This window comes from Engystomops pustulosus, chromosome 11 (assembly GCF_040894005.1).
Source record: "Engystomops pustulosus chromosome 11, aEngPut4.maternal, whole genome shotgun sequence".
Lineage (NCBI taxonomy): Eukaryota > Metazoa > Chordata > Amphibia > Anura > Leptodactylidae > Engystomops > Engystomops pustulosus.
The window spans coordinates 40,455,034-40,587,404 of record NC_092421.1 but is presented as its reverse complement, the minus strand read 5'-3'; the positions used below and the strand labels follow the sequence as shown (position 1 = coordinate 40,587,404).

The window sequence follows — 132,371 nt, the reverse complement described above, 5'->3', positions numbered from 1 at the left end:
CGGGGTCAGCAACGGGAGGTCCAGGCAGATGGGAACAAGCACACAGGAACACAAGACACTCAGGTGCAGGAACACACAGGAACTCAGGAATATCGCAGGGGAGCTTTCACAATTGCGTAGGAACACAAAGGTCCGGGGGCACACTGAGGAACATGGGTGCACCCCCCTCTCCACTTGACCGTTAGACTGAGGGTGTTAGTTGGAAAAAAAGTCCAATTTCACCTGCAGCTGGTTACATAGAGACCTCCAGAACTTGGAGACAAACTGAACACCTCGATCTGAAACGATGTGCCGGGGAAGGCCATGAAACCGGAAGATGTGCTGGAAGAAGAGACTGGCAAGATGTGGAGCAGAAGGCAAACCTGGTAGAGGGACAAAATGGGACATTTTGGAAAAAGTGTTCAGTCACCACCTAGATGACGGAGTTGCCAGATGATGGCAGATCTGTAATAAAGTCCATTGCCACATAAGACCACTGACAGGTAGGCATGGGTAATGGTAACAGAAGAACAGCAGGTTTTTGTCATGAAGGCTTATTGCGGGCACAGGAGGCAGAGGAACCCACAAAATTCAGAATGTCCTTGACCAAGTCAGGCCACCATAGAATCGGGAAATCGGAATCGGGCCACAGAAATCGGGAATCGGGCCACAGAGTGCTGCACCCCAGGGTGCCTAGCCACACAAGAAGAATGTCCCCAGGTTAGGATCCTCCTTCAAAGACCAGGTCGCACATAAGTCTTGCCGGGAGGTAGTTGCTGGAGGTCCACCAGCGCTGCCAGCACAAGTCTCTCTGGAGGAACGATATGTCTCAGAGCAGAATCATCCCCCATAACATTGGAAGCATGGGACAAGGAGTCAGCTTTGATGTTTTTCTCAGCAGGACGGAAATGGATCTTAAAGTCAAAGTTGGAAAAGAAGAGAGACCACCGGGCTTGACACTGGTTCAGTCGCTGAGCGGTCTGAAGGTATTTAAGGTTCTTATGGTCCGTGTAAATGCTAACTGGAAATCAAGCTATTTCCAGAAAGATAGCACCACTCCTCAAAGGCAAGCTTGATTGACAGAAGCTCACGTTCTCCAATAGAGTAGTTTTGCTCGGTGGAGGAGAAAGTTTTGGAGAAGAAGCCACAGTTGAGAGTTCGGCCCTTAGGCCCTTTCTGGGTAAGGACCACCCCAGCTACCACTAAGGAGGCATAACCTTCCACAAGGAAAGGCTTTTCGTTATCAGGTCGGGTAAGAACTGATGCAGAGGAAAAGGTAGTTTTTAATTTCGTGAAGGCCTCCTCCGCAGCTGGAGACCAGACATGAGAGTTGGCACCTTTCTTCGTAAGCACCACCATCGGGGCTACCAGAGACAAGAAATGTGGGATGAATTGTCTATAATAGTTTACAAAGCCAAGAAATCTCTGAATGGCAAGTAGTCCCACTGGGCGTGGCCACTGATGAACCGCAGACAACTTGGCAGGATCCATCTGCAAGCCTTTCAGAGATTATGAAGCTGAGGAATGGAAGGCTCGCCTGATGAAACTGGCACTTCTCCAGTTTGGCATAGAGATGTTAGAGCACTTGCTGTATGTGGGACTGGTGGGACTCGAGATCCACAGAATACACAAGGATGTCCTCCACAACACAACTTTATAAGTCCCTGAAGATTTCATTAACAAACTCCAGAAAAATGGCTGGCATATTACAAAATCCAAAAGGCATAACTAAATATTCAAAAAATGCCCATCACGGGTGTTAAAGACAGTCTTCCACTCGTTCCCCTTCCTGATGCAGATGAGGTTGTAGGCTCCATGAAAATCCAATCTGGAGAAAACTCTTGCGCCCCATAGACAGTCAAACAGCTCCGTGATCAGCGGCAGATTAAAGCATTTCTTAACGTTGACCTTGTTAAGATAGCATTAGTCAATACAGGGGCGGAGAGAACCATCCTTCTTGGAGACAAAAAAGAAACCAGCGTCAGCTGGAGAGGAAGATCTGCATATGAAGCCCCTTTGCAGATTCTCTTAGATGTACTAAGACATGGCGACAGACTCAGGAACCAAGAGCGGGTACACCCGACCCCGCGGAGGAGAGGAGCCGGGTAGCAGGTCAATGGGGCAATCATAGGGACGATGTGGAGGAAGAGTCTCAGCCTTTTTGGAAAACACATCTGCGAAGTCCAGGTATGGAGCGGGAAGCCCCTCCAGAGACTTGGGAGACAATGTCGAAGTCCTAACAGGTAGCGGACGAGGAATCTCCATACAGTGTGCATAACAATCCAGGCCCAACGGAGAATCTCCCCAGAGGACCAGTCCAGCACAGGGGCATGATGCTGCAACCAGGGGAGGCCCAGCAGGAGTGCATTGGGGTAGCACAGACAAAGAAAGTCTTTGTGTAGAGCACCAACTTGCAGGAGTAGGGGTTCCGTGCGGAACCAGATTAGCACAGAGGCAATGGACTATGGCTTCTCGAGATGAACCACTGGGAAGTGATGCTGGGAGAACAGGGTAGCATCCACAAAGTTCACTGTAGAGTCTGAGTCCAGGGATGCAGAAAGCTGGACTGGGTCACCTAAACCAGAACTGAGCAGCACGGGAATGTTCAATCTTGGAGAAGCCTTTCTCTCTCACCTAGGGACACTTTCCCCATATACAGTAGTATTATATATAGGAGGTAGCAGACTGATTTGTTCCATTTTCTGTCACATTGGTCAGAGGAACAAGCAGCTTTGCAGCACATATATTGAAAGGTGGTTTAACAGGTCTCCATTAATACAATCATTGTTTCTCACCAACCTGTCAACAGGTGTTATGACGCTACAAACCGGTTAACCCCTACGGGACGCAGCCTCTTTTGGCCTTAAGGACGCGGCCCCATTCTTCAAATCTGACCTGTGTCACTATAAGTGGTTATAGTTTTGGAACGCTATGAGATATCCAGGGGATTTTGAGATTGTTTTCTCGTGACACATTGTACTTCAAATTAGTTTAAAAATTTGGATGAAATCTTTTGTGTTTAGTTATGAAAAAAAACAAAATTTGGCAAAAATTTGGAAAAATTCTTTATTTTCAACGTTCTAAATTCTCTACTTTTGATGCAGATAGTCATAGCTCCCAAATAAATTCATAACTTACATTTCCCAAGTGTTTGCTTTATGCTGGCATGGTTTTTTAAGATTCCACATATTTTACTAGAATGTTCTGAGGCTCAGAATTTAGGTATCATTTTTCACATTTTTTGTAAAATCACCAAAACCTGTATTTAGATGGACCTGCTCAACTTCTAATTGTCACTGAGAGGCCTAAATAATAGTGAGACTCGTAAATTACCCCATTGTGGAAACTACACACCTCAACGTATGAAAAACCACTTTTAAGAAGTTTGTTAACGCTTTACGTGTTTTATAGGGGTTAAAACAAAATGGAGGTGCAATCTCCAAATTGTAATATTTTTTCACAATACACCCATTTTGGGTGGAAAATTAAACATTTACAATGGATTAAATGAATAAAGGCTCCACAAAGTTTGTTACCCAATCTCTCCCGAGTACACCGATACCCTATATGTGGTGGTAACCTGCTGTTTGGGCGCACGGCCGGGCATAGAAGGGAAGGAGGCGCCATCCAGATCAGATTTGCTATGTCACATTGTACAGGCTATAATTTTTTTCTTTTTTTTTATTGTGGACCTATAGGGGCTTATTTCTTTTGCCACATGAGATGCACTTTTCTGGTACGTAATTTGGGGGAATCTATAGGCTAATTGGTGAGATTTTATTAACTCTTTGTTGGTGGAGGAAATGAAAATCATCACTTTTCAGGAAGATTTTTATGGGGTTTTTTTTTGGCTGTTTACCATACCATAAAAATAGTATATTATTTTTATTCTATGGGTCGCCACGATTACAAAAAGACCTCATCTATATAGATTTTTTATTTTTTTCCCATTTTTATTGCATAAAAAGTAATTTGGCAAAATTGTTGTTAATTTTAGCATCACTGTCTTTCATATGTATAACTTTTTTATTTTTCACCTCACAAATCTGTTTAAGGGCTTATTTTATGCGAGAATGATTGCTCTTTTTAGTGGTCTTATTTTAGATTGCGTAACTTTTTTAAATCACTTTTTTTAGAGCATTTTTGAAGGACATTAATAAAAAATCATCTTTTTCAGAGAGAGTTTTTTTAGGTTGTTTTTTACGGGGTTCACTTTGCGGATCTAATAACGATTCTGTTTTATTATACAGATTGTTACGGACGCAGGGATACCAAATATGTGGGGGTTTTGTGTATTTTATTCAATTGTACTGAATAAAAACTAATTTGGAGAAAATCTTATTCATTTTAGCATCACCATCTTTTTATATGCATAACTTTTTTATTTTTTGGCTGACAAATCTTGTTAGGGGCTTATTTTTTGCGAGAACAGTTGTTCTTTTTAGTGGGCTTATTTTAGAGTGCATACAATTTTTTAAATCACTTTTTAGAGCATTTTTTATAGGGTATTAATTAAAAATTATCTTTTTTCGGAACGTTTTTTGCGTTTTTTTCCTCCGGCGTTTACCGTGCGGGTCCAGTAACAATTCTGTTTTATTATGCAGATTGTTACGGACGCGGCAATACCAAATATGCGGGGTTTTTTTGTGTTTTTATGTTTTTTATACTTTATTAAGTTTTTTATGGGAAAGTGACATTTTAGGGGCTTATATTTTATGTATTTATTTTTTATTTATTATAATGTGTAGTGTTAAGTGTTTTTGCATTTTTTTACTTATACATACTTGAACTTAAACCAGTGATGCTCTGATCACTGGTTTAAGTTCAATACACTGCTCTACAATACCATTTTATTGTAGAGCAGTGTAAACTGTCTGAGCAAGCTTGCGCATGCTCAGACAGTTTGCAGTCAGACCCGGAAGGGATCTGGCTGCCATGGAGACCGGGCAGCTCCGGGGCACATGCCAGTCCTCGGAGCTGCCCGGAAGAGGATCGGATCCCCCGGTAAGCGGCACGGGGGATCCGATCCACAGCAGGAACACCCTTACACGCCGCGGTCATGCTTGACCGCGGCGTGTAAGGGGTTAACACCCGCGATCGGAGCCGGCTCCGATCGCGGGTGTTAGCGCAGGCTGTCAGCTGTACTAGACAGCTGACAGCCGCTGCTTCTGGTACCGGCTCCGTTCGTGAGCCGGTCCCAGAAGCTGGACGTTATACTACGTCCCGGTGCGCTAAGTATCTAGCCCCGGGGACGTAGTATAACGTCGTGGTGCGCCTAGGGGTTAAATGTAGAGCAAAACCCTGTTATATATTATAGGAAACATCACATTTCCGGACGCTGGGGACGAACGGAACTCGTCTTGAGAAGATGTGAGAATATAGGCAGAGGTTCTCCAGCCGTTGCCGGGAACATTCTTGCAAAGAAAGCTGGGATCTAACCACTTGCATGGGTTCCTCACCAGTAGGGAAGACTGGATACTGGGCACGCCTTTGAAAAACAGGGGCCAAGTGATATAGGCATTGGACCCGAGGTTGGGCCTGTTCCAGACATAGTTCCTCGGAACGCTCTGAAAAACAGCTATCTGTCCGAGTGGCCAGTGAGATGAAACCACTCAGAGTAGACAGGCGAGTCCACGGCATGGCCCCGAGTAAGGGCACATGGAGGAACAAGGGTGAACCAGCGATCCAAGACAGGGATCGCTGGAGCACCCGTGACTCTGTACTTGCCTTGATCCAGAGCTTTCAGCACCTTTGCAGTAATAAAGTGTTGCACACCTATGCTTCGCTGTGCATGTGCCATAGGTACGATGCAAGTGCAATGAAACAGGGATGTATAGAGGTACTATTTGCTCCTGGTACAGCAGTACTGACAGGGATATTGGTCTGATAAAAGTGATGGTATTTAGGGAATTATTTGTAATAATGATGGTGGTCATGGCAAGGAGGGAGCACATTAGGAATTTTGCCCCGAGGCCCAGTGGACTCCTTACACCACTGCATATTTGAAAAAAATATATCACTAAAATACATAAAATTCACCATTTAATGTAAAGTGAATTTAGAATGGCTAATGCCTATGTCATGGAAATGTCGATATTTTTGCTGCTTCCAGACATACTTTAAATGGAGTGCTTTTTTGTGCAGGTATTAAGCCAGAGTCTACTGCATTGCACAGTGGGAGAGCCAATGGTGACCCCAAATGAAATCCAATTTGGACATATCCTATGTACATAACATGTAATTGATTATTCAAAGTAGACATCGTATTCTGATTGTATTCTATTATTCTATAGAGTTAGGATATGACCATATTTTCTCAATGTGACCTTGACCTTAGTGATTCTCTTTCACAGAGAACCACCTTATTATTTCCTGTCAAAATATCAATCCTATTTATCAGCCCTAAGCGAAAAGAAAATCCTTATCGGATACCTGGAAATTCTTGTACACCACTAGTCAACCTTCACAGGGTTAATTGGAAAGCCTATGCTCACTTTAACAACATTGAGTCTCACCTATCAATCAAATGTCTAGGAGAAGTAATTGTGCATCAACATCCAACCATTAATGCATCAAGTTGATTGGATTAGAGAATCATTTATGGTGACATGCTCAATAAATCACCTCCCATTTCCTACGCACTAGCAGTTTTTCTTCTTGAGTGTGAGTGAGTCAGAAAAACAAGGATACACAACCTTCCTTGGAACCTACGAAAGAAAATTGAATCATTAAGAAGCTTCTCATTATGTTAAGTAAATAGGTCTTAGGGGAGTCATCTCCTTAGAGATCACAGGGACCCATTATGTGGTGATAAACTGTAACTTTCGCTCTTTCAAGTGAATACAGTAAATCCTAATATTGTGGGGATGTGTTATATTAGTTGGGGGCAGTAAGACTTGGTTTCTTGCAACCATGATATATGAAATCTACTTCTAACCCAATACAATGTATAAACTAGAAAACTTGAATAAATGTTAGATGCAAAAGTGTGAAAGTCTCAAAGATTTTGTCAGATTTTTGGAAAGGCTTCAAAGATTTTCCTCAATTGCACCCAGGCCTTTTTCTGATTTTCTGCGAATGCTTTATGTGAGAAAGATGTGGCATGACTTGGACTTCATATTATAGCCTAATTGACCTTTGGAACAGATTTTGGAGAAAAAAAAACATCAATGTACTGATGGCTTAAGTTCAGAACTATAACTGTTAGTTGCTCATTAAAAGGTTCCAAGCAGGGAATAAGGAGTATGGGCAGGTCTTCAACGATAGCCTTTTTGTAAAGACAAGTGCAACATCCCCCACCGGGGCCTAGCCTTTTCTCGGGGCCTGGAGTCAGCCGGGGCCTGCAGTACCTGAGTGGCTGGCGGTTGCGGCCTAGGCACGCTAGTGTCACGGTGCTTGGTATGGGGAACCGGAGGGCTGTCCTACAGCCTGGCAGGTCTCCAGCAGGGTGGTGTTGGCAAGAAATGATGAGGGAGAGGCTGCTATAGCGGTTCTCCCTAGGGCAACCCTTTGGTGTATAGAGTATGGGTCTCTGTGTGATGGACAGGGTGCCTGTGATGATGGTAGTTGTAGTAGCAGGGACCAGACGGAGGCAGAGGTTGAACAAAAACAACTTACAGTTCTTTATTGGAACAGACAGGAACCGCAGCAACGTACCTTTAACAGAGTAGTGGATTGCTGAGATGTACTTGGAGGGAGCCACAGGAGGTAGATCGCCAGCCTGGATGCAGAGGGCAGGCTGGGAGGTAGCTGTGTCCTAATAGGAAGCTTCAGCTTGTCCTGGAGTGGTTCAGGTATCACCCTGGAAGGTAGGATGATACCCCTTTCCTCTCTCTGTCTAACTCACTGCTTGGTCTCACTGAACTGACTGAACTGACTGTTGGAAATCTCCAACCGTCACTTTTTCTCAGCTCTTGGTCATGTGGTGGTTACTTCTCCAATTACATCCCAGCTTACAATACATTAGGATAACACATGTGATTGGATGACACACCTTACATCACATCAAAGAATTAACTCCTGCCTTGCCAGGCAGGATCTACCGCTGCAGTGCTCATCTGTGTTATCTAGTGTTATGTAGTGACATGCTGGGGGCTGATCAGACCCTACACAGGCTGCAAGCTACATGGTGGGACATATTTGCAAACACAGCTCTGCCTTGCATCGGCGAGGGTGTTGCATACCCCCGGGGCAATTGAAAGAGCCGCCCTCTGCTCGACTACAGACTGATAGGGGCGCAGAGGTAGATAGGGGCACTTCTGTGAAGTGCAGGCTACATGATCTGTAGGGACAAACTGCCAATGGTCCTGGAGACAGGCACCTGGGTTGGTGTCTGACTAAGACAAGGACATGTGTGACAGTTGGTTGCTGACGCCATTAAACCAAACTGTACAGTAGGAAAGGTGTGGTGTCATGTACTGTAATCCACTCCTTGCACCGGGGCCTGTATATTTGTTATATAAACACTTCTTCCCTGGCGACAAATATATAGTGTATATATGCATTACATTGGCATATGTGACACAATAAAACATTGTACAATGTACAAGTACCTGCCGACTGACATTCTTACCCTTGTGTGAGTGGCATCCAGGTGCTATATCTTTAACACCCCCGGTCCCCTAAGGACCCACAGTTTACGGACTACCCCCACTTGCAAAGCTTTGGTTTGAGGCATAAGATAGCGGTCAAGGTTTACAGATTAGACGGTCCAACACAGCCACACTACAATCTGAAAAGCCTATAAAAGGTTAGTGCAAACTACTGACATATATTGACAGTGTGCAAACATGTTGTAAACTCACATTGGCTTAGGAGCCCAATGGGTACACATCTTATAACATTACAAACGTTACAGATAGTTAGGCTACTCAGGGTAGCAGCATAGAATGTCTCTTTACCTGAAAAGGAAAGGCATAAAAGTGAAATATAAAAATAAATAAAGTAGCAACTTTTCCTTGAGGTTGGCAAAAGTCTCTCAGAAGGTGTTTAATAGCAAAGTCCATCTTCTGGGTACAGCCCTTGAAGTGGGAAAAGTGCAATAAAGATGCAAAGGGTCTCCTCTATGTGTAGAGGGACAGAGTCCTTTGTAGGGGTGCTATCATAGCACATGACAGTGGGCAGTTCAAGGTATGTCTCTTGACTGAAATAAATAAATAGGGGTGAGAGTCCCAGGAAAGTCTCTGGCTCTTGTGGAATAACGGGCGCTCAGCCCAAATGGGATAGCAGTAATAATATTTACAATATGTACAATAAGCACAGTACCTGGTAAGGCTTTCAGCCCATCAGGGGTTACTCAGTATCTTCTTCGGTGGTAAGTACTTTGGTGTCAGAAAAGCGTACCTGCCTCCTCCTTCTGTGTGACACCAGCTGGTACTCCTGCAGTTACGCAGGAGCTTTACCTTTTGTCTCCCTTTGAGACCTCCGAAATTCCGTCTGGGAGAAGATAACAACCTCCTCATCGTCCTCCTCTGAGTCAGGCGCTGGAGTCGGAGTCTCAGCTGTCTCTGATGCTTCAGGGGTTGCAGACACTGGAGCCGGATCATCCTCCACAGGCAGCAGTATTGGAGACTGCGGTGGGGATGATGGTCTCTCTGGGGTACCTCTTACTGGAGTGGAAACAACAAAACAGAGTTGAGGCACAGTCACAAGTTCTAAGAAACTGGGGGTAGGTGAACACAAGGAGGTCTGTAAGTTGGGGGTCGAGGTGAGAGGTGTGGACATAGGGGCAAATGGACGAAGACATCTCTTCAGCCGGTTCCTATGTACCCGGAGTAGTGGACAGTCTCCTCTTGAAATCTCGTAGACTTCAGGGGAGAGACTGTCCCTAACTAGGTATGGCTCACGCTCCCAACGCCCATCTAGCTTACTGGTGGGATGGTTGTTGCGCAGCCACACTCGATCTCCTGGGGCAAGAGGCTCAGCACAGGCATTACGATCGAAGTCCCTTTTTTGTTTCTCTCGGGCCTCTTCCAACCGCAGATCCACAACTTCTCTGGCATCCGCCAAGCGCCTCTGGTGTTCGTGAACCCAGTCAGTCTGGGGGAGTAAAGACTGGGAATCAGGGGACTCCATGTCCCAGGTCATATCAGCAGGGAGATGGCCGTGTCTCCCGAACATCAGATAATACGGGGTGTATCCTGTGGAGCAATGAGTGGTATTGTTGTACAGGTACACCAATTCGGGCAACAGTTTTGGCCAGTCAGCCCTTTTTGCAGGGGTCAGAGTCCTCAGCATGTTAATTAGAGTCTGATTCATCTTCTCACAAAGCCCGTTGCCTTGGGGATGATAGGCTGTGGTCCTCAGCTTTTTGCAGCCATATAGAGTGCACAGCTCCTGGAAGACTTGGGACTCAAATGCTGTTCCTTGGTCTGTAAGGATCTGGTCCGGACAGCCATAGGGGAGGATGGAGCTCTTCCACAGGGCCGCTGCGGTGGTCCTTGCAGATAGATCTCTGACAGGTACTGCAACCACAAATTTGGTATAGTGGTCGATGATCGTGAGAGCATAACTGTGACCGGATCTGCTGGGCTCCAACTTCACATGATCCAATGCCAGGATCTCTAAGGGCCGTTGGCTCACAATGGGATGTAGAGGGGCCCTTTGATTGTGTCGCTCTCCTCGAGCGATGGCGCAGGCTGGACATTCCCGACACCAGGCTTCGATGCCGGGCTTCATGTTGACCCAGTAGAAGCGCCTTCGGAGGGTGGCTTCAGTCTTCTGAGCGCCAAAGTGTCCGGACTGGTCATGGTACATTTCCAGTACTATCTTGGCGTCCCTCCTGCATGTTCAGAGTCTTTCTCTGGCGCCACAATTGAGACAGTTCTTCATCAGCTCTTCTCCGGCGGATTCTTTCAGGCACTCGCCCACTAGAGAGATAGTCCATTACTTCTCCTATGGCGCGGCTATCAGCCTAAAGACTTATCCAGAGGTCCTTTTCTGAAGGGGGCTCCGACTCTTCTTGAGGAGTAGCTGGCGCTGCCTCTGACGGTAAGGAGTAAACTCTCTGGGCATCTTGACGCACAAACCGGGCATAGAACGCTGGCATCTCCACATCTTCCCACTGAGCATCCGTGGAGGGTCCCTCCCACTGGTCAGGGAGACGGGACAGAGCGTCGGCGTTGTCATTGGTCTTACCAGCCCGGTACTTGATGGTAAAGTTGAAGTTGGCAAGTCTGGAGGCCCACCGTTGTTCCAGTGCTCCAAGACGAGCGGTGTTCAGATGCGCCAAGGGATTATTGTCTGTGAAGACAGTGAAGAAGGATGCAGCGAGGTAGTCCTTGAACTTTTCGGTCACAGCCCAGACTAACGCCAGAAACTCCAACTTGAAGGAACTGTAGTTCTGGTCGTTTTGCTCTGGTTCTCGGAGGGAACGGCTGGCGTAGGCAGCTTCTCGTTCGGCCGTCCACTCAATGGATACTCGGGAACGTTGGCTCTCTTTTGGCAGGCCCCTTAGAAGTTCTTGCAGGGGAGCCGCCAGCTGGGCAAACTTCGGGATGAAACGCCTGTAATAACTGGCAAATCCCAGGAAGCTTTTGATGTCCCGTATGGTTGATGGGGTAGGCCAGTCGTGGACAGCTGCAATCTCTCTGGATCCGGCTCAATTCCATGAGCGCTCACCACATGTCCCAGGTACTTGACGCTAGGTTGTAGCAGGTGGCACTTGGATGGCTTGACCTTCAACCCACGTTGGGTCAGGATTTGGAAGACTTCAGCCAGATGGTGGAGGTGGTCTTCATAAGTCTTGGAGTAGATGATGATGTCGTCCAAGTATAGCAGGACGGTCTCGAAGTTTCGATGACCCAAACATCTCTCCATCAGCCGTTGAAATGTGCCTGGGGCGTTGCATAGCCCGAACGGCATGTTGTTGAACTCGAACAGGCCCATTGGGATGGTGAAAGCTGTCTTCTCTCTGTCTTCCGGCGCCATGGCCACTTGCCAGTAGCCACTGGTCAGGTCCAGGGTAGAGAAGTAGGCAGCTGACCCTAGGGCTGCGAGGGATTCCTCGATTCGAGGCAGAGGATAGGCATCCTTGTGGGTGATATTGTTGATCTTCCTATAGTCAACACAGAATCGAAGGGTTCCATCCTTCTTTTTCACAAGGACCAGCGGGGCAGCCCAAGGGCTGTGACTCTCCCGGATAACGTTGGCTGTCTTCATCTCTTGTACCAGCTTTTTCACCTCTTGGTAGCGGGCTGGAGGTATGGGCCGGTATCGTTCCTTGATAGGAGGATGAGAGCCAGTAGGGATGGTATGTTGGATCAGGGTAGTCTGCCCAAAATCCAGTGGGTGTTTGCTGAAGGCCTGGTGGTGCTTCATAACGACATCCAGGACACCTTGTACTTGGTCTGCAGGAGTAAAATCGTCGTCTCCAATATTGAGCTCAAGCCACCAGGATTGCTCGGCAGGCTCACCTTCAGCACTTTGCTTCAGTTTCAACTGTTGGGAGGCAAACCGAGGTTTCCACCAAGTCTTCAGGATGCATGCTGAAGAGAGTGGCTACGGCTTGGTACTTTCTCAAATCCACTGGGGAGTCTCCCACATTTAGTAGTCGAATGGGTACTTGTCCTCGGGATACAGTGACTAGGCTCCTGGCGGCTAGAATGGGCAGGTCTTCATCAGCTGGTAGAGGTTCTACTATCGCCTGGTAGTCTTGACCTTGGACGCCCATGCAGGCTCGACACCATACTAACGTCTCAGTCCCAGGTTGAAGGCGGACAGGTTGGGGATCCTTGATCCGGGCTCTGCAGATTTCACCATTAGGGCCAGCAAACTTCTGTTGCGCCGCTAGAACCTGCATAGTCTCCTGAATTACCTTCCGGGAACCGTTGGGCACTGTTGGCAGGGAGTCGTGGAGAGCCTTCAGCACTTCAGGGTAGCAGTTGCGGAGGACATTGGTACCCAGTACCAGGGAGAAGTTACCGTTTTCGGGCACTCGTGTCACCACTACGCCCTGTCTGGTTAACTCAGTGTCTCCAATGGTTAGCGTGGGCTCCCAGTAGCCACGGATGGGTACGGGTTTTCCGTTCGTAGCAATAATGTTTAATTAAGCCTTGGGAGGCTGGACTAAGGATGCTCCTCCGCGGCATTTCTCGAAGGCAGCACTCCGGAGGGTGGTCACTTGAGAGCCAGTATCAATTAAGGCTGGTAGGGTAACTCCGTTGATGGTTACATGAACCATGGGGCGAGTGCCCACGAACCTGGGCATCCAGTTGGCATCTCGGGGACTTACAGGTCCTTCCCTTGGAGGTCGTCCCTTAGCTCCAAGGGTTTGTCATTTAACTGACGACATCCATCCTCTTCATGCCCATATTTATGGCAGTAGCTGCACCGCTGGCGGGGTTCCTTCTGACTCCAGGTGCTTAACGACTTCGCTTCTCTTGGGCGCTGTTTGGCCGGGGAGTCACGAGGGGTAGTTGACCGTACAGAGTTCTCTGAAGGTTTCTTCCTCATAGCGGAGACAGTCATTTCCAACTGGGTCAACCGATCGAGTATTTTATGCAGGGTGTCCGCCAGATTAGGGATCTGTCCTGCTAAGCCAGCAACTTCCGTAGCCGCAGGAGTAGGTGATATCGACTGCAATGGATGGCAAGCTAGAGCAGAGTCCTCCATTTCCACGGATTTAGGCTCTTTCTGCGGTCCAGTAGGCGGTCGGTCCCCTAATATGTCAATGGCAATTTCCTTAAACTCAAGAAAGGAGGCCTGGGCATGTTGAGAAGAGATGATCTTTAGTTGACACCTTTGATTTCTATCAACAAGTCCATTAATGAATTGTTCCCTCAGGGTTTGATCAGAGGTTTTAGCGTCTTTGGGATCAAGACGGGTTATGGCTTTCCATGTCTCCTGTAGGGAGAGGGCAAAGTCTCGGAGGGACTCTTGGGGCTTCTATCTTTTCCCGAAGAATTGCTGCTTCAACTCTGAGGCAGTACACTTGTCAAAGGTGTTGCGCAGCCTATCAAGAATGTGGACCACATTCTGACACTGTTCTTGGGGCCAAGACTTGACTTCCCGGAGAGCGGGTCCTTTCAACTGCCCGGTTAGGATGCCCACTTTCTGTTCCTCTGTGAACGGGTACAGGGCGAAGGTGGCTAACAACTTGTCCCTGAATTCAGGGAGAGTGTGTGATTCTCCCTCGTAGTGGGGTAACCAGGGGGCCCCTGGATAGTATGGCATAGTCAGAGGCATCATGGTGGGGGTCCCAGGGACCCTGACTGTAGCAGGGGTGAAAGGACTCTTTGGAGGGCTTAACATGCTCCGGTACCCTGAGGAGGGACCAGGGGACGGGACCTGCTCCAGTCCCGTATCTTCGTCCTGGGCGGACATGACTGGCCTAGCTGAGGGAAGTCTGTAGGGTTACACAATGTCCGTTGCTATGGGCGATGGCTAGAATGGGACGTGGGCACTTTAAGACACAGTCACTATTCCCTGGGAGGTGAGCCAATAACCTAGCATCGGAAACAATCTCTACCCCACTTTAACTTCCCCAGCGATACTCACTCAGGATCAGCCGCGGTGACAGGACAGCTCCGGTGCATGAAGGACTCCGTTCCCGATGTCCGGCAGGCAGCAGGGGCTCGGTGATGCTCAGCGGTGTTCTCCTCCAGTCACAGGACACATGCGCCGGAACTTCGGATGAGGCGCACGCTGCTGGCAGGCTTCAGGGGCGGCCTGCGCCGAAATCCAAGATGGCCGATTAACCCTCTTTGTTGCCGGCCGCACACGTTCCAGCTCCTCCTCCACGGTACTTCACGCCACTCGCGCAGGGGGCGGAGCCTAGTGACGACTCTGGAGTTCCCGCCAGTGAGGATTTGGCGGGCTGGAAATACTTGCTGCGCCACAGCCTTGTGAGGTAAATGCTTCAACTGCTCTGCACCAAATGTAGTTGAGCTAACAGAGTCCGTTGGCAGGGATTAACCCCCTGATTGCTGGAGCGATGCTTGACAGCGCTTGGCAGCAGTAATAAAGTCAATGTGAAATATAGCACAAAATCACTTGGGCCTATACCCGAATGGTAGCAGGGTTAGGCAGCACAGTAGTTTTTCAATAAAGGATAGTCTCTAGTGCCAGAATAAGGCACAGAAGTAATGATCCTGTTCGTGACGCAACTTGCAACATCCCCCACCGGGGCCTAGCGTCAGCCGGGGCCCGCAGTACCTGAGTGGCTGGCGGTTGCGGCCTAGGCACGCTAGTGTCACGGTGCTTGGTATGGGGAACCGGAGGGCTGTCCTACAGCCTGGCAGGTCTCCAGCAGGGTGGTGTTGGCAAGAAATGATGAGGGAGAGGCTGCTATAGCAGTTTTCCCTAGGGCAACCCTTTGGTGTATAGAGTATGGGTCTATGTGTGATGGACAGGGTGCCTGTGATGATGGTAGTTGTAGTAGCAGGGACCAGACGGAGGCAGAGGTTGAACAAAAACAACTTACAGTTCTTTATTGGAACCGACAGGAACCGCAGCAACGTGCCTTTAACAGAGTAGTGGATTGCTGAGATGTACTTGGAGGGAGCCACAGGAGGTAGATCGCCAGCCTGGATGCAGAGGGCAGGCTGGGAGGTAGCTGTGTCCTAATAGGAAGCTTCAGCTTGTCCTGGAGTGGTTCAGGTATCACCCTGGAAGGTAGGATGATACCCCTTTCCTCTCTCTGTCTAACTCACTGCTTGGTCTCACTGAACTGACTGAACTGACTGTTGGAAATCTCCAACCGTCACTTTTTCTCAGCTCTTGGTCATGTGGTGGTTACTTCTCCAATTACATCCCAGCTTACAATACATTAGGATAACACATGTGATTGGATGACACACCTTACATCACATCAAAGAATTAACTCCTGCCTTGCCAGGCAGGATCTACCGCTGCAGTGCTCATCTGTGTTATCTAGTGTTATGTAGTGACATGCTGTGGGGCTGATCAGACCCTACACAGGCTGCAAGCTACATGGTGGGACATATTTGCAAACACAGCTCTGCCTTGCATCGGCGAGGGTGTTGCACAAGGAAGAGATGCAACACCTGAACTAACCTACAAACTTTGACACAGTGTATATGCCATGTCATTTGCTTACCGAAAGATTGATGACATTCCCTGCTCTGTGTTTGACATTTGTTCCGAGCACATACACAGAGAGACCAACAGACATAAACCCAGTCAAGATAACCATGTAAAAACCAGAATGGCAGCAAAGTACCAAATCTAGAGGAAAAGAGTGCACAAGAACGTAGAAAAGGTCAGACAACACAGCAATAATAATAATAATAGAGTAAGTACATCAAGTAACCTACAAAATGGAGCAAGAAGTCTAAATGTCGTCCATCACTCCAACTAACATCTGTGATATACCCCCATCTCAAAAACAAGTCAGCTTTCCACAGAACATACACCCAGCACAGACCAAAGAGCTCAATTTTCAGAGCACACCTTCAAGGAAAACAGCTCTGGGGTTGGTTAACAAGTCCAGAACCCTGCAGCTACAACTTAGAGAATTGTTGGTATACATAAAAAATTGTGATACTGAAAATATTTAAAGGAAATATATTGAGTGATATCCTAATCCAGTAGCAATGGTGGAATATGCGGTATTATAATAATGAATGTAATCCCCTATAGGAGCCATGTTGTAGGGGTTATTCAATGGAAAGCAAAAACTGCTTATATACAGCATTGTGCAGATGTTTCACTTGTTGGGTGCTATTTTATCCGCCATTTACCAAGCATGTATGACTTCATAGAGTTCAAAAAGTTAAAAAAAAAAATGTTCAAATTCATGGTTATATTTTGTATACCATTAAACCTACCAGAAATTTTTTACACGTTACATAAGATGGTAATGTAGTACTCTTACTCATTCTCTCTGTTAAAATATGAGTACAATTTCCTAAGAATAGTTGTTGACCTCAAAGTAAAGCAGGTCAAGCAATTATGGATGAAAATGTCATTTTGTTTGTGTGACTCCTGTTTTATGACAGAGATGAAGTTAAAAACCTCCTGTTTCTGGCATCTTATTAATTCTACTCTTTTTGTAGGCCCCTAAGGCAACCGCAAGAGAAATGGCAGAAAACTTCTGCAGAATAATTACCTTAGTGCATAAGCAGTTAGCTGATAAACAAGACTCATGCTCCGCTAATGGGATTTGTTTGGTCGGGTTGTTTGCCTTTGTGAAATAACATGAGGGTTTTATGATTACCCTAATTTATTTAAATGACATTTTACTTATGCCCAATCAATATCAATGGGAGATTTGTTATTTCTTACAACATTTACAGAGGGAAACCTCTAGAAGTAGAGCTATATTTGGCATCAGAAATGATTGGAGCAGTGGGTGAATTTTTTTCATGTTGCTTAAATTTTTTTTGTAAAATTTGGAGAACATACAATAAGGATACATGCCATGTATAGCACGTTTCTCTAGTCAAGACTAAGAAACAAGCGGACCCAGTAATTAGATGCTTCAGTTGTTGTGTTGCTTCAAGCCTTGTGTTTGAATTCTTGCAAACTCTTGCAGCCTTTGTTTGCTATACTAATTGTGGCCCAGTTGTAATGTCCACTTCAACATCCACTGTTACTAATGAATTAGTGTACTTAGTTTTAGCACCCAATATGTTAATTAAACTCTCTACTGTCGGGGGGGGGGGAGGAACCTAGGTTAGCTATTGTTGTTCATGACAATCCTCCTTACAGCATATCTTTCTAGAAGTATATCGAGAAACTAACAGCAGTGAATGCTTTGAAATACCGGGCCAGAGAAAAATGGCAAACTGTTCAGAATCAGCAAAGACACAACCATTATAGGATACAAAAAGTTGAAGTTGTTGTAGGAGGTTAATGTTCATCTATACAGAGATCAGTATTTGGTCAGTATATCTGGAGAAGAATTCTTGGAAGACCCACTGACACACACAACAATTAAGACTACCTGCAATCACTATTTTTCCAGATTACTCTGATGGACAGCCGGTGTGATCAGGGCGTAACTAGGAGAGGCGCGGCTTCATAACAGTCTTCCGAATGGGGCCCTCCTTCCCCCATAAAAAATATATAGATTTGTACACTCACACAAATAAGTTAGAATTACATACATTTATAAACTCATAAATACATATATTTATATACTTTACGGTATACATACACAAACCGCATATTCACATCATATACACATATAAAAGAGTAAGCCTCACATAACTAGCACTTTTATTTGAGGGGTTAAGTTATTCACCTTATTCTGTGAAAGTTCTTTCCAAGTCGTTTTCTGTTCATTAGCCACATTGCACAGTTATAACAAGCATTGGCTTTTGTCCCAGATTAGTTTGGTGTAGGCCTAAATCCCTTAACGGACATACAGTAAAGTCAACTGGACTTCACTACAACTGGATGATGAGGTCCCCAACTCTGTGTACTGCTGCCAGCTAAACCAAGTGGAGGTACCAGGGGCTCTGTCAAGGAAAGAAAGGCCAAGGTCTGGTTAGACAGAGGTCAGAGTTAACATATGAGCCAAAGGTCAGGACTGGCTAAGTCTCATTATTACGAGGCCTGTATTAAGAAGGTACAAATATCTTAGATCAGACCAAGCTGATGTTGCTATTCTTAACTCCCTTAACTTCTGGAATTTCTGAATATATTTCTAAATACAATATTATGATAAAAGCACATTTTCAGATCAATGGAGTAAACTGTTATTATGGCCTAGGGACAGCCCAGTTTACAGAGAATTGATGGCTCTACATTGAAATAATAAAGCCATCACGCAGTATTGCCTCTGGTCTGTCTTTTAGGTCACACTCACTTAAGTCCTGACATATAAATGGGGGAATAAATAAGAAAGTGAAGCATGAAGGCTGTAAGGTATTTTATGTTATGAGCGACTCTTCACTCCATGACCAGGGATTGCAGTGTATTCTTGTGCAATATATTTCTATATGGCTAGATACCTATTCATAGTTTTAAAGTCTCGGCAATAATTAATTGGACGTTTCCAAATGTGGCTCATATATTTTACTCAGGGAAAATCCCAGAAGCCAGGCTAAGATTTACACCCATTGGTCCTTGTAGGGTCGGATCTATTTTCCTAGCAGTTATTGCGGAATGACATCAGCTATTGGAGTGAAATGACTTATTGCAAGACAGTCTATTTGCAACTGGAACAGATTGATTGGAAGCGCTTCTGCTAAATGCTGCAATATCTGGGCAGCAATAATGTTAAAGAGGGACCTTGAACTATATCTGGGAGTTGATTAAATGTATCATGAATAGCCAAAGAATGTAGCAAATGAAAAGACTGTCAGGAAACCAAACGAATGGATCAAAAGTCCTTCCCTTAAGGTTAATTTAAAGCAACTCTCTTAAATATCATTACAATATATTGCTGGTAAACAGGACTACAGGAAATCAATAGAAGGATGACCAGATAACTGGAGATGGAGTTTGGTAATGAAATTATACTGCTACATTGATAAATTAGGCTCCATCCTCAAGTGATAAATGGATGGTCATGCACCTGGGTCCTTGGAAGGAAGCAGCAGGTGCAAAGACTTCTATCACTGCATATAACATGACATGGATAAAGACACAAAAACAAAATGCACAATCTTTAGAAGCCGCAGGCCAGGGGCGTAACAAGGAGGGGCAGGGCCCCAGAGCAGACTTCTGAATGGGGCCCCTTTCCCCAGAAGATAAACATATTTGTAACCTCAGACATCTATACACTTACACAGATGTTCCAATAGCTGCTGACTACATGGAGAAAGTACTTGGCAGAGATGAAAAGATCCCCAAGTCATGTCTTCCCCGACATTTCTTATCAGAGCACTGTTTGCACTGTTATATAGAGTACATTTATATTGTACAATGTGCAGTATAATATGTATGTAATGGTGAACATCCTCCACTCTTTAGTGGGCAGGTCATGAGTAAGAGCACGTAAGAGTGCTGGAAACGCGTTGACTTTGACCTGCATACCTGTATGTTGCTTATGGATGCCATGAATTGCCCAATAAAGGCTTAAAGGTTTTACTTTGCAAAAGAGCTGAATTCGTGAGTTTTTGGTCAGATGTTGGGGCCCCCTGACACTGCCGGCCCCATGGCAGCTGCTATGGCTGTTACCGCTGTAGTTGCGCACCTGGCCTTAAACTGCCCAATACATGATGCTAAAGCTTTATATTTACAACATTGTATTCACACGATTTATCTACTCAAATTACTTAGCATTTACGATGATGACGGTAAAAGCAAAAATGTGCAATGAAAGGACTTTCTCAGCTACTAGCTCACATATAATCTGAATATATAACCATGTAGGTGAAAAGTCCTGCCACATAAGCATATATTTCAGTATTATTAGTGCACCAATCCATGCCGGTACACTGGAACCAGTGTATGTCAGAGCACAAATTGTGGCCAGATAACAGCCCCATGAAGGTCTAGGACACCCAGTCTTGGAGAGCAGCTGCAGCTCCTTTGGTTTGCTTTTTTTTGGGATGGGAACAAGGAATAACACTAAGTCTTCTTTGCAGACACCTTTATACATGCGTATGGCATGTATCCTTACATAATTTCAGATTTTCTACATTATCTCACATTAAGAACAGCAGGTTAACAGAAAGTCTCTGTTCACCTTCCCTTATTTTATAAGCGAATTCAAGCATTTAATAACATAATGTATCCTCCCTCTCTTCAAAATAAGTACTTACCATGGACAGAATCTTTCCAATGTCTTCATTTAGGGTTTAATATGCTATTTGATGAATACAGGGGATGGATAGTCTTGCTTTATGCTAAAACTTGAGAATTTACATTTCACTGGAAAAAAGAGGTTTCAATCCGCACTATAATCCTTCATGTACCATGAGCACATAGAGTACCCTCGACTTTGCTTTCTTTCCATGTCATGCATTTCCTAGGGTCAGAAAGTAAGAGTTCTCCTGAAGGAGACTGCACCAATTATGGCAATATTACAGGTGTGTGGAGACTTACAGCCATTGATAATACTAGTGAATTCTGGGAAATATGCTGAAGTTTTCTATGCATTTCTTGGAACCCTCATCTGTAGTAAATCTTAATAAGGCTTATTTTGGAAATTGTGTTCAGTCAGTGACACACAAACCACCAGGATTCTGCATTTGACTACAATAGACTGATACTACCCTGAGGATGAGGGTCATATATAATGCCCAGGACCCTGCATTACAATCACTGAATTGATATAATTACAGTAAATCTGTCAGGAGGGTGGATTGTGATTTGACTCCCCTTTCCTGTCAAGTTCACAATCTCTCTAAATTACGGCATCTAGCTCAGTAATGTTTCCCTCACTGACTAAATGTGAAGAATACGAAGAAGGGGAAGCTAAAGTCAAGTTCTACATTTACAGAACTAAAAAGCCCTGTCCACATTAGAGAAAAGTTTAAGTATCACGATTAAGCCTTCGGACAAAGGTGGTAACATCATAGCCATGGAGGCAACACAGTACCAAACAATGTGCGAGACCCTACTGATGGATAAATCCAGTTATGCGATTCTCTCCCAAGATCCAACAGAATCCCTCCTCAATGAACTTCGAGACATTGGGGGTCATTTACTAAGGGCGTTTTTCGCGTTTTTTTACTCGAATATTTCCGATTTGCGCCGATTTCCCCTGAATTGACCCGGGATTTTGGCGATCGGATTGTGGCACATCGGCGCCGGCATGCACGCGACGGAAATCGGGGGCGTGGCCGAACGAAAACCCGACGGATTCGGAAAAACCGCCGCATTTAAAACAAAAAATGTGTCGCGGAGCTTGCACTTGCCTTCACTCAGCCCAGCTCGGTGTATTCCAGTGCATTCCAGGGAACTTCGGCGCAGCAGCGTCACCTGGTGGACATCGGAGGAACTGCCTTAATAAATCCGGACCCAGTCCCGAATCCAGCGCAGAGAACGCGCTGCTGGATCGCGAATGGACCGGGTAAGTAAATCTGCCCCATTATCTTGCCAGCCCTGGAAGACAAGCTCATATCCAAGGATGAATACGATTTTCTCATGCCAAAACATCCGGAGGTTGCTACTTTTTACGGACTGCCTAAGATCCATAAAGGCACAACCCCACTGAAGAGGAGACCAATTGTGTCTGGACTGCAGTCCCTGTGTAATAACCTGGGTACATATATTGATCAAATATTGGCCCCTAATGTCACCTCACTCCCCTCATATACACGGGACACGACGGACCTGTTGAGGAGACTAGATGGACTGTATTTATCCACACATAGCTTGCTTGCCTCAATCCCTCATGAGTTAGGACTTAAAGCCGTCAAGTTCTTTCACTATAGGGCTCATAACAATTTTGTTTTACAAATACTTGAATTTACACTCACTCACAATTACTTTACCTTTAACGGTAGGTGGCTCCACCAGCTCGGGGACACGGCAATAGGGAGTGCTTGTTCCCCCAGCCGTGCCAACTTGTCACTGGGCTGGTGGGAACACAACTGTGTTTCCAATGAGGATTTTGGACCCCGTGGGATTGAATTGGCCTCCCTATGGATATAGATGATATTTTCATTACATGGGAGGGCACCTGGGACTCAAGTTCACATTTGAGACACATCATAACAGGATGTGAGATGTGAGGATAACCAAATCCCCCACTGGAGAATTACAGACCACCATCTACCGAAAACCCACTGCCACCAATTCACTGTTAAGATGGGAATCCCACCACCCTCCGGCACTTAAGAGGTGGATTCTGTTCGGACAGTACCTGCGAATATTCAAGAACTGTTCCACCCAACAACAATTTCAAAAACAGGCCAGGGACTTGAGAGAACGCTCAAAGCAGCACGGTTATCCCGACTTTGTCCTAAAGAAAGCGTATCAAAGAACAGTATCACTTGAATGTGCCACCCTGCTTACTCCCAGACCCAAGCCCAAGACCGACTCTCTTATTCGTCTTATTGGCACTTTCGATGGGGCATCCAGTCAGATTAGGGACATCTTTGCAAAACAATGGCATATCCTCAGGATGGACACTGACCTAGCCCCACATTTATCAGCGTTCCCCAGCATTACATACAGACGTAATATTAGAATACATTGGTAAATCCTTCAGAGAGTTTCGCCTGGGAGACATCAGAAATGGGCGTGATAAACCCTTATCCTGACACATTAATGAGACTCATAATGGAGACAGTATGGCAGTATATGGGGATTTTACTACTCATACATTACCATGTGCTGCCTGCACGCCGCTGTCTTTTTGATGCCACACTCCCTCTATGTTTCACAGACTTATTTTGAGTAAAGCTTTGATAACAGCGATAGCACAGATAATACTGTACTGAGATTTCCTATCATTTCAAAAATGATTCATGAGCAACGTAGTCCAAATCTACTAATTTTTCAAATTGTATCATCTATAAAAATCATTATTATGAGGTGGGGGGATATTTTACTAATTTTTCTGTAAGAGATTATGAGGAAAAGGTAAAGTATATGTAAAAAAACATGTCTTCAGCCATAGGTATCAGCACAGGGAACACGAAGTGTGATTACCACACATTTCCGGGGACCTGTTTGAAACCCCTCTCTGTTCAGCTCATTGGCTTTCTAATTTATTTATGAGCAGGAGAATAAAAAGCGTAATTGAGAAGAGAAATTTACAGGTTTAATGGGAAAAATGGCGAGCAAAGACATTCAGTCATTGGCCCAGATATATCACTGCGTCTTTGCACTAAGAAGAACGACTTTGGAGTTGGCACATATATTTATTAAGTGTTTGAGCCACTTTTGTGTTGCAGCTACACTTTTTCCAACACTTTAGAAAACTGTGCACCTCAAAAGGGCGCTAGTGCTTAGTCGGAGTTTGCGCCACATTTATTACGGATGTGTGCCCCAATTTTGCAGCATGAAGCAAAAAAAAAAAGGTGCAACTGTGCAAATCCTGAAAATAGATCAGATTCACCAAGAGCGAGCGACTCTATTGGATTATATGGTGCAAAGTGCACATTAGGGAGGAAAACTGCACTAAGGCAGTTTGCAACAGTTTTCATATATCTGGTCCATTAACTTTTTTTTTCTAAGGTTCTTCTTATCACAACCTTGTCACTCTTTATTGTGGCAGCATAGCGGATTTTGGACAGAAAATACAGGCCAAGTAGAAGACAGGCCAATGAAATTTTAATTAGTTGCTACCTGGAAGTGCAGCATGTGGTCGGTGCAGACTTCCCACATTGGCGGTGAACTGCAGTATTGTCAGTTTTGCTGGTGCCAAGCAGTTGGCCAGCAACTGGTGAGGTAAGGAACCTCAGTCTAGTATGTGCAGGATTGATTTTTGCCTGTTTTGTTTATTTTTTTATTCCTGCTAAATAAAACTGCACAATGTGAACAGTGTAGTTAATTGTGTGCTGTTGAAATGTGCCCATCTAAGACAGAAGTCAACAATCCCAGATGTAACCCCTTACAATAAGTATGTTTTTATGGTTTTGTCAAAATGTATAGAAATGCTAATAAATTGTTGTAGCATGATTGTATTAGTCTGTGCCATCGTGCATACAGGCAATTACGATAGGTTCTTGAGGTTTTGTTCTTAAGTTGAATTTTTATATTTTATAATTGTAGCTCCAACCAAAAAAACTTTTGTCCAAGTAATGAATGGATTTTCAAACGTTTGTGCTGTCATAGGGATAAGGATTATTAATAAAGCTTCATTACAGACACCTTTCAGCTGATCATTGCAGCCTGGGACTAATTGAAAGCATTCAGAGATCTTCACCAGAGGTTACGGTGGGGCAGGTCCGTCTGTAACTAGGGGTCGTCTGTAGGACGGGGACCGCCTGTCTATTGTAGTTTCCTCTAACGTGGTAGGGAAAAGCCGAGGGGAATCTGATGCAGAAGTGGTGGCACCCATTGCCTATTCCATGAATATGGCACTTGACCTATGAAAGAGCCAGACAGATAATGAGGATCAACCCATTGGCGATGATCATTACTTGGCATCAGTTTCCTTCTGGTTTTTCTATATCACACCAATGGAAAACTTCTGTTTGATCACTCTGGGCATATTAGGTTTCATCAACCAAATGCTCCTACATTCAAGGACCTTATCTCACAAATTAACCAGAAAACATTAATTTGGTCTTAATGTAAATTTAAATGCAATTGTCTATTAATCAGATTTTCTGTTACAGTAATAAGTTCGATGTGTGTATCCAGTAAACGTGCACTAGTGGTGCCCTTCCGACCCCCTTGACTAATGGGTATGTTGCGTTCTCCTTGAGAGCTTTGTAATGAAACTATTAATGCAGCATACACTAATATAAATTCCAGATTTTTGGGGCAGAATCATAGTCCATAATAGCAAATCCATAGGAATATGAAATAATCTTCTAAAAAAAAAATCTCTTGATAATGTTTTATTAACTGTCAAGCCTGAATACTTGGAATCAACAGAAAATATTCTATATTCATAGAACTTAACAGTAAGTGCCATTCCAACCGTAGTTTGCTTCAGCAGAGTGTTGTAAACTGTTGCACTTGAGAGGTCAGCCATGTGCAATGTAGTGCGCCACTGATCTATCCACGCGATTGTACAGAAGGGGATGAGCCCTCGGCACTACCGGTAAGCTACCCCTCTTATACCACCCAAGGTTAGGGTGTAGTCAAGACAAACTGCTGCTCATCTTAAACCATCGAACTCAGATCTGGCACCACTATGGCCATATCAAATGGACGAAGCAGTGCCAGTGTCTACAATCACACGTATAGTATGGACAATCAGTGGTTGGCATAGCACAGTAATGCACAGTCCTTGTAAGAATCTAATAAAATAATTATGAAATCTGAAATAAGAAAAAAAAAAACCTGGAAAAAAAAATATTCCAATCAAGCAAAACACATTTTAAAAACTTAACAATAGAAACACAGCCCTAGAAGGATTTCCTTTAAAAAAAAAAAAAAAAAAAAAAAGCACAGAAGACTAAATTTCATAGTTATATACACTGGTTATACTAGTCCGTATATTACACCCAGCAGTTCAGGTTAATAAAGTGGAAGAGAGCAAAGCAATGATTTTGCCAATAGAGTCATCGGACTTCGCGTCTCAGTGTTTCAAGTAGTTGTAAATATATGTATACAGCTTCATCTCTGGTCTTGAAGAGCAGTTCTTGCATTCCTTGTGGTAATAGCTAACCAGCAGCTTGTAAATATCACCTGCAAAAGCAAAATGTCACCAGTAAGGTTAAAGCTCAATGAATGCGTGACAAGAAAGCCAACAGAAGGCAATGGAGGCAACACAAAGAGAAAAAAAAAAAAAAAAGTCAACTAATGAAAAAAAATGGATAGTCAAGGATTTTAATATTCTATCTACAGGATGTCCTGCCACATGCCTACTGCATAGATAAACCCCTTAAGGACCTGGCCTGTTTGGCCTGTTCCCATTTCAGCAATATATGTTATTGTGACACACTAAAGAATGGTGAATGTGCACCATTATAAATACACTCACCGGCCACTTTATTAGGTACACCATGCTAGTAACGGGTTGGACCCCCTTTTGCCTTCAGAACTGCCTCAATTCTTCGTGGCATAGATTCAAAAAGGTGCTGGAAGCATTCCTCAGAGATTTTGGTCCATATTGACATGATGGCATCACACAGTTGCCGCAGATTTGTCGGCTGCACATCCATGATGCGAATCTCCCGTTCCACCACATCCCAAAGATGCTCTATTGGATTGAGATCTGGTGACTGTGGAGGCCATTTGAGTTCAGTGAACTCATTGTCATGTTCAAGAAACCAGTCTGAGATGATTCCAGCTTTATGACATGGCGCATTATCCTGCTGAAAGTAGCCATCAGATGTTACAGGGTACATTGTGCTCATAAAGGGATGGACATGGTCAGCAACAATACTCAGGTAGGCTGTGGCGTTGCAACGATGCTCAATCGGTACCAAGGGGCCCAAAGAGTGCCAAGAAAATATTCCCCACACCATGACACCGACACCACCACCAACAGCCTGAACCGTTGATACAAGGCAGGATGGATCCATGCTTTCATGTTGTTGATGCCAAATTCTGACCCTACCATCCGAATGTCGCAGCAGAAACCGAGACTCATCAGACCAGGCAACGTTTTTCCAATCTTCTACTGTCCAATTTTGATGAGCTTGTGCAAATTGTAGCCTCAGTTTCCTGTTCTTAGCTGAAAGGAGTGGCACCCGGCGTGGTCTTCTGCTGCTGTAGCCCATCTGCCTCAAAGTTCGACGTACTGTGCGTTCAGAGATGCTCTTCTGCCTACCTTGGTTGTAACGGGTGGCGATTTGAGTCACTGTTGCATTTCTATCAGCTCGAACCAGTCTGCCCATTCTCCTCTGACCTCTGGCATCAACATGGCATTTCCGCCCACAGAACTGTCGCTCACTGGATGATTTTTCTTTTTCGGACCATTCTCTGTAAACCCTAGAGATGGTTGTGCGTGAAAATCCCAGTAGATCAGCAGTTTCTGAAATACTCAGACCAGCCCTTCTGGCACCAACAACCATGCCACGTTCAAAGGCACTCAAATCACCTTTCTTCCCCATACTGATGCTCGGTTTGAACTGCAGGAGATTGTCTTGACCATGTCTACATGCCTAAATGCACTGAGTTGCCGCCATGTGATTGGCTGATTAGAAATTAAGTGTTAACGAGCAGTTGGACAGGTGTACCTAATAAAGTGGCCGGTGAGTGTATATTATGCTGCACATTGTATGCCATATTATGTATATAACAGGGCACTTCTTCCACAGTACACAGGATGAATCAGCAGCTCAGATAAAAAATGTCCGGGGGAGAGCAGAATGACAGGACTAGGGATCACTCATCTTTAATTCTGACCGTATACTTCCCACATGTGGTCAGCAGCTACTAGGACAGATCTGTTTATTTGTATAAATATATATATATATACATATATATATATATATATATATATATATATATATATATATATATATCGGTGCACAAATGTGCCAGTATACAAATATGTATATTTTTTGAGGGAGTGGGGGCCCCATTCAGAAGTCTACTATGGGGCCCTGCCTGTCCTAGTTACGGCCCTGATACTTTCTGTATCAATTCCTCATGGTTTTCTAGATCTCTGCTTGCTTCTCTAGAAAGCGGGAAGCGACACATGCAGGATATCGGGCGCACGATCTTAGTGAATCGGGGCAGAGTGCATTCTTGTCTGACAATGCACTTTAAAGGACACCTGTCATCAGGTCTGTGTCACTTGTCCTGTCACTACTACCTGTTGGAGCAGCTCACAAGGATCCCATCACAGCCTTAATCTAGTTATTTCATACATTAATCATTATAAAATCATCTTTTCTTTAGTATGTAAATGAGGCTGGTCACATGGTCAGAGGCAGTGATGTCACCCCTGTTACCCCTCCCCTCTCCCTGCTCATGTCTGTGTACAATGTATAGTAAAGCATGGCTAGTGTGTGTGCTGCATCTGCTGACATCCTCCACAGACATCAGCTACACGAGTACCTGACATATTCTGCTATAAGATGGCTGCATCCTGGAGCTGTTGTAACACACACACACACACACACACACACACACACACACACACAGGGCATGGCAACCAGCAAGCACATGCACTATAATTAACATGCCAGCAATTTCCCTTGGGTCAAGCCTTTTTGTTTCCTTTACATTTTATTATTATTGTGCTTTTGCACAAACTACTTTTGAGAAAAGCTCATTTCTTTTTGTGTTGCTTTAATTGGAGAGCTGTAACTTTCTAACAAAAGAGCAGTATTATTACTATATTTCGGTCAGGAAGCTATTTTTTTTTTGGTTGCTTTTTTATATTAATGTTTTGGCTACCACATTTTTAAGTCTATTCACTTTTAAGGAACATAGATTGTATATTAGTTTAGCCTGGATCTTGTGGGTCTTAATTTATGGAAGAAAAAAAAAAAACTACTACTATAGGGAAAAAGTAGTTTTTTTTAATTTTATTTTACTTTATTAAACATGATTTGCCTTTTTATCTGTCCAGCTAGGGAACCTACTTATGCAATACCAAGATCTCTTACATAATACATAATCTCTTCTATCTGTCAGTTGATGTGTGCAACTCGCATTAAACTTGTATTGTGTGTAGACTGGAATGTCCAGGCCGAACGCTCATAAACCAGAACTGACCTCTGTATGGCAGTTCAGTTCCAGTTTATGAGAGCTCAGGCCAGACTTTTCAGTCAGCACGCCATGCTCGTGGGCAATAGGCCCAAGTCTACCTTCCCGTACCTTAAGGAGAAGAGATATACTGCCCTGATACTCGTGTGATCTGCTTGTTCTGGGGGCGATCGATACCCCAACATGCATGTCCCGGGTCGTTAAGGGGTTAACTGGATCTACATTCAGCCTTGGAAGGAGTTGACTGGTTGTTTTAACTGGAGGTGTGGAGCTAATTAAAGCGAATGAGAGAAAAAGTTGCAGAGCTCGACCTCTAAACAAGAAAAGAGCCAACTGCTTTTAGCTTTTTTTTTTATACAAAATCCAAAGCTCCAACTTATTAGCCATCAAAATAAAATCTTGAAAATCTCTTAAAATTTTTCAGCATGGCAATTATGATTTTGTCTCGCTACTTGCACACAGTCTTGATAACTACTTATCCGGGGTCGGCTCCAAGTTTCAACCCAAACAGCCCCTTGTCGTTATTTTATATAAAGCCCCCCTCACACCCATGTATTCTTTATGTACAGCAGCTCTGGGCCATGGCACTTGCCCAGGTAGGCCCATCCGTGGCTATTTCGTGGTCAATGTACTCACCGACAGTCTGATTTTTCTCAATGAGAAATTTGTGCATATTGTAAACCTCGCGCATTAACTCCTTGTCACCAAAGGTGAAATAGACGACATCCCGTCCAGTCTCGGCAGCTGCCAGGAGCTGAATTAAGGCTGCAAAAGTAAAAAAAAAAAGTTATTAACCTCTATAAGACATTCAATAGGATGAATGTGCTGCAAAGATGCTTTCTAACGCCACACGTGATCATTATGTGGCAACTATATTTTATCAAGTCCTTCAGAAAATAATCCGAGTAAAGACAGAATTTTAAACAGATGTAATCGGCAATGTGGCGTCTCTCATAACTCCAGGAGCCCTGGATCAAGGCTGCGCTGAGATCGCTCCCCACAACTTGATTTGTTTTGTCTCCACTTCATTAGTTTGAGGCGCATTGTACAAGGTGTCACCGCGTTCTATAATCATCTCCATACAACTTCCCCGGGACGGCTTGTTGAACAGCTTTTACCTGAAGGGCAAATCAATCATCAGTTTCTTCTCTCAGAGAAAGATGATTTACAGCCCGGGGTGGGGAATCATCACGGTGTCCAGCGATCCTTGTACTGAAGTCAGTCAGATCTCGTGCGCCTTGTGTGTCACATTTACACATTTTAAAAAAATTAGTCCAGTAGTTTTTTTTAAGCTTATAATTTTCCTAAATAGGCCGTATGAAATAAAAATGGGATGGGGAGGTTTTGTCGTGCTACAATATAGGGAGGGGTGGGGGGCAGATTTCTGTTTTTTATTATACAAATGACTCACATAAATAGGGTTTTTCGGTTAATGGATGCGTTAATGAGGCCGCGCATGCTTGGTTAGTCAGGGTGTGTATATAGATGTGCCCATGATTTATAATCCTTCCAATCATAAATACAGGGGTCCCCAATTGTGTAGGAGGGTCCTTTCTATGGATATAGAAGAATATCAGTCCCCAGACTACCATGTATTACCATTTGTAACAACTTAGCCTCGATATAAATGACACCTCCTCATCAGCAAGATTGATATGTCATGATGCCACAAATACAGGTTGTAAGACTCCATTTAGTCAGGCTATTAGTTCAGGCAAGCTTCATCAGCTCCACTTTATTGCCAATTATAATGAGCTCCATATGAACAGGCGGGAAAGGGTTGTCTACCATTCATCTTGATCAGATTACATGACAAACATTGTGAAACTCTAAAATAAGACGTTCATAAAATCCCAATTACACGTCTTGCAACTTATGTTTTATCTCCGCAGTATTCCATCACTTCCTTATGGTTTTCTAGATCTCTGCTTGCTGTAATTCTACAGAAAGCTTCTATGCTTACTTCTAGTGGATAGAACCCTGACCGTGGTCACACAGGCGCACAGCTCATTATATCACAGAGAGCAATCAGAGCTGTGCACCTTTTGACCATGGTCAAATTTCTATCCACTGGAAGCAAGCATTGCGTCACTGGAAGAAAACAACCGATGCCAGCATCATTCACTTCTATCACAATCTGCAGAGTCCTCATCAGACGGTAGCACAAAACTGGCAACACAGTGGGACTTGCAAAAATCTATCAGCTTTCTTCTCAAACAACTTGACGGAGATGAAATTAAAAAGAATTTCATCATGGGGATATTACTACTGTAAACAACACGCAGGTAGTGCATGCAGTAAGGCAGTGTCTACGACTGTGTGCTGTCCCTCTGGTATTCCACATTTAATTGAATTCATTCATTTACATTTACCTAATTGAATTCATTTGCCATTTGTAAACATTTCTTCAATTGGATGATTTAAAAAAAATGTTCCTGTGTAAAGATAATTTCTCATAAAATGTAGCCATGTCTTCCCTTAGAAACAAGATCGCTTCCTCGGATATGACCACCTCACATTTTGGCAGCAGTGGCTATAGAGTCCTGCCTGACCACCTGGCTTCAGCGTTCATTACCACAGGACGGCTGCGGGACCTGCAGTAACTCCTAGACAATTCATATACAAACATCTTTGTGTCCTTGTGCAATCACTGCAGCAGAGGTGGCCGTATCCAAGGACGCAGTCTTGTTTCTAAAGGGACCATATCACTACATTTATGAGAATTATATTCGCACAGGTACATTTTTTTTTATAACATATAATTGAAGAAATGTATATAAATGGCAGATTAATAAAATTGAATGCGAATGCCAAAACGAGAATACTCCTTTAACAATAATGGGAAAAACAAGCTAAGCAAAATCATGTGGAATTCTGTCAGAATTGTATCAAAAACGGTCTAGAATTCTTTGTAAAATTTACTAAAAAGTGTCAACTAGGTTAGTGTGGCGGAGAGCAAGATTAGAAAATGCTAAAGTTTTTTGTAGTGTAGACTATGGCAGGAAATAAACCTGATGCAGAATAAGCCATGTGTACCAACGTTGACACCAGATTTTTAAATTTTGATTCAATTGAAATCAAAATTACAATGCAGGCTACTTCAACGTATGAAGAGCATGATATAAGTACATGACAGACATTAACTTCTGACATATTACTATTCTGCCAAGAGCGAGCTTGCAATACAGCTGATCCAAGGAAGCTAATGCATAGGCTTCAATGATCTCCTAGCATTTACACTTTAAATGTGAACATAGCCATGGTCGAGTAATTGTTCTGTTACTACAGGACAAGTGCCTCGTAAATATCAATGACAAAACTGCCATCCGGTGGAAATCAGTATATACAGTGTTGTATATTTTCACTTGATATATATACGAAGATGGGAGAATGGAGGAGAAGCAGGATAACCTCCTGGTCAGCGATAGTTACAACAGATGGCAGTGGACTCTGATCACAGAACCCCTACCAAGTCTTGCCTTTGGTAAGTATTAGATCCATAAAGGTCTCTGCCACCATATTCTACTGCAGTGTGATTAAAGCATTGCCAGAGTGACAGACGTCAGCCTGTGATAAGAATCCTCTGGATACTGGGATTGTTCCCCCGGGACCTGTTTATAATGCAGCGTATGTTCATATCTCATGACCTTATTGACTCCTCTGATCGTTCTTCAAGTTAAAGGCTCATAAATAGATCTCCATTTTAAATTTAATTTCCAATTCTTAAGGAGCAAAATTTCATTAGATAAACATAGAAAATTAAATGTGGCTGTATTTATAAAAGACTTATAACCCACCCCCCTGAATTTATCCACTGCCATTAGAAGGGTATCTGGCAACTTCAGAACGATCAAGGTTATAATTTTGGGGTTCATATATACGTTTCTGTCATGTTACAAGATCACATGGGCGTCATTTTTATCAAAAAAAAAAAAAATCTTTTTTCCACTGCTCCAGTAGAACAATCCATACTCTCTGACCCTGCTGCCTGCACACCGTTGCTTTATTCCTCTTTACCAGATGCAAATGAGCAGCTGATTGACACAGTTCAGTTCCTGTTTGCAGGGACGTTCATATTTTATAAGGCATTTTAAAGGTCGGCACTGGGAAACACCACGGGTCGTTCCTTGACTGATACAGCAGAGACGGGTCTGTCAATCAAGGGCTGCTTAGCTCATAAAAACAAGACAATAATATGCGGATATATAAAAGAAGCGGCAGAATACGTATCTACAAGCTCAATTATACTATAATAATAAAGCTGATAATTTTACCATAGCTATTATCTAAATATCTGTGTGGTCCTCCTTCCACTTATTTCAGATCGCTGTAGCTTTTGTATGCTGTACTTTCATTTGTTCTGGTCTTAATGTAAATGTATGTGAGCTACTTATTGATTGTACAGCACCATGGAATGAATGGTGCTCTATAAATAATAATAATAATAAAGGGGGCTATCTGTCAAAGCGTGTTTGTGTATATAGAAGATCAGAAGTAATAGATGGCAGACACATACTCACTACTACCCAGCTATGCATGCAAGGGTTATTATTGGGTACGGAGTAGTAGCCATAACGTGCATTCCTCTATCCAGGGATCAAAATTCATTGGGTATATCCCAAAAATCTGTCCCCCGTTGTCAGGGAAAGTCGCTAGACCAGAATAAGCATTTTAGTGACCCATCCAGGCCAGTATGTAAGTGCCAACCAGCAGTGTATGAGGTGCAACTACATAAGGGATGGAGACAGACATAGACAGCAGGTAGTTTTAATTAGCCGTGCAGGTTTATGGAAAGTTCACCTTTTAACTTCAGTGTAAGCAGGGTCTGCTGTAACCCTAAAAATACTGCTACATAATGGAGAGTGCAACCTGCTTCTGGCACTGGAGCCACTGCTCATCACCAGTCTCTGTTTTAATACAGAGGGTTAGGCTACATTCACATTCGCTGCGACAAAGAGTGGAAAGGGATGACCCCCTCCCCTCTCCATATCAATCCATTGCGCACGGCCTGCAACACAGGGAAAGATAGGACATGCCCTATATTTTTCCCGTGTACGGAGTGGTACGGTGCCGCATCTGTGCAGCACCGTATCACTCTCTACGGCTATTGCAGTCTGTGGGGGACATACAGTCCTGTGAATGTTGCCTTAGATTTGTTATGGCAGGTACAGTGTGTACCCACTACAGCCAAATCCAAACTGTAGCCATGGCTGTAGCAGAGGCTCAATGTTGACTGTACTTGCCGATAGCCTCCTGTGTCTTGTTGGTAACCACAAGTAACTCATTTCCAAAAACACTTTAGTTGTTCTCAAATGTTCTACCGTATAATGTCATCCACTAATTACCTTTTAATCTATTGTAACCGCCGAAGGCTCCGCAGCCCCAGTTTCCTGTTGCAACTGCTGACAAGTTCTCTGGTTGGATTCCTTCTCGGAAAAACCCACAGTATGCCTGACAAAAGAAATAATCAACCCAAATATAAATGAATATATTGTGCAGCTGTCATTACTTACATAAAGAAGAGATCATTGAATGCCATGGTTATACGTACAAGTATCATAGACAGAGGCCAACAATTCAACAGAACAACAAAGGGCTCTTTACAGGAGGGAGTGGGTGTCAGATGGGAGTCGTTGACTCTATATGTTAAAGTTTTATAGTATTGATAACCTATGCATAGAACAAATGGTCTAACACCCAGAGCTCCCACAAATTTTCTTTTCTCAGCGAATGATAAATGGGTAAGGAGCCAGACAGTGCGGTCTTCTGTGTAGGATCTGAACCTCATCTGCAGCAACCAGGTCTGACCACTACAGAACTGTCTGCTTTCTGTTCCACTCTGTGTTTAGCTGATAAAAAGCTGGACCCCAAAAATATTATTGATGACCTTTGACTTAGGATGACCTTCCTTCAGTTAGGAATACAAGTCAGAACTTCATCTTTTAAACAGATCAACACCACAACATTTCAATGAGCATTTCTCAAGTGCAAAATTTCAATGAGCCAAAACAGCAAATTGATTGTCTGTTGAAACAAATAAAAGATGGAATTCTGATTTTATCCCAGCTGATGCTGCCATTCCTTGGAGTTTGTTTGTTTTAAGCAATTAAAAGGAAATCGATCATCAAAATGAATGAATGTGATAATCTTCTTATATTCATTATTGATCCAATAGAAGTATCGGATGATTAGGTCGCTATGTCAAACCTCTGGTCCTTTTGAGCGTGGAGTCTTTCTCTTCTCCCTCGTGGAAATCAGCCTTTCTCACTTGTCATGTGTCCACCTGTTGATCTGGAACAAGATGTGTACCTCGGCAGCCAGGACCAACACTACAAGCCCTTATCTAGAGTACTCAGGTGAGAGACCATCTGCTTGTATTATCTACCAAACACAGTGCAAACATACTACACTACACTACACTACGAGTGCACTCTTTTCCTTTCTTTTTGTCCATCTTTCCCTTTGGAGACAAGCACCTATCAGCAGGCTTATGCTTCCTTCCCAGGATTTTCTTAGCAGCTACCATGACACAGTCTCTACAATAGACAAACAATCTCCATTAGGTAAGAAAAATCCTCCACAGCGATTAACATCAGCAGCTTTCTCATGAAGCTACAGGATTCACTAAGTAAAGGTCCTCTTAGGGGAAATGTGTAGTCAGCCCTGGTACAGCGAGTATAAAAACTAAGACAAAAAGGGAACAGGTCTTTACTTCCTGGTTCCTTGTAATATCGATATGAGCCCCTACACTAATCCCTGACATTTGTGTGTCCAGAAACTGATGTGGACCCTGGAAACATTGAAACAAAAGTATGCTGGTCGTCAATGAAGATAGGAAGATCACACTCCCAAGCCCCTACCGCAACATTTATTCCGTATTTCCAGCCGAATGTAACTCTCCTAGTCTGTATATAGCTCTGCTCTGCAATTAAGCTGTCAGCAGCGCTCCTAGGACGTATATGTTGCCCATCTATCGCCGCTCTTGTAGTTTCTTTTTAGGGCCAATTTTTGGATGATGGATGTGCCGTTATTAAAATCATGCAGGATCGGAAAACAAAATCTATCTTAACCAAAAGCAGCAGTCATAAAATGGAAATGTACTTCTCATTTGGAATTGCTGACTGATTACAAGGGGGTTTCGTCATTTTACTCACAGGCTAATATTTTACCTGCGGAAAAGGAGTAATGAAAATCAATGTCTCAGCGCGCTGTGCGCCAAAGCTAGATGACTGATTAGAAGGAGTCCTCCATGCTGACATAAAAGTGGAGGCAGAAGGATGCCCTGGAGTACGGCAATACACATTTCCAGCCTCAAAGTTGTTTAAAACAGTAATTAAAGGCCAAAAGATGGAGACAAAACCCATTGAATTCCTTGTGCTGATCCATCGGCATAATAACACAATTAGAGGAGATGCTATGCCGCCGCGTGCTTATGCCTTAAGTTTTAGTAAAGTGCCATAACTCCTCTGGATGTAAAATTAGTTGGATAAACAAGCTTTATACAGACCACAACACAAGCATGATAGCTGGGGTGTTATCTGGGTGCCTAGCTATCTGTGCATCCACCTTTACACAAAGACCTTGAATGACTACCTGTCCAGAAAGGAAGATTCCTGGTGGGCTTCTCCGTAGACCCCATTTAGCTCTGACATCAGTTCTGCAGCTATTAATATAGATTTCTGCTAAACACCGTGGGGGAGCTTTATCATTAGTCCTATGTAGCTTCTTGGTGTATAATTGTTGCTAATTTTTGCGCAAACATCGTTTTTTGGGGGGGTTTTTTGCAAGAAAAAACGCAACTCTGAAGTCACGCAATGGTGGAAAAAAATACACCACAGAGTGTTTAACACCACATTTATTAACTGAGAATCCACTAAAGAACACAAATTTAATTGCAAAACTACACCACATAGGAGGTGGTGTATGTGGGTCCTTGCTACTACAGGGGGAAGTTTTTGCTCAATTTTATGTTTGAGATATCTGAGAATTTCCTGTGCAAAAATATCGCAATAGGGCAGGAATTGAGCAGATGTCACACACTTGTGCAACTGGTGCAGTCTATTCGCACAAAGCTGATAATCACATCAGAAAGCATTTACCACTGTACATACACCGGACTATAAAGCAGACTGGTGGAAACCTGGCAGTCTAACACATAGACGTCTGCTCAGAATCCTGCCTAATGATAAATCTCCCCCACAATGTCAGACACGCCCTTTTACCAGAATACAGCAACTCCCTAAGCAGCCACCTAATGTCGGTTGTGTAAATTTTTCAGGCTGCTATACGGTTTTTTGGCATAAAGCTTTCTGCTGTACGTCGCTGCTGTTGACATGTAGATTTGATGATCCAGAGCCATTTCCTGCACACGTTCCTGATGTCCAGGGAACTCAAGCTGGGGGAACCAATTTGAGACACTAAACTAAACATTTGTGTGTACCTAAAGCTCATAAGCAGTTCCTTTTAATTTGCTACTTTGCAAACTTATGGCATCACTTGCACCATAAAAAAACCTTCCAACACCTAGTTTGTCCTTTTCTGACTTACACGACAATGGGGGCATGGCTTTTGAAAAAGAGGCTTTGTTGTCTACGGAAAAGGGGTGTGGCAGAAAATAAATTATCTGGTGCGCCACCTTGTGGTGCACAGTTCAGACCAGCTAGAAGCAGGTCTAAAATAGCCCCTGGACCTCACAGTCGTAAACTATGCCACAATTGATCATCAAAATGAGACGGTGATTCATTAGTTGCAACACACATATTTGGGGCAACTTCAGCTACAATTTCCATCTCAAACTTAATGTCCTAAGGTCACATTTGTTATTCAGGAGCTGTAGATATGTGAAGGCCGTCTATTGGACACAATTTTGACACAATTGACGCTGACATTTTGATATAAAAATTACCCAGGACACTGGCAATTTTCCACAATTTGGCATAATATTAAGTTAAAGTTCAACTATTTAAAGTGAATGCCCACCAATTTCCTTGCTAGCAGTACATATTGTGATAGGATAAGCAGCATTGCTCTAAGCAGAACCTATACACCAGACATTTTGAAGTATGAAAAGGGTTATAAAAAAAAAACAAAAAAAAAAACACTATAAATAAATGAAAAAAAGATGTGAAAAAATGCATGTTAAGTGCACTTGAAAACAAGACAAAATGTGAAGGGAAAGCACAAACCTTGTTTAACTCTCTTCTTATCTTGTCTGGGGAAAATTGATCAATGTGATTGCGGAAGTGGAAAGCATCAATCGCCACAATTTCTGTAGTGAGTCTCTGCCAGCTGTCACTGTGTAAAAGAAAGGGACATTCAACATGGACTGAACAGTTCTGTAGGCTAGACCTACAAACAGCCATAAGTCATTCACAGCTCAGCAATTTCAGGTGTATAAAAATGTATAACTAGCACTCAGGCAGGTGGGGACCGTCATTACTCAAGGCGATTTAAGGGTTTCTCCACTTTAAAATTGTATCTCCTACCCAAAGGATAACTGCCTGGCTGCAGAGAGAGTCCCTCTTATGAAACCCCCACCAATCACAAGAGGAGAGAGTCTTGCCCAAAAGACAGTGGCCCGATCACCAAGTGCAAAATATTAGAGCAAACTTGTCACCAGGAATGCAATTTTTAGCTGTTGACAGGTCCCAACAACCCAGGGGTCGGGAACCTATGGCTCGCGAGCCAGATATGGCTCTTTTGATGGCCGCATCTGGCTCGCAGCCAGGGCTCCTATCCAGGGGCATTACTACAGCCGTGGCATCTGCTACGCTGCCTGTCAAGACCAGGGGCCCTTATCTGGCTCCTGTTGTGCCCCTGGCTGTAGTTATGCCCCTGGATGTATTCAGCAGAGCAGCGCAGGGGTACGCGGGGTTAATTCTGGGGCGGCGCCTCCCTCTCCCTCCCTGCAGCAGTCTCCTCCGTGTGTGAGAGAGAGAGTGGAGGAGACTGTCTGCCTGCAGCCAATCCCAGCGCTGGATGTAGCAGCGCGGGAGATTCAGACAGAAGAGACCAGAGAGCTGCATACTGAGGAGACATCCAGCACCTGAGGAGAAGGAGTCAGCAGCCAGGATCAGCCAGAGATAAGTGCTCCCTCCCCCCAGTGTCTCCTCACACTCTGCACGTTAGTGTCCTGTGTGCTGGAGCAGCTATGAAGCTCCTAAGTGTCCCTTACAGACCCCTCTGCATCATCCCCTCATATCATTCCCCACCACTGCATTTCTACATTAATGTGAGGTTCTGCAGCAGCTGAGATACATAATAGCTAGGACCTAAGACAAAATTGTGGTGCACGTCAGTAATAAATGTGGCACATGGTCCGGCTTAGCAGTAACAACAGTCTAGCAGTCTTGTGGGACACAGAGCAGCCGCCACATAAATCTGGCGCAGACACGTCTATCAAGGGGCCGAGATCCTCCTCCCACCTTGCACACGCAATGCGATTGTTCGTTTGATGTGAGTGGATAGTAGCTCGTTATGCAACCGGGATAAGAGATTGATGAGTGGAACAGGAAAGGAGTTTTGTACCAGCTGATCACCCGGAAATTGTGGAAGGAGTTAGGCAAATCATAGGAATCCTTTAACTGTTGACATGAGCAGAGAACTCTGTCTACACAGACATCCCCCATATAGGTCAACTCCATGGCCCACCATTTAGCCCCATTAAGCAACAGGAAAAGTTTAGAAAGAGCTGGGTTATTCCACAAGGGGTATAGTAGTGGGAGTGAACTGTTGCCCACAAGAGTAGTTGGAACATCAAGGGGGAAAGGGGGACACGCATCTGGTCCTTCCATCCCCCACAAACAGGAGATGTTCAGATGAGGCATGTAGATTAAAATAGGGGACAACAAGAAGTGCCATGGTGCGTGGTTTTTCAAGGTGGAACATCCAAGGTAAATTGAATAACTGGGCCGCTCAGTAGTGTAGCTTAACCCCTTAAGGACGCAGCCTGTTTGCAGGTTAAGGCTCGCAACTTTTTTTTAAAATTTGACCAGTGTCTCTTCCTGTGGTAATAACTTTTGAACACTGTTACTTATCAAAGCGATTCTGAGATTGTTTTTTCCCCACATGTTGTACTTCATTTTAGTGGTAAATTTTGGCTGATAAGTTTTGCGTTTATTTACAAAAAAAAGAAAAAAATGATGAATTTTTAGAAAAATTTGCCATTTTCGAAATTCAAAATCACCGCGTTTTCAGGCAGATAGATTTACCACCTAAATAACTTGCAGAATAACATTTCCCATTTGTCTACTTTACATTTTCATAATTTTTGAAATGTCTGGATAATTTATTTTGACGTCACGCGGCCTACAAATCGAATAGCGATTTTCCGTATTTTCGGAATTGACTATTTTGGGGATAAATACTGTTTGAAATCAAATTTTACATATTTAGCAACAAAACCCCCTATATAACTAACCCATTTTCAAATCTGCACCCCTCAAACTATCAGAAACAGCATTTACAAAGATTGTTAACCCCTTGAGATCTTCATAGTAATTGAATCAAAATGGCGGTGAAATTTAGAATGGTCAAATTTTGTCGGTTATACGTTCATTTAGCCCTAAAATTTACACATTTCCAAAAGATAAAAAAAGAGAAAACTCACCATAAAATTTGTTCTACAATTTCTCCTGAGTACAGAGACCCCCCCACATGTGGCCGTTACTTGTGTTATGGGGGCACAGCGAGGCGCAGAAGGGAAGGAGCACCCTGCAGCTGCCAGGATTTTAGTTTTCTGGTTGCCCCCTTTTGAAGGCTATAAAATTTTCGCTTTTCCGTTATTGGGGTCATGTGATGGCATTTTTTTGCGCGATGAGATGCTTTTTCCAGTGTTACCATTTTGGGGTTGGTATCACCTATTGTTGAAAATTTTGGAACTTTTTTTGAGGTCATGAGTAGAAAAGCATCAATTCTGTACTGGATTTTTTACTTTTTTTTTGTGTTCACCGTATAGCCTAATAATCATGTTATCTTTATTCTATGGATCGATACGATTACGGGGATACCAGACACGAATATATTTTCTTATGTTTTACTAAATTTGCCAAATAAAACCCTAATGTGGGGAAAAATCTATCATTTTTGCATCGCCGTCTTCCAAGTGGCATAACATTGTTACGTTTTTGGCTACAGAGCTGGTTGATGGCTTGTTTTTTGCGGGACATGTTGTTCTTTGCAACAATATATGGAGTACATATGTTTTGTTGATCACTTTTTATTGCATTTTTAGTGGGATATAATAGGTAAAAATCATAATTTTTGGCGAGTTTTTGGCGTTTTTTTTTTACGGCGTTCATCATATGGGTTCAATAGTTATTTAGTTTTATTCTATGGATTGTTACGGACGCGGTGATACTATATATGTGGGGTTTGTGTTATGATTTAGACTTTTTTGAGCGTTATATGTCTCTTTATATGTTTTGGGGCTTATGGGCATTTTTAGTGATTTATCAAGTAATTTTTTATTGAAAAACATTTTTTTTTACATTTTTTTACATGATCCACCATGGGATATGAACAAGCAATCATCTGATTGCTTGTTCTTGATAATACTCTGCAATACTAATGTATTGCAGGGTATTATCAGTGCCAGCCTATGCAGATGCATAGGCTGACACTTTGCCTTTAAGATGACGTCACAGACGCCATCTTAAAGGTAAACCCTCCAGGCTTTTCTGGGGAGCCAAAACAGCGATCGCCCCCCCCCGAAAACGGTGCGGGGGGGCCGATCGTGGGGTAAAGACCCCCAGAAGGCAGGTTAAATGCCGCGGCATTTAACGGGTTAAACACCCGCGATCGGAGCCCACTCCGACCGCGGGTGTTAGCCGGGGATGTCAGCGGTAAATTACCGCTGAAGTCCCGCGGCTAACGATGCCGGTTCGGCTGCTATACAGCGCTGAACCGGCATCGGCTCTGCGCAGTAGCTGTACTGCGCTGAGCGCTAATCGCGGGACTCAGCGCAGTACAGCTACGGCGCAGAGCGCTAAGGGGTTAAAGTGAACCTGTCATCACATTTGCACATTTACAGCTAGTGACAGTTAAAATTACACAATGTTTCCTAGAAGTAAACAGAGCTTTATATGTCTGTAGTTGAATATTAGCAGACGGTCCCTCAGTACAAGGAGGTTTGCCAGTGATTTGAAGAGCTGTCAGTCAAAATAAGGGGGCGTGGTTCACTGCCAGCCTGGGAGAGAGAAGAGTCACAGCCAGGAGACACAAGTCAAAAAAGCCAAATTTGCATATCAGAAAAATGTCTGTAACTAAGGTACAGTGCACCACTGGCAGCTAATTTTAGGTGGTATGGGGAGGACTTGTAACCCTTTATCAGCAAGCATTGTTAGTGAGGGTGGTAAAATTCTGCTGAAAGGTTTTTTTTTTAAATTGGGAAGACCTACCCCCACTCCTTCCAAGAGCGAAACAGAAAGCTGGTGGATATCCTTGCCCCTTCACCCCCCCCCCCCCAACAAAAAGGGCTATGCGACTATAAATCTGAAAATAAAATATTTTTAAAAAACATACCGTGCAGTTTGATCCTCATGAGAACGGTCCCATTTATATGTTTCTGAATAACCTGTATACTCACTATACTGCTCTGCACCTATGAAGAAAAAAACAAAAAAAGCGCAATATAAAATGGAACAGTAAATATAAAAACATAAAAGGATAAACAACACATAACACCCCTACGAGCATCACAGATAAAACAGACAGCTATGTCTTGGTCATGTAGTGTTATAACACTCCAGCTGGAGATACTAACACGGTAAATTACTTAGTGGTATATAAAATAAGATAACGTGCTTGGTCTTCGGTACCCAGCAGATTATATGTGGCTCCCGCTTAGTCATACTGTAGCTGGATAATGTTAGGAGACTGACACTGGCAATAACCATTACTAAGCCGAGGCTAAGCAGATGCAGTAAAAAAATCACAGTAAATTTAATTTCTCTTCAATTTCTCAAGCTCTTGTACAAATTAAAGCTGCATAGTTACATCCATTAGACTTGAGTCACGAAGCCTCCGTCGCATGGAATGTAATTTATCGGGAAGAGAAAGTGTGGCAGAAGGAGAGGACAGGCCAGAGAGGGGAGATGGAAGGCAGCCAGACACATAACAAGGATGATGAAATGGCCATTTCCATTAATAGGAGGGAACGTTGTATCATTGTAATTCATTAACAGACATTCTAATAAACTAAAGTGGATTGGAAAAAAAAGACTTTAAAGTACAAAAATACGGCCAAAATGTAACCAGGGGAGCAATGTCACCCGAGAGCAGATATAACTGAATGCCGGGGATTCTCGGAAATACACGCACTAACAATGGTGGGGGGTGCAGGTTCACCTCTCGCAGCTCTGATATCAGCATCAAAATGCGTCTGTCATCCTAATGGATTCCTGTGACATTGGACCGCATTCATCCATATTTCTTTTAGAAAGGAATTCAATAATCTAACCTGTTATAATAAGGCACTCATTGGGATCCAATTCCTCTGTAAAGAGGCGCGACGCAATCAGTTCAGGATTGATGATAAAACGTATCTCCTCCTGGACAAGGCCTAAGCTAGTCACACCTCCACCAACAAAGCGATTGGCAAAGTCCACCTATTCCAAAGGGAAGAAAGAGTTAAGGTTTGTATTTAAACCTGACAAATGTTTTTTTTTTATCATTTTTAAAATGTAGAGTTTTAGGCCCCAAATCAGGTAGGTACTGCCATGCAGTCTGTGCTTTCTGGCTATAAAAACTCACTATCATCACCCATTTCAAGACGCAGAGAGTTGTAGTTGAGTTATGGATGTGAATGGCCCATTTTAAACTTCTGTACGTTATCAAAGGTTAAAAGGTAGTGTGAACTGAGCCTTAGTGGTATCACCTTATAGCTACACATTCCCTTTAAAAGGAAACATATACTGTATTGCCATAAAGGCACACCTTGTGCTTCAGGTCAGACACTAGAGCTGTGTTAATAAACTCCCTTCTGTAAGTCCATTTATTTCAGCAGGGAGCATTAAAGCTAAACCCTTAAGACAGAAAAATAAGCAAAGTGAACGGTGAGGAAGCAGGGAGGAGAAAGCTCTTCATCTCACAGACAGACGAGCCTTTAGATTTCATATCACATATCTATGCCCGGATAAACACAGTTTGGCAAGACAGATCCATCAATCTCACATCAGCAACTAAACCTATTGACCTTTAGCTGTCCATGGCATATAATTCCATGTCATTTATCAGCAAAGGATCACTGGTCTACAACACGCGGTGGGAAAATACGTCCTAGGGACCCATTCTGCTCCTGTCAAAACACTCAAAATGGGAATGTATTATCCATTGCTGATACGGCTTAGTAATGGCTTACACAGAAGAAGCTACAAGAGAGGATAATGTGGATATGGATGCCGAAATAGCCAAGTTACCGCATTGCTTCAGTTCAGTATCAGTCTAGAATGTCATGACTTATTACACTCTGCAGCTACTGGATATGTCACCAATAGGGCTGACACTTTCATTTCCCAATCCCATAAACTATGCACAGGACTCAAAGACAACCCAAATTCTACTAAATGACAGAGCTGTGCAGAGGTTGTAAAAGTTCAATACTGTAACAAGTGGTCTGGTGACAAAGACATTCAGCTCCCTAAATTAGCAAAATCCAGAGCAGGGCTGCACAACCCGCGCTCCCAGACATCCTTGGGCTACGGACCGCGTACATTTCAGCTATTCTGTACTCCTGCACAGCCTGGGTACAAACGCCGGAACATAGAACCAGTGTCAGGACCTTGAAGGGGAAGAGGAGCTTGGAGAGGTGAGCATTATATGTCTGCTTTGGGGGTCTCCATTATTAAAGGTCTGCTCTTGGGAGGGGTGGTTCTCCAAAATTATTAAGGTCCGTTTTATGCGCCGTATTTGTAGTCTGCTCTGGGGTCTGTACAAATTCATTATATGGTTTCTGAGTTGGCATTTTGTGCTGTACTGTGGTTTATGGTGAATCTAGGGTGCTTAGCAGTAGGAACGCAACGTTCTGGGAAAATGTTACTTCACTGAATCATTGAATTTGGTTTTGAAGAATTAAAGGGGCATAAAATTGTTCCGGATAGCTGGCACATTCATCATACACTGGAGCGCCAGATGAAAAGAAATGAACCATGTCCATATGAGGGAGCACGTTAATGTGAATCACATACAGTATATGGGTGGTCTACACACTAAGCGACAGGATCAGTTGTAAAATCCTCACCTGCAACATCCCATGTCCATTACCCTCGATGGTACCTTCACAAGTTATGTGCAATCTTCTCAATTTCTTGGTTGATCTGAAAAATAAAAGATCCAAATGTTGCAAAAAATAGGATTAGTATTTATTGGTACAGGTAAGGAAGAGGGGGCACCTATCTGATCATGATGTGAATCTACTCACTTATCCCAATCTGGGAACCGTTCAAGGCACTGCCGTGTAAAAGTCACCAAACCCGTGGGCTCTGAAACAAGAAATGATCACAGCTTAAAAACAAAATCACCAAACATGAGGCATACTAAAACATTGTGATGGGCCAAACTCACTTTTCTCTGTCACTCTTCTGAAATAACAGATTAAGGTTTTCAGCTTCTCGGCCTTTCTTGGACTTTTTCCCTCAAACAACCTACAATAAAACACATTTTGAAGACAAAATTTTACAGTATTCTAAATATGAAACACCATTAGTGTAGTGTAGTGATAATATGCCACCAAGACTATAATCTTGCATCGATGCCCTAATATAAACATTATGGGGGCGAGTTATCATATGGTGGAACCCGGCCCCTCTGCAACGCTGGATACATCAGGAAGCTCTGGGGGACCGGCTGGTGTACAATTCTTAGGAGAGTTTTGGCATTTCCAGGGATCTTTCAAAACTAGTGTACAAGTCCTAATGACTGTCCCTCTATGCGTTTTTGGCCCTGATCGGCCTCTGTGACTAACTAATAATGTACAGAAAAAGGCACATTGTGACTTTGAATGATCCATCAAGTTAAGGCAAAATGAAGATAATGCTCTAAAATGTCCCCTGTAGAAAAGTTCTTGTCTTCTTTCCTTCACTGAGCCCTGTGCAAGGATATCTTTTTGGAAAATCTGTGGCATAAACTGCTAGCTGTCCATACAGAAAATTATAGATCAAGAGATATTGAGGAGATTGATAATAAACCAGGACCAAGGGTTGTAAACCAAGCACACTTACATGCTGGTGTGTGCCCCCTCTGCCAGAATCTGCTCTTCTTTTAGGTTTTGAAGCCCCTGTATTGACATAATAAGGCTTTAAAAATTATGCAAATGAGACCCTAAGATTTAATTGAACAATTTTTAAAGCCTTGGCTATGATATTCTGCTGTATGGGGAACTCTGTTACATCAACCGAACATCATTAAAGTCATATGACCAGGACAGCATCAAAGGTCCTGTTACATGTGAAACATCTAACCATTTATGTATCTGACCCATGAAATCACAGCAACCTCAATGCAGTATGGGGAAAAGTAGAAATCCATGGAGGATAGGGAGTAGTAGAAGTCCATGGATACTGCTGTGATTTCATGTGATCAGATGTATGCAAGGTGTACAGTTCGCTAAGGACCTGTGATGATGTCACTCTGGTCACATGACAAGCTAATAAGAGGCATGGGGACGAATAGATAGGAGGGGGTGGCGAGCAGAACAAGCCTTCTCCGATATCAGGGAATATAATATGAAGTTGATTTATGTGGAAGTAAGGGAAACAATTTTTAGCTAGAAGAAAGGCGTCTGTTAGGGTTGAGGGTTGTAATGATACAGATCATGTGTGGAAACCTCTTTAACCTTTGGGAAAGTTGTAGTGACCGTACACAACCAGTACAAAGTTCTATGTATTACAATGATTCCCTTATGCTTTTCCCCTATGCAGTTACTATATGTAGCCCTTGATAAATGGAATACTAATTGTTCTGGCCACATCCCCAGCCAACTACATTTCCTGTGGCTGATCTAATGTTTCTTCTGGTGCTCAGAGAAATAAGACCCTCCAGTAAGAAATTCTATTTATTTACATAAAAATGTTATATAAAAATCTGCACAAAAGCTGGAGTCACATAAAAGAATTAGAAAAGCTTTCTACGTGCACTGCAGATGGTGAGTGAATGGCAGGTTACTACCACACGGCTGCACAGCATGAATAGGGTGAGGTCTATGGGAGTAGTGCATGACCTGCAGCCGTGTACTACAATATCATACATTCTCTGTACTGTCCATTACTTCTGTCCTGCCATTAGGAGATGGCTGCCCTAAAGCCAAAGAGGGTAACAAAGGTAGGCACAAGCACTGACACAGTACAGAAGCATCACAACTAATGTATTCAATAAGAAGCCTAAGGGTTAGATTTGGTCCAGATCTGAAAGAGTAAAGTCTGGGTAGCCCACAGAGGACACAGATGTATGGTGGTCAATATACAGACACAGCCGGAGAATAGTGACCTCTATTACATGCATATATGGGACTTTTTTACTCCATTTTTGGTCACTAAAGGTTGAAAGGAATATGATCCCCATATTTGACATTAATTTACTCTAATTGGGAATAAAATAGAAACTGCACTAGAAAGACAACCCCTTTAAAAGAGAACTCCCATGGGACAGGTTTGCCCCTCTATTTTTGGTGTACATATATCATACTCAGAAAGCACTAGACCAGTGATGGCGAACCTTTTAGAGCCTGAGTGCCCAAACTTCAAACAAAAGCCACTTATTTATTGCAATGTGCCAGCGCAGCAATTTAAGCAGTAATTTATTTTTCCTTGTTCTTTGACAACTTTCAATCCTTCAGCCTCCTAGGGACACCAACACAATTGAAAGGATGAGGGCAAATTCATCTATCATTGTAGGAAGATTCTGAAGGAATAAACAGCTTTCTGGTGAACTTCATTCTGGGGCGATGGCCTGGGTGCCCACAGAGAGGGCTCAGAGTGCCGCCTCTGGCACCCGTGCCATAGGTTCACCACCACTGCACTAGACGCTTCTGCAGGTTTGCACATCCTAATGGGCATCTTATGGATGTATTTTATTACATTTCAGTAGTAAATCAGTTTTCTTTCCTTTCTTCTTCTTCCAATACCCAATGTAGTTGATGTAATATACAGATGAGTTTACAAGTGTCTAATGGCCAATCCCAAGCTCAGCGATACGCAGACTCTCCACACAAATCCTGTCCGAACATAAACTGTAGTTACAGTCAGACTGGATTAAATGCGGATTCCTCAGCTCATAGCTCCCATAAGGTATATGTGGTGCATGTGTAGTGTACAACTGCCTGGAGTCTACACAATACGCAGGAAATTACTTCCCTGAATGGATGGGGAGTTTCTCTCATTTTTCCTTATTATGTATTAAGGAAAGCAACAACAACCTAAAAAAAAAACAAATACAGGTGGTCCCCTACTTAAGAACACTCGACTTACAAACGACCCCTAGTTACAAACGGACCTCTGGATGTTGGTAATTTATTGTACTTTAGTCCTAGGCTACAATCATCAGCTATAACAGTTATCAGATGTGTCTGTAATGAAGCTTTATTGTTAATCCTGGTTCTAATGACAATCCAACATTTTTAAAATCCAACTGTCACAGAGACCAAAAAAGTTCTGTCTGGGATTACAATGATAAAATATACAGTTCCGACTTACATACAAATTCAACTCAAGAACAAACCTACAGAACCTATCTTGTATGTAACCGGGGGACTGCCTGTATATACATAAAAATACTCTGAACACTAATCTTGGTACTTCGACTACTGCAACGGCACGGGAGATTGATAACCAACAATAAACCAATGTCTCCTTGCAAGCTGCGGGTAACCTGCTGCCTGTAGCTTGTACGGCCATTACATGAGAGCCAAATGCAGGCTGCAACGTCTATTAGCAATTAGGTCATTGCTGTACTGCGCTGCCGCCAACATTTATCTCTACAAATTGGACAGCATCTAGAATTTATCGCTGATTGGACCTCATTACACCAATTTAAAGCCATCATTGGAAAATGTGTTTTTTCTCCTGGGTAATTGGTATCTATGTCCTGATCTGACTACTCATAGGAGAGCTCTCCAGATTACAAAGGGGAAAAAAAAACGAGCCCCCACTGAATGTATGTAAAAGCAGCTCAGCTCCTGGACAAAATTATCTGAGCCCTTACACAAAGGCATTTTTCACACTGATCCAAGGTTTTTTTTTTTTTTTTTTGACAGGCCTAAAAATACAGTGAAACATTTTCTTGAATGAGTCTGAATAAGCCTTAAAGGGGTGTTCCCATTTCAGCAAATTAATGTTATCGTTTGTATTATAAAAAGTTATACAATTTTCGAATATACTTTCTGTATGAATTGCTCATCAGTTTTCTAGATCTCTGCTTGCTGTCCTTCTCTAGAAAGCTTCTATGTTTATTACAAGTGGAAAGAAATCTGACCGTGGTCACACAAAGGTGCACAGCTCGTTATCAGACACAGCTCTGATTACTGCACCAGTGTGACCATGGTCAGATTTATGTCCGCTGGAAATAAATGTATAAGTTTTCTATAGAATGACAGCAAGCAGAGATCTAAAAATCTGAGGAATTGATACAGAATGTATATTCGTAAAAATTGTTCAACTTTTTATAATACAAACAATAACATTAATTTGCTGAACTGGGAATACCCCTTTAACAAATACAGTTGGCCAAATAGAGGTGCATATCCGAGGGGTATCATATACACTTAAGCAGACACCAGGGGAAAGAAAGGATGGGGCTAGTTTAACAGCAAATAGACTACAGGATTTCCTTGCTGGTTAGCAGAGTGTTAAAAATCATAGAATCAATAGAAAACACACCACAATTCTAAGGGTGTGTTTCAAAATGCATTGGAACAGCTGAAGACCTGGTTTTCTAGAGAAATAGCTTTATTAATTATGCAAATGAGCCTCATAGCGCCAGTGCTAATTGATCATGCACGTCCCCCAGTGCAATTGACATGTCGATGCCATGTAGTGCATAGCATTATCTCACTACATTCTGCTATGGTCGCACATAGAATAGAGGCGGGAGAGCCGATGGCGTCAAGCAGCGTGTCAATTGACTGTGATTCCACCCTTAGGCTACATTCACACGACCGTAGGATTTCTCCAGTCCTGTATTTACGGGCCGTATGAGCCCGTATATACGTGACGTTTTTCATCCGTATGCAGCACGTATTTAACCCGTATTTTATACATGCCCATAGGCTTTTAGGGCATACAGAACTGAAATACGGGAGAAAATAGGACATGCTCTATATTTTTATACGGCCAGTATACGGTACGTACACTCCAGTGTCAAAAACGGCAATATAAATGGTTGGACGTATTGTCCATTTAAATTAATGTGGCCGTATATAACCCGTTTTCATACGTCCGTGTGAATGCATTCACACAACCGTTGGGGGACGTATATATGGCCCACATAGACCGGCAATGGGCGCATGGAGCGGTATGGTGCAACACACATGTCCTATCTTTCCCCATGTTACAGCGCCGTGTATCTCTATGGAGAGGCAGACATACATTTGTGTAAATGCGCCCTAAGGGTAATGCCTAGTACATTGCTGATGACCAATTTACATTCAGAAAGCCGTCAAAGCACTGTGAATGGACACTGATGACCTACCTTAAGTGTGATGATCAATAAAGGGGTAGTTGGGGTATTTTTTTAAAGTTATATGCCGGTTACTATACATTTTTGCCTTGGCTTATCGCCCCTCTTCACCCCTCCACCCAGCACGTCAGGTGAAGGCAGGAGAAGCATCTGTTTGGCTGGAATCATAATTGGTAATATTCACAATTTCTTCATCTACGGGACACTGCAGCCGCAAGGCAATGCTTCTTCCAAAATTAAGTCATTGACAAATTACTTGCAGGAAAGATTTTTCCTGCTGCGAGTCAGTCCGATCTCCTTTATATTTATTTTTCTCTTCTTGTAAGAGGTTCTGTCAAGCTGCCACGTAACCCTGCTACAATTATACAGGGAGACAGATGCAGGCATCCCGACTGCCAGCCAAGGGAGCGACTGTTTATCTTCTGCCTTCCATCTTCCTGGGAAATCGATGTTAATCAAATCAGGGATCTTTTAATAGATATTTAGCCATGCAGAATACAGGAGTGCAGACAGAACAAAAGGTCACAGGCCCCTAACATTAGAAGCCGAAACATTTAACTCAATATAGAAAGATGTCAAAATGAGACCATTAGGATTCTGGTAGTAGAACCACCCTCTAACCGGCAGCAGAAGCTACAGGAACCATAATCAGAGCGGCGACTCCCAATCCAGGCGGCAAATATACCTAAACACCTGCCTGATAGCCTTCTTATGGCTCTTTGGAATGAGACTTTAAAAAGTACAAGAGCATCCCCTGTAGTTGCAGTGCAAATAGGGAGCCTATCATAGTCTATGACAAAATGCTAATTTGTACATTTAAGTGCTATACTCCATTACAGTGTTCACCGCTGGGAATGACGGCGGTGAGTAGGCTTTTTGGGACTTGGCGATACCCAATGTTTTTATTTGTGTTCTAAGGAAAGGAGGTGATTTGAAATTGCAGTAAAAAATATATATATTTTTTTCCATTTTTTAAAGCGTTGATTAAATGTACATCTAGATATTCTAGGGTACTTAAACCCTAAGGCAGTGATGGCAAACCTTTTAGAGGTTGGGTGCCCAAAATGCAATCAAAAACGTGCAAATTTATTGTAAAGTGCCAACACAGCAATTAAAGCAGGAACTTATTGCAATCTTCTTGCTCCGTGCTATACCACAGCTTTCAATGGGCCTGGGGGCACCAATATCTTTGTCAAAAGGAGAGTAAATTTGGATTTCCATTGGAGCTTCCCTTGACAGCCTCCTGAACAGGAAGTTTCAGGGGTCGCACAGAAGGAGCTCCAATGATAGCCTGACCCTGTCCACACTTCCTCTCTCTTTTTGTAGTCTCAGGTAGACCGGGATGCTTCACATTAAAATAATGCTAAGCATGGCAAGTACTGGGACTACAGAAGGATCCCTGTCTGGCAAACTCTGCCATGGGGCAACAGCCCATGGGGCAAGTGCCCACTGAGAGGGCTCTGAGTGCCACCTCTGGCACCCGTGCCATAGGTTCGCCACCACCGCCCTAAGGGGTCTGATCATTTATGCAATATACTGCAGTACTTCTAAAAATCACTCCATAAGGGTCCTGGCTTCCATAGTAATCAGCTGGCGCAATCTGATGACATCACGAGGATAGAGGATGGATGAAAGATGCTGGCACCCACTTAAGTGCCGTCACTGCATAACTGCATAATGCAGCTGTGTATGGAGTGGGATCAGCCCGTGAACCAGCTCCATGCAGACTTAGACTGCTTTCACACAGCAGTTTTGGGGACCTATATCGCCGTATATGTCCCCATAGAAGACTATAGCCAGTCCTGTATTTCTGTGCTGTACGAATTTGTGCACTTATGGATGAAAAACATTACGTATATAGGAATGACACTGTATCCATACGAAAAAGAAATACTTTTGAAAATATGATGTGCTTTATAAATTTTTTTCCATCTTGCACACAGCACGGTCGACAATATGGCCATGTCAATGGATGCCGTATAGCCCACTGAAATGAATGTAGCAGTATGTTGCCCATATGAAAATGGTACATTAAGTCTAGCTTACGGCCGGTTTCATACATTCGTGTGCAAGAGGCCTTGACGTACAGGTACGTCACATGTCATTAAGGTGTCCAGAAGGTCTTAGTACAAGTCTCATGTTCAATTTAAATGGCAAAAAATTGTATCCTACTTAGGACCCACCTATTCTACATTGCCATTACAAGGTTCATATACCTGTTGATCAGGGGCATCGCTAGGTCAAACTAGCCCATGCACAGAGCTGCACCAGTGAGATGAGGAGGGAACATGATAGGAGCTAATGGAAGGGGGAAAACATAGTGGGCAAATGCGTGGGAGGGTATTACTGGGGGCTGTGGAGAGTGTTCACACGTGGCACTAGGATAGGCCTCAGTTTGATTGCACTTGTGTTTCCAGCGAAGCGCATGTGATCAGTGTCTATACACACAGTGGGCCTAATTTAGAAGCTGGCGGACACGTCACTTGCAGCCACTGCATGTAACAAGTAGGGATTTTTCCTGTGTTTTCTGTAGCTGTATATATCATAAGTAAAGTTGTTATTGGCACAACCACATGTGAGGGGGTTTTTTTTATTGGGGGGGCATTACTGAAATCACTTATCTTTTACCACCCTATCAACGCCCCTGCTGGTGAGATTCTAGATACTCAATATCCCTTGTATTTGCAGCGTTATTTTAAGGAATTTTATCCTCGGCTGCCGGAGCCCCGCCTCCTATAAATCACTCTGACATTTTATTAGTTAGTGAGTCATTGAAGCATCTCCACTATTGTAGATATGTTGGTGAAAAATCTATAATCTTATTACATTCCTAATGTACTGCACCTAATTCAACTATGACACACATGGTAAGATTGTCCGATAGTTCCTAAACATGTCCAGCACCATTCAGTGCATCAGAGAGAAGCTGGACTGTGATCAAGAAGATTGCGATGCAAACACATTTTCTATTACCTCCCGTTCCCCATAGATTTCGAAGGAACTTCCATTACATATCTGTATTTAATATCTGGAAAAACGTTGCAGATCACCGTGAACTCAGCCTAAGGCTACATCTTCTAGTCCTTGTGCCCTTCCTATTTTTAACTGATGGATCTGTGCAAAACTCGAGAAGGTCCTATTATGGCCTGTGACTTCCCTAAGAAGTTTAAGGGAGCGTTGAAAACATATATGTCATCCATGTGTGGTATACATATACGTGTTGCTATTTTCTGTTGCTAATTAACCCCTTAACGGCCAGGCCCTTTTTCATTTTTGAGTTTTCACTCAATCTATAGGTTTTTTTTTTTCCAAGTAAAGAGTTGTGATGGGGCTAGTTTTTTGCTAAATAAAATTAATATTCCATGCCATGTACTGGGAAGTGGGGAAAAAAATTCCTAATGCAGTGAAATTGGAGAAAAAAATGCATTTGCATTATTTTTTTGTGGCCTTGGTTCTTACAGCTTTCACTGTGCGCCTCAAATAACATGTCTCCTTCATTCTTTGGGTCGAAACGATCAAGGGGATACAAAATTCATGTAGGTTTTATAATGTTTTAATACATTTACAAAAATTAAAACCTCCAGTACAAAAAAGGAAGGGGGAAAGCATTGGCAAGCAGCGCCTCTTCCCCCCTTGTCCATCCCAACAAGTACCAATATCAGTAGGGTTCAGCAGCCGCACCTGTTGAAGTTGATTTCTGGGTAGGTGGAGTACTCTGATGACTTTTTGGCGTTCCTACGTGGGAAGGTGCAGAAGAAAGCGTTGGCTAGAAGACAGGAGATCTGCTCCTGGGACATGGTGATTGAATGGTTCTTTCCTTTCCTCAGTAATGGGATTGGCTGAATCAAAAAGAAGAGGGAAGGGTGGTGATAATTCATTTAACATTTTGTAAAACCATGAGCAGGCAACTGAATTGACCAAGTTAAATCTGGCCCCAGCAGCCCCATATAACTGGGGAGATTTATTCTCGCTGACTGGTTTGACACATTGCAGATAAAAAATCAATAAAAATAATAGAGGATGTTGACGTTATAGATCACACAGGAAAAATCAAAACCTAAGCTATAAACCTCAAATCACAGAAACAATTACTTCTCCTATACAGGACCCATGAAATATTTCCTAGTAAATTATGCTTCCATTTGGCAGCATAAAAAGCCATTGGAGCAAAAGGCCAACAAGTTGGTAGATCTGAACTCGAAATGTACCATCAATATCAAGCATGTTACACCAGGGACACATAAGAAGATTACACAGTAAATGTGTTATACATGGCCTCCATCCTTCTAAATTCAACATTTAAAAGTATGCTAATGAGTCCTTAGGGCTGTTGGGGGTGTTATCACAGCACCTCTGTGCTGCAGCTTCACTGGCTGTTATACTTAGCAAGAAGCACCTACCCTCCTAGTGTGTTGAGATGAAACTCCCTCTACTGCCATGAGATTATATTACACTTCTTCCTCATTAGCATAATTTTATGTTAGGAATATTACGACAGTCACAGGGCCTGGGTCAATTATTAAATTCCCCTTGTTTATCATGATGGATTCTGGTAAATTTCCTTTAACATGTAATATAGAATTATCATAATTACATCATGTTACCATTAAGGATGTAAGAAATACACAGGTTGAAAAACAAAATATGTCACAAATATTTCTTGGAAATCTATCCAGTGATACTAATGGTAACCATGTATTTGTTTCTGTATTTGGTGAGGTGGGGGAATCTAATTTTTTATGTAGAAACTACATTCAGTGTGACCCAGGGACAACTATGTGAACGTAGTAGTTCTCTGTTCTCTACTGGGACTGGTGTAATGCGAGTCCCCACCTCTCACACATCGGGGGACTGGTGTAATGCGAGTCCCCACCTCTTACACATCGGGGGACTGGTGTAATGCGAGTCCCCACCTCTTACACATCGGGGGACTGGTGTAATGCGAGTCCCCACCTCTTACACATCGGGGGACTGGTGTAATGCGAGTCCCCACCTCTTACACATCGGGGGACTGGTGTAGTGCGAGTCCCCACCTCTTACACATCGGGGGACTGGTGTAGTGCGAGTCCCCACCTCTCACACATCGGGGACTGTTGTAATGAGAGTCCCTGGCCTTTTACACATTGGAAAAATAACGTAATACAAGTTCCCAGCCTGTCGCACATCAGGGGACTGGTGTAATCCCAGTCCCCAGCTTCTCCCACATTGGGGGACTGGTGTATTTCTGGTATGTAATTTAAGACCCCGGCCTAACAATCTCAAAGGAGGACCAATAATTGGCAGGTTAAGCTCAAATGCATACAAAGACTGAAAACCAGTTATTATCCATATCCAAATTATCCATATCCAAGTATTAAAATAAGAGTCCTCGGCCTCTCACACATCAGGGGACTGGTGTAATTGGAATCCTCAGCTTCCTGCACATAGGGGATCAGCGTAATGTGAATCCTCCTTTTCAAATCAGAGAGAGGAGTAACTTAAAGGGGTATTCTCTTTTTGGCAAAATTAATGTCATTGTAATGTTTGAATAATGAAAAGTTACATAATTTTCCAATATACTTTTTGTATCTATTCTTCATGGTTTTCTAGATCTCTAGTTCCGGTTCAGCTCCTCCCCCCTGAAAGAAAGGTGGAGTAAACATCAGCAGAAGCCAGTGATTCGCTGCTCCCGAAATTCAAGGTGCCTTCTGAATTATTTAACTGCGTATGGTCAGCAGAGGCCAGGGATGGATGCCACACATACAGTGGCTTAAGACCCCCATATGATGTTATGGCCTTCACTGAGCATATACATTACTCAACAGGAAGCTGGATTGCTCCAGTGTATCCTTCTGTACACCTCCGTCTATGGACGCGTACAGAGTTCATGCTGGCAGCTTTCCATGAGTATATGCTGAACATCTCCAACGCAATCATTTGCTATAGTGATTACAAGGACCATCAGTGAGTGAGACAAAGAATCATATTTTAAGACTGCAGAACAAATTTAGTGGAGATTTCTGCCACCTTTAATGTGCAGAGAAAGGGAAATGAAGACATGAGATTAGATGAAGGTACCAATTAAACACCATACGGAGGACGAGTGAGCCACCATGAGGAGGAAAGTGGAAAGAGCCACAGCTATTCAACACCAACTATCAGTACTGCAAATAAACTATGAGAAGCTCTGACTATAGTCTTTAAAATTCATAAGAGCCAGTTTACAGCCACAAAGACTATTTGTCACCAATTATGGTCTTATTAGATAATATATTTCTATTTTGTATTTATTTTGGGATTGTAGGATTGCCTTTCCGATTGTGTCGGCTGCCATCTTACCCAATCTTTTTTTTAATCAAAATACACTTTATTGGGGCATATACCACAGAATAGATTACAATTTCATAGCATAATGACATTACAATGGAATACTGCATCAGATACAAATAATGATAACATGTTCAAACCCCTTCCCCCACCCACGAAACCACCCCCATGCGATCTGGTCAATGGTTTCTTTGCTATACCCCAAAAAATATCCAAAGTTGCAATGGCTGACTCCTCAACGTGTAATGATAAGTCGTGTGAGTCTGTACTTTGTTTATAGTTTGTTTCTCAGTTTCATGGAAGAGGAGGATTTGCTGCTCCCTACTCACAGGGGAGGAGGTCCCTTTTTACGCTTAAATGTATATTTTGTTTTTAATTTGTTTTAAACTTTTTTTTTCTTTTACCATTTATTAGACCCTCTAAGGTACATAAATCCTAGATGGTCTGATCATTCCTACCATATACTGCAATACTACTTTATTTCAGTATTGATAACAATAAGGCACTAGCTCGTTGTAAAGAAACTACAGAAACCAGACAGCCTCGGGGCTGACAAAGAACGGAGGCTGTCATGGCAAACGATCCCCAATAACGTTCCAGTGAGCAGTGATTGGTGCTTGTACCGACCACAGGTATTAGCGGTGGACGTTTGCTGCAATAAGCAGTAGAACCCCTACCTCTGTATTTTGGAGGATGGGGTCTGAATTTACTATCAGCAAATATTTATTTATGATGGTGCAAACCTCTTTATAGTTGGTGCTGGACCTTGTCGAACTACTTTAATAAATTTTTTATTAATATGGGATAAAATATTATTCGGTGTTCCTAATGTTATTTGTTCTGTCAAGTATCCACTCCCAACACCCTCGATTATACAGATTCTTTTTTATATTTTTTTTAACTTTTTTTAATTTTTTCATAAACATACATTTACACTCACCGGCCACTTTATTAGGTACACCTGTCCAACTGCTCGTTAACACTTAATTTCTAATCAGCCAATCACATGGAGGCAACTCAGTGCATTTAGGCATGTAGACATGGTCAAAACAATCTCCTGCAGTTCAAACCAAGCATCAGTATGGGGAAGAAAGGTGATTTGAGTGCCTTTGAACATGGCATGGTTATTGGTGCCAGAAGGGCTGGTCTGAGTATTTCAGAAACTGCTGATCTACTGGGATTTTCACCCACAACCATCTCTATGGTTTACAGAGAATGGTCCGAAAAAGAAAATAACATCCAGTGAGCGGCAGTTCTGTGGGCGGAAATGCCTTGTTGATGCCAGAGGAGAATGGGCAGATTGGTTCGAGCTGATAGAAAGGCAACAGTGACTCAAATCGCCACCCGTTACAACCAAGGTAGGCAGAAGAGCATCTCTGAACGCACAGTACGTCGAACTTTGAGGCAGATGGGCTACAGCAGCAGAAGACCACACCGGGTGCCACTCCTTTCAGCTAAGAACAGGAAACTGAGGCTACAATTTGCACAAGCTCATCGAAATTGGACAGTAGAAGATTGGAAAAACGTTGCCTGGTCTGATGAGTCTCGATTTCTGCTGCGACATTCGGATGGTAGAGTTGGAATTTGGAGTCAACAACATGAAAGCATGGATCCATCCTGCCTTGTATCAACGGTTCAGGCTGTTGGTGGTAGTGTCATGGTGTGGGGAATATTTTCTTGGCACTCTTTGGGCCCCTTGGTAACAAATAAGGATCGTTGCAACGCCACATCCTACCCGAGTATTGTTGCTGACCATGTCCATCCCTATCTGCGGCAACTGTGTGATGCCATCATGTCAATATGGACCAAATCTCTGAGGAATGCTTCCAGCACCTTGTTGAATCTATGCCATGAAGAATTGAGGCAGTTCTGAAGGCAAAAGGGGGTCCAACCCGTTACTAGCATGGTGTACCTAATAAAGTGGCCAGTGAGTGTATATTGAGCACTGAGAGTGACAGCGTTAATAAACATTTTTTATGGAGGTGTTTTTTTTCCTACTATAACTGCTGACTGTCTCCTCGCTGGCGTAAATGAATTGACTCCTGATCACAATTCCCTACAGCGTCTAAGTGTCCGTCTATTATTAAGCCGACCGTTCCAGGCTTAGCATTGCAGGATATAGTTCTTTTTATCAAATATACAGTGTTATGCAAGGCTTTTTTATGTCTATTAATTTCTTCTTTTCTTTCGTCAGAGATAAAACACTGAAATCTGCAGTTATTTGGTTAAAAAGGAGCGCAGCTGCCGCTCCAAGGGCCGGGCCCGACACAGAGAACACTACTATAACATATAAGATTCGTAACAAATGCAGATCTTCCCTGTGTCAGAAAGCAATAAACAACAATCCCAAAAAACAAAGCAGACGGGATACTGTCAGTAACTCCGGGAAATAAATGGAAACCTAGAGCCAAGGAGTCTTAGGCTTCATTAGCTCGTGTCAGCCATGAGAAAAGTCCAGTGATCTGCCAACTATTTATATATTTTCCAAAGGTTTCTTATTTTGACAGAATGGATTTGAATAATACAATATGCATATAAACAGGAGAGTATGTGATGGGGAGGCGTGGAGGAGAAGATCTTGAGTTATTCAGACCTAGGGTGGGGGGATGAAAGCACTTGGATAACATGAAGTCCTGGATAGTAAATGGGTATGGGACGCAGATCAGCAATGTTCTCCGCTTCATTGCATGATATATTTGGGGTCTCAAGTCCCTTTTTTAAATTGCACAGGGAAGCATACAGGAATAAAATTTGGGAACCATGGAAAACTTTTACAGGACCAGAAGCTGCAGTGCTGGACTTGTGTGAGCGGCAGAATCTGCTTTGTCTGGGAACTCTAATGACTTACCTGTGTGCAGAGGTTGGGGAGCTTGAGAGTCAATGCAATCATCTCATGAAGAATCGATTTGAAAAAGTGTGTGCGCTCATCTTCATCAAGAGTCTGTAGAGGAAAAGGAGATGAGAAGATGCTAAAAGATACTACAATATAGCAGAGAAAACTCCCACTTAGTGCTCCTATGGATATGGCCTATGGACTGTTCACCTGTCAGCCAATAAATTCCCATTAAAGGGGCTTTCCCACAAAGCAGGTTAGGATCCTGTGGATAGGGCCATACTTGCTTATCTGTGACAGCAAGATTACAGATCACTAGAGCGGGGGGTCTGATGTGCCCCCATAGCACCACAGAGATGGGCAGAGCAGCACTCATGCGCCATTTGCCCTGTTCATTTCTATGAAGCTGACGGAGATTGCTGAGCGCCATACTCGCCAATCTCCGTCAGCTCCATAGAGATGAATCGGGCAGCCCAGCCATGCACTACCAGTTATTTTGGTCATCTCGGCGGTATATCAGACCCATGTTCTAGTGATCTGTGGGGGTACCATCACCGAGACCTCACCGCTCAGCAAGTTAGGCCCTATTCTGTGGATAGGGCCCAATTTGATTTGTGGGAAAACCCCTTTAAGTAGAACCTGTTAACAATTTTTACCCAGAGATAGTGTTCTGACGCATGTAGAGGCGTTAACGCAAAGTCTGCTGGGACCGATAGTTCTGCTGGAGCTGTCCCTCACCCTCTCCTGCATCAGCCAACTGTGTTGAGGAGGGGGGAGGGGCTGAAGCTCATGTCTGCCAGGATCCAGCACAGGGAGCAGACACTGAGCTTCCTGTGCAGCCTCTATACAGACCCCTGCACTGATATCCACCACAGGCTGTAAGCGTATAGAAGTAACTGTTCCAATGGGATTTTAGATTACTGTTACCCTTAGATCACCATTACCTAGGATCTATCTATCTATCTATCTATCTATCTATCTATCTATCTAATATTAGCAGGGATCATGTGTACCGCTATAAAACATAAAAAAATTAAAAAAAAAAAATAAAAAAAAAAAATAAAAAAAATGTTATAAGCGCAATCCCCCAAAAACTAAATGAAATTAAAATGAGCCATGTCACCTCCGGCCCGCTCTGTGGGGGGCCTGGTGGTGACATTAGCCATGGCCCGCTCTGTGGGGGGACTGGTGGTGACATTAGCCATGGCCCGCTCTGTGGGGGGACTGGTGGTGACATTAGCCATGGCCCGCTATAAACAATTAGTAGTATTTGTATTCATGAAAATGTCATACTCCTTAATGGCTGAAAATACTCTTCAAAATCGGCGAGAGGAGTATTATTATCCTTCTGGAAAAATGTCAGTGCGTCCCCTGACCCCACTAAACTACCAGCCCTCTAAGGTAGGGTATAAAATATTCATTATGTAAAATGTCACTTGTTTACCTAGTAAAAAAAAGTGGCAGGAGTCAAGCTTACTGGTTGCAGGGGTAGTGTCACTTGAGCGTCTGCTCTATATAACCAAGAAACATACAGTTTGTGTCATCTTAAAGATAAGAATCTCTTTCATATCCCATCAAGCTTATTAGATAAAGGCAGTTAAAAAAAAATAGGTGGCAGCTGGATCTTAATCTGCAGCTTGCATTTCCAACTATTTCTTGAGTTGCCTCTGGTTTTGTAAATTATAAAGCCATAAGCTTGATGTGACCTGAAAGATGAGATCTTTAAAGGGAACCTGTCACCAGCAGACCCATTTTTAGCACTCCCCCAGTCCCCACAGAGCATAGTACATACGCTGCCAAAGTGTTTTTGTATAAAAAAATTTGTTTTACAGAAAAAAAGATATGTTATATTGTACTTTTCATTAGCATGTGCTGTGTGACTAGGCAGTTGCCTTTTGGGAGGAGCTGGAAAGGAGCAGTCCCCCCCCCCCACCCTTGGGGAACAGCTAGTCCATGTGACCTTTTCAAATATATGAAAAAACCCAACACTGGGCTTAGCGACGCCCCTTGCTCCTCTACAGCCAATCCTGAGTGTGGGGAGTTATTCATATATTTGAAAAGGTCACATGTTTCCCAAGGGTGGGGGGGGGGATCTGCTCCTTTCCAGCTCCTCCCAATTGGCAACTGCCTAGTCACACAGCAGATGCTAATGAAAGGTACAATATAACATATCTTTTTTTCTGTAAAACCTATTTATAATACAAAAACACTTTGGCAGTGTATGTACTATGCTCTGTGGGGACTGGGGGGTGCCAAACATGGGTCTCCTGGTGACAGGTTCCGTTTAATATTACCTTTAATTATTTTTTAAATTATCATCTTTAATAGGACACAAATAGGATGTTTCTAGGTACTATAAAATAGAATATAGAGGCTTCTAAGGAGACATTACCCCTACTACTACTATAAACTACTAAACTTGACTCTTCTCATGTCATTTTCACATAAGATGAGTCGGATTTGCCTTATATTAGAGGATTTTTTTTTTTTTAAAGCAAACAGATGAGATGTCACATAAAAAGGGGAATGCTAGAAAGGCCATCCAATGCATACATTATTCTTTTTAACCCACATAACCCCTTTAACTATTAAAATAACAACATTACAAGTCCTTTGACTTTCCTATGACTATCATAATTAACCCTCCATGATGCCTTGTAAACTTCGGGGTCACATATTAAAGCGTAGAATAATCTCGTAGTTTCCCAAGATACTGAGTATCATATGCAATAATTCTTTCCAGAGGTGTTTAGATAAATCCCAGGAAAATAAATATATTCAATCAAAGGGCACTGCGAGCTGTCAAGACATCAGATGGCGATAGCCGCACGCCTTTATAAGTGGCACGTGAATAGGAGGCTGTCATGCTTTATTGCAGCTGCATAGCAGTTGTCAAGACATATGCTGCGACCTTGGACTTAGAACTGTCACCTGGTGCTGGGTTTTCCCCAGTAAAGATGCAAATGAAACCTCAATGGAAAGAAATAAACAACCCCGGTCTAATAGCAAAAATAGCAACATCGCCATGTGAAAGAATTTGTGCAGGTAAATATTGTGAAATTCCAATTTATTTACTATGAAATGTACACTGTGGGCACTAGACAAGCCCCTAGACCAGTGGTGGCGAACCTATGGCACGGGTGCCAGAGGTGGCACTCAGAGCCCTCTCTATGGGCACCCAGGCTTTCACCCCAACACAGACTTCGCCAGACAGGACTCAAGGACTCTTGCAGTCCCAGGCAGGCCAGGACCCTAGAAGGAAGCTACAATGATAACCAAAGCTTTTTCTCCTTCTTTGTACTGTATTGGTGTCCTCAAGTGCCTATACAATTTAACGTGACAGAGCAGGGAGTAATAAGTTAGTGTTTAAATTTTCGCATCGGCACGTTGCGAAAAAAAATTAGTGGGTTTTGGTTGTAGTTTGGGCACCCGGTGTCTAAAAGGCTTGCCATCACTGCCCTAGACATATCATTTTTGTTCTGTCAGGTTTTTTTTTTTTTTTTTTTTTGGGGGGGGGGGGGAATTTTTTTTCCTTATGTAAATTAACATTTTGGTAGCCCTGGGATGTGGATACGCTGGTTAGTTCACTAGTTTTCCTCCTATTCTTCACAACACATTTGCATCATTAAAATGAAGGAATTGAAAAAAGGAAATAGATGTACTGTTACACCCCTGAGAAGCTCATTTACATATAAGGCAGCAACAGAATTTCCATGAAGTATACAGAATTCAAGAAAAGGGGAGGTTAAGTCTTTCAGCCTTAAGAGCTTTCTGTTCTCTTCGACTCCACAAGCACTCCCCTCTACTAAGAGTAGGAGCTGCATCAGGATTTTGATTGGATACTTACAGCAGTCACTCAGAGCTGAGGGGAGGGGCTGTGGAGCAGTTCACTGCAAATAGTAGAAAGCTCTTCTGGCTGAAAGACGACATTAAACTGCATTAAAATTTTTATAATCCGGCTACAACTTACTACATATACACAAAGGTATGGTTACACATCTCTCCTAGCATGGTCTGCAGTTTACTGACCGATTCCCTTTATGGGCATTATTTGTTACTTTACCGCATAAAAATGTATTTTGTATTTATCTGGGAGCTAAAATTCCAAGCTGGATTGTCAATTAGATCGTAAACTTGCTTGTTGTAAAACTTGAAACCTGAAGAAATGTATCCAGCACATAAAACGATACAGTCACTGAAAAGACCTCAATGACACCGGAGAGCTTTAGCCCAATCTGCCTCGATTGACAGCAAAAACAAGCAGCAAGAGACGGCTCCGGCCATGACTTTTCTTCTAGTATAAAAAACCCTAGGCGTGACAGCTCATCAAATCATACAAAAGGAATACATGACGCATGATCCAAGACAGGCCTATCCATCACTGAGCAGGAAAGAATAATCAAGCCTCAAAATGCACACTGCATGCAAACGTGGGCCGAGCTCAACATTTCTCTTCTCATTGTGCTGTGTCTGGGGTTTTCTGCTTAACCCCGTCACTCCCAGTCAAAGAAAATGCTACTTCTAAAAAAAAAAAAAAAAAAAAAAAAAAAAAAAAAAAAAAAAAATCTAGGGATAGGCTTCAGTCTTCTCGCTCATAGGGATCACATATGAATCTAGTCATATATTTAAAAATATGCATAGAAGCATAAAGCATGTCTTGTGTCACTCAATGTCCTCCAGGTGACAACTGATCCGAGTGAATAAATTGCTATAAAAATAAGATCAAGACTCACCTGTGTTCCCTCGCTTTGCCAGAGACGGCTTGCCAATTATCTGCCTAGCTGGTAACATGGCACAGTGCATATGTGCCACCATTGTAGCTTATTTATGGGAGCCTTGATACAAGCATTTAAAGCAGTACTGAGAATAAACAACTGTATGTTTGTATGGATCTCCTATACACACAGGGTTGCTTGTGGCCTGTGACAATGCATACACCATAGGATTGCAAAGGAGTTGTGGACTCCACACGCCAATTGTAAAATTGTATTTTAGATGTGCAAAATCAAAGACAGTAGCAAAGGTCAACATGAGGTTTGTGTGAGATTCTATGGAAAACTTGTGCCAAACATTTTTAGGAGCTTTGTAGGATTTGTGGGACAGCGGTGGTATAGCAGCAGTATATGAAAACGAGCTAGTCCTCCATTAAGCTCTACCGGTTAATGCAGGCACAGCAAAACGTATGGGACCCAATCACTCAAGCAGCCAGCTACAGCCCACACTGTATTTACACATTGGTGCTGGCTTTAGGAACCTGGACCAAATACGTTTCAGACCCAGTTAAAGAAGAATACAGTGTTTACTAGGTGCCCTTAGAACATAAGCACCACCCCCCTCAGAGAACAGAACCGTCTTCATTAGTTAAGTGAGAAATCAAAGGGTCTTTTCCTGCTTTTTCATATTTTTGTGGGACAAGCTGGATGAGAAGAGACAGATTTGTCTATAAGACATGCTGTCAGCCGCGGCTTCTATTATTGGGGAGTAGACAACACGCTACAATCCCCGGCTAATCAGAAGCCGTGTAGACGATCTGTCATAGCAGCAGAAGCCTGTAATGCAGCCAGGGTCCATTTATCAACTTTGTGTAATTGAGTAGGACATGTGCTTAACTCTCAAATCCATCATGTGTATGTCTGACACCTAGAGACCGACAGAGACGGCATCCAGTGTGAATAGTGGCGACAGGATCAAGGTTCACTTTAAGTGGAACATTTTGGGGAAAATGTACAACCTCAATGATAATAATAACAAAAAAAAAATAAAATAAAAAGGAAACAGCTATATTAAGTTCTAAATTTTTTTTAGTTACTATAAGATTTGCTACTTCTTTATCTGACCACAAATGGAACCTCACACAAGCATGTGCCCCTGGGCGGACCCTTTATGTGTGGTGCCCTAGGATCTCTCCCGACTCCCTTCTTTCTGTAGCAGGCTGCTAGATAAATACTAGAGATGCCACTCAAAAGCAGATCAGAGGCTTGCGGTGCATTCACACAAGGTCTCTAAATTGTGTTTTGAAACACAAATAAAACAGGAAACGTGTTTGGGTAAGAGATTTGCCTAACTGCATTGCATTCACAATGTGTTTACATTGTGCTTATGGAAAAAAAAAAAAAAAAAAAAGGTTAATACAATGTAATTCTAATGGTAACACAATGCCCAACCCATGCTCTTCCATCTGCCAGGGATATTATACTACTCTCCCTCATATCTCCATGACTTCTCTCCAAATTTCTGGAATGAACTTCCCAGACCTCCAAAGTTTCAAACATGCTCTTTAGGCAAACCTAGAACACTTGCTAACTGCATGAATCTTCAAACTCTCTTTACTAACCCATCCTGTGTCCTCCTCCAGTCTGTTGTCCAGCAAACACCAGATACCAAGCTCCAGGCTTATCTGCAGTCACATTTACCTTGGATTTTGCATATAAGATGACGACTGATGGCTGGTTGAAGCATCAGCATTTTTATTTAATAAATTATTTCATTCTGTTCCCTTATAAAGAATGGCTGGACCGTTATACAAGCTCTAATACCTCTTGTGTCAACACCTCATAGAATGTAAGCTCTTGTGTCACCCCTTCATCCTCATAGACTAAACTCGTGCAAGCAGGACCCTCCCTCCTATTTTTCCATGTTTGTACTCCGTAATGTCCCCTATAATTTGTAAAGCCCTACAGAATATAATGGCACTATATAAATAAAGATTATTATTATTATGCAAGGCTTCAAAAGGGGTTTCCCACAAATACAAGTCCTATCCAATGTCTGAAACATCTATGTTTCTGGTGTGGCATCAGTTGTACCAGCTGAAATTTTTCTAAAAGTGGTTAGATTGCTCTCTAATTACTGATCCATTTGCAGCTGGTGCCATGACTTTCTATGGACGGTTCTTACTTCAGGTGTCATTTCTCATTACTACACATAACTGAAGAAGGGGTTACCCTTTGAGTAGTAATTTGAGTAGGGGGACAAGACAAGGGTGTCCCATGTCCCCACTTTTATTTGCTATGTTTGTGGAACAGCTGGCTATAAAAATAAGAGCAACAAAGGAGATAGAGGGGTCTGGGTGCGGTGGAGAAGACGATAAAATTCTCTTATATGCCAACGACATTTTACTATATTTAGGAAACTCAGAGAAATCCGTCCCTCCAACGATGGGGATATTAGAGGACTGGAGATTAACTGGAGAAAGTCTACCTTATGTAAATTGGACAAATTTAATTTGGGACAGGTAGGGGAACTTTGTATTTTGAACTCAGGCGAGACTTTTGAATATTTGGGATTAAAGATCAGTCCAAAGGTTTTGGAATATGTTGAAATTAAAATCTCTCACCCCTGGTTAAAAAAATTAGAAATAAAATTAAGATATGGAATAAACTACCACTCAGTAGAGCAGATAGGATCGCTTTAATGAAAATGATCTGCCTCCCTCAAATGTTGTGCATTTTGTCAAATAGTCCCTGTTGGATTGAAGATAGATAGTTCAGACTGTTACGAAGGATATTAAACGATTTAATTTGGGGGAGAACTAGGGTCCGACTAAAAATAGAGTTTTTTTTGTAAAGATAAGGATACGGGTGGGGTCTCTTTCCCATCCCCCTTTCACTACTTTGTTTCATCACAAGTACAATTTATAGGGGAAAGTAGAAATTCTGCAGTTTTTAAGGAACTGTTGAATAGGTTCAATAATACAGTATAGGGGATAATATATTTGCACTACTGAAATCTGGGAGATTGATGAAAGAGAGGGGGGATAAACTCCCAATTATGAATTTGATTCACAATACATGGAAATGGTTTAGAACCTTTTTAGGAATTTAGGGTTCCACTATCTTTTCACCCTTGTGGCATAATGAGCACATTATAGAACTATGTAAGATAGAAGAATCACAATTTTGGAGAAATAGGGGTTTAAGATATAGATCTGATTTATTTCACGAGGGTTCACTGGTGTCCTTCGACAAACTGAAACAGAACTATCATTTAAAAGACTATGACTATTTTAACTATATGCGAGTGAGACATGCAGTTAGAGCAGAAATCAATAAGGATTATTTTCGAATGGAGAACCGTGGTTTAATGTCCTTTATATTTACTTTGATTAATGCTCAAAAAATCTATCAAGAATATACAGAGGAATAATGTTAGAGGTAGAGAAGGACTTGAAAAAAAAAAAAAATATCACGGGTTATGGGGATAAAACATTTATTTAATTCTTGAAGGTTGGACTTGATGGACTTGCGTCTCCTTCCAGCCTTATATACTATGATAAAAAAAACATCCCAGCCAAAATAAATGGGCAAAGGTTTGTGGCACACTAGATGAAGAGCACTGGAGTCATATTTTTAGAAATGTAAAATATACCTCTAAGAGTTGGAACCACAGATTAATTCTATTAAATATACTCTACAGAATCTACTAATCCCCAGATATACTGTATAAGGCTAAACTCAGAGATAACTCAAGATTCAATAGGTGCCAGGAGCAGTTAGCAGATATTATGCACATTTTATGGAACTGCGCTAAAATAAGACAACTTTGGATGGAGATATATGAGTGCATCACGGAGAGATTGGAAATTAACTTAGTCTTTGATGCCTCAGTGGCTATTTTGGGACTTATCCCAGCTTCGGGGATATCTAAGGGGAAAAGCCTTTTAGTTCACAAATTACTTTTCAATGGGAGACTGTTACTGATAAGAAATTGGAAAGGGGGAAATACCCCCAAAATAAAAGAGTGGCATATATTAGTTGAAAGAATGATGAACTATGAATTAACTCCTTTGGGATATTTGATGGAATGGAATTTAAAGGACAAGAAAGAATCTGATTGTTGGTCGGAGTGGAGAATATGATAAACACAATTTGGTATATATTTATTTATTTTTATATTTTACTTATTTATTTTCTCTCCTGGTTCTTCCCATCGGTGCCGGGGTGGGTAAGGGGTATTGGGGGGGAGGGGATTGGGGTGTCTTGCGATTAGAATTATTGTAATAGGTTTCGCATATACTAAAAATGTGGAAAAAAGGAAAAGAGAAAAAAAAAAAAGTTAACAGCTAAGCTTGTTTGGCTTTTTGTTATGGCATATGAATCTCAAAGCTTGTATTATATCCGTAGATTTGTGTGTTGGAAACATATAAGGAGTCAGACACTGTCAAAATGTAATACTTGTAACATACAAAGATAGACAGATATTCAGATGAATATACTAATTTATGTTCTAATGTACATATAGACTATGGAAATACAAGCATGTATCTATCACGATCTGATTCTTTATATGTATAATTGTTATTCTTGTAATAAAGTAATTTAAAAAAAAAGAAAAAAGGGGTTGCCCGGTCACACAGGTTTTTTTTTCTCATGGTTGTCAAATTTATCTTGTTATGCCTTAAATCATTGCAATTTGAACCCTACTGGCCTTTACCTTGTAGTCTACTGCCCCTGCTGCACCCCTGTGATGCATTTTCCAAGATGGCTGCTCTAACATCTTTCAAAGAGTACATCTCCCAGAATCCTCTAGACACGCTGTGGTCAATCACAGCTCTTTTGAATGGCACTATGAATGACTCAGAACCCATAGCACAGCACACATACAACTCTTGGAATGTAACAATGAGAAGGATATTATGCGCATGCCTGACTGGTGAAACATCGGTGCCTGCAGTTCGTTTTCTATGGGAACAAGTAATAAACATATTGGTAGCAAGACGGAAAAGAGAAACTTTTATTGTGGGACCAAAAAAAAAAAAAAATTACAAAAAAAAAAAATAAATAAATCGATAATATCATGTAATTCGTGATCTGTGGAATGTAAGCAGATAAATACTTTTATGTTAAATTTTAGTAAGAAGACAACCCCTTTAATTTATGGACATCCCAGTTTAAATTGAAAGGGTTATTACTGACATCTGGCAAAAATTCCATGGCAAGAGGACCTTTAAAAAAAAACATATGTTCTTAGAAAATTGGTGACAACTTTAAACTGCTGGTTGCACCACCTAAGTGAAGCTGGCCCCCCCACCTTGTTCAAATCAAACAAAATTGGTGTCAAACGTTTGTGCTACGTTTGTGCTGGTTTGTGCAGCAGAAATTTTCGTTTGTGCCACTATCGTTTTTAAGATTTTAATGAAAGTTTCCAGAGGTCATCAGAGGTCAACCAGCCCCCCCACATTGCCCAAATCAAACAAAACTGGTTCCAAATAATTCTGCTACGTTTGTGCTGGTTTGTGCTGCACAAATTTTTGTTTGTGCTGCTTTTGTTTTGAATTTATGAACAAAAAATTAAAGTTCAAAAGTTCAAGCAGCCCCCCCACATTAACGGAATCAAACAAAACTGGTGTCAAACGTTAGTGCTACGTTTGTGCTGGTTTGTGCAGCAAAATTTTTCGTTTGTGCCGCTATCATTTTTAATATATTCATACTTTTTTGCAGAGGTCATCAGAGTTCATTTCTTCCAAAGTACAATGTGTTTGCTAGCTCCCCCTGGTGATCAAACCAGGGAAGTGTCACTAAGTTTGTTTTTTACCAGTTCATCCTAAACACCTCAAACACCTGAACATACCTTAAAAATTATAGCGGCACAAACAAAAATTTTTGCTGCACAAACCAGCACAAACGTAGCACTAATGTTTGACACCAGTTTTGTTTGATTCCGTTAATGTGGGGGGGCTGCTTGAACTTTTGAACTTTCATTTTTTGTTCATATATTCAAAACAAAAGCAGCACAAACAAAAATTTGCGCAGCACAAACCAGCACAAACGTAGCAGAATTGTTCGGCACCAGTTTTGTTTCATTTGGGCAATGTGGGGGGGCTGGTTGACCTCTGATGACCTCTGGAAACTTTAATTAAAATCTCGAAAACGATAGCGGCACAAACAAAAATTTCTGCTGCACAAACCAGCACAAACGTAGCACAAACGTTTGACACCAATTTTGTTTGATTTGAACAAGGTGGGGGGGCCAACTTCACTCAGGTGGTTGCACCATATACTGGAAGTGAAATTAGTATTAAACTTATCACCAATTTTCTATGGTGCAACAGCAGTTTAAAGCAATAAAACTTCTTGCCTACCCCTTTTATATATAGCAAGGGAGGGCTGAAAGAGTGTATAATTTGTAACAAATTACAATTAGCCGGCAACTTATAGTATGCCACAAAAGGTGAAATTTAGAAATGTAATCCAAGCCTATAGCCAGTAGGCGCACGTTTGTGAATATGGGTAGGATGTCATAAATGGGTATGGAAAAGGAAAACCTAGTACTGGGGGTAGCAGGAAGGTCTGGTATATTTCTTCCATGTAGGTTTATTGCAGTTATATAACATAATATTGTGATAATGTATAATAACAGTTTCATTTAATAACTCTATACATCAACATGGCAGCGGCATGATGTAGCGCTGCTGGCTATTTTTAGACCTATATAGCGATGGCCAGTAATTACGTATACAGGGATCTGCAGCATGCAGAAGTGTGCACTAATACAATATATGCAGGGTCTAAATGCAATCATTATTGACCCCAAAGCTTTCAAAGTGATTGCTTCCCATTGATCTGCAGGGACTGCATCATTGCTGTGGACACTGGGTACAAATCTGTATGACATTGCCAAATAGCATTAGCACAATGCTGAATAAAACCCTGACGGCTAGATTTTAACTATATCATGTATGCTTAAAATGGAAGGCCTCATCATAATTACTTAATGTATATGTGCAGTGCATCCCTTATGGTTATGCACCAAAGTTATGGCCGCTGTGCAGTCACACAGTGAGTGAGGAGAATTGATAGAATTATTGAGAAGGAACATACAGATTTTTTTGTTATTTGCTCACTTGGATTGGAAGCTTTAGCTTGCAAGAGTATTTGCACCTCATTTCTGATCCTTATAGTAATGTGATCTCATAAAGGACCCGTCGTGCCCACAGACAGTCAACTCAGGAGTAAAGATACACTCGTTTTGAGGACAGGACGTATTATTACACATATACGGGCTCTCACAGAAGACCACGGGCTGCCATTTCTCTAGCGCATCCTTTCTTGGCTATCACACCATCTGTGCGGCGCTCAGCAATCCCTGTCAGCGCCATAGAGATGGATGCAGCATAAAGGAGAACTCTTACTTCCCAAACCAATAAACTCCTTAATGCAATTGTAAAAGTCACAAGAGTTTGCTTTAAAAAAAAAATAAAAATATGGGTTTTATGGGGCTGTAATTTCATAATTGTAAAGTAAAAATTGCCCTGTCCAAAAATGTGACAAAATGTACACTGACAGGGTAGGGGTTAAAGGAATATAGTGCCTTATCCATGTAGGGTCAGATCATCACCAGTATATGGACCACTCGCAATTGGAATCTGGTAATCCTCCAACTCATTTTCATATTGTTCAAGGATAACCACATTTCAGTGTTAGCATGTTACAGAATAATATATTGGAGTAGGTTATGTAGTCAGTATACCGTAAATAAGTGCAGCATTATGGTCTATACATATGATTTATAATAGTCATAGCAGGGGAATAGTTTAGAGAATTTGGATTCTTCTGTGAATGTGTGACCTTTTTATCTTTCAACTAGCTCAAAATGACATCATGCCTAGATAGAGACACGTCACAAACAAGATCCAAGCCACATTGCACTGGAAAAAGATTCTTATACAACACAAGATCATCATTACCTTCATGCAAAAGTCATGAAGCGCTGTGAAGTCCCATTTCCTGGCGTAGGACACATTGTAGGACAGGATTGCCTCCTGGAAGGGATAAAATACACAAAGTGAATGGCAGGAAGTTATAATAATTGGTTATACATCGCCCCCTGCAGGATGTAAAAGAAATAGGCATGAAAAGAAAGAAAAACACTTGGCATATACTTCTGTGTTTCTTTATATTTCTGTCGTGCAGAGCCACGTCTTGATCTGCAGTGGTAATGGCTTTGGTTATCAGTTGTGAGAGGGGGAAACATGTGGGGGAACTAAAATGAAAGAAAGAAACTAAATTCGCACTTACGTACCTTCAGTTCATGAGGATGCCTTATTCCTAATAAATTTTCTAGAGAGTTTTTGATAACTTTCCATCGACTCCCAGAGATCCTTCCTCCATTCTGTAAGGAGTAGACATATCTAGTAAATGTCTGGATGTGGTCAATCACTTCACATCACATTACTGTATATTTCTCACCCGGTCATCCACTGGGTAAAGGTTCATAGGCGAGTAGGGCATCTTGACATGTAATGAATCCCATCTGTCGATGAAATCATCCGGATGGGGTATGGGGACTGTATTTTCCTTTAATCTGTCAAACTGCGAGACAAAGCCACTAGAGTAATTAAAGAATATCCAGAGGATACTCACCAAGAGAGGTAATATCAAATCTATACTCACAGCTAAGAGGATGTGATTGGTTACATAGTAAGCCCCTCATTATTAAGGTCCATACAATCTGTACTTGAGGCGTGGCTGACCTACCTTCACAGTAACAGTGTGGTCTGGAGAAGGCCTCAGTGACGGCTCTTGCATACAACACACTGGCTTACGATTCAGTTTTTCCAGTGGCGTCCCAAGCCATGATTCCTTGCTGCATGTGCAACAGATCAAAGTTAGTGAAATAATACACAATAGGCACAGGGAAGTATATACAAAGAAGGAGGACATGAATACAGACCATTCATACTCATACACACTGACTACATGGAGCAGACAGATCAAACACTTTGAAAGAGCATCGACTTTCCAATGTATTTCTATGGCATGAACATCAGTATAAAAATGGAGCAAGTATAAAACAAGTAAGCAAGGCAAAAACAAAAACTACCCTCTTGTCTGTACAAGCCCCCAGTCTGCTGGCCTAAACATATTAACAGACCCGACTGCTGAGGCCAGTGATTTACTCCAGCAGTTCCAGAGATCAAAGACCTAAAAGGTTGTCTGCTAGTAGTCACTGGAGGATAACCCTATTATTTGTACTGCGGATAGCACTAATCAGATTTAAGCCACCCTAAAACCAGTGGTACTACTACTGGTGAGCAGCCACAAAACCCTCCTTACAATAAGGTTTTCATTATAGATCATCTTTCTCCTCTGTTTTAAGGATAATGTAGGGCAGATTCCTGATGGGTCCTTACAACGAAGGGCTAGGACGTGTCCTACTGTGTGCACATATAGACTGAACATATATTTATTAAAATGTACCCCAAACAGCTTTTATATTGGAAGATTTTAGGTCCCCCACCATATAGTTTCTGCCGAGTAGAATCTCCTGCTTAGTTGTGATCATTGTTAAAAATATATAGAATTATTAAAATCATTAGTAACTCAAACTGCATATCAGATTTCTTAACCAAAATTTAAGAGGTTGTCCACTTTCAGCAAATAATTGATCCTTTTTGTATAGTGAAAAGTGATATTATTTTCCACTGTACTTTTGGTATCAATTTCTGAACAGTTTTCTAGATCTCTGCTTGCTGTCATTGTATAGAAAATGTCATTTTTTACTTTCTGTGGATAAATACTGGTCCCTGGACATGGCAGTCAAAATGGCCCATATTCGGACAGATGAAAAGTAAAACATCACTTTTATTGAAGATATTAAAATAATTCAAAGGACTCAGGTGAATTAAAAACACAGTGTGATCAGAGTCACAGGCAGTGTCAAGCAGTCTATATTAAATACATAGGATATGGGACAAAGTAGAAAGTTCAAAGCCCATTTGATTGGACTGCTACAATTACACGGTTTTGAAATCGAGTAGACGGTCCTAAACAGCGCTGTCAGCTTGAGGGTAGTGCAGCTTGTCGTATATACTGAAGCCCTAGGCTAGGTAGGCTCATGTATTGCCTCAGCGGCCCCAGCAGTGGCCGCTATAACAGTAAGCCTGTATTATTGTAGATACTGCATCTGACCTCTAACCCTACAGACAGCGAGTTATAGGCTTGGAGTAACTAATATAAATCTGAATGTCCCTATCTCAAGTGATCCAATTGAGTAATTGTTAGTGCTGACTGCACAGGACATTGATTTGCAAACATTAGCCCCCCCAACATGTTTCACCAGTAGAACTGGCTTCATCAAGGGTATGGGCTAACACTAGGTAGTATTACTAGTGCTGGGGTAGCTGAGGCAATACATGAGCCCACCTAGCCTAGGGCTTCAGTATATACTACAAGCTGCACTACCCTCAAGCTGACAGTGCTGTTTAGGACCGTCTACTCGATTTGACCAACAGTGTAATTGTAGCAGTCCAATCACTTGGGCTTAGAACTTTCTACTTTGTCCCATATCCTATGTATTTAATATAGACTGCTTGACACTGCCTGTGACTCTGATCACACTGTTTTTTATTCACCCGAGTCCTATGCACCTAGTGATCCTTGCCACTTTAGTTTGAACTATTGTTGAATTATTTTAATATCTTCAATAAAAGTGATGTTTTACTTTTAATCTGTCCGGATATGGGTCATTTTGATTGCCTAGAGGCGATTTAGTAAAATTACTTGTCATAAATCCCTGCCGTGACAGTAGGTCCATTTGTTAAGGAAATATTCAGAAGAAGTATACAATGAAGCTTCCTATAGCAGGACAGCAAGCAGAGAGCTAGAAAACTGATGAACTGGTACAGAAAGTATAAAGAAAATTGTGTAACAATACACAAACATCAATTATTTGCCAAAAAAGGAAAACCCCTTTAAAAGGGGTTGCAGAGAGAAACCTGGCAGAGAAACAATAAATATTCTCATCAGCCAAAAGAGCCATTTAGTCACTAGTTTCAGCCCCATAAGGAAACCTTCCCATACTTTTCCAATGAAACGACTGACTACGGACTTCAACAAGACCAAGCCTTCCCCAACCCTTTTCATCTGTTATTGGTACACCCTCATAGTGAAGCTGGTGGTGAGGACTTTGTTCTGATGTTGGATCTAGTTCTGCCAATCTATGCAGGAGGTGGACAAATTGTTCTGTATTTACTGACTAAAGCAAAGAACAACCTCGTAAATGCAAGGGTCAAAAATACAGTTCAGAAAATGACACAAAACTTTCGGCCTTAAGGTACAGCAATCACCGAGGACAAATAAGTTAAGCTACAGCTGTAACTTACACGTCTTTGAATGAGCACTCTGCTGTGTGAAAAGCAAAATGCCTCTTCCAACTCCGATGAGTAACTTCAAGGGCGCCAAAGAGTGCTACTCCACAGGGTGCAATGTACCTCATCATCTGGCGAGGACACAATGCGTACACGTCACTGGAGCGAACATTCATAAAGAAAACCATCCAGAAATGAGGGAATATTATATTTGTTAGGCTAAAACGAAACTGCACCGGATAATTATAACACTACACAAAATTTGGGGAGTTTTTCAGTCATTTAAAAAAAAAAAAAAATTGTCTAGGTTAGTAAAGGGGTCTGTGATAAATGTGACCAGGGGGAGGGGGACTTATCCTACTCAAGTTCCCTTGTTCCCCCCCACCACCATCAGCTTAATTGGCTTAATTGAGCTAGGTTGTTTACGAATACTGCAGGAGGGGTAGCTTTAAAGGATCTCTGCAGCCGAATTGTCTCCATGCATCTCCCCTTCAAACAGGAGACAAATAGCCATAAAACTCAAACCAAAAGGTTGAATAGGGACAGTTATGGAGTTATGGTCCATCTCACCCCAAAGGCAACAACATTTTTGGATTGCTTATTGTCAGGAAATCACAGTGGTCCAATCCCCGAGGCTATAGCAACCTTGGGTCCAACCTTGGGTTTGGTATCAATCCGATCCAGGGATTAGCCCAGAAACGTGACCCTATGACTTCCCCTCGAGAAGCTATAGCTTCTCCAGTGTTCGGGATGTGATACCAGGTAGGGGGGTCCCATAACCCCCCACACACTAGCTCTCTGAACTGCTCAGACTTGTAGTGCTACCCTTGTATTGTGTACTCTGTTTACTGTATATATCTATTGTGTGAACTGTATTGTTTAGTGGGCAATTTAATATAAAATTTAACCTGTGTTGCTCTTTTATCTCGATAACGAACCTAAACACCTGTGCTTCGCTCTTTTCCATGCTAACGGGTTGGTTCCTCACCCTATCTAGCCCCTTTACAGACTGGGCTTATATTAAAAGGACAACAGGGCTGTGATTTATTGTTTTGCCATATCCGGAAGCTGTGTGGACAATTTTAAATCACTTCCTGCGCCTCTTAGAACCCGTGCGCGAGTGTGTAAAAACTTCTAAGAGTGTCTAAAAAGGATAACCAAGTGACCTTGCATATCCAGGGGTCTAAAATGTCATGCCTTCCTTCACAGGGTCTAGCAGTTATACTTATCGCAGTCCAGTCCTTTATGGTTATCTTGCATTTTTACTCAGTTTAACCTGGCATGCAAGACAAGTTGGGCCCTATCCACTGATTGGTGGGGGACTCGGTGATGAGACACCCCACAGATCACAAGAACTGGGGTCCGATCAACCCGTCAGACACTGTCACTCGCCAAGATAAGCAGAGCAGCTAGTCGTGCATGGCCAGGTTGCCCTGATCAGTGGGAGTACCTTGTGTGGGATGTATCAGAGAACCTATACCGTTCTGGTTATACATATGGATGCCTAGTAGCCTCTATCAAGACAGCTGTCTACTGACAAGCTGCTCTTCTGCAGGTTTATCTATACCAGGCATTGTGGGGCAGTCTCAGTGGTGATTATTACAATGGTGCATTACATTAGTAAATGTGGGATAACCCATAAGTTGTGCTCAAGTACTGACCCTAATGTAGGTGTATGTAATGAAATTCCCCATTTATACATTTCCAATTTAGTCTAGTACACCATAACCTTAAACCAGTATTCCCATGAAGACATGATTCTTAAATATACTCAGAAATACAGCTTTTCACAAACATAATCCCAACATGTCTATATCAGTCCAAGTGTTCACAATTTTGGTTGCCCCTGGATATGACCATAAATTTTCTGACAATAACCATGTTCTTCTTATGAACAGCTTCTCTTGTCTCCTACCTCTCCCTGCCGAATTGCAAGACCAGCTCAGAAACAGGCACTTCCTGCCCGTAAGCAGCGTAGAGACTTCCTCTACAAGCTACAGACAGATAAGGTCTAGATAGCACAGCTGACTGTGTGTTTTATTGATTAGGCAAGTTAACGGAGCCGAGTGTCATTGTGTTTTATATTTATCACATGGATCTCATCCCTGATCTGTATCGTCTTTTTTTCTATGTGTCAGATGTTAGTAAAATGTTCAGAAGCAAAGTTAAAGTGTAGCCAAACCCTGTACCAGGATAATTTAAGCATATTGTCAGCACACAGCATCTCATAGTACAGAGGAATCATGAAGAGTAAGCTTAGAGAATCCCTGGCCACTGGAATTGACACTGACCATCACGGAGTAATAGGAGCTAAAACAGCAATAAAACTGAGTAAAAATGTAAAGTATGGGGGTTATCGGATCAGGAATGTTAGTGTTTGAAACCTAGAACAGTGGTAACAGCTTATAATATACCATGCTAGGGCTGGGGAAGGGGGAGGGGGGGGTAACTTCCGGGGATGAGATGATGAGCAAGTGCCACGATTCTTTGGTTTTGTTTTGTGTAAATTATATTGTATGCTCCTCCCCCCCCCTCCCCCCCCCCTCCTCCCCCTAATCCTATCCCCCAGAACTATCCTGCAAGGCCGGCATTTTATCAGCCAATACTACTGGATTTCGACCTTTAAGCTGGAAAAGAATCCTGCTAACGGCTGAACAGACCTGGGGTTGCCATTCTAAACTATACGAAACCTAGTGACCTAATAGAACCTGTCCCTTCCTTTTTCTTCCATACCCCTTCTTTTCCCTACCCCTCTCTCCTGTGGGTCCCAGACCCAATGTTTGTGCTGTTGGCCAACAATGGGCAAGGTCACTGCAAATTGTTGTTAACACTATACAAGTCTATCCAAAAAAAAATATACCTCAAGTTTTGTTTTAGTACAAATAAACTATGTATTAAATAATTGATTGGTATTTGTTTTAAGTTGAGACCTGAACCAATCTAGGGAACAGAGGTCCACTGACCACCCTCCCGAATCACAGCTGAATGGAGCAACAAAATAGCAAAGCATACAGACTCAGCTTTCCCATAGATATGAATGTGGTGAACTCTACGTGCTGCGGGAAGGGAAGGAGTTTGCAGACATTTAAAGAAGTTAGTAAAACAAAAGACACTGGTAAGACAAGGAAGACAAGGGGTCACGGGGATATGCCAAGGGGCTACATGAACCCAATAACTGTTGCATTTCTTGAACATTCTTATACGAAAGGGACCAAATATATATAATACTTTAGCAATTATGATCTACCTATAAATTAGTCATATATCCCAACTATGATGCCACAGGAGGACCGTGGTCTGAATATCTTCGGAAAAGACCAGAAAATACACATGGAAAAACTCCTGCTGAAATAAGAGCAACAAAATAGAATTTGTATGATAGATGTCATCTATTTGTTCCACGCCTCCGACTGTGGCGGCCAACTCCACAGCGATCTGCAATGGGTGAACAGGACATACAAATCATAGCAAAAGTCATCCGAACCCACCCATTTTAGTGATGTCCCCAGTTTCCATTAAAGCAAATATTATGGCAAAGTGAGATATTCCCTTCCATAAAGAGAATACATAACAGGGCTGCTTTTATTAAAAAAAAAAATAAAAAAAAAATGCTAGACTTTTTCTATTGCGTTACATTCTGGATTGAGAAGGAAAGGGGGTTCTGAGACCAACAATTCATGAGGGATTTATGTGGATCCCTTTGGTGCTGCCTCTAGACTAATGTGTATAGGTAAAACTTGTTTTTGTATTTTTTTTATATATTAAACAAATCAAACACACACATATACAGGCATTCAGACAAGGTATCAAGTAGTGGTAACAATATATTTTACCTTATATCTTCACCCCTATCTGCAGCTGTAATATGAGAAGCCACCTTTGCCAATCTATTGGTTGCCTTATTTTTCTGTTCATTAGACTGTGGAAGGTCACTGTCACGTAACCCTTCATCAGATATGTGAGCATGGCTTTCTCTACAGCCGCCTTGGTCCATTTCTTCCAGCATAGAGTCAAAGTTTTTAACTGGATTTGAGATATCCTTTATTTCAGCCATGAGGTCATCATCAACATCCATGTGCATCTCCGGGTCACTCTCCCGTTCCTCTGGGCTTGACTGCTTATCTGCAAACAATTCCTGGTCTTCTACTACATTTTCTTCTACTTGTTTATTTGTACATACAGGGGATGTGAGGTCGTCAGTCTGGGGATCAGTCATTTTTGTGTCAAAGTTATCTTCGTCAAAACTGATCAAATTATTGCCATTTGGTGAAGAGTTTTGTACATTGTCGTCTGCAGGATGGTTTAAGTTGCAGTCTTTATTCAGAGTTTCCGAATGTTTCCCGCTTTCTTCACAGACATTGGTCTTCCCCTCAGAGCTCATCCTGACGGTTGTATGGCTATGGCTGTGTTTACTATTACACCTGCATAACAATAAATTATAGAAGCCCATCAGTGCAGAGCAACCAGGAGGTCCAGCCGAGATGGCCATGCACATTAGATAACGGTAGGCTGACAATTAAGAAGCCATAGACCAGGGCATATTGAGTCCATTCTGGTTGTCACAGTGGCAATATATTTCCAAAGACACTAAGCGAGTGAAGCCCTTTCTGAGAAAGTTCTTCTAAAGAGGTGAACTGTCACCCAAAAAAAGTACTAGGAGCTACTTACTAAAGTAAGCAGCTGCTAGCGCTACCCAATTTTCAGCAATGACAAACTGTTAGCTTTATCGGAACCCTCCGATAAAGCTAGAAGACCAAGTAGTGATGAACAATAGAAAAGCCATATACATGAGGGGGCGGTCTGAGGCGCTGCTTCTTTACTGGACCAAAATGCCATGCGGCAGTCACCGCCTCCTAGTCCTGCCCCCTCATGAATACGCCGAACCGCTGTGAGCTCGGTCTGGCGTTACTATTGTACGACGGGGCAGCAGTGTCTGCTAGCTTTATCGGAGGGTTCAGTTAAAGCTGGCAGTTTTTCATAGCTAAAAATAGGGTAGTGCTAGGAGCTGCTTACTTTAGTATCACACTCGCAACGCAAGCTGCTCGGATCGCACGGCCCGAACGCCGCACACTGGGAGTGAAATCAGCCTTTGGCCCCTTCCACAATCGCATTGCAGGTTACGTCAGAGTCTGATCAGGGTGCGATCAGGGTTTGGTCAGTGGAAAAAATTACAGTTTTTAATTAGAGTTGAATCAATTTTCAATCACAGTTTGTTCAGTGTCTCAGTTTTTCAATGCATTTTTCACATGCAGATAACACGCGTGAAAGGACTCAGGACTGAGCTCTATCTTTTCTATGGCAATTGATACACATGTCTCAGAGTGCAATGCGTTTTTGATGCAACTCCATAGACTTGCATGGTGCAAAATGCAAGTCTGAAAAGACCCATTGATTGCAATGGGTCAGAGTGCAATGCAAGTTCTGCGTGTGAAAAACGCAAGTGTGAAAGTGGCCTTAGATTTGTCCATTTTCATATGTATGAACCTCTCTTGCAAATTCTCCAAAACTACAGTGATAAACATGGGTAATCCAGTTATTTCACCCATTTCCATAACAAAGATAACTAGTTGATTGGTGGTAAAGGGGGGAATTTTGTACCCCTTAGTGGATGGAGTGGCTGGCCTTACAATAAGATTGCTGGAAAGAGTCAAATACCCCTTTATTATATATAAAGGGCAAGCAGACGTCCATTTACTGTAATAAGTAAATAGGTTTTGTAGGATGGGGTAGGAAAACTTTACCTCTTTTGCTACTTTGTAAGGCAGCCTCCTTACCATCAAGCATGACTTTCAGGAAGCCAAATGACATGTTGTGGGATTAAAGGGAAGCTACCCCCACATATCTATCTATAAAAGGTAGATCGGGTAGTAGGTACATCTAAAGGACGTGAGAATAGACCTTTTCGGGGCTAATCCTCACGTACCCACAATCTTTTGCTAACTTTTATTTTGCCAATACGTAAATTTTGTAAAGGGGCTACTGGGGCGTGGAGTAGCCGGAGCTGAGGCTACACGGCGCAGCTACTCCACGCCCCAGTAGTCTCTTTGTTCCTACTACCAGAAATGTTTGGTGCGCAGCTCTTCGTAGCTGTGCGCCCTCGTCCTCGAAGCCTGGCAGCTGCACATGCGCAGAACAGCAGGCCCGCGGCTGCACAGTCACTGCTCAGAAGCCACTGTGCATGCCTCAGGATTCGCGGGTGAGGAGCTGGGCACCGAAGATTTCTGACAGAAAGAACAAAGAGGCTACTGGGGCGTGGAGTTATGCTCTTGCGCCTTGGGAACGCTGGTAATCCCAAGTGGAGGACAGCACCCAAATACTGAGCTCCAACACAGTCCCAGCTTTGCCAGCAATTTGAATCTCCTGCATCTATGAAAGTGTGACACCCAACCAGATATTGCAGGGATGCCAGTAGGCTAAGCACGTACCCGCGCATAAAGTACCAAGCCCTACCACAATTATTCAATACACCACGGAGCACCTTGGGTCTTCTTCCCAGGACAGAAAACCACCGAGACGGTTGAGGAGATGCTATTATTTTAATAGTCTTGGGTTTCCTCTCCCTGGGGCTGACCCTCTCTCAGTGATGCTGTGATGGTGTAGAAGCCACGTAGATTATACAAAAAGAATAGAAAAATGTTATATACATTTTTCCACTGTCAAAGAATCCATCTTATGCCACCCTAGAAGACACTGAGGACAACATCATGACATGAGATATAAACCCAATAGGGAGCCTGCACTTATGAAGTAGGCACACATGCTATTAACAACCTGTTATCCAATACTGAGAGAGGATCATTATAGTGGGCTCAACATTCCAAAAAAAATATAAATTTGAACCCTTAAAGGGAACCTACCACCCCGATTCTACCTATAAAGGTAGAAGGGGTGGTAGGTGGATGGATGGGACGTGAGGATAGCCCTTTTTTGGGCTAATCCTCACGTCCCGGCTGTCTTTTAGAAAACGTAATTGCATGTATATGCAAATTTATTTATGCGGCTACTGGGGCGTGGAGTAGCCGGACATGAGGCTAATAGTCGCGGCTACTCCACGCCCCAGTAGCCCCGTTACTCCGCCTACCAGGTTATCTTCAGCGCGCAGCTCCTGGTAGCTGCGCGCCCTCGTCCGATTCTCTCGCCATCTTTGGCCTTCTGCGCATGCGCAGTAGCTCCGGCCCCGGACGAGGGCGCGCAGCTACCAGGAGCTGCGTGCCAAAGATTACCTACCCATTTAAGCAGTTACAACTATGAATAAAAAACTGCAGTGTCAGGAGAACCAGTTTTAGTTGAGTTTTACACATACAGTACAAGCTTAATTAGTAAGGGAGTAATAGGGTTAATCTGACCCAAGTATAGAAGCACTTCTGACAAAACTATAACCCTACTTAACAAATCCCAATCAATCATATTACAAGAAAAATAACCTACCTTATACGATAACAGTTTCCTCCTCTCTCCTTTAAGTAGAAATACTTTAGGTTTCCCAGAAACCACACCAAGAAGTCTAACTTTTACTTTCACCATCACCCCTCCACCCACTGTACAAAGTTCATGTACACTAGAACCTGAATACTACTTCCTTATAGTCACAGTGACAAGTCATTCTCACAATGTACATTAAAAGATATGACAGTGATAACATATAGTCAGTGTACAGCTTGTATAACAATGTACACTTGGTGTAGCCTGAAAATAACTCAACATTATTAATGTCTGAACCACTGGTAACAAAAGTGATTACACCCCAATCATCTATTCCCCCTCCTTTGTGTCAAGCTTCTTGTAAGGCTACGTGCGCCGGTCTATATTGTGGACCATGATCTGACTACACAAATTGCAGCCAGAGCACAGCCCACACAAAGGCCATAGTGTTACCAGATCTCAGGTATGAATGCTAAGCAGGCATCACATCATCATTCCTCTGACATCTTATACTGGTCACTGGAAGCTGCACATGGTACCTCATGACAGAGAAAATAAATTATTGTCTAGGCCATTTTTATGTAGAGCAACAAGAATATTGCCAACACCCTGAAACTGAGCTGCAGCTCGGTGGCCGGCTATACCGAGGCAGAGCCTGATCCCTCCCTCCAGTGTAATATTCAAACATGGCCCCAAACGCATGCGCAGAACAGCAGGCTTCGCGGATCAGGTCGTGCAGCTACGAGGAGCTGTGCGCCGAACATCTCTGGTAGGAGGAACAAATAGGCTACTGGGGCGTGTTGTATTTTAAAATTATAACTTCAGACAAAAGGTTTTTTTTTGCCAAATTGACAATTTGAGTTTAAAATTTTTTGCTGTAATGGAACCAGGGATTATCAATAAAGCTTCATTATAGACACCTTACAGCTGATCATTGCAATCTGGGACTAAAGTAAAGCATCTTTAAGTCTGGTGTCCTTAAGTAGGGGGACCAACTGTAAAGCTTAATTACAGACACCTCTGATAACTGTTACAGCTGTTTATTGTAGCCTGGGACTAAAGTAGCGTAAATTACCAACATCCAGAGGTCGGTTTGTAGCCAAGGGTCGTCTTTAAGTCGGGTGTTCTTAAGTAAGGGACAGCCTGTACTAGGAAGCTGGAAAAAAATTGTCAAATGTAATAAAAAAAAAAAAAAAAATTAAAAAAAAAAAAAAAAAAACACGTTTGTGCCTTTTTCTTGTGGGCTCTGTTTGCAAGACTAACTGTGTGCTCCATATGATACCTTAGTCCTTGCCTCCACACGATCACCATACCTATAATGTGTATAGGTGGTATTATGTTTTAATAGGTTTAATAGGTTTTGTACAAAAAAAAAAAAGTCTTTGTTTTGCAATTTTCTGCTGTAAATTACTATTTCATACCTTAGTGTACAGACCTATGTCAAATGCCAAATTTTGTGGGGAGAGATGACATTTTCATTGCTACCATTTTGGGGACTGTACAACATTGTGAACACTTTTAATTACAAATTTATATCTGTTCCAAAATGGTGCTCTGTACTTTTGGGTGCCGATTTCTGTTACTGGGTTCACCACCAGGATTAACTTTTTTTTTTATATTTCAGGTTCAACAAAATTTTATTGAAGGAAAACAGAATGGGGCCTTACAATGGGTCACGGCGAAACATATGCCCCTCACAGGGGGAACTCACAGAGTTTGGTATGATACATAGTCAGCAACTGTATCAATAAAAAAAAAAGAGAAAACGGAAGAACCTTTTTTATATTTTGATAGATCAGGACTTTTGGGATTCAGAGATAACGAGCATGTTTATGATTTTATTTATTTACAAGGGTATTTTAACACATTAAAGACGCATCCATTTTGTAGCTTTAGGCTCAGCCCCATTTTTTGGATTCTGACTTGCGTCTCTTTATATGGTTATAACTTTTGAACACTGTTACTTATCAAAGTGATTCTGAGATTTTTTTTTCCCCACATGTTGTACTTCATTTTAGTGGTAAATTTTGGTTGATAAGTTACAAAAAAAAAAAAATTTGAAATTCTAAATCATTGCGTTTTCAGGCAGATAGATTTACCACCTAAATAAGTTGCTGAATAACATTTCCCATATGTCTACTTTACATTTTCATCCATATGTCTGGATAATTTATTTTGGTGTTGCGCGGCCTACAAATCGAATATGGATTTTCTGAAATTTCATAATTGACTATTTTGGGGATAAATACAGTTCTGAATGAAATTTTAGATATTTAACATCAAAATCCCCTATATAATCCACCCATTTTCAAATCTGCACCCCTCCAACTATCAGAAACAGCATTTACAAAGATTGTTAACCCCTTGAGATCTTCATAGTAATTGAATCAAAATGTAAAGAAATTTAGAATGGTCAAATTGTGTCAGTTATACGTTCATTTAGCCCTAAAATTTACACATTTAAATAAGTTAAAAAGAGAAAACCCATCTTACAATTTGTTCTGCAATTTCTCCCGAGTACAGAGATCTCTCACATTTGGCAGTTACTTGTCTTATGGGCGCACAGCAAGGCACAGAAGGGAAGGAGCGCCCTGCAGCTGCCAGGATTTCACTTTTTCGTTATTGGGGCCATGTGATGGCATTTTTTTTGAGGGGGGGGGGGGAGAAGCTTTTTTCAGCGCAGGAGAAGAAAAGCATCAATTCTGTACTGGATTTTTTACTTTTTGGTGTTCACCATATAGTCCAATAGTAATGTTATCTTTATTCTATGGGTTGATACAATTACAGGGATACCAGCCATGAATTTTTTTTCTTACATTTTACTAAATTTGTTAAATAAAACCCTAATGTGGGGAAAAATCTATAATTTTTGCATTGTCATCTTCCAAGAGGCATAACATTTTTATTTTTTTGGCTATGGAGCTGGTTGATGCATTATATTTTTGCTGGACATGTTGTACTTTGCACCAGTGTCATTCTGTACTACATATGTTTTTTTTATCACTTTTTATTGCATTTTTTGTAGGATTGAATAGGTAAAAATAATAATTTTTGGAGGGTTTAAAACATTTTCTTTTAACGGCGTTCATCGTACGGGTTAAATAATTATTTACTGTTATCCTACGGGTTGTTACAGACGTGGTGATACTATATATGTGGGATTTGTGTTATGATTTAGGCTTTTTTTGTGTTATATGTCTCTTTATATGTTATGAGGCTTATGGGCATTTTTATTGATTACTTACTTTATATTTTATTGAATAACCGTTTTTTTGGTTTTACAGTTTCCACCATGGGACATGAACAAGCAATCATCTGATTGCTTGTTCATGATACAACACTGCAATAATCATGATTTGCAGGGTATTAGCAGTGTCAGCCTATGCTAAAGCATAGGCTGACACTGTGCCTTTAAGACGCCATCTTTCAGGCAGTTCTTACAGGCAGCTCTGGGGTTTTGATCAGACCACAGGGTTGCCATAGCAACGATCAGCACCCCCGAAAATGGCACTGGTGCCGATTGTGGGGAAAAGACCCCCCCCCAAAGGAAAGTTAAATGCCGCTGATGCACTGACCTCAGCATTTACAGGTTAAACACCCGTGAACGGAGCCCACTCACAGCCGGCACCCCATGTTTCCTGATGCCGGTTCAGCTGAGATCTTGAGCTGAAGCGACATCAGCTCTGTCTCTGATATATCGGACGCTGAGCGCAAAGGGGTTAAACCTAAGGGGTCTGATGATTCCTACCATATACTGCAATACAGCTATATTACTGATGATATGTTAGAATGTGCCACTTGCACATTGTGATGGATCTACTTAAATGACATGCCTGGCCTCCCTCCTTGTATCAGTGGCAGGGTCGTGTCAATGAGCTGCCCGATCTCTGAAAACATGGTTCCACCTGACTACCTTTGGGCATCCTCTAGCTATCTGGAATTAACCAGTACAGTCCCAGCTCAGCCACAGGATGGTGAACCCACAGAGACCAGGTAGGGGGGAGGCATGGCTCCTTCGTCAAATCTCCTCCTACCCCCCTTATTCTTTCTATTGGCTTTCGCTACCGCTCCCTTCTCCTTTCATTTTATTCAGAGTAACTTTATAGAATAAATCAATGATGTCAGGATAGTGAGACAGCTCCATTTAACCACGATCTATTTTATTTCTGATGCTGTGCATTTGTATTGCAAATTGGAATGTTGTTGTATCACTCATATGCAAATTCCCCCCTACCAGGTTCATTCTAGTACCTGATATTTGATTTTCCATATGTGTTATGTTCTGTTTTACTATTTTAATAATTTAATAAAATTCAAATATGTTAAAAAAAAAAACTAAAAACTAAAAATGCCTGGGGTTTCCAGGCTATCATGGTGACAGATCAAAGTCGATCCTTCCCAAGATGGCAGCTGGGATTTAGGTGCAGCCAGCAAAGCCACTGGAGACAATTAAATGATAAACACCTGCGATGGTGTTGGATTATGCAGCAAACTCCCAGCAGTAACACCTGCAATCCGTGCTGGAGTCTGTAATTTGGTCTGTATGAAAAGGACTCAACCCGTGAGACCTCTTCATATATTAAACAGCCCCATGACTTACAGACAAGTCTTTGAGTGTTAAAGGGAAGTGGTCAGCAGAAACTGATCTAATAAACCACTACCAGTATGTTGTCACGCAAGTTAAGAACTGTCATTTCGGACCAGCATGATGGCGTCATCCAGAAAATTTACTTTTAATTGCATTGTATAAAATCACGGAGGTGGAGAGCTCAGGACTGAAGTCAAGCTCTCTGCTCCTCGAATCACCCCCTTTGCTGTGATTGATATCTTGCACGAGCCTCCAGGAGATAAGTAATGAGACGCTACATACAGAGACATTAAGAAAATTATGATGTGAGACACTGGGCCATTAAAGAAACATGATCTGGAAGGTGTTTATCTGCTCCACAACATACTGGTAGTGGTTTATTAGGTCAACTTCTGCTGACAGATTCCCGTTTAACACCACAGGGCTCTCTCAAAGATGGCTACAGCATAGGCTAACCATGTCAGGAATTGTGTTTCTAACTTCCTTGGACTAAGCACTACAGCTGATCTGTGTGTCTCACCTTTTGATCTCGTTTGTCTCTCTTCGTTTATGTCCCAACCAGGATTGGAGGGTCCTCTGTTTATAAACTATAAGGAAAAAAAAATGAGAAAGGAAATATAAAGGTAAAAAGATATAGAATATCTCAGAGTTAATTGGTATAATATGAATACTACAGTAAAGTAAAACTTTCCGATCTAAATTGAAATTGACATTCAGTTTATCAGAATCTATGGAGCATCATATACCTACAGATATGTTGGGCATCGTGGGTGACCAGAAGCGGCCAATCTACCACAGCATGCAGCACTATGGAGCATATTTCGTCTTGTTTAATTTTAAAGGGGTTTTACAGGAAACTAAAATGACCAGTCCATAACACATCTTCCAACCCTGGCACTTTGGGTCCGTCTCCAATAGTGGGCGATGTATTAGAATGGTCTATTATACCTTTTCAGTAATATGGCTGTGTTTTCTCTCTGGACACTCCACAGGGGATAATGTCTCATAGAAATGTCCTGCCAGTGGCCGCTTTCTCTCAGGACAATGTCTAAGCATCTTCTAACTCAGCAAATCATCATATGTCGGTACTCCTGCACCAGTGTAAGATTGAGACTACCCATGTATCCGGCGTGGCAGCTGTCTGCTGGATTGGAGTATTTTTATTTCTGAAAAAGTTATTTTCACCTCTGCTAAAAATATTCCTCAAAAAGGCAAAAAGGAATATTTTTACCCACCTTTTTAGTAAATTAAGTACGACCTCTGACTGGATCAGTTCAATTAATCTATTAGATCTGATCCTGGATACAATTTACAATTAGTTACCTTAACTACTACCAATCTACCAAATCTAATATTAGATCCAATACCAGTTCAGATAAAGGATTCAATACTGATCTGCTGGATAAAATATACATTTAAAATATTCAATACAATCTATTAGACCCGATAACAATTTACCAGGACCAAAAATAGATTGAATGGGTGCCAATTATCGGCATACTAACATACGTCACCCATTCGGCATGTCAGAGAGTCACTCCTTCATGATTCATAAGGGAAAATACTCAGCACTCTAAAACATCTTCTTGTTGCAAATACATTTTTATTACTGCACAACTGATGCAATCCAATAATAGTCAGTGTCTTCTTCACTCTAGGGGGGCTGCACACATTGGTAGAATGGCTGTGGGATGTACAGCAGCAGTAATCCTGCAAGAATTAGAAACAGAGCAGGATTTTTTTGTCAGTACTGTGCATAGAGAACTGCCTTCAATCCCATACACTACAATACTACTTTACGCAGCCGAAATTCCACACGGCAGGTAATACCGACAACGTGAAGTTACCATTCCACATTTTGAGAAAGGTATTTATTAGATACTGACAATTTATAATTGGACTGCATCACTTGATATATAATGCTAAACATCTACTTGATCCAGTACCAAATCTGAAAGCGATTTACTGGATCAGATACTGACCTTCTGGATCCAATACTAATTTACTGCTTCTTACACTGATCTATTAGAAAAATACTGCATCTAGTATCTTATAAAGATTGAATGGAGGTGACAACGGATACCTAAGCCACGAGGAGTATGCACTGTTGAGAGAGAGAAGTGAGAGATATGCATGTGATAGGCATGGTGATATCCACAATTCATATCTGATATCATCCACTACAGATATCCAAAACCTTCTACGGTCAAATACTAGTTAGTATTTGTCTCCAGTATTGAAAATCAACTTTATAGTATCCAATACTGATCTATAGGATCCACTACACATTTATCATACAGTGGCGCTAAATCATGGGGGGGGGGGGGAGCTGAGATGCACTGGTGGGGCATCACCTCCAAGTATTTACTGCTAACTACAGGATATGATACACATCATCATCAATAAATATAGCCCTTACTTTACAGCATTCCCTACCTATAGGATCCTGTATTTGTCTGTAGTATTGAATACAGTGTCTATAGTATTGGAATTAATCAGCTTTTAGTATCAGTATTTTTATACCAAAACTAGGAATGGTCTAGAATCTGTAATGGATACAGATGATACGGTTATTATGTGTAGGTTTCACTTCATTGATCAAATCCTGACGTGTCCAGATACCATAAAGGAACCAGTTGGGATTTCCTAAATCCAGCATTTACTTACAGTCCCAGTCTATAAGGTCCACTACTAACTTCCAGTATTTACTACAGGATCTAATGATAGCATAAAAAAGTTAGCAGACGACCAAAAAGCCTAATAGGACGAATAACTGTGGATGGGGACCGCAAACAGCCAGCCGTGGTCCAGGGTTCAATGTAGAAATCTCAGCACAGGAACAAATAAGGAACTCAAAGAGAGCGCTGTATTCCAACCAGATGCAACATTTGGACCGCTATGCAATCTTTTTAAGCATATAATGCTTGATAAAGATCACGTATAAGTACTCTCTTTGAGTTCATTAGTTCCTGTGCTTTTTTACTTTTCTATTGGTACTACAGGATCTAATATACATCATCTATATTTACCCTCCCCTTATTCATCCCTAATATCCACTGGTCCTGTATATGTCTGTAGCATATTTGTATACATATGTATATATAGTAAAGATGAGAGTCTGAATATAACCCTAAATTTTATCATCCCAACGTACAGCTGGATTGAGGACCTAGGTCCTAAAGGATCCAGCATTTCTTATAGTATGCGATCTATAAGGTCCACTTCAGGATCTAGTACACATCATCTACAGACACTGTCTTCTTACTCATCTATAACATCCACTACTCACAGGATTCGGTATCTGTCTAAAGCAGTGATGGCGAACCTTTTATAGCGTGAGTGCCCAAACTACAACCAAAACCCACTTATTTATCGCAAAGTGCCAACATTGCAATTTAAGCTGTAAACTTATTGCTTCCTTCGCTGTCATAGCTTTCAATCCAATCAGTATCCTGAGAACACCAGTAGAAAGAAAAAGGACAAATTCAGGTTCCCCTGAACAGAAAGAATTGTCAGGCCTGGAGCCGGAGCTACAATGATAATGCAGATCTGCCCATCCCTTCCTATCCCTCCAGTAGTCTCAGGAAGCGCTGTTGCTTTAAAGGAGTTACCCACAGATTGAAATACTTGATTGCTTTCTTCCAAAAACAGCGCCACACCTGACCATGGTTTGTACTGGTAATCATCTCTATCCAACAGAGTTGCACCATCGACACAAACCATTCTCAGGTATGGCACTGTTTTGAAAATGTTTTCAACCTCCTGCCAACCCCTTTCAGATAGCACTAAGCGCGGCAAGTCCTTGGCTGCATGAGAATCCATGAAGATGCCTTGTATCCTCTCTGGTGATGACCTGGGTGTCCACAGAGGGCTCCGAGTGCCACCTCTGGCACCGTGCCATAGGTTCGCCACCACTGGTCTAAAGTAATGAATATCCCCTTAAACTTTATCATCCAATTTACAGCTGGACTGAAGAAATCCTAACTGGATCCATTATGGTCTGTAGTGTCCAGTTAGGATTTCCTCAGCCCAGCATTTATAGTATCCAGTACCAATCTACCTCCAGGATCTGCTACACATGACATATAGGATGTGTCATGTATAGACTCCACCAGAGACATATAGGGTGCCCTACTATCCGCATGGATGAGGCGCTGGAGTAGAGGGATATTATTATATATGGCGGGCAGGCTTCACCTCTGTTCCCCACGGTGCTGCTGGGGCCCCGGCTTCCCGGGGAGCCCCTCTCTCTGTCAGAGCTCTCGTTCACTCCTTGCGGTTCTTGTATCCGGCTCTTCTTGCTGCGGGGCTCATCCACTGTGTCCACTCCAAAGCCCGCACTCATTGCTCCGCACACGCCGCCGGGGAGTGTCTGCTCATCCTGAGCCGTTACTTACTCTCAAAAACACAAACAATGTTATGCGCTTCTTTACAATCCTGAACTTTAGTGATGTCCCCTTACCGACCGCGCAGACTCAGTTCATCACTCGCGCATGCGCGCTGTGGAGAAAATCGCTGTCAAAGCTGACACCCGGAAGAAACAACTTGGAGGGTGGAAAGAAGCATCCGGGCACTGTAGCCGTAAAGCATGTGGGTGGATGATCGTAAAACGGGAAGTGGAAGAAGAGGAGGCGCTGGAGCCGGAAGCGCTCTCTTTTACGGCTGCTTCGGGGAGGTCAGAGAGGGGATCCTGAGACACGAGGTCGATCTCCTGCAGACATGGATAGTAACAACCACCCAGGCGGCCGCGGGGGTCTTGGGGGCATCTTTGGAGGATCTCCCGGGTATTCGCAGTCAGACCTGGCCGGCGTGCCGTGTGAGTATGGCGGGAGAGCACGTGTCACCCTGCGCGGTCACCGGCCATTACCTAGTGCAGGTCTCCTGCCTGATCACATTACTTGTACTGTCCTCTGTGATATAGGCCAGGAAATATTATCTATGCTCAAATTTTGCATATTGTATAATACCCAACATTGTGACCTTTGGACCTGTATCTGGGGCATAAATTGTAATAATAATAGGTCCTGACTCGGGGGCATTAATAATAATAATAAAAAATGGTGCAATAATGCACACTGATATTTACTAGATGGACCCCATTAGGTTATTCGTACACCCTGACCTTGCAGTGTCATTCCTTCTCCCTGTGGTCTCATTTAGTTACTGCACATGGTCATTGGTAGATGTGAAATGTGATGTTTGTACCGATACTACTTGTAGAATTTTATAAAAAGGAGAAACACCAAAAACTGTCTTAAATATTGAATTGATACTTGTAACTATGCATAAAACTAAACTTTTATTATTAGTGCATTAAAGGAAACCTATTATCAGGAATCTAAGGTAGATTAGATGATCGGTTTCCAGTATCATATTAAAGTATCCTTCCCCAATCCTGTAAAACTTTCTAACCTAATATGCTGTTTTCTTGCAGAGGCTACTGGGGGACAGGAGCAAAGGCTACTCCATCCCCTGGTAGCCTCTGCAGCAAAATATCATATTAGTTAAGTGTATATTATGTTAGAAAGTGTTACAGGATTAGGGGGAAGGATGGTTAAGGATGTTACTGGGAACCTATCATCAGATCTATCTTAACAGGGAGATTCCTGAGAGTAGGTTGTGCACGTTGTTGTGTTTTGATTCTTGGTGTGTAATTGTAGAATTTTTAAACTTTTTTTTTTTTTCCCCTCCACTGTTCCAGTGACTGGTATGAACCCGCTTTCACCATATCTAAATGTTGATCCCAGGTATTTAGTACAGGTAAGTTTTCTAGTAGAGTCTTTCCAACATAAATAGACTAAATTGTACTAAAACATCAGTGGACGATGGGTTTTATTCTCATCTATCTTAGAATACAGGCAGTCCCCAAATTAAGAATTTTTGACTTCCAGATGACTCCTAGTTACAAACTGACCTTTCTGCCATCTCCCACCATTAGTGAAGCTCTCTGATACTTGTAATTTATTGTACTTTGGCTCTAGACTGCAATGATCATCATAAAGTTATTAAATTTATTTTTCATCCTTGTACTCATTAAAATCCCAAAATGAAAATCTATTTTTTTTTTTGGAGTTGCATTTACAAAATATAGCTGTTCTGACCTGCATACAAATCCAACTTAAGCAAAAAGCTGTAGAACCTCTTTTGTATGAAATTCGGGAATGTCTATTCAGTTTTTAGAAAAGGTAGGAGTGCATGTGTAGACTTGGGTGATGTAAGAATAATCTTCAGTAGGTCATAGCACTCCACCTAAAATTGACCTGGTCACCGGGAAAGCAGCTAAGGCCCAGTTCATAACTGCATTGAGTTTTGGTGTGTTTTTTTTTGCATTCTCTGTTTATGGTGAGTATAACAAACTCAAATAAAGTCTTTCTTTTTGTTATATCCTTCATTTGGACCCTTTTTGCTTTATTTTTCACTAATAACGGAATGTGTAACATCTTTTGTAATGCAGGTGTTAACTTGGGAAAATGTGTAATTTAGCAATTAATAAAAACAATATGTGACCATGACTCATTTCCTTTACTGCCTTTTAGGATACAGATGAATTTATCTTACCAACCGGTGCTAATAAGACACGTGGCAGGTTTGAGCTGGCATTCTTCACTATTGGAGGCTGCTGTATGACAGGTTTGTAGCCCTCTGCTGTTATGACAGGAAAGAATAATATTCACATTTTGGAAGGTAGATTCAGGACCTCCCCCATCTAGCATGTCTTTAAAAAAAAATCTCCCCTGGCGTTCTCAGTGCCATCATACCACAAACCTGTGTAAAGGAGTCAATCCATTTTCTTAGCTACATGCAGTCAATTCACATGTAGAGGTGAAAAATTTTCTTAGCTGTCACATATAACACTTTTGTTCTAACTGGACAGAAAACATTGGTTGGCTACTCCTTGAATGTTAGGGGCTCTCCTAAGAAGAGCATTTTTGTATAAAATCTGAATCTTTAAAACGGCTTTTCACAAGGTGATTGATCTGCATAAATGGTTGAATGGAATCTACCATCAAAATCAAGTATAATAAACCAGGGGTACATGCTAATGAGCCTGAAGTTTGGCTTTACATGTTGTTAGACTTTCACCCGCCCCCTGCTCCCTCAGCACTTTTTCAGTGAGCAGGAAATGTGCACCTCTAGTTGTCTACATTTGTGGGGGGAGTATTTGCCTTGGTAATGTGATGAAAGGACATCTAATTGTAACGAGATGTGATCACAGGGCCTCAATTATACATTGCCCATTGCTGCAAGAACGCTGTGCAGCGCTATTTCCTGTGGATAGGCGAGGGGTGAGAAGCTCTAACCTCTCTAGCTCGCTGACATGTGCTCGCCCAGGCTGCGGTTTGGGTAAGCACACGTTTGTCTGAGTGTACCCTTGGCTTATTTCTTCAGTTAGTTTCCTGAAGGCTGTCCCTGAAACTGTAGTAGGGCTTGTACCCCACATGGTCCCAATGAAAATAATCTGCCAGGGATAATGGGACACATGGTGATGTCATGGCTCTTAATGTTTTCCATGCCAAATGAAGTACTGAAATGAATGTGGACACTTCATGGTCTCCTGATTGGAAGTTCTAAGATGTGATCTGCATAGTTGGTGGTCACGGGCATAATGTGCTAGAGGTAGGGGTATAACGATAGCAGAGGGCCCCTGATGAAGAACGGAATATGGGCTGGTACCTAATCAATACCTCCATGTGATGTACCTATGTATGACAGCACTTGTGTAGTAAACTTATTGGTCAGTTTTTGTGTGTGTGTGTATATATAATATAATTGTGATTTTGCTTTGGAAGTACACCACAAATCTTTTGAATAACCATAAGGCATTGTTAATCCAGAAATAAACCACACATCCAGTGGTAGTCAGCTGTCCAGTGCGTTCCATGCCTGTGACTGTGTTACACTGCTGGCAGATGAAGTCACTACTGCCTAATGCTGGCGCCATTGTTACCGTTCTGGTGACGTGTTACGCTAGCATTTAGTAGTGTTGTGATTCCTTGAGAGTGCGCCACTCGGGACCTTCTGTTTGGTGCTAGTCTGGGATCACACAGAGGATTCCTGAGCTATTGTACAGATAGGATGTCTCTGGTGTAGATTACTCCTTGCCTTCTAATAAGTATAAATTGTTACATTCCAGGGGCAGCATTCGGTGCAGTTAACGGCCTTCGTCTTGGTCTAAAGGAAACACAGAACATGGTATGGTCCAAACCTAAAAATGTACAGTAAGTAAAGATTCAAAGATTTAATTTGTTTTTGCTACGAAACAACCATCTCCGGGTTATACAGTTTACTCCTATCTAGCGTGAATGACCTTGTTAGGCCTGGAACACATGCAGTGGTATTACTGTAGCGGCCATTCCCAAGGGCAGAAACCTGTATAAAATTGTGGTCTCTTCAACTGTCTTGCCAGGTTCCTTCTGTTGTAATGCATGTATAAACTGCAAGGACATAAAAGAAATGCATGATCTTTATTTTAGTTCACATAGGACAGAATTTCCACCAAAAAAAAAAATATTCTGTACATAACATTGCAGCGATTTGAAAAAGTAAAGTTGCAAATTTTCCACACAGAATCTGAAACGTGTGCAGATCTAAATCTGCTTAACACACTGCTAGTGGTTTTATTAGGTCATTTTTTTGCTGTTGGTTTGCTTTGGAAAGGGAAAACTGCAAAATTATTAATCTGCTGCAGATTCTAAAATTACAACGGAAATTATCTTATGAAACGTGGATGGGATTTGTAGAATTCAACTCGTTTGGAAATGTAAATTACTGCAATTCCACCTGGGATAATGTAATATAATTTCCAATTCCTTCTGCAAATGAAGAAACCTCCAGCAGGTGGCAGTGTACACACATTTTATTTTTCAACGAATATTGGTACAATTTTGTATAATAATAAAAATCTTTATATGGCGTCATCATATTCCGTAGCACTTTACAAATTATGGTGAGCACATGGAAATATAATTTTGGTAGCGGGGGCTTTGAATAAAGGGGAAGTGCAAGTTTGATGAAGTAAAAGGACCCCTCCTTTTTGTAATGTCCAGTGGTAAGGGTCTGCATCATAAATGAATCGCTTATTTGTGTACAATCCCTTTTAAAGGGCGCAGATTTATTTGCCACATTCCAGTGTAACTGGGAGGTATTACCTTAGGCTTGCCGTGGTGACACTGATTACTGTAATATAGGTTGCCAGCGGTAGTCAGCTATCTAGTGCCACTCCATGCCTATGATAGTGTTACACAGCTGGGAGAGGAAGGCGCTGCCATTTTATACTGGATGCCGTAGTCGCCGTTCTGGTGGCCAGCGGCATTTGTATCAGGCAGTGTTGTGTTTCCTCGAGAGTGCGCCAGACTTTACTCAGAGTTTGGTGCTAGTCTGGAAATATACACCACCTTCAATCATTTTAAATATAGTTGATGAGGTTGTCCGGAGGGGGGAGGGGGGGGGGCTAAATGAGTTTGGGCTTATTTGGGTTCCTTACTGATTTGTCTTCTGCCTAGGATTTTGAACATGGTGACGAGGCAGGGTGCGATGTGGGCTAACACACTGGGATCCTTAGGTAAGTGGCGTCATCTTGTATTTCTCTCCCCCCCACCCCCCCCAGCAGTAGTCAGCTGTCCAGTTATCTTGTGGCTGTGACCGTGTTACACTGCTGGGAGATGAAGGCGCTGCCACTCCATGCTGTGGACTGTGGGCACCGTCTTGGTGACACACAGTCTTGGCATAAGGCAGTGCCGTGCTTCTTCGAGAGTGCGCTTATCACTTGTATGTAAGTGCTAGTATAGAAGCATACACCCTGTAACATACGGTCTGTCCTCGGCAGAATAACACTATGTTATGTTTGCTTGTGATTTTGTATTTTCAGTAGAAGAAACATCCTGATAGGGTCATGGCAAGGTTCAGACTTTGACTCCACAGCAGCTGTATTTGCTTTAGCATTACCTTGCTTTTCCAAGTTTTGGTGTCAAAGGTTTCTTTTGAGAACAAAACATATTTGGCACTTCTCGGTTGAAGCTGATGGCTTAATTGTCTTTTACATAAAACATTAAGTAAGCCATTATATTAAAAGCCTCCAGACTTGAAGTGATAAAATGTCTACCTAATGAAACAACCACTAACCAATTGTTTTTGTAGTGTGTATAAATATGGGGAGCAGTATGTTGGGTAATTAAGCAATATACATCTATTAATAGTTCTCCTCTCCTTTCTTGATATGTAAAGTGAAGCCTCCTGAAGTCTTTTACCTCATCAGCCAGACATACCTGACCATAAAATGGCCGCAGATGGAGGGTCATGTGATCACCTTGATGAAGGTCCTGGCAGGGATAGGAATCTCTCAGTAGAGAGCTTAATAGACTGGGTGAAATGATTTATTGGCGGTGTTGGTAAAAAATTTGTGTCTGGTAGTTTTCAGGATGGATCAGGAGGATTTTTTTTTTTTTTTTCTTGCTAATAAGTGATGTGAAGTGAGGAGTCCAAAAATAAAGTAGCTTGAAAGAGATTTGCCCATGAAGGAAAAAAATTCTCCAATTTCAGCGATGGTCAGTGTAAAATTCTAGGGTGTGTGAGGGGAGCAGACACATGACAGTGTAGATTATCAGGGTACAGGTTTCTATACTTTCATTTACCTTCTAAATATTGTTCTAGTATCTAACACAGAGAGATGAGACAGATCTGAAATGATGAGATGCATATTACACACAATGACAGTCAGCTGTTACATCTCTGCTCAGAAGAGCTCAGGCCCACAGCATCAGGCAAGGTGGCTGCCAACCTGTAAGTCAAAAGATACAGGGTCAGAAACCAGGCGACCTAAAATTAATTTTTTTTTTTTTTTTTTTTCTGAACACATTCTCTAATTTGTTGTTGTTTTGTTTTACTGAATACATTTAAGAAACTTGTCTTTGTGGGAATACCCATTTAAGGAAGTTCCATCAATATGTAATTTGCCCCATCCAACAGGAGTTTTTAATATTTTTGTCGGTTTTCCAGCGTTACTCTACAGCGCATTTGGTGTGATAATAGAAAAGTCCAGAGGAGCAGAAGATGACATCAATACTGTAGCTGCTGGCACAATGACCGGAATGATGTACAAATCCACAGGTAAAGATCTGTTTGACTTCTGTAAGCTCTTGTGGTGTAGGAAGTAGACCTAGTCCTACACAAAGATCTGCCACTGCCATCTTCATAAACAAATTAGGGCCAATTCATCTTCAGTTATTTTGAAGCCGAATATAGGACAGGTGCAAGTCCTTACAGAGAAGAGGTATGCTGGGAAGACTCGCACCTTTTTCTGTGTGTATGAGCACTTATGTTTTTGACTTATAATAACTGAAGTCCTAAGACTCCTTTCAGACGAAGGTATGTTTCTGTGGTGTACCGCTGGATAAAGGGCCTCCCCTTTTGCTCTTCTTGCTTTTGTCCCCCAATGTATGCTCGTTTTCTTAGGGGTGACTGGGGACCGCTGCTGTCTTCTTAACTGAAATATTCACTTAGAAAGTTAATACAAATGAGCCAGTGGTGCTCACCATTTGCCTACCTGAGCACCTCCTGGCTCTGTCAGCACGTAATTTATGCACACCCCCTCATCTAAATACATACTCTGCGCCGGCAGTGCTTTCCGCGTATGTGTTTAGATGGGGGGGGGGGGGAAATATATTGTTTCGATGGAGCCAGGAGGCGTTCGGGTAGCCGAACGGTGAGCTCCTCCAGCTCATTTGCATACATTTTAAAAGTGCATATTTCATTATAGAAGATGGCCCCGGAGCACGAGGGCAGCAGTCATCTTGTGTAAGGAGCATACGTTTATGGCGGTAGATGTCCTTTAAGGATGAGGCACTAGGATTTCAACATGCCAGATTGTTTAGCTCTCAGACTAGTATACTAGCATACAGAGCAGTATACAGGTAGCCTGTCTTAGGAGAAATTTATGATGGATCCAGTACATAAGCTGTAGATGATAGTTGAGAAAATTTACTTTAATACATTGATGTGAAAGCTCACTATTGAGTGAACCTACCTTCTTTATTTGTCCCCAGTGGTAGTCAGCTGTCCAGGTGTGTCGTGTTCCTGGTATAGTGTTACACTGCTGGTAGAGAATTGTGCCCAGGCTGTCGCTCAGACTTGTGAGCCCGGTCTGTGGTAGCACTGTGCTTCTCTGAAACTGCTGGTGGCTTCTCTGCGCCATCTAGCATTAGTCTAGAAGTTCTCAGTTCCTTAAAGGGGTATTCTCGTCTGGGCACTCACATTCAGTTTCACTAATCTTCCATATATATACATTTCTTCAATTAAATGTTATTAAAAAAAATGTTCCTGTGTGAAGATAATTTCTCATAAATGTAGTTATTCTGTCCCTTAGAAACCAGATAGCTTCCTCGGATACGACCACGTCACACACTGGCAGCGGTGGCCAGACTTGCCATATAGAGTCCTACCGGACCACCTGGATTCAGCGATCATTACCACAGGACGGCTGTGGGACATGAAGTAACTCCCAGATATTTCTTTGTGCAATCCCTCCAGCAGAGGTGGCCGTATCCGAGGAAGCCATCTCGTTTCTATGGGACCATATCACTACATTTATGAGAAATTATCTTCACACAGGAACATTTTTTTTTTAATAACAACTAATTGAAGAAATGTTTATATATGGCAGATTGATCAAACTGAATGTGAATGCCCAGACGAGAATACCCCTTTAAGTGTCTGCCCCCCTTCCCCCTTGATGTAGGAACTTCATGGTGAAGAACTTAGACTAAAAGGGATTTTCCCACGAAACAAGTTGGGTAGGACCTAACTTGCTGATTGACCGGGGTCTCAGTGATTGGACTGCCACAGATCAGTAGAATGAAGGGTCAGATGAACCTTAGTCGGACCCCTCATTGCTCCCCAAGATGAGTGGAGCAGCAGGATGGGCATGTTCGTGCTACGCTGTTCATCATCATTGAGCTGAACCAGATTGCTGAGTACGGCGCTCTGCAATCTCTGTTGGATATGGATCTCGGTGAGCAACAAGGGGTCTGACTGGGGTACATCAGACCCCCTGTTCTCATGATCTGTGGGACCTGTGATCCACTGATGGGGCCTAACTTGTCTTGTGGAAAACCCCTTTAATGATTTAATTTTACTTTGGTTCATATGGTTAAAACATTTTATTGGAGTTCTAGAGCAATTTAGGTGAAGCTAGACTTATAATTACACTATTGGGTGCTAATTAAGAGATGAATGCATTCTATCAGCATGAACTATGTTACATTTCTTATCAGACAATAAAACCTTTACTTGGTTGTTAAAGCTATTAAAGTCTTTGGCCACAGTTTTAATGTGAAATGTCTACAAGGAGCAGAGCACTGATCTGGGTGCCCAGACCGCAGAAATATATTTGTGTTTTTTTTTTTCCGCAATGTGCCTCTGCCTCTAACAGCAAGAGTTGAGCACAGTTCAGCCTCATTTATTAATTAAAGGAAACCTACCACTTGTAGTGGCAGGTTTCTAATGGAAATACCGGGCACCAGCTCAGGGTGAGCTGGTGCCGGAGCTTATTTTAGTTAGTGTTTTTAAACTTTATAGCCGACGCAGGCAGGTACGCGCTCGGCGCTTACCATGCGCGCGGCTACATAGGAAGTGAAGGAGAGCCACGCGCATGGTAAGCGCCGAGCGCGTACCTCCCTGCGCCGGCTATAAAGTTTAAAAAGTGTTTTAAACCGCGATACCGCGGTTTAAAACGCTAACAAAAATAAGCTCCGGCACCCTGAGCTGGTGCCCGGTATCTCCATCAGAAACCTGCCACTTCAAGTGGTAGGTTTCCTTTAAAGCAGAGCATCTATGAAATTACACATGTTATGCATGTCACTGAGACTGGCTGATATGTCCCATCAGCCAAAGGGGCCCTCCTGGAATCGGTATAATTTATATTGGCTTATATTTTAACAACCCATTTCAATATGTAATTAGTTGATGTTTTAAAATTTTGCTCCCTTTAGCAGCCTTTAATCAGTCCATTGATTTAGTCCCTATTGAGACACAAGGCAGTAGATGGTCGCTGTCCACATCACATGTCCTGCACCTTCCAGGGGAGGTCATGTGATCACTATGTTTGGCTGTTGCCAGTTGGTTGCAGTGCATCCAGTATGGCCAATGTTGTGGTGAGACTTCATCTCAGTGTGGTAAATACAGACCTTGGTTTAATATGTGATTTTATCCAGTGTCCTCCACGTGCCGTGTGATGCTTCAGGATTGTTCACATGAAACCCCTGTGTTAAGAATTGGTTAGTTTCTGCTTTATTCACAAAATGTAACCCCTTCATTACTGCTCAACATAAATATTTGTTAGTCGAAGACTGAGCCTCCTTCATACATGGCCAAACGCAGCCAATTTGCTTGCCCCAAACCTCGCCCTTTAACCTGAAATGCATTGGTGAATGTTACTTACCTAATCTGTTCACTTTTGCCTCCGTAGCTGGATTACGTGGCATCGCTCGCGGTGGACTTGCTGGGCTAGCTCTTACAAGTGTCTATGCTTTATACAACAACTGGGAGCATATTAAGGGCTCTAATACACGGCTTTCATTATAAGCGGCAATGTGGACAGCACATCTACATTCTTTGGAATGAACTGTACCTCTAGTCCTTCTGGATGTGACTGAACCCTAAAGGATTTTGTCTGTGGGCAAAAAGTCAAATGGAAGAAGAAAATTCCAGTGTCTGCCTCCTCCAGCTGACATGTCTATATTCTAAGATGCTATGCATAGAACTATGTCCCTGTTGTATTGTTTTCCTGAGATTCCTGTACTTTTAAATTAAAGTGATATGTAAAGTTAAAATGTATTTTTATTTCTCAATCAAATGTATTTATTGTTCTATAGCTGATGTTTGTATATTGTCACTTTATTAAAGCTCTTTTACATGGATCACAAATTCAGCAAGCAAAGTTGTACAGATTAATCATCTTTACATTGAGATGTTGAAACAAGCCCTGCATTAAGGACAAGTAAAATTGTGTTAACTGTAACATGGTTTATTTGGTTGGAAAAAAGACACATGTCCATTAAGTTCAACCAAGGAAGGTATTGGATGAGGAAGAGATTTATGGGAAACAATTCTATGTAACATAACCATCAATGTTATTTAGGTGTAAAAAGGCATCTAGACCCTTCTTGAAGCTCTCCGCTGTCCCTGCTGTGACCAGCGCCTGAGCCAGGCTATTTACCAGATTGACAGTTCTCACAGTAAAAAAAAAAAGTTCTGTTGTCTCTAGTGATTATACAGGCGGTCCCCTACTTAAAAACACACGACTTACATACGACCCCTAGTTACAAACGGTAATTGGTAATTTATTGTACTTTAGTTCTAGGCTACAATGATCAGCTTTTTAAAATCCATTTGCCACAGAGACCAAAAAAGTTCTGGCTGGGATTACAATGATAAAATATACAGTTCCGACTTGCATACAAATTCACCTTAAAAACAAACCTACAGACCTTATCTTGTATGTAACCCGGGGACTGCCTGTATCTTGTTTTCCCGTGTTGTTTTAATCTTTCCTCATTACTAAGACCCTCCATACCCCCTCCATTATCACTTTTGTGGCTCTTCATTGAACCCTCTCGAACTCAGGGCAACCTTTTTATGGACCATAGCCCAGAACTGGACAGCATATTCCAGGTGTGGCTGAACCAATGCCTTGTACAGTGGTAATTTTACATCCTTATCCCGAGAGTCCATACCACTTTTGATACATGACATGATCCTACTAGCTTTAGAGGCAGCTGCTTGACATTGCATGCTGTTATTCAATTTATGATCTACTAGTACCCCCAGGTCCTTCTTAACAAGGGACTCTCCCTGATTTACTCCCTCAAGGACATATTTTGCCTTTGGATTATTAGTCCCCATTTGAATAATCTTACATTTATCCACATTGAACCTCATTTGCCAAGTGGATGACCAAACATTCAATTTGTCAAAGTCACCCTGCAGCCTATGAACATCCTCCATAGACTGTATTACACTACACATCTTGGTGTAATCTGCCAAAAAAGTGTGATTAGTTCCTACCTCTAGATCATTAATAAATACAGAACCCTGGACCATTCAGAGTAGGAATCATTGATTACACCTCTCTGGATACGATTATTCAGCCAGTTCTCAATCCAATTGCAAATGATTTCTGCCAAACCAATAGACCTTTTTTTAACCATCAGGCGTCTATGGGGGTGCGTTCACACGTTGCAGTTAAAACTGCATCGCAATCAGCTTTGAGGTGGTTTTAGGTGCAGTTTTGTCAATTGAACATTTGAAAGACATGAACTGAAGGGGTGAATAAGATTTGTGGAGCAGGTTTCCCCTTCAAAATCAAATTCACTCGTTCAGTTCATGTCTTTCACTAATTCAATTGAAAAAAACTGCACTTAAAACCACCTCAAAGCTGATTACGATGCAGTTTTAACTGCAACGTGTGAATGCACCCTGAGGGTCCGTGTCAAATACCAAGAAGTCCAAGAACACAATACCCACAGCAGCTCCTCTGTCCTTTTCTGTCACTTATTATACTATTTGATGTCACATACTCCAGTATATAGTCTTTTACTAACCCTTCCAGTATTTTCCGCACAATGGAAGTTCAGCTTACAGGCCTGTAATTGCCTGGTGAAGTTCTTGAACCTTTTTAAAAAAATTGGCACCACATTTGCCTGTCACTTGGCACCACACCAGACATAACGGAATCCCTGAAGATTTTAGACAGTGGTACAGCAATTTCTTCTATAGTAGAGTTAAAAAACCCCATTAAGTATCTCCGTCTTCTCTTGGTCTCCAGTCACCGATGTCCCATTTTCAGAATACAGGGGTCCAACCTGCTCTGACCCATTTTATTTCCATTGATATATTTTAAACATTTCTTAGGATTTGTTTTACTTTTAATTGCCCTCTTTACTATAGCTGTAAGCCACGTGGGGTGTAATCTAGCCCGTCTATACATTTAGAAATATAATGACCCAGGATAGATTTGAATGTCTTCCATTTAACATTGAGAACAGATAAGGTCACATGATGATACTAGTCTATAGCCTGTAGTGCAGCCCTGAATTTCAGGAAATTGTTTTAGATTTTCCCACATGTTTCTGCTTATTACAGTTTAAGAGGAAAATAATTATGTTATGATCGCTGTTCCCAAGGGTTTTCCGGACATTGACATTTTGGACATCTAGCAGCTGCGCACACTCATCCGCGCTCTGCATAGACTCTCAATGCAAAGCCAGAGCTTTATTAGATGCACCAGGGAGATGGCAAATCATTCGGTTGAGGTGGACAAATTATTATATTTGACTTCCTGAGTATAGAGAACATTGTGGACTTGTTTCATCATCGCTGCCTTGGGTGGCCTAAACCTTTTTACATCAGTGCTCATTCACATGCACATTGACATCATATGGCTTTTACCTTGAATCTAGGGAACTGCAGGAATTGTAATGCATAGAAAAGCCCTACGCTCACAACGTATTTAACGGCCATATGCTGCCATAGAAGCGCATTGTGCACTGGTGAGCACACTTGTGTCACTGGAAAACCCAGCATGCTCTGTCTTTTGCCGTACAATTGGTCTGGCAGCACTGCTTCCTCTGGATAGGGAAGGGGCGAGGAGCGCTCCGCCTGTCCCTTTCTCCAGCCTGTCATAGCATATGTTCATGTACAAGAAGCCAAAGTGGAAAAATAGCTGAGCTATGACAAACAAAATGTCTAATATTTCTGGAAATTATAAGGACCAAGTGTTGGTGTCAAAAGTGCCCACTAAATGTGCTATGGCCACTGAGTTTGTGTATGCAGAGGTTGGCAAATATGAAAGTCCCCATATAAAAAAAAACTTGATTTTTGTATTGTATCTTTATAAGCCTTCCTGGTAATGGTACTTTTAAAGCACAAGGTGGTGGCATCTTCCAGCATTGGGAAAAAAAATGTTGATATTCAGAATGATTTACCCCTTTAACCCCTTAAGGACGCAGCCATTGCTTAAGGCTCAGCCCCATTTTTTGGATTCTGACTTACGTCGCTTTTTATGGTTCTAACTTTTGAACACTGTTACTTATCAAAGTGATTCTGAGATAGTTTTTTCCCCACATGTTGTACTTCATTTTAGTGGTAAGTTTTGGCTGATAAGTTTTGTGTTTATTTAAAAAAAAAAAAAATGATGAATTTTTTGGAAAATTTGCCATTTTCGAAATTCAAAGTCATTGTGTTTTCAGGCAGATCGATTTACCACCTAAATAAGTTGCTGAATAACATTTCCCATTTGTCTACTTTACATTTTCATAATGTTTGAAATGTCTGGATAATTTATTTTGATGTCGCGCAGCTTACAAATCGAATAGCAATTGTTCGGATTTTCAGTATTGACTATTTTGGGGATGAATACAGTTTTGAATGAAATTTTACATATATAGCATCAAAACCCCCCCTATGTCAATCAACTCATCAACTCATTTTCAAATATGCACCCCTCAAACTATCAGAAACAGTTTTTAGGAAGATTTTTAACCCCTTGAGATCTTCATAGTAATTGAATCAAAATGTTGTCGCTTATACGTTCATTTAGCCATAAAATTTACACATTTCCAAGTGATAAAAAGAGAAAACCCACCATACAATTTGTTCTATAATTTCTCCATAGTGCAGAGACCCCCCACATGTGGCCGTTACTTGTTTTATGGGCGCACAGCGAAGCGCAGAAGGAAGGAGGGACCTGTAGCTGCCAGGATTTTAGTTTCCTCATTGTCCCCTTTTGTAGGCTATAAAATTTTTGGGATTTTTTTGGCGGGATGAGATGCTTTTTCTAAAAGAGAAAGATAAGGCATTTAAGGTGCTAAAATGCGAAGGCATTAAAAGGATTATAGAGAAAATAAATCCTGTAAAATAGAGACAGAGAAAAATTGCCAGGGAGAGCAAAAATAATCCTAAATTATTTTTCAGAAATTAAAAAAAAAATTCAGAAACTAAAAAACAGAGAGTGTGGCACTCTTAGGAATAACATGGGGGTCATGGTGGAAGGAGATGAGGAAAGGGCCAATCTACTGAATGTCGCCTTCTCAACTGTCTTTACCCAGTAAAATCCCCTGGTGGAAGACACAATGAGGAATAATGTAAATTCTTTTTGGAATGTCAACAGTTTAACCCTGGAAGAGGTACGGCGCCGCCTCGCAACCACTAAGATAGATAAATCACCTGGGCCAGATGGCATACACCCCCGGGTTCTGCATGAACTATGTACCGTGATAGACAGACCGTTATTTTTAATATTTGAAGATTCACTGAGGACTGGTTATGTTCCACAGGACTGGCGCATAGCAAATATGGTACCAATATGCAAAGAGCAATCCTGGAAACTACAGACCTGTGAGTCTAACTTCTGTGGTGGGGAAAATATTTGAGGGGTTTGTTAGAGATGCTATCCTGGAGTATCTCAGTGTGCATAACGTTATAAGCCAGCGTCAGCATGGGTTTATGAGAGATCGGTCCTGTCACACTAATCTGATTGGTTTCTACGAGGAGGTAAGTTCCAGACTGGACCTGGGGTACTGTGTGGATGTTATACATCTGGGCTTTTCAAAGGCATTTGACACAGTGCCGCACAAAAGGTTGATGAAGTAAAAAACTGAAAGGAGAGACTGGGGCTCAGTGAGCAAGGATTGCTCTAACCCAAAATCTCGGGGTAGGAGGAGGGAGACAAAAGAGAGACAGGAGCGCTCTCCTCGTGTAATAAAGTAAAAACTTTCTTAGGACTAGATAGAACAGTAAATGGGTGCTCACCTTATAGCACAGTTAAATGTGCATGTAGAATAGAACGGGAGGTTCCCGGCGCCAACCTTCTTTACCTATATTTACCCAGGTGGAGACCAATAGGTGTTTACAGCTTTTTGGCTCTGAGTTCCAGTAGTGGAGCGAGATGAGGTAGCGCTTGTCATGGAATGAACTCCCCAGCACGGTCTTTAAAATTGCATAAGTTTATTGCTACGCGTTTCGGTCCGGTGCCCGGACCTTCGTCAGGCATAAAAATGCATTACAATCAGAGGGGGTTTATATACATATAAAAACACATGAAAATGAGGCTCAAACAAATTTCCGGTCATGTGATGAAAGGTACCCGGCGGGTAACCGGGCGCCACTCGTTGTGATCTATTAGTGCTACCATAGCAAAATCTTCTACAGAATTGTGTCTGAGAGCATGACATAAATATATTTCGTGGTCGGCAACGTGTATTAAAAATTTTCTTACATTTTCTGTGCAGAGTTGGCTAAGCATCATATGGCGTGTGTGGTTGTCTTGGCAACTAGATGGACTCCGGAAGTAGCGGAGAAGTGGGGAAGCCAGCGGCATACCTATTTAGAGAAATAGCCTAAATGTAGAGAGAGGGAGCCAAGATGGAGAGGTGCAATAAATTGATCTTACTGTAGTTTGAATCGCTGTGTTTGCCACGTGTTCGGCAGCGATTAGTATGGTTGCCCCAGCGACTCAGTAAACTACGGGAATCACTGCGATGGTTACCCTAGCAACTCGGTACGCTACGGAAGCCGGGATGGGACAAACTACCTCTTCTCCTTGCGGGAGATGACTCGTGGCCATCTATGGAGAATGCATTAATTGATTCAGTTGGTTTAAAGGCAGTATCTGTGCGTGTAGACGTTCTCGAAGTTGCAAGGAAAGTCCAGGAATCTCGTGTGCTCGGGAGGTGGATCATCTGAGGGGTACACTCCTAGTTGATACCAAGTCTGCAAGGACAATATTGTCTTTGTGTGCGATTGATAGGCGTCCCTGATGAAGTTTTTGATTTCTTATTTTTGGAATATTCGCCTTTTGTTATACAGATTCTATTGCTTCGTTTAACCCATGCGGGTGAAGAGAGTCCAGTCTAAATATCCAGTAGGATTCTCTTCGATTTAATGTTTTAATTCTGGGTTTATGAGAGATCGGCCCTGTCACACTAATCTGATTGGTTTCTACGAGGAGGTAACTTCCAGACTGGACCTGGGGTAACCGTGTGGATGTTATACATCTGGACTTTTCAAAGGCATTTGACACAGTGCCGCACAAAAGGTTGGTACATAAAATGAGACTACTGGGACTAGGGGAAAATCTGTGTATTTGGGCAAGTAATTGGCTTAGTGATAGAAAACAGAGGGTGGTCATTAATGGCACATTCTCAGATTGGGTTGACGTTACCAGTGGAGTGCCACAGGGGTCAGTATTGGGGCCACTTATTTTAGGGAGGGGGGAGCTAGACTACAATGACAGATTACAAAATTTGGGATTATTCAGTTTAGAAAAAAAGACAACTGAGGGGATACCTCATTACAATGTCATGAGTCAAACTTTTATGTAACCTGTTTGCTCGCTTGTCAGCTAATTCCCTTTGACAATTAATTAGAATCCAGTCTGTACTTCATCTTTAGTTCTATATTCTTACTCAAGCCAGCTTATCTCTTTATTCCCAGGGAAATTAGTATAAACATGTCTGTGAACAAGGTCTGGGAAGACAGTGCACAATTCATTAACCGTTTGGGAGAATGTCTTACAGAATGTCCTGGTAAAATGCATTATGGCCAATAGCATCTAAGCACCTTATCTCCTTGTCACGCGCCTTTTTCCTGATGATTTTGTGTTTTATACATGCAGCTGAGACTAATAAAGGGGAAGAAGATCTTTACATACACTAAGAGACTGACATGTGTCTTGGTTTGTGTTCAAGCCCCAGGGGCAGTCATGAAAGAGTTATTTGAAAGTCACCTGTACAACTTAAGTAAGGGCAGTTAAGCCTTAGATAAAAATCTCTAACAAGATCTAACCCAATTTTCAGAGCAAAATAACAATGAAAGATTGTGTCTTATTTTTTGGGGAAAGGCAGTATCCCTCCAACTTACTGCCAGAGACACATGCAATAAGAAAATTAAACCAATTAACACACAAAAAGTGGATTTTTATTGCTAGAACGCTTTAATGGAATAATAAATGGTAAAGTAAAATTTTACATTGGAGACGATTGCACAGACTAAGGTGGATTAATAAGTCAAAGTTAACTTTAAAGTGACCAGATCATGGCACGTAAACACGCCTTAAAGTCAGACAGGACATGACAGCACATGACCTACGAGAAAGAGACAGGTATCCGCTAGCTGAAAAGCCAAAGTTGCCAACCTTTATATAGCAGCCTGGCTGATATTTACGTCATATCTTGTCACTGATGCAAATGCAATGACAACACAGGTACCAACTCAACATCAAAGGGTTAAATTAAAAAACAAAAAAATAAAAGATATGCTTCCAAAACTAGCTAGTCAATAAAAATATATAGGTTTACTCTGTAAATGGACAGATATTTGGAAGCAATGATGACTTCTTTTACATAGAATATCTAAGAATTAAAGAGACTAGGAAATTGCCTCTGTCCCATCATTTTGTGCAAAATGCTAAAATAAGAATGACCAGAACAGATAAGCTGCCCGGATCACTGCACGTAAAAGAAATGTGCCTTGAAGTAACCCAACTCCCAAACAAAATTTAAAAAGTTTAAAATTGAGCATTCAGTTACAACAATCTCACCCAAATGACTATAGAGTTACATTTAGGATTTGTGTTTTGTGGGGGTTTTCCCTGCTGACCCGTGGTGCCCATGACCACACTGTCTGACTATACCCTAACAAATACGCTCTGCCCAAGGTAGACATAACGCTGGGTCTGCATCTGTGCTAGTAATGCAGCCCCTAGGGCAGTGATGGCGAACCTTTTAGCGACCGAGTGCCCAAACTGCAACCCAAACCCCCCTTATTTATCGCGAGGTGCCAACTAAAAATGAAAGCAGTGACTTATTGCTCCCTGTTCTTCAACTTTCAATCAGATTGGCCTCCTGAGGACACCAACAGTAGAAAGATGGAAAATTTGCTTCATTTTAGCTTCTTTCCAGTGTCCCTCTGTACACTTATTATGAGTGTACAGAGGGACAATGGGGCCAACAGGAGGTCCTCCAAAGATAATTTGGCCCTGTCTACTCATTCTCCCTCTTCCTACAGTTTAAGTAGAGAAGAAAGTTTCAAAATATGACTGGAAGCAGTATCTTTTAAGTGGCTTGCAACTGCAATAATATTCTTTGAGTCCTGTCTGGTGTGCTGAGGCAATGGCCCAAGTGCCCACAGAAAGGGCTCTGAGTGCCGCCTCTGGCACCCGTGCCATAGGTTCGCCACCACTGCCCTAGGGTATAACACAGAGTGACAAGTGTCTCCCATCTTAGGTTACATGCCAGCTATGTGGATACATGAGCAAGAAAGGTTCTGTCATCACATATGAAGTTACTGGAGACTTGCTGATCTTGGTGCAATATTCTAGTAGTGGAGTTTCTTAAAATCTTATAAACTGAACACAAAAGGTTTGAGTATCGTATGAAAAGCCACATTTCAGTACATGTCAATGATCGGCAGCTAAACACTTGTGATGGCAATAAAAAGCATCAGAAGAGATCGAAAATCCATGTGCGTATAAGTCAGCGAGAAGTGTTTCAGGGGGAATCAATCACAAGGTCATTCACATCTACAAAAGAGAAACAGAGAATTACTCAGGGGATAACTAGACTTGACATTCAGCAATATTAAAGGGGTGTTCTAACTGGTGGCTTTTTTAAAAAACATGGAACAAAAAAAAAATATAAAACAGGCCGCTCATTGGACTCCTGACCCCTCAACATACCGTACAAGAAAGTCATTTACAGAGCTAACACTTTGTGGGTCTATTTGGACCTGGAATAGGAAACCATTAAGGAACCAGGAAAATGTTCTCATTTCATTTACCATTCAAAGACAAGGCCTATTTTGACCTTTAGGTATTTTTCCAGTGCCTTCACTTTAATGGTAAAATAGCATACTGCTAAAATATTATTAACCCTTCCTGTGAGGAAACCTAATAGAACAGCCATTCTGCTACTTATTAAAACTTCTACGCAGCTCACCGAGCAGTATAAACAAAAAGACATGAGAAAATGATTCTACCAAACATGTAAAGGTGTTCTAATGTTTTACTACTTCATGTGTCACCATATTCTTAAGGCTATAAGTTTTTTTTAGGGTACGTCTGACTTTTTGTTTGCTTTTTCTTTCAATTGTGGGTTGGTAAAAAGCACTAAAATGGCAATTTTGAAATAGGTCAAGATCGTAACCGACAACAATTTTGTGTGTGTGTGTGTGTGTGTTTTTTTTTTATGTATTTAATACAGCTATTTCTTGTGTGTTTAAAACTTGATTTTTTTCACTCTCACTCTCTCCTTAGCTGCTGTGATAAAGCTTACGCATGGCAGTTGAGGGGTTAAACTGCCCTGCAGGGAGAGATCTCTTTGCAGGGCAGACACAGCAGTGACCAGGTTGCTGATCAGGTTGACACTCACAGTGCCAGCCCAATCATCAGGACAAGAATACTCATCCTTGTTAAAGGACTATAAAATAGGAGCAATGCATTACCAGGGATAACCACGTATGAAGCTACTCTATCCTGGAGGCTTATTTGGGCTTGTCTGTGGGGGTCCGGTCACTGTTGGAGCTCCAACAGTATAAAATGCAATCAAACTCAAAGGCAGACAAAAAACAGCAGAGACATTACTACCACCCTATCTCACCTGACTTGGCAAAGTAGCCAACGTACTGAACCGGGGATAGCAGGAAGCCATTAGGCAGCTCCTTAGTGACCCCCACAGGTGACTTTCTATAACCGATTTATCATCAACCACTCAGACTGTACAATGTAGGAGAAGATTACCTGTAGAGGTGTACGGTGCAGCCACTGGTCTTTGTCAGCTGCTAGCTTCATGCAGGCGAAGAGGTCACAAACACTGGGAAGGCCATAATATTCCTAAAATACAATGATAATTATTCTAAGTATAATAGGTGTCCAGTGACCCTTGTCCCCATAAAGTGATGGCAATTTTATAAAATCTAAGCTGACGCACAGCGCACACCTTAAAGATTACTTTCACCCATGGACACCATTATATGTGGTTTTTATTGTCCTGTCACAAAGCTTGAAATACAACATTTCTGCAAACTCAGAGCAGCGTTTAGAATTCTGCTAACACTTACCCTGCAACTTTCTATCTTTGTGCTACTTGTAAGCTGCAAAATATCTCCTGCACAGCCAAACTACCAATTTATGTTCAGCAGTGATTTTAGAATAATCCACAGCTAAGTTTCTATGCCAGTGAATTTTACCATCTGTAGGTTCCAGACTATCCCTTATATAGAGGTGAGACTGCCTGGACAGACAAACCAATGATCATGGACTACTGGGACCCCAGCATTCACAAGACCATAGTCCACATGAATAGTCCCAATATCACATCAATGGAACTGCCAGAATAGAGTGATTTTTACTGAATGATCACGTTATCTGCAGAGATCAAGATGCTGCTGCACATTATCAGGTTACTTACATGTGCTTTTTTACGTAGAAGCCACTTATCCTCCAGTGCAGGTTGTTCTGGCTTCTCCATGTTGTTATCGGTGTTCTTGGAGGACAACACCCAGCAGCTGGCGTCTAGAGGCAAATGGAATGGAGATAGTGTTTCTACCAGGGGATTCTGATATTTACTGTCAGCAGTTTCTTGTTCAATCTTTTTCTCGGTCACGTTGGTTTTGAGAACCCAGGTGTTCAATGGCGTTTCAAGCAAGGATTTAAAATGCCTAAGGGAGGGGTCACATTCTTCCGTCGCCTTGGTACAGCTTTGCTCTTCAGAGTTCACAGCTCTGCAGGGATGTAGCCACATGTTGTTGGAAGGATTTGACTTTTCACATGCATTTGTTTTAGGCTTGTGCTCATGATTTAAAGGGATCCCATTCTTATCTTTTCCTTCTTTCTTTAAGAGCCACTTCCTCAGAGCTTCTTTTTCACAGCTTTCATCACAGACACATTCAGAGAAGGTAGAGCAGGGTTCATTAGCTCTACAGACTTCTTCTATATTAATGTGCGGCTGAGAATCCTTTAAGAGCCACATGTCATTGCTAGGACCTGACGTCTTCTTTCCTCCAAGCTGCTCATTCAGGCACTTGAGGTTCCCTAGATTCTCTATTTCCAGGGAAGCAATTTTTCCTCCACAGCGATTACCGCAGGTCTCCACTTTATGAAGCCAGTCGGTAATACTATAATCCTCTAAAAAAGGTTGGAAGACGAACCTCCACTTGTCCACAACTTCAGACTGTTCGGTTTGTTCGGGAGAGATTAGCCAATCTGACAGATCCATCTCTTCATCATTGGGAAGGTCAATATCCTCGTCATCTACTTTTTCAAAGGAAAAAGAGGAGCTTGAAACTGAACTATCCCGGGTGCGGGCTCCGGTCTTCTCAGCGACGCCATCCTTGTTTTCCGACTGTAGAAGCCAATGGTGTAATTCCCCCAACTTCCCCCAGACTTGTTCCATGTTAAACGCAGGAAGATCAGGGGCTTCTGATGTCTGAAATATGAACAAATATATATCAAACTCAAAAGAAGAAAGGACTTCACTTCATAATCAAGATAAAGGTGCACTAGATTAGAGAATCAACGCGAGGTCTGGTATTCAAGCTCATCCTCATTCCAGTAAATAGGGCTAAGGTGTCATACCACACAGATGGGAAAGGCCTTTACATCACAACTACTAGGCTAATGTTCACAAAGTGACCTGGACATACCATGATGGGCTCCGTAAGTTGCGTCTTTAAAAGCCAGTCCTGAGGAGAAGAGCTGGGGATATGCAGAGCAGGACACTGGTTTATGTTCGTTACTTTGCCTTCTAGAAGCCAGTCTGACAGAGGGGTGTTCAGAAAGACAGACAGAGGTTTCTGTGAAGAGAACACAATTTAAAAAAAAAAAGAATTTTACTTTATCAAGTAACATATCCAATTAGCACACACAGTGTAAATATTACAGGATGGTGACCGCGCCTATTCCACGCTTTGTCACTCATATATAAATGTGGACACTAATTATCCCTACAAGACAAATTAGAAGCAATAAAATCTTAAGTTTATTACCTGTTCTATTCCAGCAACGTAGCAATTGTTAAGAAGCCAAGGATTCTGGGACACATAGCTACAAGGCGCAGTGCTAACATTTTCTGGCATTTCGTCACAGTTCTAGGAAATAAATTTTCGCAAAATAAAAAAAGGCTCAAAAAGTAAAGAGCACATTCTTATTTTCATATCTCCTTAGTTATCTGTGTGTAGAGGTTTCCAGCATCATCTAATTTACTTCCATTATACATAGGAGAACAGAGGTCATGGCTACCTACCATGGTTTTTATTGATCCAAATGACGTAATTGCTTTTCTGAGAAAAGCCACATCGGCTTCAAACTGCATGGCAGAAGACTCCTCTGGTGTCAAGGCAAGGCTACCCAGCCTGGGAGAAGAAGAGATAAAAAATATATATATATATAATAATGATTGTAACAAAATAGACTTTAAATCTACCCTCAAAATCCATCATGATAAACCAGGGGCACTTACTCAAAGATCCAGGCACCATGACTGTGGTCATCATCTTATATTTGTCATCCATGGCCACCTTCCTTTTAAAATCAACTTTTAACATTATTCTAAATGGTCCTGAGGAGCTTCCGAGGGTGTTACCAGGACCCCTCCATGCTGTAGCTTCAAAGGCTGTTACCCTGTACATGAGCGTTCCCACTATCCCACCTTGTGCAATAGCCTTTGAAGCTGCACATTCCCCAGGAGACTGTCAGGATCATTAGCATAATTTTAGAGGGAACGGGACTACGGATAACGAATATAAGAACATTACCATAGTCAGAGTGCTTGATTTTGATGGTAGATTTTCTCTAAGGAACAATCCTGAAGATTTTACAAGTAGATACATGTTTACATCTGTAACTTTGTTAAGGGCACATACCTCTCCAGGCAAACAGTAATCTGATTGGCGAGATCATTACTGTGAGGGGTTTCCAGTTGGTGAATCAGGCAATTGAATTGTCCCAATAGCTACAAAACAATGAAAAGATAAAAAAAAAAAACAGCTTCTGAGTAACCATAAGGGCAGTGACATGAAGTCAATGGGCACATTCTATACAATGGCACCGCAGAACCAAGTATACTTTATGGGGCTCATATTAGACTACTAATCTTACCCAGTAAAGCTGCAGGGTTTGCTGTTGCAGGGCCTCCTCCTTCAGCTGCTGTATTAGGTCAGCCTGCTCCAAAAGCCAGATCTCACGACTGCGTAGACACTCAAGGTGTCGACTAATACAGGACTGGATCTGGGCCTTCACCTGCAGACATTGAAAATACATTCCTAGTCAGTACAAGAAATTGTTCACTATCTTTAACTCTGAGGCCTATGATAAATGAATGATTGAGAAACGGCCCCATCCATACGTGTCCAAGAGGACAAGCAAATCATTGGCATAATCCACACAGATTATTCAAACATAAAAAAAATATTGAAGCATTTTCTATATAAAAATAGGATTTACATCCATGTACAATATACTTCATTTCACTGGATGAACTAATTCTGGATGGAACCGAATACTCGGGATTAAATACGTCATACTATTCCTGCCTCAAAGAAGGGCTCTTATACTTTTATTACTTTGCCTTGACTGTTGCACAGGCCACAGGTCTCATCATTTCTGTGTTTTGGTGAATGAATATCATCAACTGTACACATGTAACAACATCCGAGTCTACAAGTTGTCGGAAGATCCTGATGTTTATTACACTACAATTGTAATTTAACCCTCGACTCCCCTGTTTCTGCAGACCATATCTTTTAAAAACATTTCTATTTATAGACACATATAAGGGCTTATCATCTGCGGGAAAAGTTGTACTTTCTATTGGTACAAAAAAAAAAAAAAGTTAATTCCCATTGTGGTATTTTCCTATTTTCCCACACCATATTCCTATGTGCTTTTCTTGTACAATCCAAATAACACCTCCACTTTATTCATTGGGTCGGTGCAATCACCGAGATAACAAATTTGAATACGTTTTATTATGTTTTAATTTAAAATATCTTTATGTATTGCAAAAAAGGACATTTGGTCGCCATTTTCGGGTTATGGGGTTCACTGCCGGAAATAATCGTTTTTACATTTTGATACATGGGGATAACCCATCATGCTTATGATTATACTCCATTATTTTTATGTGTGTTCTAGGGAAGGGAATTTGAACGTTTATGTATATATTTTTACTATTGTACAACAATATAATTTGGAATATACTGTTTCTATATTACATTTAGATATGCTTATGACAGCTACAGGAGCCTTTAACATTGGCACCCTCTGATGATGGCATGGTTTTGTAGATCAGTATTTAAAGATGGCGGCAGCCACATGCAGACGTCTTTGGTGCTGTGGTCAGGTTTGATGGCGGTGATCAGTGACAGCACTGACTGTAGCAGTAACCTGCAGTTGTCAGCTGTGTAATACAACAAGTGACCCCTCTCCATAGAGCTAATTTCTGACTATTGTTCAAAATGATGCAAACCTAAGCAGATCTATGGAGGGCAGCTAGAAGTGCAAAAACAAAACTGCAAACAGATACAGAAATACATGCAATGGAAATTCCCCTATGGTGCTATCCTGTACCTCTCTGCCGTTGTCTTTCACTTGCTGTTCTGCTTTTAGCAGCGCCTGAATAGCAGTTTCCAATTCCTTCTTGGCTTGGAGGCATTTTGAAAGTGGATCTTGGGAAGAGGAACGAGGGTCTTGCTCATCCATTTTTTTCGGCAGTTCTAATAGGACAGAGGATACACATATAATGTATGGAGTAGTTATTTGTCTATAACATAAACACAATCAATTAAACAGGTTAGTTATATCAGTTCCTGTGGACACGGACACTCCCTTTTCCTTGGAATCAGAGAAACCCGAAATCCCTTTAGGAATCCAGAGCAAAAGGAGATCTGAGGGCTGAGGGCTGAGCGCTGAGGACAGAGTGCAGTACAGTAAGTCAATGTCACATTCCTAGAACTCCTTCATACTAGGAAACCATGAAGACTGGGGCCACAAGAGGGAAACATTCAAGCCTGTTTACAGGACGGCCAAGGAAAAACAGCAACTTCTACTGCAGAAGTATCCAAAATGTGAAAATCCCCCACAGGAAGGGGTACAGGACCTCCAGCTGATCAGGGGGGATTTACACATTGTTTGTAGTCTTAGCAGCTACTAGGTATCCCTTACAAGACTATGTAAGCATTTAAAGGGTGGTACAGACATATTGGGTTTTATCATGCCCAATCCCTCTGCTCACTAGTGGATACGCCTTCAGCAGAGAGGTCCCCAAAACTGAGCAAAGCAGAAAGTGCAAGAGATAACACTCAGCTGACAGCTATCAGAGTGGAACAGAACACACTAAAAAAAGACATTTTCTGACATGTCTATCATGTTCTAATGCAGTGAACTTCTTCTCTTTGCAGTTCTCTAAGGATGTCTCAACCCTATTATCTATAAGCATATCCTTGTCCTGAATTTTTGCAGGCAAAACTTATCAATAGATTGTAATAAATAATAATGATAATTAATATAGCGCTATTTTGCAGTGCTGTACAGATTTCTTTTAATACAAGATTAAAAGAAATCTACCATCAACATCCATCATGATAAACCAGGGACATTTGTATATTTGTTATCCATGGCCTCCTTCCTTCTAATATCAACATTTAAAATGATGCTTATGAGACAGAAAGGTTCTTTGGGAGTTACCAGAGACTCTCCACTTCCCCCTCTCAGTGTCTGATGTGATCACAGGTAGCAGAGGAAGTTTCAGCACACAGCGAGAGGGGGAAGTGCTCCTGCAAAAGTATAACTGCATGTGAAGCTGCAACACTGAGAGGCTCTGGTAAATGCCATCAGCATAATCTTAAAAGTTAATATCAGAAGGAAGGAGACCATTGATTTAACATTGTTTATCATGATGGATTTTGATGGTAGATTATTATTAGTGGTAGTGCAACACCTAGAATCCCCATCAACCAGATGTTTACTAGAGAGTATAATAAGAACCAGACAGATCCATCCATGAGTAAGGAACAAGGATGGGAGTGAAGCCTGTGATGACCCTTCATGCACACATAATAGAATGAGCTGTCTGCTTCAGTCTCTGTGGGCAGTGCTATTCACAGCTGATCATCACAAGTGCTGGGCATCAAATGCCCACCAATCTGGTAATAAAGATCCTACCCTGCCGTCTACCAGATCGAGGAATATTGTCAGACCCCTCTGATCGCCTGGGACCCGAGGAATAGTCAAAAGAATCCTGTATCTGCTCTGTTTAGCTCATAATTTGTGGATGAAGTGGGTAAATACCAAGATCTGATGTGCTAGCGGTGAGGTCACCACAGGGGTCACTTTCCCTAAGACCAGGTAAAGTAAAAACAATAATAGATAAAAACAAAAGATAATAGGAAACAAACTAACATTCTTTTTTAGTAATAAATCAAAAATTCTTCTACTTTATGCCTTGAAAATCTGGAAATTTAAAAAAAAAAAAAAAAAAAAAAAAAAGGAAAAAAAACTCTGCATTATCTTTTATAAATATTATGTACACCCCTCCCCCCAGTACCACCAAAACATAATAAAGCACTTCTTGATCGGAAATTATAATATTAATCATAATTATTATACATAATTTCTGACATCAAATCCCTGGACATCACCCCCTTTTCAGCACATCAGGACATGCTGGCAGTTGTAGTTCCCGCACAGGCCACAGAGCTGACCTATAATGGAGACTATGAGCTGTATACTACACAGAGGCTCCGCGGCCGCACTACAAGTCCCAGCAGCACTGCGGCACGCTGTGTGCTCCTGTACCTGTCGCTGTGCGCAGCCTCATCCCCGGTTACCGGCAGCTCCGTGAGAAGACCCGCACCGGCCTAGCAGCGGTTTAAAGCTTCCCGGATGACGTCAGCTCTGGTGGGCGGGGCGTGAGACTGCGGGCCGCCACTAGCTGGGAGCCTTCTCTCACGTACACACTAGTGCTGGCTGTACAGCTGATAGGAAGGGGGGAGGCAGGGGGCGCGGGAGGGACGGCAGCACGGCTCCTTATCTACAACATGAGAGATAAGCAATAGCTGTGCCAGCACAACCCCGAGCTGTGCACTAACCACAGGAAACACGCAGGTCTCATGAACAAAGCCATAATAGCCCCGCATGTACAGGTCAATTCACACGCAGCGTCTTTCCCGGAGGCAGCACTAGATGTTACGTGAAAACCTACAGTGAAATCTTAAAGACTTGAGGTCTTTACACCAGACTAGAAACTTCTGTTTAGATAAGCTCATTAATTACCTAGACAACAAAATAACAATCTACAAATAAATTCATCATGAATTTTGTCCGGGACGTTTATGCATTTTACAGACCTGGCACAATATGTATGGGATGTATATAAGAGGAGCCTTCTACTTCTAACATTATCATTTGTACAAGACTTTGGGTTATTTTTTTCCACCGCACAATTTTATTGCGATTGCAAAAAAAAAACTGCACCTAGTATAATTTTTTTCCAGCTTAGAAATATAAAGTCTCCCCTGAAAATAAGACCTGGTGTCAGTCACTGCTGCAGCTCCTCCATGCTGTACATTAGTATCAGTAGATTATTTACATACTACAAGAGGTAGTGACCTGGGGGAGGAATCACTGACTATGAGCAGCTACCCCAACAAGAAGAGCCATCACTAAACATTATTGTGCATGGAAATAGAGTGAAATTCAGAGGGTTATGTAATGGAATGGTTACAGAATATTAATAAATGTTAATTTTTGTTTGTTCAGCAATAAATGTAAATTCTTGTTCATGAAAAAAATAAATGAATATAAAGACACTCATTTTTGGGCAGGAGCTTTTGAATGTAATCGATCACATGACGGATCAATTCGTGCGTTTGTGCTTAAGTTTCTGTGTACACAGCATGAACCTAAATCCATCTCAAAATATAGAACTCACACAAATCCTCCAAAAAAAAAAAAAAATGACTCACAATTTGCTAAGAAAAACATAAAAAAAAAAAAAAGTTTAGTCACTACATGTATCCCATAACAGTAGAATTATGATCCTCTGATGAGGAGTACCGTAAGGCCGCGGTCACACGTATCGCTAGACGTCCGTTCATAACGCGACGCTAGAGCACAGGGGGAGGTCCTCGGCCCGAATGCACATGCGTTAACAGGGAAACGCATGCGTTTCCCTGTTTAACGCATGTGCGTTCGGGCCGAGGACCCCCCCCCCCTCTGTGCGCTAGCGTCGCGTTATGAACGGACGTCTAGCGGTACGTGTGACCGCGGCCTAATAGGCTGGGAAGACATAAAAGGGGATTAACACCAAATTGGAACACATTTATGGAATTAGGGTGCGTTCAAACATTCAGTTGTTTAGATGCACTTTTCAATGTCCAAAGCATGAGTGGAGTGCATAAACATTGTGTTTACAAGGTGGGCGGAATTGCCAGGGTTACCCAAATGAAGCGCCGAAGCCACATTTATATAGATTATAGAATACTTTTTTTGCCTAAACTATCGTTTTTTTGTCCCTAAACATATGTAAGTAGTAAAGAGCCCAGAGGGTGGTGTGAGGTGGTCATTTTGGCCAGGATCAAGTGGTAGGTTTCCTATATATAATAGGGAGCCGCAGGCCAATCAGTCCCCCCACACCACTCCACTTTTAACCCTATTTATCAGGTTAAAGGGGGCGTGGTGAGCCATTTAGGGGCAGGGTTTAGTGAGCTGGCTCACGTCGTTTACAAACGACCCATCATTACTGCTCAGCTCCTCCTGCTCTATAACATGTTGCCTGCGGATAAAACACTATTTACAATCAGCTCAGAAAATCCTTCCCCCTCTATGAAAAAAAATAATAATAATAATTAAATCCCAGACAACCAGTCCAGGAGTCCAGACATACGTCTCTCCTTCATAAGCAAATTCAAGAAACAAGCAAATTATGAAATACTAAAAGACCAAGATAAAGGATAGAACTTCAAAAGCAGAAGAGTGATAGATAGCACGAACATCCCTCCTCTGCAAAAACATACAAAGATCTATTTATTTTGTCCCTCATAGTATAACAAGCCATAGGAAGGTCAGCAGATAAGAGCGGGCCTCTAGTGTCGTCCTGTCAAAGACACAATAGTGACTAGAAAAACAAAAGCCTCAAATTACTGGAAATATTTTTAAACAAAGACACAAACAATTATTGTGCAAAACACCACAAGTCTAGGCCAGTAATCTCCCGCCTATGCGCCAGAGAAAACCCCAAACCTTTTTTGGGAACCCCTTCAACTCCTCCATCCCAACTGTAAAGTAGAAACCCAAAACTACAGCCCACAAAACCTGATTGTAAAGCTGGAGTAAGCAAATTCTCGCCTAGACAGTGCAAACCAGCTACATTCAGAATGTATTCCTGGCAAAAGTAATCTGAATAAGGGTCAGGTCACATATTTCAGCAGCAGAGGTGGTGCCTGGTAAAGCCTTGGCCACCGCGCCCCCCATTCCCCCCCCCCCTCCCCGGAAACTAAATACCCGCAGAGACGAGAATGTATCTGTATAGGGGTAATGGGACCGGAAGAAAAACTGCTGGACAAAAAAAGTACATTGTAAGTGGAATATACTGACTGTAAACATTTTCATTAACAGTAGTTCAATGTAACATAGTAGTTACAATCCTCCTTCTATACTGGAAATCAAATTTAGAGAACATTGTATGATTTTTTTTGTTTTTTATTTTTTTTTTACAAATAATGTAATATCCGTTGATCGAAACTTAAAGGACATTACCACCAGGATCAAGGATTGTAAACCAAGCACAGTCACTTACTGGTGTGCACCCCCTCTGGCATGATTTGGTCTTCTTTAAGCTTCCTATGCCCTTGTTTTTAAGAATACAAGGCTTTAAAAATGATAAAAATGAGACAGAGGTGCTGCATATGGAGGCCGGAGCCCCTCAGGCTCATTTGCATAATTTGAAAAGCTTTTTTTGGTAAAAAAAACAGTGCATAAGAAGCTAAAAGAAGTGCAAATCCAGCAACAGGGGACCCATAACAGTAAGCCACTGTGCTTGGTTTATAATCGTCGATTCTAGTGGTAGATATCCTTTAACCCCCTTCCCAGGGTTACGGTGCATGGAGAGGGCTCGCGGGCCGAGCCCTCTCCATAGCCGTTAAGTCTTTGCTGCATATTGCAGCAAAGGCTTACCGGCAACACACACGATCGGTGCCAGCACCAATCGCGGGTGTTTTCCAGACTGTTGCGGCCGGCATTGGTGCCGGCGGCTTCAAAAAGTCTTGTCGCAGATCGTCGCTCCCTGTGACATCAATGGGGAGTGGCGATCCGTCGCCATGGTAGCCTCGGGTCTTCCGAAGACCCGAAGCGAATTCGTTTTAACAAGTCGTATCAGCACATTGTAATGAATGAGGAGGAAAATCCCCATATAATGCCATACTGTAGTATGGCAGTGTATGATAGGAACGATAAGACAACCTAGGGTTAAAGTCCCCTAGGGAGTCTGAAAAATAGTACAAATAAAAATTTAAAAAAAAAAAATTTATAATAAAAAAAAAAACTAAAAATTCAAATCACCTCCCTTTCCTTAGAACTGATATAAATATAAATAAACAGTAAAAATCATAAACACATCAGGTATCGCCGCGTCCAAAAATGCCCGATCAAAATATAATAACGTTTTTCACTGCGTTTTACCCCGTAGCAGAAAATAGCGCCCAAAGTCGAAAATGGCACTTTTTTGCCATTTTGAAAAATTTATAAAAAAATTCTATAAAAAGTGATCAAAAGATCTCATAGTCCTAAACATTATAGCAATGAAAACTCCATCAAAAGTCGCAAAAAATGACACCACCCTCAGCTCCGTACACCAAAGTATGAAAAAGTTATTGGCGCCAGAAGATGGCAAAAGATGGAGGTTTTAATTTTTGTAAATGAATGAAAACATAAAACCTACACAAACTTGGTATCCCCATAATCGTACAGACCCAAAGAATAAAAGTAGACATGTCATTTGGGGTGCTCAGTGAAAGCTGTAAAATTTAAGCCCACAAGAAAACAGCGCTAATGCATTTTTTAACCATTTTCACTGCATTTGGAATTTTTTCCCCACTTCCCAGTACAAGGCATGGAATATTAAATACCGTCACCTTGAAGTGCAATTGTTACGCAAAAAATAAGCCATAACAGCTCTTTTTGTGGAAAAATAAAAAAGTTAGATTTTTGAAGGTGGGGGGACTGAAAAATGGAAGTGAAAAAAGTAAAAAGGGCCAGATCGTTGAGGGGTTAATGCCACTATCACAGTGTGTTACCAAATTACCAAAGTATATCCACATAAAGAGGGAGAATTATCGATGCGCCTGCAAAACTGGCATAGAAGCAGTGAAATAATCGCAAATTCTAGCGCAATGCAAGAATTTGTGACGACACTAGTCAATACGCCACCTCCACATCGTTGTCCTACAAAAAAATAGGAGGCATTGTCCTACATGAAAATTGCTGGCTGATTGAGTGAAGAATGCAAGAAAGGAAACACGATGTTAAAAAGGCTGTAAAACATCAATGCATTCACTCTGCCGTGTAACTGCATAAGAGGTCAAACTCATTCTGCAGAAAACATTCCCTAGACCATGACACTTCATCCACCACCTTTCACCGACTTCTTTACACACTTTTGGTTCAGGTTTTCCCCATTTATATGACAAACATAATGTATCGCAAATAAGTTTAACTGGCTTTCATCTCTAAAATGAACTGTGAGCCACTTCTTTCACACAACATTCTCCTCAACAAAGGAGAGTCTAGCCTATTGGTTATGTCTGCCAATGAGAAGTCTGGTCACTGCAGAGAGGGATTTCAGTCCAAATGCTCTTAATTGTCGATGACACGACAGATCCTTAGGCCTTGTGCACATTTGACCACATTTTCCCCTTTCAGTATTTGCAGACACATATACAGACTACGGTAAGTGATATGTGTCTGCATAAAATACGGCTGAGGGTATTCCAGGAAACCATCGGCTCATACAGATCACACCTTGTGTGTGCTGTATGCAACCTGATTTCAAATTTCTATAGAGCTGAACAAATCCAGATCTGGAAAAGAATAGGACATGCTCTATAATTTGTGATCAGTGTATATAGACACCATACAGTTATATGGAACTCATTTAGAGAAGAGAACCGTATTTTACATAATATTCTATAGCGCCGTGTTCCAGGTTCCATACTTGCGCCCAGTACACGGCCCAAATATCTGGACATGTGCATGAGGCATTAGGGCTCATTTACACGAACGTAATGGGGACCGATATGCGGCCGCAGAATTTGCAGCCCCTTATCGGTCTATGGCGCCCGGTCATTATGCAGTGAGCATGTTATCTCACCGCACAGTGACCATGCATAGCGAAATATAGTCCATGTCCTATATTTCGCTGTGTTATGGCAATATATGGGGGTTTTCTTCCTCATTCATTACAATGTGCAATTAGCACCGTGTTACAGGTAAGCCTTTGCTGCAATATGCAGCAATGGAGAAGGCTTGGCGCGCGTCGGGAAAGGGATAAACGTGTACTTACATCCTCTGGCGCTGCTGATTTCTCGTGCTGCGGTCTGTCTGACTTGCGGGCCAGTTTCTTTACAAGGGCGTACAGGGAGCTCTCATCCGACACATCACCGTCCGGAAGCTCCCTGTGCGCGGCTTCTGTGCCCCTGTAAACAAACAGGGGCACGGATCAGACGGACCCCGGAGCAGGACATTGGCAGCGCCAGAGGAGGCAAGTACACGTTTACTATTTTATAAATAGTCCTCCCCAGCCCGGCCCTAAATTATTACTAACCTCTGATAACCCCTTTAATACCAATAACTTACAGATATCTGAGGATGCGTTCATGTGGCATTTTTTGGTGGAGTTTTTAAAGTGTAAACAGCTGTCTCTCAGTCAGTGCTAACACAGACTATTACACTCGCAACAATAATAAAAACCAGCTAAACGCATGGAAACTTCTAAAATTGTGTGCGTTTCAGAAGGATGAGTTTAAAAATGCATCCAAAAAAAGCCACATGTGAACACAGCCGGAAAGTGTTCTCCAATTTTGATCAGTGTTCTTCATTTTTCTAATTGACTTTTTTATTCTGTGCTTTAGAATACAGGTGGTCCCCAGGTTATGTACAAGATAGGGTCCATCGGTTTGTTCTTAAGTTGAATTTGTATGCAAGTCGAAACTATATATTTTATAATTGTAGTTCCAAACGAAAACACTTTTTTGCCCCACAGACAATTGGAAATTTAAAATTTTAGCTGAAATGGGACCAAAGATTATCAATAAAACTTCATTAAAGACACCTTACAGCTGATCATTGCAGCCTGGGACTAAAGTTAAGCGTCCAGAGAGCTTCACCAGAGGTCACAGTGGGCAGAGGGGTCCCTCTGTAACTAGAGGTAGTCTGTAAGTCAGGTGTCCTTAAGTAGGGGACCGCCTGTATATACTGCCATTTTACTTACGTCAGGAAATAATCACAGAGGACCACAAAATGACCTTGAAATACAGGAAATTGTGTGGCGTTCTCTAATTTTGATCCTCAGTGTTGGAGCAGGGGCGATCCGTTTACCTGTATTTATCCAGTCTGGTTTATGACACTATAAAACTACGTTCTCCTTTCTTAGGGAAAAATTCACTAACCAACCAAAGTAGTCAAATTTCCACACTAAGAATGAATGGATGTATTCTGTGTGATTTTTAATGTGATGCGTATTGTGCGATGTACAGTATGTTGTGTGTTGTACATTGTGATGTATGCAGTGTTATCGTGTACATGGTTATAAAAGTGATGCATTCTGTGTGATATATGCTTTGTGCTGCATACAGTGTCATGTGTATTATGTAACATGCAGCGTCAAGGAGTTAAAATACACTTATTTGAAGTCAATAACCTCACGTTGAAGGGGGGGGGGGGGGCGCATTGCCTTTTCTGCCTAGGACGCCAAAATGCCTCTTCCCGACCCCGTGTAGGGCATTTAATGTTCATACAGCCCAGGGCCCATAGCAATATTAATCCGACCCTGATTGGGGCCCATGACTTTACCCTCATCTGATATGCCCAGGATGCTTGGCTTACCCCATTGTGCTTAACTTTACAGGTGCTCCTCTTCACACACAGTACCTACCAATGTCCCAACACTAGTTAGTGGCCCATTTTCTTGCTGTGGCACACATGAATTAATATTTTAACTGCTGTTTTATTAAATTAATACAAAAGCCTACAAAAAGGCATCAAGTGGTAAGCTATAAATAATAGTATCTGACATTTAAAAAACGGAACGCAAGTACAAGACGGGTAGCTTAAATTTAAGACACCGGGTGCTGGTTACTGATTGCATGAGTTTCATTGGAGACACAACGCTAGCGCCACACGTGAACGCGCCATTACAGAAGAATTAGTTATACTAGCGCTTCCACACACTCGGCTGTACCAGGGTTCCTACAGGTGTAATGCACCAAACATGCCACAGTGATTACCCAGAAACCATAGCACTAGGCTCTGGCACAGTAATATCAATGTATTTGTACTGATCATCTGTGAACCACTACAGAAAGTTTGATCTTAATGCTTAGCAACTAAATACAAATATTTGGATTATTGACCCCCCCCCCCCCCCCGCGCTAAATAATCTGTACACATATATACAGTAAAAGCACATTATATAAGTTACTGCAAGACAGTTCCCAGCATTGTGCTAATACAGTGCTCCCCCTACCACCTCCCAGAGGCCCCACCCCCCCGTACAGCTGGAGCCCCACGCATGCGCACAGGGTAGGGCAATGACCTACATTCCGGCACCCCTGGGTCACCTCGGCAGGTCACTGTCAAGGATCTCAGCGCACGGGGTCCATAACACTTACCGATTGTTTAATGACACACTGATCGCCCTGTATCACAAAAGTCCACCCCCCGGGGCCGAGATCCGGTGTCCCGCAACCCGTATGGTGCGTACGCACGCCGGGGGGAAAAGATAAAAAGAGAGGGCGGAAGTCTCGCGAGAAGACTTCTAAGCCTAGTGATACTTCCTGGTGCTGCCACCTGGTGGGGGGAATAAGTATTACAACAGGTTAAACATTGGCCTGCTGATCAGCAGTGTGATGGCGGGACTTGTAGATCACATATATCACTTTTATTTATTATGACAAATCATTGACGGCAGATTCCCACGCGTTATTAAACACATCCATAACGCAAGTGAAAGGGGGTTAGGTCAAAATACACATGCCAAATGGCCTTCCCACTTGTGTTTTGGATGCGTTTAAAAAAAAAAGAGACAAAAACCTTGGATATCTTTTTGTCTTTAGTTATGAAAAAACTAAATTTGGCAAAAATTTGGAAAAATTCTTTATTTTCAAAGTTCTAAATTCTCTACTTTTGATGCAGACAGTCATAGCACCCTAATAAATTCATAACTTACATTTCTCAAATGTCTGCTTTATGTTGGCATGGTTTTTTAAGATTCCACATATTTTACTAGAATGTTATGAGGCTCAGAATTTAGGTATCATTTTTCACATTTTTTGTAAAATCACCAGAACCCGTATTTAGATGGACCTGCTCAACTTCTAATTGACACTGAGAGGCCTAAATAATAGCGAGACTCATAAATTACCCCATTATGGAAACTACACCCCTCAACGTATGAAAAACCACTTTTAAGATGTTTTTTAACCCTTTAGGTTTTTTTAGGGGTTAAAACAAAATGGAGGTGCAGTCTGCAAATTGTAATATTTTTTCACAATACACTCATTTTGGGTGGAAAATTAAACATTTACAATGGATTAAATGAAAAAAGGCTCCACAAAGTTTGTTACCCAATCTCTCCCGAGTACACGGATACTCTATATGTGGTGGTAACCTGCTGTATGGGCGCACGGCCGGGCATAGAAGGGAAGGAGGCTCCATCCAGATCAGATTTGGTATATCACATTGTACAGGCTATAATTTATTTTCTTTTTTTAATGTGGACCTAAAGGGGCTTATTTTTTTGCCACTTGAGATGCCCTTTTCTGGTACGTAATTTTGGGGCATCTATATCTAATTGGTGAGATTTTATTAACTCTGTTGGTGGAGGAAAAGAAAATCATACATTTTTTGGAAGATTGTTTTGGGTTGTTTTTGGCCATTTAGTATACCATATAAATAGTATATTATTTGTATTCTATGGGTCGCCACGATTAAGAAAATACCTCATTTATATAGATTTTTGTAATGATTTTCAGAATTTTACTGAATAAAAAGTAATTTGGCGGAAATGTTCATTTTAGCATCTCCATCTTTTCATAAGCATAACTTTTGTATTTTTCAGCTGACAAATCTGGCAGGGCTATCCCTATAATTCGCCTTACCTTCGTAGTTCGATATGCGCTTCTACCTGCCGGTTTTTATAATTGATTGCTTAGTTACTCCTTCAACAAAGCCCCGTCGGGGGTATGCATGCGCAGCGGCATATGATAGTGCGCATGCGCAGTTGTGAATTACGATCAGGCACTTCCAGTTTCGTACCAAGACGGTGACTTAGCGTTTTGCTGTGGACGCCGCATGCATATGGGGGGGACATATAAAAGGTTAGTCAATAAAGCGTTTGGCTACTGACCCCTGAGGAAGTCGTCCATGTGACGACGAAACGCGTGGGAACCTCTACCTCACCTCCTGCCTCACCTCCGCCTGTTTGTTAGTCGTGCAGGAGTTATCTTTGCATCTCCACCCTTACGACTCAGAAAAACCTTGCAGTAACTGTTTATTTCGTCTGATAGATATTCCCAGACCAGTATCACATCCCTTTATTTCCTATATAGCACATTTTTGAAGCACTTTTGGTCATGGTATAGGAGATAACACTTTGCATTTGGTTGTTTCTTGAGTCTTTTATCCTGCAGTCTGTGCTAGGGCAAATGTTATTTTTGTACTGAACCATATATTTGCATTACATCTGGAGGGTGGTTTCTAAACACCACACAGTGTCGGAGAGAGGTGGTATACAGGTAACCCTTACTTGGGCCCCCGTTCTGTTTTGCTTGTATATTTGTGTTTTAGATCTTTTTAGATGTACACGGAGTTTGTGATGTTTGTCTTTGAACTTCAATAAAGATTTTTGTATATACCGTATTTTCCGGACTATAAGGCGCACTTAAAAGCCTTGGATTTCCTTGGAAATCCAAAGTGCGCCTTATAGTCCGGTGCGCCCTATGTATGGCACAGGGCAGCGGACCATACTTACATAGGTCCCCGCTACCGGAGACCGGAGACAGCAGATCTCCAGCGGGAACTGCAGACCACGCGGCACGAACAACTTCTGCCGCGTGGTCTGCAGTTCCCGCTGGAGATCTGCTGTCTCCGGTAGCGGGGACCTATGTAAGTATGGTCCGCTGCCCTCCTCCACCTCCCCCTCACCTTCCCCACTCACCTTCCCCGCGTCGCCGCGTCTCTTCTCTGCGTCGCGTCCTGTCGGGTCTTCGCTCCGCCCCCGGACCTCCGCCACGCCCCCGACCCTGCGCCTTATAGTCCGATGCGCCTTATATATGGAATTATTACATATAAAAGGCGCATCGGACTAATGCGCCTTATATTCTGGTGCGCCTAATGGCCCGGAAAATACAGTATTTTCAGATTGATATAACGTTTGGCCGTTTTTTGTGCATCGCTTTAGCCTTGTTTGTCCATTTATACATTTCTTTGCACAAGGCCATTTTTTGACTAACTTGGGCTGTGCCAGCCAATCTCTCTTTTTGGTATTTTTCGGCTGACAAATCTGGTTATGGGCTTATTTTTTGCAAGAAGTGTTGTTCTTTTTAGTGTTCTTATTTTAGATTGCGTAACATTTTTTATCACTTTTTAGAGCATTTTTAAAAAATTAATTTAATTCAAAATTATCTTTTTTTTCGGGAACACTTTTTGCAGGGTTTTTTTCAGCGTTTACCGTGCAGGTCCAGTAACGATTCTGTTTTATTATATAGATTGTTACGGACACGGCAATACCAAATATGTGAGGGGGGGTTGTGTATATGTGTTTTTTATACTTTATTAACTGTTATTATGGGAAAATGACATTATAGGGGCTTATATTTTTATGTATATATTTTTTATTTACAGGCAGTCCCCGGGTTACGTACAAGATAGGGTCTGTAGGTTTGTTCTTAAGTTGAATTTGTATGTAAGTCGGATATGTCGGATATGTATATTTTATAATTGTAGCTCCAACCAAATTTTTTCGGTCTCTGTGACAATTGGATTTAAAAAATGTTGGGTTGTCATAAGAACCAGGATTAACAATAAATCTTAACTACAGACAGCTTTGATAACCTGTAGCCTGGGACTAAAGTACAGTAAATTCCTAATTTCTAGAGGTCCGTTTGTAACTAGGGGTCGTCTATAAGTCGGGTGTTCTTAAGTAGGGGACCGCCTGTATTCTTATGTTTAAACTTTAGTGTTTTTAACTTTTTTTTTACTTATGCAAACTTGAACCAGCGATGCTCTGATATATACACTGCTCTATAATACTTATTCATTGTAGGGCAGTGTAAACTGTCTGACTATGCAGACACATGCGCAGACAGTTTACAGTCAGACCTGGAAGGGGTCTGACCGTTCAGGACATCGGGCAGCTCTGGAGCACATGGCAGTCCTCGGGGCTGCCCAGAAGAGGATCGGATCCCCCGGAAAGCGGCACGGGGGATCCGATCCATGGGGGAAGACTCTTACACGCTGTGGTCATGCTTGACCGCGGAGTGTCCTTACACTCCACGGTCAAGCATGACCACAGCGTGTTAACACCCGTCTCCGATCGCGGGTGTTACAGCCGCTGCTTCTGGTGCCGGCTCCGTTCATGAGATGGTGCCAGAAGCGGAACATTATAGAACGCCCCCTTGCGGGATGTATTTACCCGCAGGGATGTGCTATAACGTCCTGGTGCGCGTCCCGGGGCTCTTTTTGCTCCTCTGAGTTTTTTTGCAAATAACTTGTCTTTGTAGTCTCAACTCTTTGTCAAATACAGGCACAAATTTCAGCACAACTAACACCACTGTCTTTCCTACGCATGGTCAGGCCTGGACTGTTTTAGGCTTAATTACTTAAATCAGGCACAAACATCTGAAAGCAGAAATACAAAGACAAAGAAGGTGCTAACCAGGTTTGCTGCTACACAAACTCCAGCACCCTGCTTGAAAAGGCGCCGTTTCTAGCTGGAAAACACTAGTCTTTCCAATTCTGGGGCAGGATAAGACTGTCGGTTCCTACTTTAGACCTACTTTTAGTTGCTGTAAGCTGTTCGCCAGAATTT

General features: G+C 42.0%; 3 protein-coding genes and 3 non-coding genes across 10 annotated transcripts; 4 read left to right on the top strand and 2 right to left on the bottom strand.

Annotated features, from left to right (window-relative positions):
- Positions 1-25,337: 25,337 nt before the first annotated feature.
- On the bottom strand, positions 25,338-92,637 carry PARG (poly(ADP-ribose) glycohydrolase). 3 transcript variants are annotated; one of them, XM_072130001.1, is made up of 19 exons: positions 92,224-92,360; positions 90,009-90,130; positions 88,547-88,613; positions 79,850-80,437; positions 73,405-73,513; positions 73,117-73,239; positions 72,950-73,039; positions 72,615-72,689; positions 59,945-60,037; positions 54,472-54,629; positions 45,685-45,764; positions 45,542-45,602; positions 45,362-45,437; positions 43,583-43,730; positions 42,646-42,724; positions 38,310-38,418; positions 34,470-34,575; positions 29,761-29,889; positions 25,338-26,148 (listed from the first exon to the last, which is right to left on the bottom strand). In XM_072130001.1, exons 4-19 carry the CDS (start codon positions 80,395-80,397, stop codon positions 26,039-26,041), a joined length of 2,094 nt encoding a protein of 697 aa, XP_071986102.1. In that variant the 5' UTR covers positions 80,398-80,437; positions 88,547-88,613; positions 90,009-90,130; positions 92,224-92,360; the 3' UTR covers positions 25,338-26,038. The 3 variants fall into 3 exon arrangements, with proteins under 3 accessions (XP_071986102.1, XP_071986103.1, XP_071986101.1); XM_072130002.1 differs by lacking the exons at positions 90,009-90,130; positions 92,224-92,360 and adding an exon at positions 92,489-92,637; XM_072130000.1 differs by lacking the exon at positions 90,009-90,130 and having other exon boundaries at positions 92,224-92,482.
- Positions 92,638-92,707: 70 nt separating this feature from the next.
- TIMM23 (translocase of inner mitochondrial membrane 23) lies at positions 92,708-102,945 on the top strand. Its single transcript, XM_072130003.1, has 7 exons — positions 92,708-92,842; positions 93,728-93,786; positions 94,563-94,656; positions 96,161-96,245; positions 97,530-97,588; positions 99,022-99,132; positions 102,488-102,945. The coding sequence occupies exons 1-7, from the start codon at positions 92,746-92,748 to the stop codon at positions 102,601-102,603; spliced, it is 621 nt and encodes a 206-aa protein (XP_071986104.1). The 5' UTR covers positions 92,708-92,745; the 3' UTR covers positions 102,604-102,945.
- Positions 95,876-96,075, top strand: LOC140106801 (small nucleolar RNA SNORA74). Its single transcript, XR_011850861.1, has one exon. It is a non-coding gene; the product is annotated as a small nucleolar RNA SNORA74 (small nucleolar RNA).
- LOC140106809 (small nucleolar RNA SNORA74) lies at positions 97,218-97,419 on the top strand. The gene has a single exon (XR_011850868.1). It is a non-coding gene; the product is annotated as a small nucleolar RNA SNORA74 (small nucleolar RNA).
- LOC140106810 (small nucleolar RNA SNORA74) lies at positions 97,629-97,825 on the top strand. Its single transcript, XR_011850869.1, has one exon. It is a non-coding gene; the product is annotated as a small nucleolar RNA SNORA74 (small nucleolar RNA).
- Positions 102,946-109,973: 7,028 nt separating the features above from the next.
- NCOA4 (nuclear receptor coactivator 4) lies at positions 109,974-128,113 on the bottom strand. 3 transcript variants are annotated; one of them, XM_072130796.1, is made up of 11 exons: positions 127,954-128,079; positions 125,628-125,760; positions 117,641-117,786; positions 116,171-116,311; positions 115,936-116,024; positions 115,317-115,425; positions 115,060-115,161; positions 114,718-114,867; positions 113,484-114,500; positions 112,814-112,906; positions 109,974-111,598 (listed from the first exon to the last, which is right to left on the bottom strand). In XM_072130796.1, the coding sequence occupies exons 3-11, from the start codon at positions 117,770-117,772 to the stop codon at positions 111,593-111,595; spliced, it is 1,839 nt and encodes a 612-aa protein (XP_071986897.1). In that variant the 5' UTR covers positions 117,773-117,786; positions 125,628-125,760; positions 127,954-128,079; the 3' UTR covers positions 109,974-111,592. The 3 variants fall into 3 exon arrangements, with proteins under 3 accessions (XP_071986897.1, XP_071986896.1, XP_071986895.1); XM_072130795.1 differs by lacking the exon at positions 125,628-125,760 and having other exon boundaries at positions 127,954-128,113; XM_072130794.1 differs by lacking the exons at positions 125,628-125,760; positions 127,954-128,079 and adding an exon at positions 119,867-120,011.
- Positions 128,114-132,371: the final 4,258 nt, after the last annotated feature.

Coding starts and splice junctions, on each gene's coding strand:
- PARG (XM_072130000.1), bottom strand. CDS start 92,371: ATGAGTGCGGGCTTTGGAGTGGACACAGTGGATGAGCCCCGCAGCAAG. Junction 73,240..73,404: donor ACCACACTGTTACTGTGAAG/GTAGGTCAGCCA, acceptor TTTGTCTCGCAG/TTTGACAGATTAAAGGAAAA. Junction 34,576..38,309: donor TAAGAAGAGAGTTAAACAAG/GTTTGTGCTTTC, acceptor TTCTTTTGTCAG/GCATACTGTGGGTTTTTCCG.
- TIMM23 (XM_072130003.1), top strand. CDS start 92,746: ATGGATAGTAACAACCACCCAGGCGGCCGCGGGGGTCTTGGGGGCATC. Junction 93,787..94,562: donor ATCCCAGGTATTTAGTACAG/GTAAGTTTTCTA, acceptor ACTGCCTTTTAG/GATACAGATGAATTTATCTT. Junction 99,133..102,487: donor AATGATGTACAAATCCACAG/GTAAAGATCTGT, acceptor TTGCCTCCGTAG/CTGGATTACGTGGCATCGCT.
- NCOA4 (XM_072130794.1), bottom strand. CDS start 119,888: ATGAGGCTGCGCACAGCGACAG. Junction 116,312..117,640: donor TGAAAGACAACGGCAGAGAG/GTACAGGATAGC, acceptor CAATGTCTGCAG/GTGAAGGCCCAGATCCAGTC. Junction 116,025..116,170: donor AAACCCTGCAGCTTTACTGG/GTAAGATTAGTA, acceptor ATTGTTTTGTAG/CTATTGGGACAATTCAATTG.